This window comes from Salvelinus alpinus, chromosome 1 (genome assembly GCF_045679555.1).
Source record: "Salvelinus alpinus chromosome 1, SLU_Salpinus.1, whole genome shotgun sequence".
Lineage (NCBI taxonomy): Eukaryota > Metazoa > Chordata > Actinopteri > Salmoniformes > Salmonidae > Salvelinus > Salvelinus alpinus.
Genome location: NC_092086.1, coordinates 74,004,489 through 74,130,260, shown reverse-complemented (window position 1 = coordinate 74,130,260; position 125,772 = coordinate 74,004,489). Strand labels below are relative to the sequence as shown.

General features: G+C 42.7%; 4 protein-coding genes and 1 long non-coding RNA gene across 5 annotated transcripts in view; 3 read left to right on the top strand and 2 right to left on the bottom strand.

Annotated features, from left to right (window-relative positions):
- Window positions 1–6,237: 6,237 nt before the first annotated feature.
- On the bottom strand, window positions 6,238–74,032 carry LOC139564401 (alpha-tectorin-like). The gene is given in 34 exon segments (XM_071383936.1): window positions 6,238–7,140; window positions 10,539–10,658; window positions 10,831–10,915; window positions 11,161–11,323; window positions 11,868–12,116; window positions 12,517–12,680; window positions 14,679–14,881; window positions 15,174–15,284; window positions 20,306–20,673; window positions 20,968–21,107; window positions 21,247–21,408; window positions 21,727–22,107; window positions 22,765–22,964; window positions 23,879–24,095; window positions 24,246–24,563; window positions 25,345–25,495; window positions 25,556–26,015; window positions 26,292–26,862; window positions 28,153–28,763; window positions 32,258–32,828; window positions 34,482–34,894; window positions 35,095–35,257; window positions 36,018–36,155; window positions 36,493–36,780; window positions 36,958–37,117; window positions 41,983–42,009; window positions 52,465–52,482; window positions 60,000–60,116; window positions 60,490–60,616; window positions 61,164–61,426; window positions 61,931–62,112; window positions 62,555–62,694; window positions 63,621–63,774; window positions 73,243–74,032. Coding segments are annotated over 33 exon segments (7,527 nt in total). The 5' UTR covers window positions 63,763–63,774; window positions 73,243–74,032; the 3' UTR covers window positions 6,238–7,036.
- A 7,444-nt stretch (window positions 74,033–81,476) lies between these two features.
- LOC139530281 (uncharacterized) lies at window positions 81,477–95,603 on the bottom strand. The gene is made up of 3 exons (XR_011665997.1): window positions 95,468–95,603; window positions 88,468–88,650; window positions 81,477–82,312 (listed from the first exon to the last, which is right to left on the bottom strand). It is a non-coding gene; the product is annotated as an uncharacterized lncRNA (long non-coding RNA).
- LOC139530268 (H-2 class II histocompatibility antigen, A-Q alpha chain-like) lies at window positions 82,860–88,920 on the top strand. Its single transcript, XM_071326514.1, has 5 exons — window positions 82,860–82,942; window positions 83,257–83,383; window positions 86,411–86,686; window positions 87,438–87,713; window positions 88,548–88,920. Exons 2-5 carry the CDS (start codon window positions 83,314–83,316, stop codon window positions 88,721–88,723), a joined length of 798 nt encoding a protein of 265 aa, XP_071182615.1. The 5' UTR covers window positions 82,860–82,942; window positions 83,257–83,313; the 3' UTR covers window positions 88,724–88,920.
- Window positions 95,592–99,477, top strand: LOC139530273 (H-2 class II histocompatibility antigen, E-S beta chain-like). The gene is made up of 5 exons (XM_071326524.1): window positions 95,592–95,730; window positions 96,464–96,748; window positions 97,287–97,559; window positions 97,872–97,982; window positions 98,155–99,477. The coding sequence occupies exons 1-5, from the start codon at window positions 95,667–95,669 to the stop codon at window positions 98,202–98,204; spliced, it is 783 nt and encodes a 260-aa protein (XP_071182625.1). The 5' UTR covers window positions 95,592–95,666; the 3' UTR covers window positions 98,205–99,477.
- Window positions 99,478–122,677: 23,200 nt separating this feature from the next.
- LOC139530253 (H-2 class II histocompatibility antigen, A-Q alpha chain-like) overlaps window positions 122,678–125,772 on the top strand; it is a 5,470-nt gene continuing 2,375 nt past the window's right edge. Inside the window, exons 1-2 of the mRNA XM_071326482.1 lie at window positions 122,678–122,825; window positions 125,638–125,772. The exon at window positions 125,638–125,772 is cut by the window's right edge and continues 141 nt beyond it. Coding sequence (XP_071182583.1) covers window positions 122,756–122,825; window positions 125,638–125,772 — 205 coding nt within the window. The 5' untranslated portion in view covers window positions 122,678–122,755. The remainder of the gene's footprint in view (window positions 122,826–125,637) is intronic.

Below are 125,772 nucleotides of genomic sequence, written 5' to 3'. Positions count from 1 at the left end.
ATGCTGAAACATGAATGGCACGGTATCTCTGTGCATTCAAATTGCCATCTATAAATGCAATTGTGTTCGTTGTCCGTAGCTTATGCTTGCCCATATCATAACCCAAACGCCACCGTGGGGCGCTCTGTTCACAACGTTGAAGTCAGCACAACGCCATACACATGGTCTGTGGTTGTGAGGCCGGTTGAACGTACTGCCAAATTCTCTAAAACGATGTTGGAGGCGGCTTATGGTAGAGAAATTAACATTTAATTATCTGGCAACAGCTCTGGTGGACATCCCTGCATTCAGCATGCCAATTGCACGCTCCCTCAAAACTTAAGACATCTGTGGCATTGTGTTGTGTGACAAAACTGCACATTTTAGAGTGGCCTTTTATTGTGCACAAGGTGCACCTGTGTAATGATCATGCTGTTTAATCAGCTTCTTGATATGCCACACCTGTAAAGTGGATGGATTATCTTGGCAAAGGAGAATTGCTAAAAGGGATGTAAACCCATTTTTGCAAACAAATTGAGAGAAATAAGCTTTTGGTGCCTATGGAAGATTTCTGAGATCTTTTATTTCAGCTCATAAAACATGGGACCAAGATTTTACATGTTGCGTTCATATTTTTGTTCAGTGTAAAAATTGACAATTGCAAAGCATGCTGAATATTACTCTGATGAGCTCTGCCCTGAAACAAGGCCAATAACCCTGTGTGCTTTGCTGTTTATTTTGGTATGTTCATTTTCACATGTACACATTTGTATTTTGGTCATTTAGCAGACTTAACCTTTACTGAGAATGTTGTTGATGTCCGGGCTGGCTACATGCTAATGTATTTTTGTATTTTAAAATACAAAAGGCATGTATTTTAAGTCAATACATTGATCTTTATGGTATTTTGTGCTTGTATTTTGTAATTGTATTTTGTAATTTTTGCCAATCCCTAGAGGCAGGCATTAGATTAGGCCTACTAGCGTTTTCAAGTACAACATTAATAAAGGTGGTTTTGGGAAACAGCTCGGAGATTTAACGATGCTCCTACAAAGGTTCTAACGATGAACTTAGCCTTAAGATGCTTTTGGGAAACCGGGACCTGGAGTGTGAATTCATTACGCTTTGTGGCACAAAAGGGAAGGGGAAAAGGACGGTGAAAAGGGAAGAAAAATTGCCTACCAACTAACGCTACAGCCATTAAAACATCACCACTATTCCACTACTTGGTCCTATCTGATCCTACACAAGGCCGGCAGCCTGGGAGGACAGGACACTCTTGTTCAACACACCTTGAAGCCCTCTGCAGTACTTCTCTGCAACTGCCACCACAACATCTATTTTCTGTGATTTACGTTCCATTTCACAAGGGGTCTGAGGATCTCATCTCGGTACCTAATGGCAGTCAGGCTACCTCTGGCGAGCACATGGGGGGCTGTGCGGACCCCCAAAGAAATGCCACCCCACACCATGACTGACCCACCGCCAAACCGGTCATGCTGGAGGATGTTGCAGGCAGCAGAACGTTCTCCACGGCGTCTCCAGACTCTGTCACGTCTGTCACATGTGCTCATGTGCTCAGTGTGAACCTGCTTTCATCTGTGAAGAGCACAGGGCGCCAGTGGCGAATTTGCCAATCTTGGTGTTCTCTGGCAAATGCCAAAACGTCCTGCACGGTGTTGGGCTGTAAGCACAACCCCCACCTGTGGACATCGGGCCCTCATACCACCCTCATGGAGTCTGTTTCTGACCGTTTGAGCAGACACATGCACATTTGTGGCCTGCTGGAGGTCATTTTGCAGGGCTCTGGCAGTGCTCCACCTGCTCCTCCTTGCACAAAGGCGGTCCTGCTGCTGGGTTGTTGCCCTCCTACGGCCTCCTCCACGTCTCCTGATGTACTGGCCTGTCTCCTGGTAGCGCCTCCATGCTCTGGACACTACGCTGACAGACACAGCAAACCTTCTTGCCACAGCTCGCATTGATGTGCCATCCTGGATGAGCTGCACTACCTGAGCCACTTGTGTGGGTTGTAGACTCCGTCTCATGCTACCACTAGAGTGAAAGCACCGCCAGCATTCAAAAGTGACCAAAACATCAGCCAGGAAGCATAGGAACTGAGAAGTGGTCTGTGGTCACCACCTGCAGAACCACTCCTTTATTGGGGGTGTCTTGCTAATTGCCTATAATTTCCACCTTTTGTCTATTCCATTTGCACAACAGCATGTGAAATTTATTGTCAATCAGTGTTGCTTCCTAAGTGGACAGTTTGATTTCACAGAAGTGTGATTGACTTGGAGTTACATTGTGTTGTTTAAGTGTTCCCTTTATTTTTTTGAGCAGTGTATATAATAGTAATCATTTGGGGTCTTCACTGTCTCAGCATAATACACCCTCTGTACTACTCTGATCCTGGCAACATCAACCTACCTTTCTCTCTCACCGGACACTTCTGATCTCCAGTAAAAACAAATGTTAAATGTCTTTTAGACCCGCCCATCACACGGTAGTTTTGGCGACGAGATACCCATGTCCTGCACACGCTCACATGTAGAATTTCGTGCCTATTTATCATTCACCTGTACAAAGTCAAATTACTGGTAAGCATATTAACATTTGTAGCTCTTTCACAAATGTTAACCATATAATTAATTGAGTTTCTGTATATTTGTTGAAATATTTTTTTCCAACTGTCACGTTCTGACCATAGTTCTTTTGTGTTTTCTTTGTTTTAGTGTTGGTCAGGACGTGAGCTGAGTGGGCATTCTATGTTGTGTGTCTAGTTTTCACGTTTCTATGTTTGGCCTGATATGGTTCTCAATCAGAGGCAGGTGTTAGTCATTGTCTCTGATTGGGAACCATATTTAGGTAGCCTGTTTTGTGTTGGGGTTTGTGGGTGGTTGTCTTCTGTCTTTGTGTCTATGCACCAGATAGGACTGTTTCGGTTTTTCACATTTATTGTTTTCGTATTTTGTAGTGTTCACGTTTATTGTCTTAATTAAAGTCATGATGAACACTAACCACGCTGCGCTTTGGTCCGATCCCTGCTACACCTCCTCTTCGTAGTCTGCCGTTACACCAACTGTGTTTTACCCCCTTTTCTCCCCAATTTCGATCTTGTCTCATCGCTGCAACTCCCCAACAGGCTCCGTAGGCGAAGGTCAAGTCATGTGTTCTCCGAAACATGACCCGCCAAACCACCATTCAACTGAAGACCAAGGTCAACCTGCAGGTGCCCGGCCCGCCAAGGAGTTGCTAGAGCGCGATGAGCCAAGTAAAGCCCCCCAGCCAAACCCTCCCCTAACCTGGACGACGCTTGGCCAATTGTGTGCCACCCTATGGGACTCCTGATCATGGCCGGTTGTGATACAACCCGGGATCGAACTCAGGTCTGTAGTGACGCCTCTAGCACCGCGTTACAGTGACTACAGTGAACCACTCGGGAGGCCCCGAGGCCCTGAGTTTATGGTTTTATAAAATCATTGAAGCATTAATGCACGTAGGAGCAAATTAAGAAACATTGACATAAGAGACACAATGGTAATTATGAGAACCATTCATTTTATTATGGAAATGGTACTGCTTCTCTAAAATGGGATGGTTGCCTCTCTTGTCTTGCTGCCTTTTTGGGTTGCTTAATTATCCAAACTCAACATTTAAAGGCCATTTGAAATTCATACAATATACTTTAAAAAGCCTGTATTAACAATATGTACATTTGTACATAATGAAAATGTTATGAAATACTCTGATATTTTCTAAAAGGAAATTGTTATTGCTAGCTATATGGAGTGGGGTGAGGTTCCTTCTGTGTCATTCATTGTACAAAAACATCACCTGTTCACGTGCTGAGAACAGCATAGGTAGGCACATTTGAAGATACGATAATTTGAAGATAAGAATTTGTTCTTAACTGACTTGCCTAGTTAAATAAAGGTAAAATAAATAAAAACAATTTTTTAATTTGACCCAGGTCACTTTGATATTTAGCTCATACTGATATCGGTCTGGACAGTTCTACATCGGTCTTTAGAAAATTAATGTTGTGATTTTTTTTAACCAAAATACATTTTTGAGAATGAATTTCACCTTCACAATATTATTATTCTTTCAATCAAATGTGTCTGAAAGCATCATTTGAAACATGAGTTATTTTAGAACTGTTTCCGATTGAGACTGGCACATGTGCCATGAAGTAGGCACGTAAAATGTCAGTGGGACATGACCAAACACTTTGGTATTCAAGACACATCCACCACAGCAGTTATTCCCAAACTAGGGTGAGCGTACAGGGGTACGTGCAGTGACGTCGGGGGTACGCCAAATAAAAATGTGATTCACATTAAAAATAAAAAAAATCTTCACATTTTCAAACAGTACATTTATATTTTCCAACGGGGGTATACATTTGAGTGAGTTTTTTTTCTCATCTGAGTAGCCTCGATTTACTGCCAAAAATAATATTAAACCATCTCGTGTTCAGCGAAATAACAACACAATGTAAAATACAGGTAGCCTAATCAAATAATTAACATCCAATCACATTAACCGTTACTCTCTCGCGGGAAACCTTCACTCTTGCGCAGACATTTAGAAACTAAACATGACAATTTGAAAAATAAGCCACAGGAGTTTTTTGAGCGAGAACAAAGACGACTTTCGAGTAGTAAGACATGTATAAAGCAACAGATACCATTAATAAGAAGGGGCTAGAAGCGTCTTATATGGTGAGCTACCGAGTGGCTAGGACAGGCAAGCCCCATACTATTGTGGAGGACTTAATTCTTCCTGCTGCCATGGTCATGGCTGGGACAATGCTGGGGGAAAAGGCCAAAAAAACTATACAGACAATGCCTTCATCAAACAACACCGTTTCATGACGCATCAGTGACATGGCAGGAGATGTTTTGAAACAATTACTGCTTCGCATACAAGCCAGTGAATTCTATGCATTACAGCTGGATGAGTCAACAGACATGGCGGGCCTGGCACAGCACCTGGTATATGTCCGTTACGTTTATGGGGGGTCAATTAAGGAAGACATCCTCTTCCGCAAACCACTGGAAACCAGGACAACAGTAGAGGATATATGGACAGCTTTGTGACATCAAATGGACTTTGGTGGTCAAGATGTGTTCGTATCTGTACTGATGGCACAAACGCCATGACAGGGAAACATAGTGGAGTGGTAACTTGCGTGCAAGCAGTTGCTCCCGACGCCACTTGGGTACACTGCAGCATCCAACGAGAGGCTCTTGGTGCAAAGGGAATGCCTGACAGCTTGAAAGACGTTTTGGACACTACAGTGAAAATGGTTAACTTTGTTAAAGCAAGGCCCCTGAACTCTCGTGTATTTTCTGCACTATGCAATGATATGGGCAGCAACCATGTAACGCTTTTACAACATACAGAAATGTGCTGGTTATCAAGGGGCAATGTATTGACAAGTTTTTTTGAATTTTCACTTGTCTGACCGCTTGCATGATGACGAGTTTCTTACATGACTGGCCTATCTGGGTGATGTTTTTTTTCGCCTGAATGATCTGAATCTAGGATTACAGGGACTCTCCGCAACTATATTCAATGTGCGGGACAAAATTGAGGCTATGATTAAGAAGTTGGAGCTCTTCTCTGTCTGCATTAACAAGGACAACACACAGGTCTTTCCATCATTGTATGATTTTTTGTGTGCAAATGAACTCAAGCTTACGGACATTGTCAAATATGATATAGCGAAGCACCTGAGTGAGTTGGGCACGCAGTTATGCAGGTACTTTCCCAAAACGGATGACACAAACAACTGGATTCGTTATCCCTTTCATGCCCTGCTTCCAGTCCACCTGCCGATATCTGAACAAGAGAGCCTCATCGAAATTGCAACAAGCGGTTCTGTGAAAATTGAATTTAAATCAGAAGCCACTGCCAGATTTCTGGATTGGGCTGCGCTCAGAGTATCCTGCCTTGGCAAATCGCACTGTTAAGACACTGATGCCCTTTGCAACCACGTACCTATGTGAGAGGGAATTCTCGGCCCTCACTAGCATGAAAACTAAATACAGGCACAGACTGTGTGTGGAAAATTAGTGAAGGCTGAGACTCTCTCCAATACAACCCAACATTGCAGAGTTATGTGCATCCTTTCAAGCACACCCTTCTCATTAACCTGTGGTGAGTTATTCAACATTTTTGATGAACAAATAAAGTTTTATAATTTATGGCTAAATAAAGAGCAAAATTATTGATTTTTATTATATTATTATTTGTGCCATAGTCCTATCAGAGCTCTTTGTCACTTCCCACAAGCCGGGTTGTGACAAACTCACACTCATTCTTATGTTTAATAAATGTATCATATAATGTGTGTGTGGCAGGCTTACAATGATGGCAAAAAACAACATTTGAGAGTGTGCTGACCTTGGTGCTAGAGGGGGTACACAGCTGGAGGTTGAATGTTTGAAGGGGTACGGGACTATAAAAAGTTTGGGAACCACTGCACCAGAGCATTACTTTGTATGTTACTGAGACTCATACTGTAGTTTCAGAGTAGGGGATTAGGGGTTGAGAAGGGAACAGGTAATCGATTCACATACACAGCCTCTGACTTCACACATAAATAATGATACAATTATTTTAAAAACATTTTAGCAACCAAGCTTTGCTATCAAAGATAAATGTAGTGCAAACTATGCCCTCACCTCTCATAAAAAAAACACTGTATCTAGTACTAACTCACTATGCTGTTTGTTAAATGAAATATACCGACTTTTTGCTGTCTAGCTAAAGTATACGTGAATAGAGAGACTCTTTTGGAGGGCTTTTTCCATTGTGATCCAGTGCCCCAGTCTTGTGAGTTGTTGTTGTTTTTGTTTAGTGCAACGGGTGGGCAGTGCTTCTCTGCCCTGTGATTGGTTGCTGTGGCAGTCTCTGTGACAGTAAGTAGGACGTGTAGATGTCTGCTCTCCTCTGGTTTGCTGTTTTTTTCGTGTTATACTGCTCTCCTCTTCTCTTTATCTGTCTCTCTCTCCCTCCCTCCTCTCTCTCTCTGACTGTCCGCCCAGGGTTAGGAGAAGAGGGAATTGTGTGTGTGAGTGAGGAGCACGGAGACCACGGTGCTAAGAGCCAGAGGGAAAACAAGGGGTCGAAGGTCAACGCTGGAGCTGACAGCTGCATGGAGGGAATAAAAAAATAGAATCTTATGAAGGGTAGAATAGAAGGTCAGATGAGAAAGAAGAGAACCCCGGTGGTTTTGGTATCAAATAAAACATTTTGGTGGTACTTTACATTATGATTCCGAAATAACCAGGCATTACTTAAAAAGTAGACGGTAAAATGGTAACAATACAGTATTAATGATTTACGTGCTTGTTTCTTGAAGATTGATTTGTATTAATCTTGTATTTGATTAACAAGTAGTTACCAATTGTGTTGTATAAGTGGGTCGTTCCACCAATTTGGTGAATTTGGTGAAAAATTACTTTTAATTTCACCTAATTTTAACATTCTATAATAATGTTCAACTTTTTTTTTTAAAGAGAAAAAAAAGACTATAGTACAGTAAGTGCCAAATAAAGTAACAGGGTTGATCGTAACAGGGTTGACGATTTTATCTGAAATCAACCATAAATCCCCTTGTGACAGTGGAAATGGACGCTTGTGTGCAACAGAGCAGGGCAATTGAATGCAAGCTTCATAATTATTCTTTTTTAAGACTAGAACCAGCTCACCTGCTTTTATGGTATGATTTGACTATTAGATGTTCACTCTTTCTTTAGAATAGTTTTTTTCAAAGGAATAGTTTCACCATATTAAAACAAGAGTACATGAAACAGGGTTGACCTTAAAATAAGGGTCAGTGTTTTACCTTCAAATTAATTACTAATGACATTTTTAGAAATGACTTTGCTAAAGCAACAAAATAACTAGGGCTTTACAATCATTGTGACAATTTTGAGAAATGCAGGGCTTAAGTGGATTAAAATCTTCCAGGATGTCATAGAGGGTGAACTGAGAAAATGCTGGATTTTGGAACTTTAGGAAGTCTTTATCCATATTAAAAATGGATTTATTGAATTCTCCATGTGGTCTATATTAAAGGGCACTTCACTGAATATAACAGGCTTTTAAAAGTAAATAATGGTGCCCAATTTCTTCTTAAAATATCAAAGGGACGCAAAAGGCAATCATTTTGTGGAACGACCCAAGAACAAGAAAGTACCATTGATACCACATCATTTCCTAGTAAATAACAAGTTAATACCAGTGGAAAAAGTACTATAAATACTGGAAAACAATATTTTAAAAATACTGTAAAATGTAACTTTCTAACGCATCTCTGATCAGAAAGGGAATGCTCCTCCAAGTCGTGAACTGGTTGTCTTTGTAACAGGGCATCTCTATTCTATAATTAGGAGATAATACTGTACTATCCCCTACTTTTCTTGTAGCTATGGTTTAGTGAGTTGTAAACCATGAGATGGGCGGCATGGGCCACATGAAGTCAACACACTCCTGAGGCAATATATGTTAGAATCAACTTTGGCAGCGATTACATCTGTGAGTTTTTCTGGGTCAGTCTGTAAGAGCTTTGCACACCTGGATTGTACAATATTTGCAATTTTTTTTTTTTTTTTTAATTCTTCAAGTTGGTTTTTAATCATCTCTAGACAGCCATTTTCAAGTCTTGCCCTAGATTTTCAAGCTGATTTAAGTCTAAACTAACTAGGCCAATCAGGAACATTCAATGTCCTGTTGGTAAGCAACTCCAGTGTACAGTATATTTGGCCTTGTGTTTTAGGCTATTGTCCTGCTGAAAGGTGAATTCATCTTCCAGTGTCGGGGAGCTGTTCTTGTTTATTAATGTTCTGTATTATGTCATGTTTCATGTTCTGTGTGGACCCCAGGAAGAGTAGCTGCTGCTTTCGCAACAGCCGATGGAGATCCTAATAAAATACCAAATACCAAAGCAGACTGAACCAGGTTTTGCTCTATAAATTTGCTTGTGCTTAGCACCACTCCAGCTGACGCTTGGCATTACGTTTCTTTTTTATCCTGGAAAAAACTACCCAGTCCTTAATGATTACAAGCACACCCATAACATGATACAGCCACCACTATGCTTGAAAATATGGAGAGTAGTACTCAGTAATGTGTTGTAATGGATTTGCCCCGAACATAACACTTTGTAATCGGAACAAAAAGTAAATTGCTTTGCCACATTTTTTTGCAGTACTAGCTTAGTGCCTTGTTGCAAACAGGATGATTGTTTTGGAATATTTTATTCTGTACAGGTTTCCTTCTTTTCCCTTTGTCAATTAGGTTAGTAATGTGGAGTAACTACAATGTTGTTGGGTCAGTTTTCTCCTATCACAGACATTCAACTGTTTTAAAGTCCCCAAATGGCCTAATGGTGAACTCCGTGAGTGGTTGGTTTCCATCCTCTCTGACATCCGAGTTAGGAAGGACGCCTGTATCTTTGTAGTGACTGGGTGTATCGATACACCATCCAAAGTGTAATTAAAACTTCACCATGCTCAAAGGGATATTCAATGTCTGCTTTTTTTTACCCACGTACTAATAGGTGCACTTCTTTGCGAGGCAGTGGAAAACCTCCCTGGTCTTTGTGGTTGAATCTGTGTTTGAAATTCACTGCTCGACTGAGGGATCTTACAGATAATTGTATGTGTCACAGATGGTTGGTGGCACCTTAATTGAGGAGGACGGGCTTGTGGTATTGGCTGGAGTGGAATGAGTGGAATGGTATCAAATACATGGTTTCCCTTCCATTTGCTCTTTTCCAGCCATTGTTATGATACGTTCAAAAATCATGTTAAACACTATTATTGCACACAAAGTGAGTCCATGCAACCTATTATGTGACTTGTTAAGCACATTTTTACTCCGGAACTTATTTAACCTTGCCATAACAAGGAGTTTAATATTTATTGACTCAAGACATTTCAGCTTTTCATTTTGACATTATGGGGTGTTGTGTGACACAAACTCTCAATTTAAAACATTTTTAATTCAGGCTGTAACAATAAAATTTGGAAAAAGTCAAGGGGTGTGCATACTTTCTGAAGGCACTGTAAGTACCTTCAAAATTAAGACTGAGTATGTGCCCACTGTACAGTGCGTGGGATCAATACATTTTCAATTCAGTCTATTGAAATTTAATTGACCCCAACTCTCGTACATTGTACTTCCTTTTTTCTTTGCCAAATTCCCAGATTATGCTGAAATCCTGATTTGAGGATTACATTTTTCTTGCTTATTCCCTTCTGATTCCGATAATCTTCCAACCGGGATTTCTGTAAAACCTGGGAATTTTTGGACAGTTAACGGAATTTTGCAACCCTAGTCACTGTTATAGTAATTTTTCTTCATTGAACCTATTGAGATGGGAAACATGTTTGTTATGAAGTTGCTCTTTATGACAGAATGGTACAATTAGGTGAAATAAATGTATTTTTAACAAAATTACACTACCTTAAAGGCAGTATTCGTAGAATGACCCATATTATTTATTAGCACTGTATAGATGTGAGAGGATGATGTGTGTTTACCTCGACAGCTCTTGCCATCCATCTGCAGCATCCCAGTCACACAGCTACACATAGCTCCCATCCCTTTACTGGTGCAGATCTGCTCACAGCCTCCGTTACCCACCTCACACCAGTCCGACTCTAATATGCACACATAAACACAAAATTATTCAATCACACACATACTAGTATTTACACAAACATAATGCATGCAGATGTTGCAGTTGGACATCAGACACAGACAATACACACTCATACATTAAGGTAACGTGTCTGTATCACATACACACACTAGGGCAACACTGATGTGTACCTCGCCTTCTGATGGGTCCTACAGTGAGGATCTGCTCCTTGTGATCGCTGTAGTCTGAGTACATTCTCCTGTTGTGGGGACAGTTCTACACACACACACACACACACACACACACACACACACACACACACACACACACACACACACACACACACACACACACACACACACACGTGATAAGGTGGAATAACGTAGCCATTGTAAGCTTAGCCATTGTATTAACACTTTTGTACAGTTTCCTGGACAGATTAAAGTAGTTCCTGATGTAATATGAACCTGTGTTCAGTGGTCACCACCATGTTCAGTGTGCAGCGTTCAGGATCTCCTCACCACTTTGCAGGCATTGGTCTCGTGGTCACACAGTGACACGTCACAGTGGAGGTGGACCTCACTGTAGTCCCCGATGAACTTGAAGACGGTGACGTGGAAGCGACAGGTGAGGGACACCCCGTTCTCAGCCATGCCGATGGTGTTGTCCTTGACGTTGGGACAACTTTGGAACAGAGAAGGAGAAGTTAGTGTGGTCCTTTCCTTTGTTGTCTTACAGTATCCTACAGCCAGGATTTCTGGAAAACCTGGGAACTTTGGGTGTCACGACTTCCGCCGAAGTTGGTCCCTCTCCTTGTTCGGGCGGTGTTCGGCGGTCGACGTCACCGACCTTCTAGCCATCGCTGATCCATTTTCCATTGGTTTTGTCTCATCTTCCATCACACCTGGTTTCAATCCCATCAATTACATGTTGTGTATTTAACCCTCTGTTTCCCCTCATGTCTTTGTCGGTGATTGTTTGTTGTATGTTTTGTGCAAGTCATGTTCTGGTGTGCGACGGGTTTTGTACCCTTTTATATTGTTTTTTGTATATATTGGTTTTCTGAGTTTTTTTGTATTTATTAAACTGCTCCGTTTATACCAAGTTCACTCTCCTGCGCCTGACTTCCCTGCCACCAGCACGCACCCATTACATTGGGAAAGTTGCAATAATTTCCCGAGCCTAATAATGGATAGGGTGCTGTTTTGGCTGTAGGTGTTGAGCCTACCCTCTCTCTATGAGGACGTAGCGGAGGTGGTCGTTGCTGTAGCGGGACGGCGTGGCCCAGCACATATTGACGATGAGGATGAGCTGATCCTCGTCGGCCCCCTCCACAAACACCCCCACAAAGATGACGTCCCCTGTGCTCAGGACCACCTCGCCCTCGCGGTATGGCTGGCGGTACGAGGAGTTCTTGTACAGCGCCATCTTAGTGATGAAGTTTCCTTCCTGGGTGGGGAGGGTGAGGTTGATAACACTGGAGAGAGGGACAGAGAGAGAAAGCGAGAGGGAGGTTGGGAGAGAGAGAGAGATAAGGTGGGGGGGAGATGGAGAGAGGGACGTCAGGGAATGTGCAATCTCTTGTCTCCTTGTCCAATGTGACATGGCACATACTGTATATCTATCGTTCACATAAATGTATAGATATAAAACCAAACTAAATGCATATTTCAGACTACATTTCATCATGTAGGGTTGCAAAATTCTGTTAACTTTCCCAAAATTCCCAGGTTTCCCAGAAAACCTTATTCAAGTATTCTAGATTTCCTGCTAATTCCCTTCTGATTCTGGGAATCTTACAATTGGGATTTCTGGAAAACCTGGGAATTTTGGGAAAATTTGCAACCCTAGTGTTGAGAAAAAGAAGGTCCTCTAACCTGAGCATGGGCTTGAGCACAGTCTCCAAGGATATCTTGATGTCTAGCTCGTAGGCGCAGGTAAACTCCACGTTGATTGTCTTGTCCCTGGTGATGATGTTGCCTGTGTTGTTCACACTCTCAATCCACACCGTGTTCTTGTACATGATGTGTGTGCCGTTGGACTGGTAGAAAATAAAATGTTCACATTTTGAAGATAGAAATTCCAGACAATAACCATCATTACAGTAGGTATAGTATGACTATTGATCTGGGAAGAGATTTCACTAGTAACATGGAGCCCTACTGGCAATTTGGATACACTGCAAAAAGTGAAATCTAAGCAAGCCTAAATACACTGTATATACAAAAGTATGTGGACACCCCTTCAAATTAGTGGATTCGGTTATTTCAGCCACACCAGTTGCTGACAGGTGTATAAAATCGAGCACACAGCCATGCAATCTTCATAGACAAACATTGGTCGTAGAATGCCCTTACTGAAGAGCTCAGTGATTTTCAACGTGGCACCGTCATAGGATGCCATCTTTCCAACAAGTCAGTTTGTCAAATTTCTGCCCTGCTAGAGCTGCCCTGGTTAACTGTAAGTGCTGTTATTGTGAAGTGGAAACGTTTAGGGGCAACAACGGCTTACTCGCGAAGTGGTAGGCCACACAAGCTCACAGAATGGGATTGCCGAGTGCTGAAGCAAGTAGCGTGTAAAAATTGTCTGTCATCGGTTGCAACACTCACTACCGCGTTCCAAACTACCTCTGGAAGAAACGTCAGCACAAGAACTGTTCGTCGGGAGCTTCATGAAATGGGTTTCCATGGCCAAGCAGCCGTACACAAGCCTAAGATTACCATGAGCAATGACAAGCGTTGTCTGGAGTGGTGTAAATCTCACCTCTATAGGACTCTGGTGTGATGAATCACGCTTCACCATCTGCCAGTCCCGACGGACAAATCTGGGTTTGGCTGATTCCAGGAGAACGCTGCTTGCCCCAATGCATAGTGCCAAGTGTAAAGTTTGGCGGAGGATGAATAATGGTCTGGGGCTGTTTTTCATGGTTTGGGCTAGGCCCATTAGTTCCAGTGAAGGTAAATCTTAATGCTACAGCATACAATGACATTCTAGATTAATCTGTGCTTCCAACTTTGTGGCAACAGTTTGTGGAAGGCCCTTTCCTGTTTCAGCATGACAATGCCCCCGTGCACAAAGCGAGGCCCTAACAGAAATGGTTTGTCGAGATCGGTGTGGAAGAACTTGACTGGCCTGCACAGAACCCTGACCTCAACCCCATCGAACACCTTTGGGATGAATTGGAATGCCGGCTGCGAGCCATGCCTAATCGCCCAACATCAGTGACCGACCTCCCTAATGCTCATGGCTGAATGGAAGCAAGTCCACGCAGCAATGTTCCAACATCAAGTGGAACGCCTTCCCAGAAGAGTGGAGGCTGTTATAGCAGCAAAGGGGGGACCAACTCCATATTAATGAGTTTGGAATGAGATGTTCAGCAAGCAGGTGTCCACATAATGTTGGTCAAGTAGAGTATCTTCTATTGAGTGATAAAAAAAAAGATATATATTTTTTTTACCAAGTAAGTTATCTAATGTCATTAGCAGATAATTTACCTGTATTAAGCCTTTACCTGTATTAAGCCTTTTTTAGGTTAAAATAAGCAAACCTATCTGTCAATAACATTAGCTCATTTAGCTTTGCATGAAAAAACTAGGGGAAAAAAACAAATTTTAAGAGATTTATCACTCAATATAAGATATTTAGGCTTACTTAGATTTCACTTTTTTGCAGTGTAGGAGGACAGATCTACCCTATTGGCTATACGGATTATAGCAGTTTCTCACCAGGAGAATGGAGCTCTATTAGCCCTGAGTCACAAGACTAAGACGTGTTCGCCACCCGTAGGTGGAAGTAGCACTCTAACCACTAATCCAGAATCAGATATTTTTTCATCCCGCTAATGATTACAGTTCTGATTAAAGGTAGACTAATCTGACTATAGATCTGTGGCTACCTGTCTGATAGAGCCACACTGTTCCTTTGTGTTGTTTATGTGGAAGGAGACCACTGATACAGGGACAGATATATTATCACACCCCTATTGATAAAGGTTAGAATTGAAAAATGATCCACTGACCCTGAATCTGTGGTTAATTACCTGTACAATGGAGCCGCAATGGCCCTTGGTGTTGTTGATGTGGAAGGAGATGAAGTCCTCTCCCTCAATGCCGGGGCAGTACTGGTCGTTGATCCTCACGTCCTCACGCTCGAAGCCCAGCTGGAAGAGCTTACACTTGGAGATGGACACCTCCATCTGGGCGTGCTTACATGTCACCTCCGCCTGGATTATGTCATCCTCGCCTGGCAGGAAAACACAGGGCTTGAGAATCATAAGAATACTGTAGCTACCCAGTATTCTGTTTCTAGACTTGGCCTTAAGTCGTGTTCAAACGGTTTACTTCCATTTCATGCCTAGTGAACACAACCCAGGTATTTCTTGTAAGAGATTTGATCAAAATGAGACCGAGTAGGATAAATAAATGACTGAGATAAAAAAAAAGACATTTCTACATTTGTCTCTATTCTTGTCTAGCCCTAACAATCAATCCCCCCCACCCTGGCTCACCCCCTTCTCTCGACCCCCCCCACTCACCACCAGCGTTGTTGGGCAGCTCAGGGCAGCCACACAGGTCTCCCCCGTTCTCCTGCTCACACGTGTTGTTGGTGCAGATCTCTCCTGCGCAAGGGTCGTAGATCCATTCTGCTAAAGACAGATCCAGGAACAATGTTAGCTGTCACACCACTAACACTCACCCATGAGAACACAACTGAACTGACTGTCATTCTTGAATAGCCTGATGCTCAGTTTAGAGAAACATAAATCAACGGACACCAACGCATGCTCAAAGTTTTGGATCCACACCCAAGTAATTAATTGACCCCACAGCTACACCTCAGTTAACTGTGTATCATCTGCGTAACAATGAAAGCCATAACCATTGCATAACGTGTTTTGTGTTTTACATCGCCGTCTGGTAGCATGTGTAGGAAGAACAATAACAGACCTACCCCTGCGGAACTCTGTATGTTACCTTAAAGTAGGGGTATTCAAATCTTACCCTACAAGATCCAGAGTACTGATGGTTTTCTGTCCTACCTGATAATTTAATTGCGCACACCTCCCAGCTAACAAAAAAAAATTCCCACAACTTTGGAGAATGTTCCCTTTAGAGTCTCATTAGGTCATTACCTAATATTTTCATATGAATCTTCCAGTGATGTGCAAGGACTGTTTCCCAGAGACCATTCCCTTAATGTCAAACGGAACTTGCCCAGAACATGGTTACCATGTTCTCAGAATATTCAATATTAATGTTGTAGACACTTTTCATTGGAACGTTGTAAGAACATTCATGTGTCTTGTTTTCTGAGGGTTAGGATAATATTCCATCAACGTCAGAACCAAACATACATAGAACATGGTTGTGACGTTCTCGGAATATAAGATATGGATGTTCTAGACACGTTTCGTGGGAACGTTGAAAGAACATTCCTGTGTTCAAAACATAGTACGTTCTGTCAAGGTCCTCTGGAGTTTTTTGTCTAGTTCCCAGCTTGTTCAGAGGGACGTCCCTAAATATGTTTTTAGGACTTCGCCTGATGGTCCCAAAGAAACCAAAACTAAACATGTTTCTTTACACACCACCTCTTTTTACTTTTCCGAGCCAATCAAAGCCCAGATTGGTGAACCACTGATCCATTCATAACTCTTTGTCTGTTGGCAAGGTCAGGGACACCCACACATAAACAGTGTTTTTAACATACAATGTTTTGAACTTACATATTTGCAGGGCCAGATTAAGGCAGGGGCTTACCGGGGCTGAGGCCCCTCGGCCCAGGCTCAAGAGGAAACAAAAATATATAGAATAATAATAAAGGAAATATATACTGTATATATTATATATGTAGTGTATACTTAAGTGATAATCCCCGAGAAGCCGGTGTTTGGGGGATATTTTCGGCACAGTTGTTACCGTGCCAATATATCCTCCAAACACAGGAATCGAGGGCATTATCACTTATATACAACAGGTTACCAACATGTTTAAATAATGATTGACATATTTTTATTAAAAACGTTATTCCCAAAATATAGTCCCGAAACAAATCTAGGGTTGCTACCCAAGCCAGCTGGTTGTTCGTTCTATAGGTTCGCGACCCAGTCATTCAGTCTTTTTGTTCTGTATCTATGGACGCGACCCAGTCGTTCATTCTAAATGTTGCTTGCTAGCTAGCCAACTACGGCTAACTTACAGTCACGTCAAACAAAGCAGACAGAATAACAACAGTAGCTGCATTTGTTTAAGCTGTTTTCTAGTCACATTTATTTGGACAATGAGCTAATGAGGCACGATTTCGCCTGGCATAGAAAATGTGCTCTCTCTTTAGGACACTGTTGTTCAGAGGAGTTCGCCTCTGCACAACACAATAACTTCAAACTGAAGCTGGAAAGACTCCAAACTAGCTGCACTTCGTTTCGTTTTACCTTTTTTCAATTGACATTTCTTTGTATATATCCATAAAATGATGCCAGCTCATTCATGATTTCGACAGGCTGAAAAACACTGCCTGCCTCTCTCTCTCGTCCCGACTCTTACAGGTTCATCACTATGGGACAGTTGAAGATCACATTTGAATATTGAAACAATGTTGCAAATGTCAGAGAGACAGACAGCAAGGTTTATATAAATTTCCGCTGTTGAAAACTAAATGTTAGTCTAAAAGAAATGTGAGATAATGACTAGATGCTTTTTACAGTGGAGATCAAGTTTATAACTTCCCTGCCTGAGCTGATGAGACAGTGGATTGCACAGTCAGATGGAACAAAGTAAATAGGCATTTTAACGTCATAGATTTAGCCGGTGGTATCTTGTGGAATAGACACCGGCTGGAATTTTAAATGGGCTTTTAACCAATCAGCATTCAGGATTAGACCCACCCGTTCTATAAACATATATATATAGTACCAATCAAAAGTTTGGCCACGCCTACCCATTCAAGGGTTTGTCTTTATTTTTTACTTCTTTCTACATTGTAGAATAATAGTGAACATATCAAAACTATGAAATAACACATGGAATCCTGTAGTAACCAAAAAAGTGTTAAACAAATCAAAATATATTTTATATTCGAGATTCTTCAAAGTAGCCACCCTTTGCCTTGATGACAGCTTTACACACTCTTGGCATTCTTTCAACCAGCTTCATGAGGTAGTCACTTGGAATGCATTTCAATTAACATGTGTGCCTTCTTAAAAGTAAATGTGTGGAATTTCTTTCCTTCTTAATTCGTTTGAGCCAATAAGTTGTGTTTTGACAATGTAGGGGGTTATACAGAAGATACAGTAGCCTTATTTGGTAAAGACCATATTATGGCAAGAACAGCTCAAATAAGCAAAGAGAAACGACAGTCCATCATTACTTTAAGACATGAAGGTCAGTTAATGCGGAACATTTCAAGAACTTTGAAAGTTTCTTCAAGTGCAGTCGTAAAAACCATCAAGCGCTGTTGATGAAACTGGCTCTTATGAGGACCGCCACAGAAAAGGAAGACCCAGAGTTACCTCTGCTGCAATTAACTTGAAGTTCATTAGAGTTAACTGCATCTCAGATTGTAGAGCAAATAAATGCTTCACAGAGTTCAAGTAACAGACACGTCTCATCATCAACTGTTCAGAGGAGACTGCGTAAATCAGGCCTTCATGGTCGAATTGCTGCAAAGAAACCACAACTAAAGGACACCAATAAGAAGAAGAGACTTGCTTGGGCCAAGAAACATGAGCAACGAACATTAGATAGGTGGAAATCTGACCTTTGGTCTGATGAGTCCAAATTTGAGATTTTTGGTTCCAACATATGTGTCTTTGTAAGACATGGAGTAGGTGAACGGAGGATCTTTGCATGTGTGGTTCCCACTGTGAAGCATGGAGGAGGAGGTGGGATAGTGTGGGGGTGCTTTGCTGGTGACACTGTCTGTGATGTATTTAGAATTCAAGGCACACTTAACCAGCATGGCTACCACAGCATTCTGCAGCAATACGCCATCCCATCTGGTTTGAGCTTAGTGGGACTATGTGGGACTATGTTTTTCAACAGGACAATGACCCAAAACACCTCCAGGCTGTGTAAGGGCTATTTGACCAAGAAGGGGTGATGGAGTGCTGCATCAGATGACCTGGCCTCCATAATCACCCGACCTCAACCAAATTAAGATGGTTTGGGATGAGTTGGAACACAGAGTGAAGAAAAAGCAGCCAACAAGTGCTCAGCATATCATGAAGCTGTTTGAAAGAATGCCAAGAGTGTGCAAAGCTGTCATCAAGGCAAAGGGTGGTTACTTTGAAGAATCTAAAATATAACACTTTATTGGTTACTAAATGATTACATATGTGTTATTTCATAGTTTTGACATCTTCACTATTATTCTACAATGTAGAAAATGGTACATATAAAGAAAAACCCTTGAATGAGTAGGTGTGTCCACTGTGTAAACTTCATAATAAATAAATGTGACTGGTCAATTGTGTGAGTTATCCAACCACAGGAGCCCACTCTCAATGTTTAAAATACACCAGAGAGCATCATTTTGCTACAGAGGATCAATAGTTTATAAAAAATAACTGTGGATTAAGTTATCACAAGCACATACAGGTATCTGCCAAAATAAAGGGAACACCAACAAAGTGTCTTGAAAGGCTACAAGAACAGCTTCAATGAGCCTTGGCATAGATTCTACAAGTGGTCTTAAACCTTGCCAGGAAAATGCACCCAACACCATAACATATACTTTGTATCCCTTGTTTACTCACGTGTTTCCTTTATTTTGGTAGTTACCGGTATGTCTACAATTGGGAAGGCAGCAGTTTGGGCAGCATGTGCACTAAATATACAGCTTCTTGCATTGTGGCCATAGACATTTAATCCATAGAAGGGTTTTATAACCTCTTACCTTGGCAATTTGACTGTTAAACTCATGGGTACACTAGCAATGGATGCCAGTCCTCCTGATTTGAATGGGAACTGTCATCTATAGATGCCAGTCCTCCTGACTTGAATGGGAACTGTCATCTATAGATGCCAGTCCTCCTGACTTGAATGGGAACTGTCATCTATAGATGCCAGTCCTCCTGACTTGAATGGGAGCTTTGACTGACTATGGTTGGTTGCGGCTGTCGGTATGCCTCTTTTGCAGATTTCAAAATACAATCGCGGGAAAATCGTACTGTTTGGAAAGCAAATGCCTACTGCTGGAAATACTAATCTTTGTACAACCAATAGATTTTCTTTTTCTCAACACCCAATTTTTTGCTAACAGCAGAAATGTTTTTCAAAGTAGCTCATCTTGAGATGGGCTAATGCCACGACGAGCGCATCGGCCATCCCCGTGAGTAGCCTACGGCTTCACCTTCATCATTAGGGGAGTCAGTGTGGCACTGGAAATGTTAGTTAGAAGCCTACTGTAGCATATATATATATATATATATATATATATATATATATATATATACACACACATATATATATATACACACACACACTGTATATATAATTTCTTAGTCTGGCCCTGCATATTTGACACACTTTGCCACAGAATTGTTAGCAGGGCTACCAGTCCCTGATTAGGAAAGAAAAGCAGTGGAGTTGCCTTCAAGATCCAGATTTGAATTTGAGGGCCTTAGTGTTCTGAAAATTCTTTATCATGTTTTATCAATATTCACCCTTGTACCTCCCCTTGTAACCCCTTTCCAGAAACCCATTCTCTCCTGCCAGTGGCGCCATGCCCCCATGACCGTCCCCATGCCTGTGCCCTTACAACAATTCTCCTGGGCAATCCACTTGGTGGTGAGCGTGCCTAGGGAGCGGCAGGCCTCGGCGTAGGCAGCCAGCGAGCCGCACACCTGGGCCTTGTGGTGGTTGTAGCAACCGTCCAGGTAGCAGGACTGGTAGAAGGGCCTGGGGTCCAGCAGGCCGTGGCAGGGCTGGAAGAAGCCCTTCATCTGGGTGAGCTTCTGGCACCCCTCCTCGCCCTGGAGGCCCAGCACAGCTGTGTTCTCACACGACTGGGCCAGCGCCATGTACTGGGTCTCATCACAGCTGAAGTGAGAGAGGGTGAAGAGATGGGAGGTAGAGGTAGAGTTTGGCAGATCCATCCATGCTTTTGAATGCATCAATGATACAATATGTTTCAACTAGCACCACTACATTCTCCATAAATCCTAGGAGATTCTGGACGTTGCTAAATAACCAGCAAACACATTTTTTAATGGCTTGGAGGAAGCAACAACACCATAGGGTGTTTTTTTTAAATATATTTTTTTTTAATAGAACTGTCACTTTAACCACTAACTGTCTATCTCTCCCATGCCCCCCCCCCCCCTTCCCCATGGCTCCTCTCCCCCTCACCTGTTCTGCATGCCATTGGTCTTCCAGCTCTGGGCCAGCTCCAGGGCGCTGATGGCCGGCTTCCCATGGGAGGTGATGTAGTCGTCAGTGGGGTCTCCGTTGAAGTTGCCGCAAAGGCCGCACACCTTACAAATAATAATACATGCTATTTTATAGCTCTCTTAGTTATTTTCTAAAACCCAAAGATGCTTCACAATAACCAAGTAATGTTCTACATAATTCTTACCTAATGTTCTCCAACCATAAGGGAAAACAACAACAAACCTTGTTTTGCAGCCGCTGGCCCATAGTGATGCTGAGCGTGTTGAAGCGGTTGTAGCGCACCTGGATGTCCTGCGGCGTGTCGATGACCAGGAAGCCCTCCGATGTGGAGACGCGCGTCATCAGGCCCGTGACAAAAGGCAACGACACAGGAGTGCCGTTCACCTGGTTGGGGGGAGGACAGGCTGTGAGATTCATGCACTCGTGGTCAGACTTTTTAAGTACACACACACAAATAATTGTATGATATATGTAACTATACACATGACTCACCATCCAACCTCAAACTAATAAAAACACCCACATTTCACATGTATTCTCTCCAAAATAAACAGATGATCGCGATGCAAAAATAAAATGCACCTGTTGACATCACCCCCACCCCAAATCATCTTCCTGCGGCCATGCACTCATCCATCCATCCAACCATCTAACCACCCTTTAATTCATCCATTAAATCTACCCTCAATCCCTCCCCATCACCTTCACGGTGCTCCCGGAGATCAGGATATTCTCCTCGTTAATATAGAGGTATGCATGGGAGATGGTGGTGAGGTTGGGCGTGCTCCACTTGTCGAAGTTTACGATGAGCTGAAAGGAGAGGTCAGGTAGCTTGTGGCAGTTGGTGGACAGCACGAAGGAGCAGGAGGCAGGCAGGCGGAGGGACGCCCCGTCAAAGGTCCTGAAGACACCGCCACCGGACGCCACGCAGTGCTGCAAGCGCTGGGTGAAGCAGCCGCGCACGCCATGGCGCAGGGCGCACTCCTCCTCGGTTTTGCAGCGGCGCGGGTCACACTGGATGAGATTACGGCCGATGCACTGGCAGCGCTTGGTGCAATCACTGTTCCAGAACAGCTGTTTTGGCTTGAGGAGGGATAGCAAGCGGGAGGGGGAAGGATACAAACTTAATGAACTAATTTTTTAAAATGTTGTTTTTAAATGCCTTTCCTTGCTCACAAAATAGATTTAAATCCCAATGGGATTTTACCTGTATAAATCAGTGGAGAAAAAAACTTCGCCTGCGCTACAGACGGCTCTATTGCTCTTCTAAGACACACCTACTCATTCAAGGATTTTTCTTTATTTTTACTATTTTCTACATTGTAGAATGTAGAAAATAGTAAAAATAAAGAAAAACCCATGAATGAGTAGGTGTGTCCAAACTTTTGACTGGTACTGTATGTATGTATATATATATGAAAAATCTGAAGGAAAAAATAATAATATATAAATATATCTACCCTCAATCATGTTTGAACTTTTAGGAAACATGCTGAGGATGTTTCAAAGCCATTGGCACCGTCAGACCAACTCCTTGAATGGCCTACTCCATGAAGTTTACACTTGTGTCTAAAAAACATAATTTTCCTCAACAGAAAAAGTAAAAAAAAATAGCTGGAGTGCGTCTTAAGTACTTTCTGTGTACTTTCACAAGCCATAATTGAAATCTTAAGCTAACTAGCTTGTCACGTGTATATGAATGTCTGTGGAGAGAGACTACTGTCTGTGTGACTGACTCACCTCATAGTACTTGCCGTCGTTGTAGCAGCCACAGTTCTGGGGCCGGATGCAACCCTTGCCATTGAGGACGTATCCCTGGTCACACTGGCAGCCCTCCACACAGTCTTGGGTGCACTCCCTCTGGCCGCGGGCTGGGGCGCACTGCGGTTGGCACACTGACATGCAGCTAGAGTAGTGGCTGTTGGCTGGGCACGTCAGCACTGGGGAAGGAGAAAGATAACATGTCTTTATATGGGTAACGAAAATGTGGGTTGCGTCCAAAATGGCACCCTACTCCTTATGTAGTGCGCTAGCATTATAGAGGGAATATGATGCCTTTGATTGAGACACAGACATGATGATTACATGATTCATTTACCTGGCATTGGTTCTCTGGACAGATTACAGTTTGGGTGCAAAGTGGAGGATAGATGCAGAATACATAAGAACAAACATAAAAATATCAGTTGGTTATTCATTTGACAGCGTAAAGCTGCTGCTTTGTGATTCATCTCTCCTTCCATCATATGACTGAGAACTCCATGTAACCTTGGTGAAAGTATCAGTTGTTATTGTTGGGCACTAACTTCGAAACTCCTGAGGGTATGGACATCTACTGAGTGAGAAAGGGGAGTGCAGAAAGTTTACATTTTGTAAGAACATGCTATTGTTAAATCTCATGTATCCTATGGAGAGGAGGAGGGCAATGGTTCTGGTTTCAGTCAACAGATAAGGTAGGACAGGCGTGAGTTGGGTGAGGAGTGAGGAATTTTGGCCGGTCAGATGAGTTCAGGTCAGATGAGGTGAGAAAGAACAGGCACCACTAAAGTCCTGTCTAGCAAACAGAGATGTATTGGTTGGAGGAGACTCAGCATAGGAGGAAGGTATAAATATATGTGCTTGTGTAAACATGTTTTGTCTTTGTAGCTGTTTGACCCAGTGGGTGAATAAACTTGGTTTGAGCTTTGACCAGTTGTCCGTTAGTTTTTCACTCTGTTTGTCAGAACCTAATATTATCTAATAGGCTATTACTACTGAGGAGTAGTTCCATGTAAGATAAGCCTCCACCTGGGCTGGAGAGAATTAAACTCAACTCAATCTACTTGATTCATGCCTCAATTATTATTGTGCTCACCACAGGGTGTGTCACTCCTCCAGCCTAACACACGCACTCCCTGGGTCTGGCATGTGCTGGTGTAGATCTGCAGCCAGTTGCAAATGGTCCCTGAGGCACCCTGGTCCAGGCATGTGTCCTGCAGGCAGTTCTGGTAGAAAAACGCCGGCGCCACCTTGCTGTGGCAGCGCGCAAACACACCGCCGCGGTCCACGATCAACCTGCACAGACGCACTGCCTCGGGCTCCACAAACAAGTACAGCTCCTCGCCCAGGTGGAATCGGATTCCTGTGTAACCCCCGCCATCAACATTGATTCCTCCTCCCTCACCATCTTGGGCCACGCCTTCCATGTAGGCGTCCGTGACGAGTAAAGGGGCATCGATGGCACCAAAGCCTCTCTCGACCAACCCACAACGTGGGCACGAGTCGCCACAGCCCACCTGGCAGAATGTGTCTTGCTCAGCCCAGGCCATGCCCCAGTTGGTGGTGGTGAGTGCGGGTGGAGAGGAAAGTGGCATGCCCTGGCACAGGCCGCAGGTGGCTTTGTAGAGGCGTCGAGGCAGCGTGAGCAGGAGCAGGGTGTTCCAGTCGAAGGCAACCTTCAGGCCAAAGTCCGTCTCCACCACCAGCTGCATGCCGAAAGTGAAGATATGGACCTTCCCCGGCCCCAGCTTCAAAGGCAGGTACAGACGTTCCTTATTCACCTGGGAGAGAGCATGGGAGAGTGAGTCATGACTGTTTGTGTGTGCGTGTGCGTGTGCGTGTGTGTGTGTGTGTGTGTGTGTGTGTGTGTGTGTGTGTGTGTGTGTGTGTGTGTGTGTGTGTGTGTGTGTGTGTGTGTGTGTGTGTGTGATATAACTAGCAAGTGTGAGTGTATAGGATTGAGTGTGTGTATTGTGGTTCTCCTCAGATCTTTGTGTAGGTTTGTGAACCTTTTCCAAATGTCGCTCAGGTCAGCCGTTCCCCTGAGCCCAATCCAGCCTGATAAAAGATGGAAATAAGATCTGCCCTGAGCCAATCAAAGAGGAATTCACTCTTTGCTCCGCTATTCTATCGGCTTGATTAACAAATAACTCTCCCTCACACGTCTGTGCGAGATTCACAACACATCAGTCACACTGGAAGGATGAATATGCATTGAAATGAAAAGTGTCAAGACATAGTAAGAACACATTTCTCCTGTCTTTTTTTCAGTTGGATTGAAAAGCACTAAAAAGCATTGGTAAAATTCTTGGCCTGTTACTTACAACACGTGGTTCTTCCTAATAAAGTCTAACAAGACTGACTGTGCCCCAGGCTTTACACCCTACTGAGTGGAACCGAGACAAGTCAAACCAAATTTTACTGAGCTGGCCTAGTTACGCATCCACCATAGTTTCTGGAATCGTGATTAAAAGGACAATGGGAAATGAAAATATCTGATCCAGTACAGTACAGTTTAATTCAGGACAGAAAGGTAGTGTGAAAAGTGTATAATACACTCACTGTGATGGTGTGTTTGTAGCTCCGAGACACCTCAATCTCATAGCCGTAGACTTCCAAGATGAACCCCCTCACCCAGATGGCTTGCCCCGTGTCCCTCTCCTCGTTCCGGGCTGACAGCTTGAAGCGAGGGAGGTCGGCGCTGGTGCTCGTCCTGGGTCGGGTGGAGGTGCTCTGGTCCATATCCTCCTCTCCCGCCACTCCGCCGTTGCACCTCGTTGTAGCCAGGATCAAGGTACAGCTACTCTGCAGCTCGAAGGGCACACCTCCGAATGGCAGAAAGTGGCTGTAACCAGCGGCAACGCACAGCGCTTCGGTGCGCGCCTGGCAGAAGTAGAGGCCCTCAAGGCCCTCCTGGCAGTACTCACCCTCCCGGCACGGTGCCAGCGTGCAGTAGACGCTGTTGTCCGAGCCGTTGCAGTAGCAGCGCTCCTGGCACTCCCAGTCATTCCAGAAGATCTGGTTGGTGGCCAGCTGCCGGCCCCCAGAGCTGATGCAGCCGCAGTCGCTGCGCGCCACGCACTGGCCGTTGCGGAGTGCAAAGCCCTCCCTGCACTGGCAGCCCTCCTGACAGGGCAGTGGGCACAGCTCGGCGGGCTCGTCCAGGCCGGCGCAGGTCAGCGGGCAAGCGCTGGTGCACTCATCAAAATAGCTGTTCTCCGGACAGGGCAAGGCTGCGGGAAGGAGAGCGAGGGGTGGGCGGAGAGAGATGAGAGTGGGGTAAAAGACAAATAGAGAGAGAGAGAGATAGAGGGACCGTAACAGAAAGAAAAAGAGAGTGAGAGAAAAGGGGAGAGACATAGAGAGAGGTCGGGACAGAGATAGAAACAGAAACAAGAGAAAGGGCTATTCAGAATTAGCAGAGCCAAGGTTTGGTTAATAAAGGAAACAATACACAATCAGTCCATCACTCAACATCACTCCAAGGTGGTGGCGAGGGACTAACTCACGGCAATTGGTAGCACTCCTCCAGGCAGCAAGGCCCACCTGGGCATCCTGACAGGCCGAGGCATACGCCTGCAGCGAAGAGCAGAGCACCGAGCGGTTTCCCTCCCGCACGCACATGTTGTACAGGCAGTTCCGGAAGAACGGCGAGGGGTTGACGGCACCGTGGCACGCCAGGAAGGAGCTGTTCCCCGGGTCGTTGATGTTGCCACACATCCACGGGCTCTGGTAGAGCCGCAGGTCCGTGCACATGCGGTACAGGTTGTCGCAATCGCCATTGCACGTCAGGTCGTCAGCGATGGCCCGCCAGCCGTCAGTGAAGAGTTCGAGGGATTCGGCCAGCCGGCCGTTAGGCAGACGGAGATCGTCGCTGGCGTTTCCGTTGAAGAGACCGCACAGGCCGCAGGTGGCGTTGTAAAAGAGGGTAGAGAGAGAGATGTTGAGGAGGCCCTGACGCGTGTAGCGGACTAGGACCAATCCGCTGGATTCCACCACGGTAGCGTTGCCAGGGGCACGGTAGATCATAAGGGTCTCCAGTGGGTGGACATAAGGCAGTAGTACCAGCTCACCGTTGAGCTGGGATTTAGACACATCGTAACATTATGTCATAGAGAGGTAGTAGCAGCAACATTCAGTCACTGTAATGTACAGTAGTGCAGTGATATATCTGTCATGTAGTTACACATTTTCAATCAGTGAGGCTGGTCTGAATGGATCTTTTCATTCATCTAGTAAACTCATAATTCACATCGCTTCCTGTCTCACTCATCAGCATTGCAGGTATTTATATGGCAGGGGTTATAATGATACCTTGTCAGCATGGCAGGTATTTATAGTATTGTGTCTTAATGTTAGCTCGTCAGCATAGCGTCACGTCTCTTCCTCCTCTTCTATTAGCAAGCGTGTGGAAAGTCGTTCACCTATTAACTTCCGCCTATGAGCATGGCACACTAAGGCAATTCCACCGCTGTTGCTGATTAACCTACTCACTCGTGCAATAATCACTATCTTTCTTTCAACCAATGGGCATGAATCTAGGGGGGGTATTTATATGTCGACTCAAACCTTGTTGTTTTGCAGCAACAGTCGTCCAATGACCTATCTCCCCACCACCACCAGCATAATAACCTTAAGACCCGTCATTAGAACTCTTTTCCCCCAGCATGGGGCAACCTGTCATCAGCATCTTGCTCTGAGGAGCATTCCTCGGAGACAAAGCCTATACCAAACTATTCAATACAATTCCTTACTATATTATCTCTGTTGTCATTCAGTTAAGCCTGTACTCAATTGAACTACGTATTCCAGCTAAATGACTTTGAGAAAGGTATTCATCTCTTGATGACAGACTTTCAGGGCCAGTTTCCCAGACTCGTATTTAGCCTACTCCTGGTGTAAAATAATGCTAAATGAAGTTTCTCCACTGAAAGTGATTCGTAGTCTAGAAGTAAAGTTGCCCTGGGTCCAGGGGAGGCTGCTGAGGGGAGGACTGCTCATAATAATGGCTGTAACGGAGCGAATGGAATGGCATACAATAAAATGGAAACCATGTGTTTGATACTATTCCACTTATTCTACTACATCCATTACCATGAGCCTGTCCTCCCCAATAAGGTGCCGCCAACCTCCTGTGCCTGGTTCTGGAAAACCTACCCACAATGTAGCACAATATCAATGCTCAGAGAATCTTTACACATACATTTGTATGTTTACTTGTCTGGAGACTCATGCATTTTCTCTCAATCGGACTGAGGTAGCACCAAAATAGCCTGGTCCAATACTGTATATTTGGAATGACAATGAACAAACATAGAGAAAAGTTGGCTAAAGCACAAACAGACTGGAGCACCAGGCTATAATACTGACCTTCACTGTGTCAAAGTCCGATCCACCCATCTGGGCCTCCAGGTTGGCCACCCTGACCACCACGGGCCGCATCCAGTACGGACCCTTGTTTACCAGCCGCCTGCCCATCTTTACTTCCACAGCAGACACGTTGGCCGGCGTTGGCCCACACGACCTCAGCAGGTAGTAGGAGCTGTCGTCCGGGAAGGGCATGGAGGTCCCGTCGAAAGAGGCTGTCACGACATTCTGGCCCAGAGAACACACCCCCTCCCTGCGGGGGTAACAGCCCAACAGGCCGAACTCTGTCACACACACCTCGCCTTCTCTACATGAATCGTTGAAGCAGGAGACTTCGCCGTTGGGTCCACAGACGCAGCGCAGGGTGCACTCTCCACCCTCGCCGGCAGGGCCCGCCCAGAAAGTGTCGTTGAGAGGGTAGTAGAGGCCTTCACGCTCGCAGCCACAGTCCTGGTGCCGGACGCAACGGTTGCCACTCAGCACGTATCCCGGGTCGCACTGGCAGCCCTCTGTGCAAGGGTGGGTGCAGTACAGGTGAGAGGTGAGGTCCGAGCATGAGGCGGCGCAGGCACTGGTGCACACCTGGTAGTGGCTGGACTCAGGGCATTTCAGGGCTGGCAGCCAATCAAAGGAGAAATAGGATGTTATTGTATTTAACAAATCATAATAACCTATGTTTGTTATGCTGTTATGTGCTACATGATTACTACTGTAAGTTACATTATGATATTAACCACATCTAAGGGACAGATCGACATATACTGGGGGGAGGGGTGGTCAAACTGCCGCAACTGACAGTTGAATTTGAGGTGAGGGAGACCGTTTCAGGCCTACCAGAGTTACTAATATCTAACAATATAGTGCTTATCTTTATACAAAATATAAGGATAGAACATTTACAAATTACCCTCCTTCTGTACGTCTATATCTGTGTAGTAGACGCAGTAGCCATCTGACATAAAGAAATGCATGTCGGTGTCGTAGCATGGTACCTGCATATCTCTATCTCTCCGGGGTTAGGCCTAAGATTCTCTTCCGAAGCCTATAGGCCTTGCAATGCCCTGACACATTTAGTGCTCAAATCTCTGACAGCTGAACCGTGAGGTGGACAATTATTGCTTTAGGAAAGTAGCCTAAAACCCCTCCAAAAAAATAGACTATAAAGTGTTGCATATGCTACACATCGGAACACAAGGAATAGTGATTTTGTAATTTGTTATAGGCTGTTTTTAAGGACACGTAAATGTGTCTCATTTGTCCAACATCCCTCGTTTATTGATGGTGCTGGCTGCGCCAGGTTGAATTTGAATGCATATGGATGTCCATAAAATTTCTCAAATGTTCGGTAAATTAAAATCTTCCCTGTCATGTTGTCCGGTGCCAAATTTTCCTAAAGGAAACTCTGAAATGGCATATTGTTTTTATGAAGATTTTTGTATATTCACATGAAAATCTGTCGCCAATTGGATGGAAACCTAGCTATAGACATGCTGAAGACTCTGGCAAGTTTGCTAGTCCAGTGTCACTTTGATTATGTCTGCACATCATGGTTCACCAACAGCCCCAAACATCTAAAGAATAAGCTACCAGCCAAACAAAGTTGTAAGAATTGTACTTAAAATCACCCCTCATACTCATCTGAAGGTTGAGCATTTATTCATCTCTATATCTATGGAATTATATATTAATTATGTAAAAAAATAAGCCCTGCAATCAAAAGTTTGGACACACCTACCCATTCAAGGGTTTTTCTTTATTTGTACTATTTTCTACATTGTAGAATAATAGTGAAGACATTAAAACTATGAAATAACACATATGGAATCCTGTAGTAACCAAAAAAGTGTTAAACAAATCAAATTATATTTTATATTCGAGATTCTTCAAAGAAACCACCCTTTGCCTTGATGACAGCTTTGCACACTCTTGGCATTTTCTCAAACAACTTCATGAGGTAGTTACCTGGGATGCATTTCAATTAACAGGTGTGCCTTCTTAAAAGTGAATATGTGGAATTTCTTTCCTTCTTAATGCGTTTGAGCCAATCAATTGTGTTGTGACAATGTAGGGGTGGTATACAGAAGATAGCCCTATTTGGTAAAAGACCAAGTCCAAATTATGGCAAGAACAGCTCAAATAAGCAAAGAGAAACGACAGTCCATCATTACTTTAAGACATGAAGGTCAGTCAATACAGAACATTTCAAGAACTTTGAAAGTTTCTCCAAGTGCAGTCGCAAAAACCATCAAGCTCTATGATGAAACTGTCTCTCATGAGGACTGCCACAGAAAAGACCCAGAGTTACCTCTGCTGCAGAGGATACGATCATTACAGTTACCAGCCTCAGATATCGGCAATTAACTGCACCTCAGATAACAGCCCAAATAAATGCTTCACAGAGTTCAAGTAACAGACACATCTCAACATCAACTGTTCAGAGGAGACTGTGTGAATCAGGCATTCATGGTCGAATTGCTGCAAAGAAACCACTACTAAAGGACACGAATAATAAGAAGAGACTTGTTTGAGGCAAGAAACACGAGCAATGGACATTAGACCGGTGGAAAACTGTCCTTTGGTCGGATGAGTCCAAATCCTTTGGGTTCCAAACGGTGTGTCTTTGTGAGACGCAGAGTAGGTGAACAGAAGATCTCCTCATGTGTGGTTCCCACTGTGAAGCATAGAGGAGGAGGTACTTTGCTGGTTACACTGTCAGTGATTTATTTAGAATTCAAGGCATGCTTAACCAACTTGGCTACCACAGCATTTTGTGGCGATACGCATTCCCATCTGGTTTGCACTTAGTGGGATGATCATTTGTTTTTTCAACAGGACAATGACCCAACACACCTCCAGGCTGTGTAAGGGCTATTTGTCCAAGAAGGAGAGTGATGGAGTGCTGCATGAGATAACCTGGCCTCCACAATCACCCGACCTCAACCCAATGGAGATGGTTTGGGATGAGTTGGACCACAGAGTGAAGGAAAAGCAGTCAACGAGTGCTCAGCATATGTGGGAACTCCTTCAAGACTGTTAGAAAAGCATTCCAGGTGACTACCTCATAAAGCTCCTCGAGAGAATGCCAAGAGTGTGCAAAGCTGTCATCAAGGAAAAGGTTGGCTACTTTTTTGGTTACCACATGATTCCATATGTGTTATTTCACTACTTCACTCTTCACTATTATTCTACAATATAGAAAATAGTCAAAATAAAGAAAACTCTTGAATGAGTAGGTGTGGCCAAAAACATTTGACTGGTACTGTACGTATTTCTTTTACTGACAAATAAAATCAATCAATCCAAACTGTGCAGCGGCCAATTGATGAATGGAAAGAGACATCTGTTACAAAATACCTTAAAAGTTTAATGACATTCGGAGATTGTCAAGCCAAGCCTTCGATACTAGGTAAGCCTACAAGGTAGGGAGGGATATATTTTCTGTTTGTCAAGATTGACATTGTCTATTTATTGTGGTGTTAAAAACACAAACCATGATATTAAAGTGCCCAAAGTCGTTATGCTTTGTTTATTGGTTGTGTGGTGCATTGGCACAGAAACTTGTTGGTGGAAAATTAATTGGAAATATTTTATAAAATTAAATATGGCATCAAAATGTTGAAAATCTGATTTCCCCCTAGCTGATCAGTGTGTGCAGCCGACTCTGATCGTAGTGTAATGAAACAGGCAGAGAGAGCTCGTCTGTGGTGGTCGGCCAGCCCTCAACCTTCTGGCCCGTAGCCCTGCGTGGCATCGACTGCGCCACAAAAGCATGCTGAAGTGGCAAAGTTGATATCCACTTTTATAAACACAGTTATTGTTATTTGTGGTCATAAACATTATTTTCAGTTAATTATATGGGGGTGAGGGTGTTCAATTTATTTTACGGTAAAAGGGGAGAGTCATGTGAAAATATTTTAAACTTTGGGGAGGTGTGCATTTTTTTTTATGACACTGAGTTGGACCAGCCCCTCCCACCCAGTACATTTTAGATCCATCACTAACAGAAACAGTAGGTCATTTATTTTAAGGATAGGTAGCTATAAAAATGTCCAAACAAAACCATTTCTACCCGACATATAGATATACATCGGGACAGAAGAGCACCCACCACAGAAGGTGTGTGACCTCCAGGTTCGTATGGTGACCCCCAGGGCTTGGCAGGCTAAGGCGTAGGCCTGAATGGCCTGACAGAGGGTGGTAATGGTGTCCTTGTTGCTGCACATGTCGTAGACACAACTGTAGACAAAGGCCGTTGGGTCCACCACTGCCCTGCAGTCCCTGAAAGGCCCGTCCGTCTTGTTGATGATTCCACAGTAGTCCGGACGGAAGTAGAACGCCTCGGTCAATGGTTCACAGACACTGCAGTTCTGGGCACAGCCGTCTGTGCAGCGCCAGTCAGCGTCCTCCGCCCGCCAGCTGCCACCCAGCGCCACTACGCTCTCGGCCAGCGAGCCGTCGGGCAGCACAGGGTCGTCGGCAGGATCGTCGTTATAGTTACCGCACAGGCCGCATGTGTTGTTGAAGTAGGAGCTGGGCAGGGAAATGGAGGCGTAGTGCTGCCCATCGTAGGTCACCAGGAGGCCGAAGTCGGTCTCCAGGGCGACGGCCATGCCCGACTGGTACACCCTGACTGCACCTAGCTGGAGTTGGACTGGCAGTGTCTTCATCAGTCCATCCACCTTGAAAAGGAGAGGTAGGAGATTCAGGGCAGATTATGCAGTACAGTACCACATAAACACCATATTAGATTAGATAGCCCAACTAACAATTCTAGAGAAAGATAACTTTTTTGTAATGTTACCTGTAATGTTCCCCAGATGTTTGAGTGTTCAGTTTTCTGTTAGTTAGGGGAACATTCTATGTCTGTTAGCAAAAACCTCCTGAGAACCTATTTAGCATGTCTTGGCAAACATTCCCTAAATGTCAAACATAATTTACACAGAACATGGTTGCCATGTGCTCAGAACATAATATATGCATTTTCTAGACATGTTTCATGGGAATATTTCAAGAAAATGTATTTGTATTAGTAGCAGGACTTCACCTGATGATCCCAAAGAAACATCCCCCCCCCCCCAAAAAAAAATCACATTACACATTTCGCCTTGTAACTGTTGCTGAGCCCATCAAGGCCCTGATTGGTGAACCACTGATCCATTCACAGCTCTTTGTCTGTTGACAATGTTCGGGACACAGTGCTTTCAACTTACATATTTGACACTCTTTGAAAAATATGATAATATTGTGCATGTTCAATTAAACAGTAATTATAATTCAGCATGTCTTCACCTCGGAATTTGAACTCACAACCTCTTGGTTCACGGCATTCTGATATTTATGCTACGCCTCCATGGCTGTGTCAGTTTGCAGTTAATCTGAATATTCTCTCATCATTTATTTGATGTACTTATTTCAGCAACGTTAGGGCTTTCTATATAGTGATCTATTGTTGGTGGGGCATTTTACCTGGTTTTAATGTTACTCCTCAATCACTATGATCAATAAAATAGTTTTTCTTGAGTGCACTTTAAGAGATTTACTTCAAGGTGCATTTCAAGCATACTGTATACTGTATACTGCTAATAATGTGAGTGTGACTCCCCTAGCAGGTCACAAACCCAGGCCACAAGCACCAATGACAAATGCCCTAACCACTGTTCAAGAGTAACATTAAAACAAGGTTATATGCCCCACCAACATAAGAAAACTATATAAAAGCCCTAACATTTCTGAAATAAGTAAATCAAATTAATTAAGAGAGAATAGTCTGGCCTCCCGGGTGGCGCAGTGGTCTAGGGCACTGCATCGCAGATTTACTGACAAGCCAGTCGACCGTCTCTGGGTTCGCGCCCAGGCTCTGTCGCAGCCGGCCGTGACCGGGAGGTCTGTGGGGCGACGCACAATTGGCCACAGTAACAAAGGGTGCTGTGTAATAATGAAACAATTGGGTTTCTTTGGGACCATCAAGCGACGTCCTGACGGCTGATACACAGGAATGTTCATGAAAGGTGTCTAAAACATGAATATCTTATATTCTGAGAAGATGTCAACCATATTCTTTGTATGTTTGGTGGGACGTTGATGGAATATTCCTATGAAAACATTAGGTAATGACCTAATGAATCTCTTGGAGAGCGGTACACAGGATCTGCTGGTCTTACCTGTCAAACTACATGATCAGACCACTGTTATGTACCTAGCCTCCCAAAGGCACAACATCTGACCTATAACCATCTGACCTATGGCAAACTGACAAGACTGTGTTAGCCTGCTGAGCTAAAACCTAGACATCCCTACATATTTGTCCTCCTTGGAAGTGCTGCTCTGCTCACCTGTATTGTGCCCTGGCTGCCCTTAGGCAGGGTGACTCTGTGGTCGTACACCTCCACAGTGACATCTCTCAGCCAGGACACAGAGGCCACGCCGCGGTTCTCGTTCTTGGCCTCCACGCTGAAGAAGGGCAGGCCAGCCACCTCCCAGCAGGGCCGAGCTAACAGGTAGGAGCAGGTGCCCTGGAAGTGGTAGAGGAAGCCATCAAAGGTGTGGTAGTGAGGGTCACCGAAAACCACACAGGTGCTGGTGCGCGTAGACTGGCAGTAGAAGGCACCCTCCTTCTGCTCACAAGTTTCCAGCTGGCTGCACGGCGCCTCCCGGCAGAGCACCTCGTTGTCCATGTCCAGGCAGCGGCACCGCTGGGAGCACTGGTCAGACAGCCAGAAGATCTCACCGCGCCGATAGAACCGCCCTAGGAGAATATATGGACATTCATGACTATGGGTCTCCCCAGCCATGATGTTTTTTAATATGGGTACTCATGCTGTGTTATGAGGAGAGTGATTCAAGTTTACAGAAACTGTCTACATGCACTTGACTAGTACCTAGACATTTGAACCGAGACATTTGACCAGTGTGTCAAGTCTTTGTTATGTTATACTTTTTACCCACCATTGTAACTGCAGCCATTGGCAGGGTCTATCAGGGCAGTGTCTACACGGAAGACCCACCGGCCAGGCAGGTTTACATTGGTCGTCCTCTCGATTTCAACCACGGCATTGGAACGGGACCCAGGCAGGTTGAGGAAGTTACCGATTTCTCCATTAAAACCTGACTGGAGAGGGGAGAGATTGGGAAAAGGCAAGTGAGGAGGTTATCACTTTCATAGAGGTGGGAGGCATCAAGATTGGTCTGCTGTATTTTAGCTATATCTGGGAGGTTGTGATTGGTCTGACATGTTTTAAGGGTGGTATATGGGGCACCATGATTGGGCTGATGTGTTTTAGGGGTGGTATATGGGGCATCATGATTGGACTGATGTGTTTTAGAGGTGGTAAGTGGGGCGTTGAGATTGAGGGGATTCGATTAAGCTATGCCCGTCAGGTGACCGTGTGAGGTCGGTGAGGAAAGTGTGCCCTGCACAAATCGAATGGTAATCTGTGCCGCTCAGTCATATTGTCAACAATGCAGAATGGTGCATTGTACAACATCTATTTCCCATAAAATATAGACTCAAATTTTCAAACTAGTTATCATTGGGAACACATGCAAAATTTCACATGCAAAATTGATTGCTTTTGATAAAAAATGCTTTATCTGACATAAAGCATTTTTTATCAAAAGCAATCAATTTTGCATGTGAAAACACAGAACCTTACTCATTACTCCACGCGCTTAACCAACATCACTTTTGTTTTGTGCCGACGGCCAGAACGGGGCACCTGGCTCACACGCGGGAGGCAGTCCGGTTCCAAATCAAATGCAATCAACGCTAACCCGGTTCACCCGGGGCATGCCAGAGGCATTAATCGAATCCCCTCATTGGTTTGATGAGTGCCAGGGATGGTATATGTAGGTTATCATGATCGGACTACCTGTGCTGTGCTACCATCCAAACCAGTCAGAGGGTCTCCGCCACTGGCTGTGCCTGTGCTCCAGTTGATCTCTCCATAGTTGAACATGGAAAAGCATGACAGACCGTCCGATATCAACACAGCCTGAAATGTGTTCACCTATAGAGAGGTGAGAATGTGCAAGCATATGGTAAGTTCAATAGTGAGACAAAACAAAAATTCACCACCTGGCAGAATTGACCTTTTAACCTAAACAAACAACCCCTATTAGACTAAACAAATACTAACCCAGAAGTTCAAAGATATTTCAACTTGAGATGACTACATATGAAAAGTTACTCTCAGTTCTGCACAAGCATCACACAGAGACACATGATTAAAAACATTTTTTTGTAGGATAAATGGTACTATCAGTGGCCATCGTCCGTGTGCATGCAGGTGTTTTGTGTGTGGAGCAAATAGCAGTCCCTGGGATTCGGGATTGTGGTTATTTTACCGGGGTGGTCTGACTGCCTCCGTAGAAGGTGACCTGGTGCCAGGTTGCGACGAAGATCCAGGTGGCTGTGAAGGTGGGCATGTTCTTAAAGTACTTGCGGATGTCTTGTGTGGCCCGCTCCAGTAGCTCTGGGTCTGTGCTCTCACGGTAGTACACGTCTCCGTGGATGCCGTTGTGCACGTCTGCCCATAGTGGGGCAATGAAGGATCTGCTGTCACTCAGAGGGAAGGCCTCGGGGGTGAACTGGCTCACCTGTACGTCGAAGGAGATCACACCGTTGTTGTTGACCTGCAGAGATAGAGAGAGAAAGGGAGGCACGGTCCCAATTGATTTATTGATGAACAGATTGATGATCAAAATAACAATTATTGGTTAGATGGATGATATGGTGGATCAACATTTCTCTCTTATGAGTTGGGGATATTTACTGGTATGGAAGGAAAGAAGGGGTAAATGGGAGCTTACATAGATGGAGCGGTAGGTGTTATTGAAAAAAATGAATGGCATGAGTATAATTATTTCAGTGGAACTCCCATCATCCATCTTGGGTGTCTCCAGATCTCGGTAGGTAGGCCCATAGGGGTACATGATCTCCTGAGAAAGAGCTGAATGAAGGGGAAGACAACTGTCATAACAGATCTAGCAAAGAATGGGGAACAACTGTTCATAAACATATAGAGAGACTACTCATGTAATCTGATACATTTTGGTGATTTCAATCAAGATAAGAATAAAGTCATGCTTGTTTAACCAGAAAGAAAGGGAAAATAACATATGTCTTCTAAACATACAGAACGTTCACTCTTTCGTAACGGTCTATAACACAATGATCCTTGAGCAATTTGCTCTGATCTTATATCTCTAGATAAGATACAGAATCAGAATCGGAGCCACGTCACTCACCTTCTCTCTGAGAAAAGAAGCTGAAGAGGTGGAAGAGAATGACTGGAGTGCCTGGTCTGATCATTCTAGATGGAGGAAATAGACAGAGAAGGGATTGAAGTAAGGCCACTGAGGACAATGAGAGTGAGAATAATTAATTGAGGACAAGGCATTTAATGAGAGGGATTCAGGAAGGTGTTGTTGATTTAGTTTTCCGATTGTTCCAAAGCCATAGACCCACAAAACCTCATGAACCACATCACCAGCAACTTGAACCATATATCTTCTAGGAGGCTGATACCAAAGACTTGTAAGAGTGACTCACAGAGACAACTTCTCATAAAAAAAAACATTTAACAAGAGCACTGGGGAACGAGAGACAACCGGCCAGCCGGTCGAAGATGACACGTAACTTCTTTAAGATCAGTCTCCCAGGTCTCCCGTGGGGGTACCCCCCGCCCCTTCCCTTCGCCATGGTGGCCCATTAGAGGAGCCTTGAAAAGGCCCCATTATGGGTTCAGGAACAATGTGTCAGGATCACATTTACCTTGAGGTCCCGTGTGAGTGGACCAAGCCAGGAACCCTGCGGCCCAACCCAAGCCGCTCCAGCGTCTCTTTGTCTGAGGAAGGAAGCTAGGCCTGGGACCTCATTACCACGTCTGTTTAGGAGCCATGCCTTGTTTGCTAAAGAGAGGGCAGCCTAAACAGCGGAGCACCGATGGCTTTAATTGAGCTGTCTTGAATTGCCAGGGTCCTTACTTTGGCCCTCGCGGGGCGCGTTGGTGCCTGGCTTGGCAGGCTTTCTACTGCCAAATTATACTGAAATAAATATAAATTGCAAAATGCAACAATTTCAAAGATTTGACTGAGTTACATTCTCTGTCAAAACCTATTAATACAACAGTAGCTAAGATGGGGAGAAGTCTGTCCATAATAAAGCACTGCTCTGTCTTCTTAACAACACTATCAACAAGACAGGTCCTACAGTTCCTAGTTTTGTTGGACCTGGACTACTGTTCAGTAGTGTGGTCACGTGCCACAAAGAGGGACTTGGGAAAATTACAAGTTGCTCAGAACAGGGCACCACGGCTGGCCCTTAAATGTACACGTACAGCTAACATTAATAATATGCATATCAATCAGAAGTGTTGACAAACTGAATGTACTGAGCTGTCTGTTTTAACTACTAGCACACAGCTCGGACACCCATGCATACCCCACAAGACATGCCACCAGAGGACATTTTGTATCGTAGACATGTAGTGGTGTAATAATGATATATGATGTACTGTTTTATCTTTTATATGTAAGTGCCTTAATGTGTTTGGACCCCAGGAAGAGTAGCTGCTGCCTTGGGGATCCCTAATAAATCTAAATGGGTGATATGTCTGGTGAGTATACAGGCCATGGAAGAACTGGGGCATTTTCAGCTTCCAGAAACTGTGTACAGATCCTTGCAACTTTGCATTATTATGCTGAAACATGAGCTGATAGCGGTGGATGAATGGGCCTCAGGATCTCATCATGGTATCTCTGTGCATTCAAAATGCTATCGATAAAATGCAATTGTGTTCGTTGTCCGTAGCTTATGCCTGCCTGTACCATAACCCCACCACCATCATGGGGCACTCTGTTCACAACGTTGACATCAGGAAAACGTTCGCCCACACAACGTCATACACGTGGTCTGCAGTTGTGAGGCCTGTTGAACGTACTGCCAAATTCTCTAAAATGTGTAATGGAATTTTAATGTTTGTGCTTTTCTGATAACACATTTCTGTGTTCTATTCATGTGCTGTTCTAATAACCAATTTCTGTGTTCATGCGAGTGACTGATTTAACAAATCCTCACTTATCAGAATCTGCAATTTGGCAGTATGCCCAGACCTTGTTTTGAGAACAAACTAAAGATATCTCAGTTTCAAGGTCTCAGCTTAGAGAGAAGAAGTCTCGTGAGGTATTGGTCTGTCACATGTTAAAAACCAGTATTGGTCGGTCACATGAATGAAACAAAACGGTAATGATTAATTAATTATGCTAAATCATGCAAATATAACTTGTCTGTGTATAGCCATATGTAAGACAACTCCTGGGACTGCTCAGGAAGAGCTCTTGATTGACATGTGTACTATGGTGCATTGAGCTGGTTGGAACCTCTCCAGCGCGCTGACAAATAAAGGATGATTAATTTAAGATTGACTTCGAGTGTCCCAGTGTAAGAATTTCCACAACAAATTACATTAGAGGCAGCTTATGGTAGAGAAATGAACATTCAATTCTCTGGCATCATCTCTGATGGACATTCCTGCAGTCAGCATGCCAATTGAACACTTACTCAAAACTTGAGACATCTGTGGCATGTGTGACAAAACTACATATTTTAGATTGTCCTTTTATTGTCCCCAGCACAAGGTGCACCTGTGTAATGATCATGCTGTTTAATCAGCTTCTTGACATGGATGAATTATCTTGACAAAGGAGAAACGCTAACGAACATGGATGTAAACAAATGTGTGTACAAAATGTGAGAGAAATAAGCTTTTTGTGCATCTGGAATATTTAGGGGATCTTTTATTTCAGCACATGAAACATGGGACCAACACTTTACATGTTGCATTTGTAACGGATGGGAAATGGCTAGCTAGTTAGCGTGTACGCGCTAGTAGCGTTTCAATCAGTTACGTCACTTGCTCTGAAACCTATTAGTAGTGTTGCCCCTTGCTCTGCAAGGGCTGCGGCTTTTGTGGAGCGATGGGTAACGGCGCTTCGTGGGTGTCAGTTGTTGATGTGTGCAGAGGGTCCCTGGTTCGCGCCCGTGTCGGGGCGAGGGGACGGTTTAAAGTTATACTGTTACATTGATGCTGTTGACCCGGATCACTGGTTGCTGCGGAAAAGGAGGTTGAAAGGGGGGTGAGTGTAACGGATGTGAAATGGCTAGCTAGTTAGCGGGTACGCGCTAGTAGCGTTTCAATCAGTTACGTCACTTGCTCTGAAACCTATTAGTAGTGTTGCCCCTTGCACTGCAAGGGCCGCGGCTTTTGTGGAGCGATGGGTAACGACGCTTCGTGGGTGTCAGTTGTTGATGTGTGCAGAGGGTCCCTGGTTCGCGGATGGGACGGTTTAAAGTTATACTGTTACACATTTATACATTCTATACTGAACAAATGTACTGCCAAGTTGATCCAAGGGACAAGACCTGATCTAATTCAAAGCAGTATTTGATTGAATGGTAGTAGAATGTTAAATTAATGGTTGTCATAAATTGAATGTAAAAACAAAGTTTACACTTGCGTCCTGTCCAGAGCTCTAAAATAAATACATGTATAGCACTGGTGCACAACATAAAATCTACGCGCACCAGAATAATTTTTAATGTTTATTGACAGAAATGTAGCATTAATCAAATCTAATTTTTGGTTAGCAGATGTTATAGCGAGTGTAGCGAAATGCTTGTGCTTCTAGTTCTGACAGTGCTGCAATATCTAACATGTAATCTAACAATTCCACAACAACTACCCATTACACACAAATCTAAGTAAAGGAATGGAATAAGAATATGTACATATAAATATATGGATGAGCAATGACAGAGGCATAGACAAGATGCAATAGATGGTATAAAAATACAGTATATACATATGAGATGAGTAATGCAAGATAGGTAAACATTATTAAAGTGCCATTATTAAAGTGACTTGTGATCCATTTATTAAAGTGACCAATGATTTCAAGTCTGTATGTAGGCAGCAGCCTCTATGTGTTAGTGATGGCTGTTTAACAGTCTGATGGCCTTGAGATAGAAGCTGTTTTTCAGTCTCTTGGTCCCAGCTTTGATGCACCTGTACTGACCTCGCCTTCTGGATGGTAGCAGGGCGAACAGCCAGTTGCTCGGGTGGTTGATGTCCTTGATGATCTTTTTGGCCTTCCTGTGACATCGGGTGCTGTAGGTGTCCCGGAGGGCGGGTAGTTTGCCCCTGGTAATGCATTGGGCAGACCGCACCACCCTCTGGATAGCCTTGCGGTTGCGGGCGATGCAGTTGCCGTATCAGGTGGTGATACAGCCCGACAAGATGCTTTCAATTCGGCCTCTGTAAAATTTGTGAGGATTTTAGGTGACAAGCCAAATTTCTTCAGAATCCTGAGGTTGAAGAGGCGCTGTTTGCGCATTCTTTACCAGACTGTCTGTGTGGGTGGACCATTTCAGTTTGTCCGTGATGTGTATGCCAAGGAACTTCAAGCTTTCCACCTATTCCACTACTGCCCCGTCGATGTGGATAGGGGGGTGCTCCCACTGCTGTTTCCTGAAGTCCACGATCATCTCCTTTGTTTTGTTGACGTTGAGAGAGAGGTTGTTTTCCTGACACCACACTTAGAGTGCCCTCACATCCTCCCTGTAGGCTGTCTCGTCGTTTTTGGTAATCAAGCCTACTACAGTTGTGTCATCTGCAAACTTGATGATTGAGTTGGAGGCGTGCATGGCCACGCAGGAGAGGGCTGAACACGCACTCTTGTGGGGCCCCAGTGTTGAGGATCAGCGAAGGGGAGTTGTTGTTTCCTACCTTCACCACCTGGGGGTGGCCCGTCAGGAAGTCCAGGACACAATTGCACAGGGCGGTTGAAACCCAGGGCCTCAAGCTTAATGATGAGCTTGGAGAGTACTATGGTGTTGAATGCTGAGCTATAGTCAATGAACAGCATTCTTACATAGGTATTCTTCTTGTCCAGATGGGATAGGAGAGTGTGCAGTGTTATGGCGATTGCGTCGTCTGTGGACCTATTGGGGCGGTAAGCAAATTGAAGTGGGTCTAGGGTGACAGGTAAGATGGAGGTGATATGATCCTTGACTAGCCTCTAAAAAGCACTTCATGATGACAGAAGTGAGTGCTATGGGGCGATAGTCATTTATTTCAATTACCTTTGCCTTCTTGGGTACAGGAACAATGGTGGCCATCTTGAAGCATGTGGGGACAGCAGACTGGGATAAGGTGAGATTGAATATGTCCGTAAACACACCAGCCAGCTGGTCTGCGTATGCTCTGAGGACACGGCTAGGATTGTTGTCTGAGCCGGCAGCCTTGCGAGGGTTAACACGTTTAAATGTCTTACTTACGTCGGACATGGAGATGGAAAACCCACAGTCCTTGATAGCGGGCCACGTCGGTGGCACTCAATTATTCTCAAAGCGTGCGAAGAACGTGTTAAGTTTGTTTGTAAGCAAGACGTTGGTGTCGGTGTCCGTGACGTGGCTGGTTTTCTTTTTATAGTCAGTGATTGTCTGTAGACCCTGCCACATACGTCTTGTGTCTGAGCCGATGGATTTCGACTCTACTTTGTCTGTATACTCACATTTTGCTTGTTTGTTTGCCTCGGAGGGAATAACTACAGTTTGTATTTGGCCATAATCTCAAATCACCTTTCCATGGTTAAATGCGGTGGTCCGCACTTTCAGTTTCGCGCGAATGCTACCATCTATCCACGGTTTCTGGTTAAGGTAGGTTTTAATAGTCACTATGGGTACTACATCTCCTATATACTTCCTTATAAACTCAGTCACCGTATCCGTGTATGCGTCTAGATTATTTTCACAATCTACCTGGAACATATCCCAGTCCACGTGAACCAAATAATCCTGAAGTGTGGATTCCGATTGGTCAGACAGCATTGATTAGGTCTAAGCACGGGTACGTCCCGTGCAAGATGGAGTCGTGGTCATATTTGCCGAAAGGAGGCCAGGGGAGGGCCTTGTAAGCATTCCAGAATATTTTAATAGAAATGGTCAAGAGTCTTAGCAGCACAAGTGGTACAGCCGATATGTTGATAGAACTTTGGCAGCCTAGTCCTCAAATTTGCTTTGTTAAAATCCCCAGCTACAATAAATGCCTCAGGATACGTGGTTTCCAGTTTGCATAAAGTCCACACAATATCCCATAATGACAAAGTGAAAACATTTTTTAAATGTTTTTGCGTATTTATTGGCAATGAAATACAGATGTATATAATTTACATAAGTATTCACACCCCTGAGTCAATACTGTGTAGTAGCACCTTTGGCGGCGATTGCAGCTTTGAGTCGTCTTGGATATGTCTGTATCAGCTCTGCACATCTGGATTTTGGGATTTTCTCCCATTTTTTCTTGCAGATTTTCTCAAACTCGGTTAAGTTAGATGTGGAGCGGCGGTGAACAGCAATCTTCAAGTCTTTCCACAGATTTTCAATGGGATTCCAGTCTGGGCTTTGGCTGGGCCACTCAAGGACTTTCACGTTCTTGTTCTGAAGCCATTCCAGCATTGCTTTGGCTGTATGCTTCGGGTCATTGTGCTGTTGGAACGTAAATGTTCGCCCCAGTTTAAAGTGGTTTACACGCTGAAGCAGGTTCTCATCAACGATTTGCCTGTATTTGGCTCCATTCATTGTTCCCTGTATCCTTAGTCTCCCAGTCCCTGCTGCTGAAAAGCATCCCCATAGCATGATGCTGCCACCACCATGCTTCATGGTAGGGATGGTGTTAGATGTGTGATGAGCCGTGCTTGGTTTGTGTACCTCAAGAGACTGGTGTATGACTGGTGGTCTGCATGCGCAGTAGTAGAGTTTGCAAAACAAAAGATAATCCGATTGATACATATCATCATGGTATCACATGGCCATATCTCCATATTACAGAGCATGTTTACGGAAGACAGAGGGACAACCTTTACTAAATTAGCTATCTAGCATGTTCCGAATACCTGTGTGTAAAGGAAGAAGGCTGCCAGAACCGTGTTGTCACTGAAAAATACTGTTGGCTGCAACTGTGATAAAGCCGGTTAAAACAGTGTACAGTAAGTGTGTATTTTGTGTTTGTGAATATATTTTGATGTGATATGAAAGTAGAGGGCTTTATGTTTCTAGAACCGTAACGCAATTGAAAATCGATTCACGTTTAGATGGAGGGGGGTGGTGTGTGTGTGTGTCTGTGAGACTTGGGGGAAATGGCCATTGCAATTTGGGGTACAAAATACTTATTGTTACTTTGATCAGTTTTGTGGATTGTTTAATAGGGGTGGTGGGCCATGGTATAACCAGTTTGATGAGTGGGTTATGGTCTGTTCAGAAACCCTTAAACCTTTTTTAAGTTTAAAATGGTGTTTTAGTATAAGCCAGAGATGTGAATTTAAAATGATGCCAATCATTGTTATTGTATTTGGAAACAGAGAAATACACCGAACACGGTTATATTCAAAATGACAAGAAATGTGTTTCACAGGAGAGACTAGGGTCCTTCAGCAAGAGTGAATTTCAGGATGATAGTTTTCTTGTAAAAACTGAAATACTACAATTGATGGTTGTATTGTATAAAATAAATTCATAATAATATATTTATTTCTACTCTCTGTCTGTGTTTCTCTCTCTCTGTGTGTGATTATGTGTGTGTGTGTGTGTGTGTGTCTCTCTCTCTGTGTGATTATGTGTGTGTCTCTCTGTGTGTGATTATGTGTGTGTGTGTGTGTGTGTGTGTGTGTGTGTGTGTGTGTGTGTGTGTGTGTGTGTGTGTGTGTGTGTGTGTGTGTGTGTGTGTGTGTGTGTGTGTGTGTGTGTGTGTGTGTGTGTGTGTGTGTGTGTGTGTGTGTGGACATGTTTAACTATGCCTGTGACCTATTGGGGACATTTTGTTAGTCCCCACAAGGTCAAATGCTATTTCTAGGGGGTTTAGGGTTAAAGTATAATTAGTGTTAGAATTAGGTTTAGCGTTAGGAGCTAGTGTAACATTATCCTCAACGTGATCTCTGAGGAATGTGATGTGAATTAATTATCTCTTCCACATCTACACGGTCATCTCTTTAATGCGTGTACAGTATTCAGCCTGGTGGTAAATTGTGTTCAGGTGTGTCAAGGTTAGTGGACCCTGGTGAGAGGGGATAATTGTTCAGTCATCGCCCTGTCATCATGCTTTGTCAACACAGAGATTACCACAACCCCTATTTTCACTCCTTCAGTTCCCCCACACGTTATCTGACAGGCATTTACTCCATAATGTTTCAACAGAACAATTGAGACAAAAAAGGGCTCTTCTAGTGGTGTAAACACAACCCCTCTGGGGTCACAATCCAGTGCCCTAAACTTCTGACTCTATCAGGAGGAGTCTACTCTAGCTACAACAAATAGAACAGAAAACAACTGTAGAAAATCATCCAATTCATGCCAATTACATCTAGCAGAACATTCAAATAATGCAGCATTATTACCATGCATCTCCAAGACATAAATAGATTAAGGACTGTTGGCTAATGCTCCTGAGATACGAAATGACAGACTGATAAACTTCTAAATCACAACATTAGCACATACATGTTGTCAAGTCAAAAACTACAGTGCCAGATGCTCAGCAGTAGGCATTGTTATAACATGCAACATCAAATCCTAATACAGTATTAACTAATGACACAGAGATGACATTATTCTAAAGACCAAATGCCAAGGATGGCACTGTCATCTTCCCTATGCGACATCACCATACACATGTTCATAAAGCTGTATGAAGTCCTCTTTGCTCTCATGTCCTGATTTATTAAGAGCTGAACTGGGTGAGGCTATAAACTGTCATGAAACCTTAAATACAACATGGCTACCAGTAACAGGGATAATCCACCATGTTAGGAATTTCTGTATTATCTTTAAAAAACTATGAAATTCCAAGGATAAACGAGTTTGAACACACACCTATCCGGGAGTCAGATTCAGATGCAGCTCACCTGTCCATCAATCGGCGATGCAGGTGTTGGTGGGAAAGGGAGAGAGGAGAGAGAGAGAGAGAGCTAGAGGACGAGGTAGATAGATGGACCACTCACCTGCCTTCAGAACACGGACATTTAACCCCTCACCACTCTCACCAGGCTTCCTCCAGTACACAGATGTGTTCCATCCAACTGGGAACCATCCACAGAGTTTAAAAGAAGTGAAGAGAGGACTGGAAAAAGACGGAGGGGTGGCGGTTGTTATGGTGATAATGGGAGGAGGGGGGGGGGGGACATCCAAACAGAGTGGCGCTTCGCGTTCACTTCCAGCAGGATTACCGGTACTGTTAAAATGGGAGTCCCAGAAAACAGCCAAAATCCTTGCTTAGGGCATGCAATGGATATCAAAAGGAGCAGGGAGAAAGATATTCCTTGTATGAGAGGGGCGGCAAAAGTGTAAGCCCCTGCCAAGGCTCTGGAAGGAACTTTACTAAAAGAGGCAGGTGCAAATTTTACCAGGGATAGTGTTCAACTTAATCTGAGATCAGTGTTTGGGGAAAGTAGTAGGTGGGGAGGTGAGGGGGACTTTGAGTGGGCAGAGAGGGAGAGCGAAAGTGAGGGAGAGAGCAAATGAGATATCCTGGAAATGAGGGCAGAAAGACTACCTCAAGCAAAGGCAAATTATTGAAACCAAACCTTATTTCCCTCCAATCATGGAAGGCAAAACAGTTACAACAAAGAGGATTTCGGACATAGATGCCAGCCCCTTGGATTGGGCCCTGATTCCCCCCCTCAGCCCTGTCCGTGTCTCTGTATGGCTAAAGCTTTCCACCTGAGCAGCTCAGACCCAGCCAATTTAATTTATAAATAAAGCAAAGCAGTGCGACAAAAACAACAACAGAATTACACATGGGATAAACAAATGTACAGTCAATAACACAATAGAAAAGTCTATATACAGTGTGTGCAAATGCAGTAAGATTAGGGAGGCAAGGCAATAAATAGGCCATAGTGGCGAAATAATTACAATTTAGCATTAACACTGGAGTGATAGATGTGCAGATGATGATGTGCAAATAGAGATACTGGGGTGCAAAAAACAGCAAAAAAAGAACAATATGGGGATGAGGGAGTTTGGTGGGCAATTTACAGATGGGCTGTGTACAGGTGCAGTGATCGGTAAGCTGCTCTGACAGCTGATGCTTATAGTTAGTGAGGGAGATATAAGTCTTCTGCTTCAGTGACTTTTGCAATTTGTTCCAGTCATTGGCAGCAGAGAACTGGAAGGAAAGGTGGCTTTTTGGATGACCAGTGAAATGTACATGCTGGAGCGTGCTATGGGTGGGTGTTGCTATGGTGACCAATGAGCTGAGATAAGTTGGGGCTTTACCTAGCAAAGACTTATAGATGACCTGGAGGAAGTGGGTTTGGCGACGGATATTTAGCGAGGGCCAGCCAACGAGAGCATACAGGTCTCAGTGGTGGGTAGTATATGGGGCTTTGGTGATAAAAGGATGGCACTGTGACATACTACATCCAATTTGCTGAGTAGAGTGTTTGAGGCTATTTTGTAAATGACATCGCCAAAGTCAAGGATCGGTAGGATAGTCAGTTTTACGAGGGTATGTTTGGCAGCATGAGTGAAGGATGCTTTGTTGCGAAATAGGAAGCCGATTCTAGATTTAATTTTGGATTGGAGATGCTTAATGTGAGTCTGGAAGGAGAGTTTACAGTCTAACCAGACACCTAGGTATTTGTAGTTGTCCACATATTCTAAGTCAGAACCGTCAAGAGTAGTGATGCTAGGCGGGCGGGCAGGTGCGGGCAGCGATCGGTTGAAGAGCATGCATTTAGTTTTACTGGCATTTAAGAGCAGTTGGAGGCCACGGAAGGAGTGTTGTATGCCATTGAAGCTCGTTTGGAGGTTTGTTAACAAAGTGTCTAAAGGGCCAGATGTATACAGAATAGTGTCGTCTGCGTAGAGGTGGATCAGAGAATCACCAGCAGCAAGAGCGACATCATTGATATACACAGAGAAAAGACTCAGCCGAGAATTGAACTCTGTGGCACCCCCATAGAGACTACCAGAGGTCCGGACAACAGGCCCTCTGATTTGACACACTGAACTCTATCTGAGAAGTAGTTGGTGAACCAAGCGAGGCAGTCATTTGAGGAACCAAGGTTATTGAGTCCGCCGATAAGAATGCGGTGATTGACGACCGAGTCAAAAGCCTTGGCCAGGTCAATGAAGACGGCTGCACAGTACTGTCTCTTATCGATGGCGGTTATGATATCGTTTAGGACCTTGAGCGTGGCTGAAGTGCACCTATGACCAGCTCGGAAACCAGATTGCATAGCGGAAAAGGTACGGTGGGATTCGAAATGGTCGGTGATCTGTTTGTTAACTTGGCTTTCGAAGACCTTAGAAAAGGCAGGGCAGGATGGATATAGGTCTGTAACAGTTTGGGTCTAGTGTCTCCCAATTTGAAGATGGGGATGACCGCGGCAGCATCCCAATCTTTAGGGATCTCAGACAATACAAAAGAGAGGTTGAACAAGCTAGTAATAGGGGTTGCAACAATTTCGGCTGAAAATGTTAGAAAGAGAGGTACCAGATTGTCTAGCCCAGCTGATTTGTCGGGGTCCAGATTTTGCCGCTCTTTCAGAACATCAGCTAAGCGCGGGGGGTGCAGAGCTGTTGGCCGGGGTAGGGGTAGCCAGGTGGAAAGCATGGCCGGCCATAGAAAAATGCTTCTTGAAATTCTCTATTATCGTAGATTATCGGTGGTGACAGTGTTTCCTAGCCTCAGTGCAGTGGGCAGCTGAGAGGAGGTGCTCTTATTCTTCATTCTCCATTTACAGTGTCCCAGAACTTTTTGGAATCAGTGCTACAGGATGCAAATTTCTGTTTGAAAAAGCTAGTCTTTGCTTTCCAAACTGACTGTGTATATTGGTTCCTGACTGCCCTGAAAAGTTGCATATTGTGGAGGCTATTCGATGCTAATGCAGTACGCCACAGGATGTTTTTGTGCTGGTCAAGGGCAGTCAAGTCAAGAGTGAACCAGGAGCTGTGTCTGTTCTTAGTTCTACATTTTTTGAATGGGGCATGCTTATTTAAGATGTTGAGGAAAGCACTTTTAAAGAACAACCAGGCATCTTCTACTGACAGGATGAGGTCGTTTATTTATCTTTTAAGTATTTTAGGGAGTGTTTGACAGTGATGAGGAGTGGTCGTTTGACCGCGGACCCATTACGGACTCAGGCAATGAGGCAGTGATCGCTGAGATCCTGGTTGAAGACAGCAGAGGTGTATTTGGAGGGCAAGTTGGTCAGGATGATATCTATGAGGGTGCCCATGTCTACAGATTTAGGGTTGTACCTGGTAGGTTCCTTGATAATTTTGTGTGAGATTTAGGGCATCTAACTTAGATTGTAGGATGGCCGGGGTGTTAAGCATATCCCAGTTTAGGTCACCTAACAGTACGAACTCTGAAGATAGATGGGGGGGCAATCAATTCACATATGGTGTCCAGAGCACAGCTGGGGGCTGAGGGGGGTCTGTACCAAGCGGCAACAGTGAGAAACGTATTTCTTGAAAGGTGGATTTTTAAAAGTAGAGGCTCGAACTGTTTGGGTACAGACCTGGATAGTAAGATGGAACTCTGCAGGCGCTATCTCTGCAGTAGATTGCAAAAAGAGAGAGAAAAACAAAGAGAGAGAAAAACCACACACAGGCTAAAACCATGCTTTTTCAAGACCTTGGGTAGTTCTACTTACAGAATTAACATGAGTCACTTTGGACACACTGTGTTCTTCTCTTTAATTAGGAATGGCCTCATTTACATGGGCACACAGCGTACCTCATTTCCATAGATCCTGGAGAGATTAAGTATGAAAGAAATGGCAGGTAGATCTGTTCTGATAGGCTGTGGGAAGCAGAGGGGACTCAGTCGGGTCTTTGTTGCAAGGGGGACAGTGGAGGTAACTGGAGCGAGGGGGAGCAGGACGTGTCAAAGGCTGCAGGACTGAGGGCTGACCTGGGGTTCCCAGTGACCAGTGTAGGGGCTTTTTGTGGTGGATTATTTTACTCCTCCAGTGCGTTGTTGTGTAAATGCATATACTCTTTACCAACCTGTGAGAGAGCGACACACCAAAGGGGACAAAAAAACATGATCCCAGTGGGCCTGCCGGGACCGAGATCCTCCTGTGCTAACGGCCGGTGTTTTGGGAAGTGTCGAGGACGGTGGAGAAGTAGGAGGAATTGAGAAGGGGACAATAGGCCTGATTTTCTCACTTGAACTCCCACTGTCACATGGACTCACTCACTCACACACACACACATACAATTCGTTAGCCAACATGATAGTTGTATTTAAAAAAAAAAAAAGAACCTTTATTTAACTAAGCAAGTCAGTTAAGAACAAATTCTTATTTACAATGACGGCCTACCAAAAGGCAAAAGGCCTCCTGCGGGGACGGGGGCCTGGGATTAAAAAATAAATAAATAATACAATATAAATAAACGACAAAACACACATCACAACAAGAGAGACAACACAACACTTCCATAAAGAGAGACTTATGACAACAACATTGCAAGGCAGCAACACATGACAACAAAGCATGGATAGTGAGAGGATAAAGGTCTTTCACTCCCTCTCCCTCCATTTAGCTCACTGGGAATGGGGACAGTGTTGTATAAATCGGTTGTTACATAGTGAGCTCAGCTGAGGAGACATTGTCTATTTGCCCCATGTAAGGCATCTATGCCTCAATGAAGAACATGTATTTCTAGGAACAGTCTTGCTGACAAGGAGGTTTACTTCTAAATGGTCTGATTGTAGTTTCAATTGTTAAAGTTGAGAAAATAAAATAGTGATGATTGAAACAGACTGATCAGTTACATCAATAAGTCATAAAAGCATTACATCAACAGTTTCTGTGGGACCACCCAGTGACCGGTGAGGGTATTTTGTGGGAATAAAGTCTGGCGCATTGAAGATCAAAAGTTCTGGAGAGTCCATCAAGCTTGACCTTCCAAAAAAAGGTCCTAGACTGGATTCCGGGTGAGCTCAGTGCGAGAGTCATTCAATCCCCAGAGTGGGCCATTCCATATCAACCCTCTAACCTCCCCCCTATGCCCAGCAGTTAGCCTTGCCCTCCTCTCCTCTCCTCCACAATGTAGAACCTCCTTGTGGTAACCCAAACCTCACATTCCCAAACGACTCCTACTCCTGGGCACACAATGGGCTCCGTTCAGCCCTCACTGCCCTTGCTTCTGCTCCATAATGCAATGGGGGAGATCAGGATACAGCCTCCCCGGGCCAGGTCTTGGGTACGGGACAAGGGTGCGAAGAGGTAACGCAACATCTCGACCCCCACCACCTCCCAACTTCGGCGTGACCCTGCATTAGCGGGACAGCCCTGTTGTCACAGCCTGGTAACCCCAAGCCAGCACAGTCTTCCCTCTGTAGAGGAACTTGAGGCCCTGGTGCTCCAGTCAGAGAAGGCCCAGGCAGAGGGGACCTCAGCCCCATCTGTTGCGCAGTGACAGAGCCTCTGCTGGGACTGGAGGTTGGGATTGGGAGCTGGCGGGCTGGGTGCTTTAAGCAAACACCCAGAATTGGCTGAGTGTGACACTGATGGCATCAGCCAAATGTGTCTTATGTGGTTCACACCCTGCCTGGAATATGGGGAGTGAGGGGAGGAGGAGCTTTCGGCACCTCCAGGCTTGGTGACACCAATTAAGCCTGATTACCTTGTAGCCAAGTTGTTGCAGTGATCTGGGCAATTGTGAGACTGGACTGGCTCGGCTCCAGTTGGAAGACTTGTGCTCCATGGTGGTGACTTCAGTACATACATTACTGTTCAAAAGTTTGGGGTCACTTAAAAATGTCCTTGTTTTTGGAAGAAAAGCAATTTTTTTGTCTATTAAAATAACATCAAATTGATCAGAAATACAGTGTAGACATTGTTAATGTTGCAAATGACTATTGTAGCTGGAAAGGGCAGATTTATTTTAATGGAATATCTACATAGGCCCATTATCAGCAACCATCACTCCTGTGTTCCAATGGCACATTGTGTTAGCTAATCAAAGTTTATAATTTTAAAAGGATAATTGATCATTAGAAAAAACTTTTGCAATTATGTTAGCACAGCTGAAAACTGTTGTTCTGATTAAAGAAGCAATAAAACTGGCCTTCTTTAGAATAGTTGAGTATCTGGAGCATCAGCATTTGTGGGTTCGATTACAGGCTCAAAATGGCCAGAAACAGAAACAAAGACCGTTCTTCTGAAACTCGTCAGTCTATTCTTGTTCTGAGAAATGAAGGCTATCCCATGCGAGAAATTGCCAAGAAACGGATGATCTTGTACAACGCTGTGTACTACTCCCTTCACAGAACAGTGCAAACTGGCTCTAACCAGAATAGAAAGAGGAGTAGGAGGCCCCGGTGCACAACTGAGCAAGAGGACAAGTACATTTGAGTGATAGTTTGAGAAACAGACACCTCACAAGTCCTCAACTGGCAGCTTCATTAAATAATACCCGCAAAACACGTCTCAACGTGTCACGACTTCCACCGAGGTCGGTCCCTCTCCTTGTTCGGGCGGCGTTCGACGTCACCGGCCTTCTAGCCATCGCCGATCCATTTTTCATTTGTTTTGTCATTGTTTTACACACCCGGTTTCAATTCCTCAATTACATGTTCATTATTTAACCCTCTATTTTCCCCATGGTTTTTGTGCGTGTTTGTTTTATGTATTTCAATCCTATTGTGTGGGCTTGGTATTTCTACATGTATTTGATCATTTTGAGTAAATGTCCTTTTATTACTCATCTCTGCTGTCCTGCGCCTGACTCCTCTACACCAGCTACACCCAGACCTTTTACACAATGTCAACAGTGAAGAGGCGACTCCGGGATGCTGGCCTTCTAGGCAGAGTTGCAAAGAAAAAGCCATATCTCAGACTGGCCAATAAAAGAAAAGATTAAGATGGGCAAAAGAACACAGACGCGCATGTGGGAGCTCAGGATGAGACGAGTTTCATACTAGTAATTACCAGTTGGAGGGACGTTCAAGTGGATTTTTCCACCTTCCCACTTGGTTATGAACAAAGCACGTATATTAAAAAGTAAACAAAAAAAAGTAACCCTTTATTCCTCTTTAGTCCGATATTTACTTGGAAATAATATGAGGCAATCCTAATTATACTGTTTAACAATTTCATCCTACTTACCACCTGGTGGAAGTAACCAACTATGTAGAATTCTTTGAAGTACTGTGTGTGTACAGTGAGTAGCAGAAAATACCCATAGGTAAAAACCCGTAGGTAAATACCATCTGAAATGGGGCTGTAAAATAAAGCATTACCAGCATAAAGTAAAGAAACCCTTACATTATCACCACAATAAAGCAAAATGACATTACTAAATAGATTTATCTGATAAATGTATTTACATATAGCAAGATTACTTTACAGGGTCTTACACAGACGTGTATTACAGTGCTATGCATAAAGTCAGATTTAACAACAGTCAGCAGGTAAACATATGTCCACAAATGATCTCTGTGTGTGTACACTAAGTTTGATTTTAAGCAAAGATAAAAGGGAAAAAAAAATCTTGAAACTGGAGGCATTGAAGCTTTCAGAAAAAATAAATAAAATCGGAAACACTTTGATAATTATTAATCTGATCATCTTCTAAAAAATATAACAGAAAAACATAGTATATACACTATGTACTATAGCATACACTCTTATCGTAGTTCCCTCAAGTTTAAGTTACAAGTCCATGCAATCCTCCATAGTAAATGAGGGCTCACTATTTTTTTTAAACCAACCACGATCCCAGCCCACACACTATATTGCATACTTTACCATTACCAACCATGCGAACACAACATAAACGGATCAAGAAGCACCTGTGATGTGCTTAAAATAATTCCCAAAAGGTCGAGATCCATTTACTTTGCTAAACAAAGCCTAGCGCTGACAGACTGAGGGCCATGTTCATTTAGCTTTTGCACTGGTGCAAACTTTGCATAATACATAAAGTGAAAAGATCAAAGAGGAATTCAGATTAAAAAAAGAAATCTAAATCGGCAGAGTGATTGGTAAATAAACTGATTTACTGATTTCTCCCATGTATAAGAAGAGTAGCTAACCTCTGACGCCAAAGCAGAGTGAAATCGACTTTGGACTGGGCAGCAACAAAATATGATTACCCATAGGGCATTTCTCACATCTTTACACCAATTGGAGGTCTCTGAATCTGAAGACACCTATTAGACAACATGAACCAATGGGAGAGCACAAATTCCGGGGCCACATTGTTGACCCAGGGTGTACTAAAACAATGGACACTGGTTCCAGTAAGAGGTGTTGGGTGTGTGAGACGGAGGTGAGGTGTGGATGACGGGGAGAGAGGAAGATGGAAAGAGAGAGAGCGAGAGAGCAAGCGGTGAGGAAGGCCACAGCCCGTTGGGTGAACCCATTGTAATCCAAGCACAGAGGAAGTGACTGTGACACAGCAGCCGGTATGTGGTTACTCAGTGAGGCTGGCCTGGGGTTCACCACCTCTCCCTCCAACACCCACTCCCCTTCTCTTCCCCCTCGGCAGGGGAGAGAGCTGCTCCCTTCATGTGGAATCAGACAGCAGGAAGACCTACAGCAACCGGAGCGCACCTCCTTCTCCAGATCCCCCTCTCTCTCCACCTTTAATAGCAACTGCCCACCAACCCAACCCCTTCTATTTGGCCTTGTCTTGTCTCTTTCCGCCAGATCGCCTGAGTGAGTTGGGGTCAGTGATGTTCCGTGTGGTCTCTGTGTGTCACAAGCTCTATCATCCTCAAAGCGTCTCTCTCAGCGCACCACCCCGTGATTCTGACTCAGGGGTTATCTTGGATCATATATCTGAAGCACATGATTTAAGACTGGGGTGAGAGAGGGAGGGTATGCTAATTGTGCTAACATTACTTAAAAATTAATATTTCTGATAAAATACTATTCTGGGCTCTATTTTGACAAACCAAATACAATGGAAAAATCTCAGTGGTGTGACGTGCCACCAGCGTCTGACAATAGCAATGCTTCGCACCAAGCCAAAAATAGAGCCCTCAGTGTGATAGTGTGCATGTAGCATACATGTGTAAGTCATATGGGTGTGTGTGTATATATATTTATATACAGTAAGGTGCTTTACCAAGAAACATCTAAAACATTTAATAAAAGACAGCGTAGACAGTTGGTGTCCAGAAGCTGCTCAGTCTATAAATAAGTCCTGAGTCCTCCACACACACACACACACACTCTTCTTAGGACTCCAAGGAGGTGGACGAGATGGTGCGGCTCTTAGTCTTGGGCACCACCAGGATCTCATCCCCGTCTTGGATCATGTACGAGTGGAGTGCCCGACTGCCGTACTTCATCTCCTCAGGTCCCAGCGCGGAGCCTAGCTCGCGGGCGATGTAGTACAGCCGCATGCCGTTGGCTGGCAGGTCCACCAGGGCCCTGAGCTCCTTCTTGAGCTCCCCGACTGTCTGCTCCAACCGCAAGCTTAGAGTCTCCGTCCGCTCGCCCCAGCGCACCTCCAGCGTGGCCATGCAGCGCGGACGCAAGTCCACCTCGGCCAGCGGGGCAAGCCGTCCGTACTTGGACACCAGGACATGGTACCTGTGGAGACGAGACAGAATAGACGAGGGGTTAGGATTTGTCATTTGGTAGAGAGAATAGTGGCGATTGGTCAGTTTTGGCAGGCGCTCTTATGCATACATTATGGCAGGGATTCACAAACCTTTTTGGCCCGTGACCAAATTTTTATTTAAAAATACATTTGACCCCCACCATGTGAAAAAAGTGATGTAATAAATGGCCAATGCTTATATTTTTTAAATTGGGGCTATGACACCCTATTAGAGCCTTTTGTAGGCCACCGGATCAATCCCCCGCCCACATTCGGAAAGTATTCAGACCCCTTCACTTTTTCCACATTTTGTTACATTACATCCTTATTCTAAAATGGATTAATAAAAAAAAAATCCTCATCAATCTACACACAATACCCCACAATGACAAAGCGAAAAAAAAAAGGTAAAGTAGATTTTGCTAAGAAAGAAATCTATAAAATAAAAATACCTTATTTACTGAATTATTCAGACCCTTTGCTCGCAATTGAGCTCAGGTGCATCCTGTTTCCTTTGATCATCCTTGAGATGTTTCTACAACTTGATTGGAAACCACCTGTGGTAAATTCAATTGATTGGACACCATTTGTAAAGGCACACGATCACGTCTATATAAGGTCCCACAATTGACAGTGCATGTCAGAGCAAAAAACTAAGCCATGAGGTCAAAGGAATTGTCCATAGAGCTCCGAGACAGGATTGTGTCGAGGCACAGATCTGAGGAAGGGTACCAAAACATTTCTGCAGCATTGAAGGTCCCCAAGAACAAAATGGCCTCCTTCATTCTTAAATGGAAGAAGTTTGGAACAACCAAGACTCTTGCAAGAGCAATCAGGGGAGAAGAGCCTTGGTCAGGTAGGTGACCAAGAACCCGATGGAGCACCAGTTCCTCTGTGGAGATGGTAGAAACTTCCAGAAGAACGACCATCTCTGCAGCACTCCACCAATCAGGCCTTTATGGAAGAGCGGCCAGATGGAAGCCACTCCTCAGTAAAAAAAAAAAAAGGCACATGACAGCCCACTTGGAGTTTGCCAAAAGGCACCTAAAGGACTCTCAGACCATGAGAAACAAGATTCTCCAATCTGATGAAACCAAGATTGAACTCTTTGGCCTGAATGCCAAGCGTCACATCTGGAGGAAACCTGGCACCATCCCTACGGTAAAGCACGGTGGTAGCCATCATGCTGTGGGGATGTTTTTCAGCAGCAGGACTGGGAGTATTGCGTGTAGATTGATGTGGGGATTTTTAAAAATACATTTTATAATAAGGATGTAACATAGAATGTGGAAAAAGTTAATGGGTCTGAATACTTTCCAAATACGCTGTATGCATAACTTTATGAGCTGGATTGCCTGTCTTTGCAATTTGTTTATTTTCATTTGCGCTCATTAGCATATTTAGCTAGCAGCCTCTATGTAAATTCGCTATTACTTATTCAAATATTGTTAGCATTCTGGTAATAGACGCCCAATTATGTTTCTGGCTGGGTTTTTCGGCACCCCCTTGTGTACTAAGCTGGTAATACCGTAAATCCCAGGGTGAGAGAAGGACAGTATGACGACATGAAAATCTGGATACCACCCAATCCTACTGTGTACCCATATCTATATCCACACATGCAGTCAGAGCCGGCCCTAGATTTTTGGGGGCCGTAAGCAAAATTTATTTGAGTTTCAGAGTTAATTTCCTGCAAATCTACACATTTTGCCATTGGGCAGAGAAAAGACTAGGCAATTTTATAACTAATTTCATGCAATTTTACTCATTTTGCGATGGGACGGAGAGAAAAATGTGCAATTTTACAGCAAATTTCCTGAAATTTTGCGGTTAGGTGGAGAGAAATGTTTGCAAAATGTGATATCTTACGGAGAGTGACTAACAAAATCAATGGGGCCCAAAGTTGTTAATTAGACCATGATTACTACAAGTTTACATAGCTAGCCGCAAGACTAACTTACAAAAAAATTAAATAAAAGTCAGCTATGGGCTAATTGAGTGACTGTCAGTGACTGACATACCAAGAGAAAAACTGCTGATACACAACCTCACCCCGACAGTTCTCCCCCACCACACACTTTTTAAAAAAGTATTTGGAAATTGATCTGTGGGCCTATAAAAAGGGAGGCTGTGGGCCACATGGTAGTTTGGTATTTTATTAGGATCCCCATTAGCTGTTGCAAAAGCAGCACCTACTCTTCCTGGGGTCTACACAAAACATGAAACATAACAGTACAGCTCCCACAATCTTATTATCCTTGGACTAACCGCTATCCAAGAAAACAGCTTTCTCTGACACTGTGGGGGTAAGTTGGGACAAATGTGTGTGTGTGTGTGTATATTTGTTAAGAGTGGTGTGTGCTCGTTCGGGAAACACAGCGAGCTCTCTACCTCTCTCTCAGCTGTGAGAAAGCGCTCACCCACCTTGAGGGAATGCTGAGTTAGAGATAAGGAACGATTAAATAAAATCGCAGAGAAAAGCCTATTTTCAAAGCTACTGTAACAGTTGGGCCAGTTTCAGTGTGGGTGTGTGTGTGTAGCCAGGGTTTCAGCCTAAAGCAGCAAGCGCAACCGCCATGGGAATTCTTCTCTAACCACTCAGTCAATGCAGAAAGTGCCATTCTGTGAGAAACCCATTTTTCATTCACTCAAAGGTCTCATTTAATGTGGAAACTTGTATATTGTACCCCTGTAAATTATATTGACAGAGTGAGGTATGGTAATGCTAAATGCAATTTCTAATGGTCCTAGCTTAGTGTGGTGCCTGAAAAAAGCGGTGGCATTAATTTAATACCTGTGTTTCTATACACAGCTAAATGTATTGGGTCCAGGGGAGGCTGGTGGGAGAAGTTATAGGAGGACGGGCTCATTGTAATGGCTGGAATGGAATAAACAGAATGGAGTCAATATTATCATATGTTTGACTCCGTTCCATTAATACCATTCCAGCCATTACAATGAGCCCATCCTCCTATAACTCCTCCCACCAGCCTCCTCTGTTTGTGGCTAATACCTAACCTTGTTAATACCCTAGATCTCTGGTGTTTCATGCTTCACTCTCTGTTCTTTAATCCACCTCAGCTGCCTAGTCACTTCTCCGGTATGCCCTCAATTCCTCTTCTCTGTCTCATACTAATTACCCCACGCCGCATCTCACCCTTCTCTTCACACCATAAGCCCCTTCATCTCTCCCTTCTACCCTTCTCTGTAGCCCCTGCTTTCTTTCTCTCTCCTTATCCCAAACCCAATCCTCTCCCTCTCCCTTCTATCCTTACCCACCCCTCTCATAGCCCCTCCTCTCTCATAGCACCCCCGCCAAACGGGGATAGCACGGCCGCCTAAGTCCTTCCCAGTGCTCACTGTCCGCATCCGACACTCTCACACACGTCCACATGTGTACCCACACATGCACAAAGAAACAGGCTTAGACCCAAGAGCAAGTAAACGCTTTCTCTCTCTCTCTTTGCTTTTAAAATGCAAAGACAAAAAGAAAACCTAAAGAGAATGGTTTGTGGCTTTGAGACACTTCCATTGCAGTACCCTTATTAATCTGAGACACTGTGTCGGTTTGGAGTCAAGTTTTGGGCTACATCAGCTCCGGTTACACACGGAAATGAGTCAACCTCTCAATCCCCCCCTAAGAATTTTTTTTTTTTTTAAAGAGGGTGAACGAACGAAGGAGGTAAAAAAAAAGATCTACCTGCCACCTTGTGTATCGGTTTTCCAATCTGAGTATGCCAAGGCACAAAGAAGTCATTGAGTGGGCAGAGACTGGCGCCATTGTCTCGCAAATGTTACTTTCCCCCAGTCAGGGAACACGGTCTTCCCCCGCAAATCCCTCCCTTGCATTCTCCTAAGGTTAAGTGGAATGTGGCTGGCAAAAATCGTGGGCCAATCAGTTTTCCAGCATGGGCCCAAACCAAACCTACCCCCCCGAAATTCCCATCCTGAGATGACAATATGTTACAGGAGGTTAGGTGTGTAAGAACACTGGGGGGAGTTAACATAAGCAGAAAGAGGTAGGAGGTAGCTGAGAGGTAGTGAATCAAAGTGATTCCCGTCCATTGTTAAGGTACAGTAGGTGTCTGAGGGCTCTTGCTATTATGAACCAGAGATAAATTTTAAATTAGGTTGTTCTTATCAGAAGAAAAACGTATGTATGCGCCTGTTTTACAGTTCCTCTGACAAAGCTCCACCTCAACAAACTAGTGTGTGTCAACAGTACCTATGAGGCAGTGTCTCTTCAGGAAAGTCCAGGTAGTGTCTGATGAAGAACCTCTCAGCGTCTTCTCTCTCCCCTTCCGTCACCACACTCCCGTTCAACACAGACACAGATGGCAAACTGCAAAAAGGACAAAGAATATGTATGAGTGTGTGCGACGTGTGTCAAATCAAACAGGGGTGTATTCAATTGTGTGTGTGTGTGTGTGCCTCTTCAAAAGGTATCTTGAATAATCCCACAGCACTTGCCCTCCCCGACCCGATTAAAAAACAAATAAAATCACATCCTACCGTTGTATTTGCACCTTTCTTGCACTAACACAAACACTTGTCTTTTCTTACTAGCAGTGACTTTGCTGATAGCCGCTTTATTGAGGAAAGGTTTTACTTACCATGACTGTGCAATGTGGTTGTCCTAGCTACCTTAAGATTAATGCACTGTCACTTTGGACAAGAGCGTCTGCTAAATGACTAAAATGTGTGTGTGTACTCACTGTGCCACGGTGAGGCTGCGTCTCTCTTTGTTTGTGTAGGGCTGCAGTAAGGGAAGCCCCATCAGCCTCACCTCCTCCAGCTTAGGGAAGAAATTCAGCCTTTCTATGTCCTCCCATCGGTTCAGCCCTTTAACACACACACACAAACATTAGGATTTGGAAAATATCAGTACTCATTCTCTATGGAATCCCAGGATACAGTATTGAATATGGTGTACGGAAGTAGTACAATACATCTATTTTCACATCAGACGGCTCATAGAGGGCTCTTTTCTGAGGTGTGTGTACATAAAAAAAAGACTTGAAATGCCAAATGTACATTTAAAATACATTGGAATGTAAAAGAACTTGAGCCCTTCTAACTAGACCTACTGATTTTTAAAGGGTTCCCTGTCCGGGCAGAGGGGAAAGAGAGAGGTACAGAAGCAGAGGAGTAGTAAGAACCAGACAAATGGGAAGAAATAGTGAATGGAAAGAGTATAATTGGGTAGAGGAAAGAGGGATATTTGTCTGTATGCTCATGCTGTGTGTGTGTGTGTGTGTGTGCGAATCATCATGCTGTGTACGAGTATGTTTGCGTAGGTGTATCTTCATGCTACGCATGTGTGCATGTGATCATGCTGTATGAGCATACTTGTGTATGTGTGCACATGCGTGACCCTCCCTTCGCATACCTGAGTTGTTGAGGTTGATGCTGCGCAGGTTAGGAAACAGGCGCTGCAGTGTGTCCTGAGGTTTGTCCTCCTCCACAGAGCCCAGTTTGTTGTTGGACAACACCAGGTTTTGCAGGCCCGGGTACATGGGCCCAAACTTACGCACCTCGTCCCACTCCTGTAGCTGGTTGTCTGTGATCTGAAGCAGGCGCAGGGAGGGGCAGGGAACCGGGGATTCGGCCACTTGGTCGTACTCGTTCAGACAAAGGAAGAGCTCCTCTAACCTACAGGGGGCGATAGTATAAGCATCAAAAAGAGTTAGCCATGTGTAAATGGAATCGAAATACAAAGTATGAGATATGAGTAGGGTGAAGTTGCCCCTAGATGCTGATCTTTGGTCCATTTCACATTTTCCACAATAATGGTTAAGGTTAGGATTGGGGAAAGGGAAGCTGATCCCCAGAGTTACGAGATACATGGAACTACAGTATCCAGGACATACCTGAACATGCCCTGAACATGATACATGGAAATATAATACATGCCTTAAACCCAAAATGGACTACGCACCTCCCTGTATACGGCGTTGAAATACATGTTAAATATGGATACAAATAAATATAATACATGCCTGGACAAGCCTGAACTTGAGAAGGTCAAAGGTATAATGGCAAAAACACACAAAACACATAGACAAATACAAATAGCTAAATACTGAAATACAAAACACACACATTCATGTATTCACGTGCCATGTGATTCGCAGTCCAGTGTCTGTCATGACTTACTCAGGGGTCTGGCGTGTGAGTGTGTGTACCGTGTCCCAAGTGACACGGGTGTTGATGAGAACCAGGCGGCGGACTCGGAAGAACACCTCAGCCAGGCCTGGCTCCAGCTCAATCCCACTCAGAGGGTTCATACTCAGGTTAAGGAAGTCCAGGTTGGGGATGTTAGACACAATCGTGCAGATCTCGCAACCCAAAAAAACAGATTGGAGCCATCACACTTACTGACTGTACTGGCAACCCAATTGTAGATAGTATACACAATGCTGCATATCTGGCAACCCAAAGATAGATTGGCGCAATTGGAACTGACTGACAGATGAAGGTCTTGTTTGTTGAATTTGTTTGTTGAATGATGTCTCTGGGCGACGTGGTAGGTAGCCGCTAGTGGATACAGTCCGTTTCTTTTAGCATTGTTACATGATTATTTCATGCTAGCCAGGAGATGCTGGACATGACAAAATAACCAGCTATTGGACTTTAAAAAAACAACACCCTAGATGTGTAGAAAATAAGGCAAAACACTCTGTAGTGCCAGCCTTCCTGCTAATAGCTAGCTGCTGATAAATGAATAGTGCATAACATGAAAGCTAGGCTGAGGAGGATGAGGAGAACTACAGTACCCACCTCCCCCCAGTCTTGTAGCTGGTTGTGGGACAGGTCCAGCTCCACCACATGGGCACAAAAGGTGGCCACCTCAGCTTCGTCCCCAGCTTTACTGATGCCACAGCCGTCCAGGACCAGCACACTCGGCAGATTCAGACGATCTGGAGAGAGACAACAATCTTTCTAGTGAATAATTGTTCTTTATTGAATCACATTCCCAATACATGATGGACATAAGCCTGGTATCACTTATTGTTATTACTCATTTACATCACTACATAGGCAGTGTCCTTGGGGATAAGCGAAGGCATGAGTGAATGACTCATGTGTGTGAATACCATATATAAGGGATACGAGTAGGCCTACATGCAGTATTCCTGGGTAACTAGAAGGTGATAACTTGTGTGATTACCTTGTATAATGCATATGAGTAGGCCTACATATAGTTCTTACCTCTTAATTATGTTTTTCTGAGAAAAAAAGGTAAGTAGGTTGTAGTGTGGCCCTTGACTCTTCTGCTTTGAGGAATAACAACTTTTTCAGACATGTTCATCAGCCTATAAATCATCTTCAATGCACCAACACAGTTTAGCAGGGAGCGAAACAAATGCAAGAGAGAAAAGATGCATAGGCCACCTAACCACAAAGTTATTACTCAATCACTGCCTTCAAATGGTCGTTGGAACTGGGAAACCTCCCAGTTATGAAGTAGTAAATTCGACATGATTGTGTCGGAATAATTCCTCATCCAATGAGATTAAATCTATGTAGATGAGCTAGCTAACGTTGCTAATGATAAAGTTAATTAGCTTACTTAACGTTGACAATAGAGTCAAACTAGCTACATTATCCATATTGACAAGTTTGACAATGTCAAAAATGTATTTGCTTCATCACCTTTTAATTGAAAAGCTGAAAGGTCAGTGACAATACGTCAACAACTCAGGTAAAATTATCTCCAACATTCCCACTCGGAAATCCAACTTGGGAGGGCCGTCAAGTGGTTGTTGCCCAATCGGAACCTCGTAATTCCCACTTCTGATGAGCATTTGAAGGCAGCATAAGATACAGCGCCTTGACCTCTCACCTTTAATGGGCGACCCCTGTGGACTGGAAAGCACTACGACGCCCATGCCGTTCCCACGGCAGTATGGGAAATTCTCTGGGTTGTACTTCTCACTGACCACCTGGACGAAGGTGCGCAGCGCCTCTTCATCAGAGGACTCCATGGACCCAGCTGTCTGATGAGAGAGCGAGAGAGAAATGAATGGAAGACATACTTCAAATCAAATAGTATTTGTCACATGCTCCGAATACAACAGGTGTATAAAAACAGGAAAAATAAAAAAAAAAGTGGTCAGATGAAGCTCATGCTAAGGTACAGGACTGTTTTGCTAGCACAGACTGGAATATATTCTCCCAATGGCATTGAGGAGTACACCACATCAGTCACTGGCTTCATCAATAAGTGCATTGATGACATCACCCCCATAGTGACTGTACGTACATACCCCAACCAGAAGCCATAGATTACAGGCAACATCCGCACTGAGCTAAAGAGCTGCCGCATTCAAGGAGCGGTACTCTAACCCGGAAGGTTATAAGAAATCCTGCTATGCCCTTCGATGAACCATCAAACAGGCAAAGCGTCAATACTGGACTAAGATTGAATCCTATTATATCGGCTTTGACGCTCGTTGGATGTGGAATGCCTTGCAAACTATTACAGACTACAAAGGGAAGCACAGCCGCAAGCTGCCCAGTGACATGAGCATACCAGACAAGCAAAATTGCTTCGAGGCAAGCAACACTGAAACATGCATGAGAGCATCAGCAGTTCCGAACGACTAAGTGATCACGCTCTCCGTTGCCAATGTGAGTAAGACCTTTAAACAGGTCAACATTCACAAGACTGCTGGGCCAGACAGATTACCAGGACGTGTACTCCAAGCATGCGTGACCAACTGGCAAGTGTATTTACTGACATTTTCAACCGGTCCCTGACTGAGTCTGTAATACCAGACCACCATAGTCCCTGTGTCCAAGAACACTAAGGTAACCTGCCTAAATGACTACAGACCCGTATCACTCACGTCTGTAGCCATGAAGTGCTTTGAAAGGCTGGTCATGGCTCACATCAGCACCATTATCCCAGAAACCACTACAGATGGTAGTGCGTACAGCCCAGTACATCACTGGAGCCAAGCTTCCTGCCATCCAGGACCTTTATACCAGGCAGTGTCAGAGGAAGGCCTCCAGCCACCCTAGTCATAGACTGTTCTCTCTACTTCCACACGGCAAGCGGTACCGGAGCACCAAGTCGAGGTCCAAAAGGCTTCTTAACAGCATAACACTCCTGAACAGCTAATAAAATTGCTACCCAGACTATTTGCATTGCCCCCCCCACTCATTTTACAATGCTGCTACTCTCTGTTTATTATCTATGCATAGTCACTTTAACTCTACCTACATGTACATAATACCTCAATTACCTCGACTAACTGGTGCCCCTGCACATTGACTCTGTTCCGGTACCCCCTGTATATTGCCTCGTTAATGTTATTTTACTTCTGCTCTTTAATTATTTGTTACTTATCCATTTTATACTTAACACTTATTCTTCTTAAAACAGCATTGTTGGTTAAGAGCGTGTAAGTAAGCATTTCACTGTAAAGTGTTCACTAGTCCTGTTGTATTCGGTGCATTTGACAAATAAAATCTGATATAGTAACACAATAAAATAGGGTATATTGGCTATATATTTTTTTTCCCAAAGTACTGCCATGCATAACAGAGAGATATGTGATCGTATACAAACGTAAGCTAGGTTTGAAATAATATGTTTCTTGTCAAATATATTTGTTTGGGCTTCTTGCGGTCCATTTCCAATCTACAAATGATTTGTAAATATGTTAAAGCACATAGCTTTAGTTACATGTCTTTTCTGCCGACTTGTCTGCTACTAGCCTACATGCTAACAAGCCAAATTTTGTTCATGCTACAACACATTGATTTGAGGTTAGCGGAGACTTAAAAATATGGCCACTCTAGGGGTCAAAGTTGGTGTGGACCACAGACAGCCAGCCCTGTGCTGTAGTGTGGTGAGGTGCTGTCTCTCTCTCTCTCAGGCCAGCTGGACGAGAACGAAAAAGAGGGCCTGTGTTACATGAGCTAAAAGAGTGACCCAATTATCCTTCCACATTGTGACATGATCTCAATTAAGCAACCATTTAATAGAATTACCTATTTCAATGAAGTAACAACGATTCACTCTACTCTAATGTTCTTCAACATATCCTGTTCGACTCGTTTGATTTCACTTGACCTGCATAAAGTTTGCCCAACAGTCTATTTGGTGTGGCAAAAGAAAAGCCCATGCACTCTCTCCAACTCCAACTGTCATGGAGTGCTACTGGATGCGTAGGCTTTAGTGACAGCCCAGCACTGTTTCAATGTCAAATGAACAACGAATCATGATCTTCAGTCTGACTCTGAACCACAATTAGTTGAATCAGGGCCTGGTGTGTTTCTTCTGGGCTGGAAGAAAAGTGTGCATACTCAGTGGCTCTCCAGGTCTGGAGAAAGAGAGCTGTCACCTCTGCTGTAAGGACACAGAGGTCTGATTCTTACAGTGCTTCCTAAATTATCAGACTGATCGGTTTCACTATCTGGTTGGGTTAAGTTCTGTCTGTCTGCAAACTGATTCTCTGGCCTGGACCCATCTGAACTCACAATACCCTTTTCACACTCCATTGTATCATGCTGACCAGGGCCGGGCAATATATCAAGTTTTTTTCCTTATATTCAAGTTTATATTTTTGCGCGATATGGAAAATGCCTGTATCGCAAGAATCGAGGTTCTGTTATAATGTTGTAACGTTTTACAAATGCAGCATCTCACTGTATCTTCTCTGTCAGCCCAATGTCAAATCATGTCCCAATTGCATGATAACCTCTGTGCACGTGTTGTCCATGTAACGCTCGTCTGATGAAGAATGAGGAGTGGACCAAAGCGCAGCGTGGTACGTGTTCATGATTTTTTATTTAACTCAGAACACTACAAACAAAAAATAACCAAGAGACAAACAAACAGTTCTGTAAGGTAACCAAACTAAACAGAAAACTACCCACAAACCCAGGTGGGAAAAAGGCTACCTAAGTATGATTCTCAATCAGAGACAACGATAGACAGCTGCCTCTGATTGAGAACCACACCTGGCCAAACACAAAGAAATAGAAAACATAGAAATAAAGAAACTAGAATGCCCACCCTAGTCACACCCTGGCCTACCCAAAATAGAGAATAAAAGCCTCTCTATGGCCAGGGCGTGACAATCCACCAATCACAACCCTAGACAGCCTTTCACAAATTATAACCATGGCGGAGAAGTGTAGCGGCGGTAAGAGTTCCACCAAAAAGGAAAGTGAGGAAGCCAGCTCAGCCTCTCGTGAGGATGAAATCATCCCCAAAAAGGGCAGCAATCTTTTTTCAGTAATATGGAAGTGGTTCGCGTTTACGAGGTCTGATGTTCAGCAAACGAATGTCCTGTGCAAAATGTGTCGAAAGACAATTGCTACGAAAAGCAGCAGCACAACCAACCTCTTCCATCACCTGCAACTGAAACACGCGGTGGAATGGGAGGAACGCGTGAGACTACGCAATGCCGATTCCAGTCGCCCGATTCCCAAAACGTCTGCTAAAAGACAAGCTACCATAGCCGCATCCTTTTAAAACGTAATCCCTTATGACAAGAAAAGTTCGAGGTGGAAGGAGATAACAGATGCAGTGACCTATTACATAGTGAAAGATATGGTCCCAATCTTTACAGTACAAAAGCCAGGCTTTAAAAAGCTGCTAGGTACAGTTGACCACAAATATCAGTTGCCAAGCCACAAGTACTTTACGGAAGAAGCCCTGCCTGTAGTACTGTGCGCCTCCCATAGTCTGTTCTGGACTTGGGGACTGTGAAGAGACCTCTGGTGGCATGTCTTGTGTTGTATGCATGGGTGTCTGAGCTGTACACTAGTAGTTCAAACAGACAGCTGGGTGCATTCAGGTAGCTAATAAAATAGCAGCGGGTAGCCTAGTGGTTAGAGCGTTGGGCCAGTAACCGAAAGGTTGCTGGATCAAATCCCCGAGCTGACAAGGTAAAAATGTGTCATTCTACCCCTGAACAAGGCAGTAAAACCACTGTTCTTCAGTAAGGCATCATTGTAAATAAGAAATTGTTCTTAACTGGCTTGCCTAGTTAAATAAAGGTACTTCTTTTTTTTTTAAATAAAACATTTCAATACGTCAGCCCTTCTCACAAATACAAGTAGTGATGAAGTCAATCACTCCTCTACTTTGAGCCAGGAGAAATTGACATGCATATTCTCTGTGAACATTTAAGGGCCAGCCGTGCTGCCCTGTTCGGGGCTAATCTAAATGTTCCTAAGTCCCTCTTTGTGGTACCTGACCACACGACTGCACAGTTGTCCAGGTCCAGGTGCGACAAAACTAGGACCTGTAGGACCTGCCTTGTTGATAGTGTTTTTAAGAAGGCAGAGCATTTCTTTATTATAGACAGACCTCTCCACATCTTTAGTTACTGTTGCATCAATATGTTTTGACCATATTGCAACTTGCTCAATTTCCACATTATTCATTACAATACTTTAGTTGAGGTTTAGGGTTTGGTGAATGATTTGTCCCAAATACAATGCTTTTATGTTTTGAAATATTCAGGACTAACTTATTTTTTTGCCACCCATTCTGAAACGGACTGCAGCTCTTTGTTAAGTGTTACAGTGATTTCACTTGTTGTGGTAGCTGACGTGTATAGTGTTGAGTCATCAGCATACATAGTAGAGGTCGACCAATTAAATCGGCATGGCCGATTAATTAGGGCCGATTTCAAGTTTTCATAACAATCGGTAATATGCATTTTTGGACGGCGATTATGGCCGATTACATTGCACTCCACGAGGAGACTGAGTGGCAGGCTGACCACCTGTTACGCGAGTGCAGCAAGGAACCAAGGTAAGTTGCTAGCTAGCATTAAACTTATCTTATAAAAAGCAATCAATCTTCACATAATCACTAGTTAACTACACATGGTTGATGATGTTACTAGTTTAACTAGCTGTCCTGGTTGCAAATAATCAATGCGGTGCCTGTTAATTTATCGAATCACAGCCTACTTCACCAAACGGGTGATGATTTAACAAGCGCATTCGCGAAAAAAAGCACTGTCGTTGCACCAATGTACCTAACCATAAACATCAATGCCTTTCTTAAAATCAATACACAAGTATATTTAGTTATGGATGCCACCGCTCGATAAAATACGGAACGGTTCCGTATTTCACTTAAAGAATAAACGTTTTGTTTTCGAAATTATAGTTTCCGGATTTGACCATATTAATGACCTACGGCTGGTATTTCTGTGTTTATTATATTATAATTTAGTCTATGATTTTATATTTCATAGAGCAGTCTGACTGAGAGGTGGTAGGCAGCAGCAGGCTCGTAAGCATTCATTCAAACAGCACTTTCCTGCATTTGCCAGCAGCTCTTCACAATGCTTGAACCAAAGCGCTGTTTATGACTTCAAGCCTATCAACTCCCGAGATTAGGCTGGCAATACTATAGTGCCTATAAGAACATCCAATAGTCAAAAGGTATATGAAATACAAATCATATAGAGAGAAATAGTCCTATAATAACTACAACCTAAAACTTCTTAACTGGGAATTTTGAAGACTCATGTTAAAAGGAACCACCAGCTTTCATATGTTCTCATGTTCTGAGCAAGGAACTTAAACGTTAGCTTTTTTACATGGCACATATTGCTCTTTTACTTTCTTCTCCAATGCTGTGTTTTTGCATTATTTAAACCAAATTGAACATGTTTCATTTTTTATTTGAGACTAAATTGATTTTCATTTATGTATTATATTAAGTTAAAATAAGTGTTAATTCAGTATTGTTGTAATTGTCATTATTACAAATATATATATATATATATATATATATATATATATATATATGTATTAGAGGTCAACAGATTATGATTTTTCAACATCGATTATTTTTTATATATATATAAAAATAATCGATGTTGAAAAATCATAATCTGTTGACCTCTAATACATAGGCACACAGGCTTTACTCAGAGCCAGTGGCAGATCATTAGTAAAGATATTTAAAAAGTAAGGGCCCTAGAAAGCTGCCCTGGGGAATGCCTGTCCACCTGGATTGTGTTGGAGAGGCTTCCAATAAAGAACACCCACTGTGTTATGTTAGACAAGTAACTTTCGATCTACAATATAACAGGGGATGTAAAGCTGCACTGAAGTCTAACAAAACAGCTCCCACAATATTTGTATTATCAATTTCTGTCAGCCAATCATCAGTCATTTGTGTAAGTGCCGTACATTTTGAATGCCCTTCCCTATAAGCGTGGTGAAAATCTGTTGTTAAAAGGGTTAACTGTGAAATTGAATTGTATCTAAGGGTTGGTAACAGGCTGATTGGCTGGCTATGAGTCAGTAAAGGGTGCTTTGCTATTCCTGGGTAGCGGAATTACTTTTGCTTCCCTTCAGGCCTGAGGGCCTGTCATCCTCAGTAATTTTCCATCTTGTAGGCCTAGATTGAAGAATTGGCAAATAGGAGTGGCAATATCGTATGCTGTCATCCTCAGTAATTTTCCATCCAAGTTATCAGACCAAGGTGACTTGTCATTGTTGATAGACAAACAAACCATCTGTACTGACAAATCATGGGTTTCACCACACCGGCAACAAAACAACACGGTGCTCAGTATCCTTCGCTCCCGCAATAAGGAAAGTAGCTAGACAGTGTAGCTAATATCAGGCCAGGCTGACGGCTAAAGCACATTTATTGTAGTGATTTTTAGTAATAATGAGGAGCAACCAGATGCAGCACTTGACACATTTGTGAAATTGCTTATTCCAGTTACTAATAAGCATGCAGCCATTAAGAAAATGACTGTAAAAACTGTTAAATCCACATGGATTGATGAGGAATCAAAAGATTGTAGGCTTAGCTGCAATGCTACAGTTGTCAACAACTGTTGTCCCTGACACAACCATTAGATGGAGCTGAAAAAGTACAACTACGTTACATTTTCGTAAAAAAACAATTACTCATAAAACGGAATGTATCTGAACACTCACAATTCCCAACTTCGGCAGACAAATTTCTAATTCTCGATTAAGTTTCTATAACCCTAACCGAACCTTAACTATTTTACATTTTAACTTAAATGGTGTAGGGATGTGCAAAGGATCCCGGATAGCACGGACCGGGCGCACAGGGAGCAGCACGAGCAGCGACGACATCATTATGTCATTCAAAAACATGGCAGACATTGGATTAATATAAAATGTTAATATCTTTGGCTGTGAGTGATGAACATTTTTTGGGATCTCTGCTACAATCATTTGAATAATTCAATTCATGTTTTGCGCACAAAAGGTGTCGACTTAAGAGTCTTAGAGAAGTCAGATTTTAAAATGTCTATGTGTCCGTCAATGGAAATTGTCTTTCTGGTTCGGGCGTCATTTAAACTGCAGCACTGAAGCAGAACTGTATGAGCAGTCGAAAACGTGATTCTATACCGGAACCGTGGGCCACACAAGCATAGGCTATGTTCGAGAGGATCAAAACCGCAATGTATCATGGGTAAATTGTGACCGACTGACCTACAAATAATAATGAGTCGATATTTATGATGAAAGGTGATTTGTAGATAATAATAATAATTCATTTAATTTGTAAAGCACTTTCATACACCCAAGGTGCTGAAGAAAATAAAACATTTTATAAAAATAATTTAAAAAACTATCCAAAACACAAAACATCTTAAGCAGACAACAATCAAAGCTGTCGTCAGATCTGATGGACAGGAGAACAGAATTGACATAGGCCCTTGAAAGCTTTACTGAACAGCTCAGTCTTTAGCTGTGCCTTAATAAGGATTAAACAAGACCAGAGACTCTGCAGCCTGACCAGGGTTGCCATGTTCGCACTTTTCCTGAAAAATTAGGCTACTTTCAGAACGATGTCGCAGGTGAAAATGTATTGGTCGCAGGTGGCAGGTTTTTGGACTACTTCTAAATTGCACCGAAGCCACCATGGCATTTCTCTTAGATATATATTTCATTGTGACCTGCTGCTGACTATCAGGCAGCGAGTAGGCTGTTACTGAGTTAGTGAATGTTGGGGAGGGTTGAGGGGTGTGTTGCATTGAGAACACTGGTTGAGAGATTGCTGCAGCTGAGGCAACTGAGTCACGGAGACTTTTTACCAGTTGTAGGTAGGCTATTTAGATTGGTCATTATGGAGACACCCTCTTTCCATAAAACATATTCATGCGCTAGAACTGCTAGAACTAATATAACGGGGACAAAGCATTCGATGAGGACTTTAGGCGCACTAGAGCTCTTTAGATGAATTCGCTCAGAGGAGGTTTAAAGTAAACTTCATTCTAATGTTGACTATTCTTATGGATTACCATATCAATCAAAGGGGTTTTACTCATGCTCAGTTCCAGGGTCTGGAGCGCTGCGAGAGTGGACATTTGAAATGGAAGTTACGGAACTCGCTCGCATGCTTCTGTTATGGGGGAAAAGTCCACAATGAAAATGACATTAAATGATTGGCTACATTTGATGGAAAATGATCTGGCAAGTTTAATGAGGACAAATTATATTTTATCCTGTAGCATATTCTTAAAACTAGCAAGAATTATTATTTTAATGAAAAACAAATTTAGCTTCTTAGCCTACCTTGTTAAAAATGACGTCAATATACCCTAAATTCACACGATAACTTTATGGAAAAGGGGTTTCATGGGTAAATGTGGCAACTCTCTTGCTGCAACAAAAAAACTGGGCTAGTTTTCAGGCCTTGTGGGCAGGTTCAGGGGTCATTGGGCTTCACATTTTAGCTTGACATGGCAACCCTGGCCCTGACAGTGAGTGAAAGTGTGTTCCACAGCCGAGGAGCAGCACAACCTAAATCCCTGTCACCCATAGTTTTTAGACTGCTGTTGGCCTACTGAAGGTAGATGGAGTGGCAAAGGGTGCGTGTGGGGTGCCCATGGGGTAGGATGAGTTCAGACATTTACTTGGTTCCAGAGTTGTGGATAGCTTGGTAACTGTGAACCATGATTTTAAAGTCAATGTGTAAGTATAATTGATAATAATAGATCAGTCAGTTGGCAGTCGCTTTAATCCGAACACGGCCATAAACTAGATCACTGGAAAGGGCTCATCATCAAAACTGACTGAACCGAATCTGTTCGTCTCCACTCGACTCTCGCTGTGCAACAAACGTCATCTATTTGTAAATTTGGGCACCAGGTGTGTCCATATTATAGCCTCTTCAGGGTAGAAGGCAATCTACGATAGAACAAGTATTATATGGATGGGCAATGCGACATCATTGTTACATTGCTATAAACAATGGCATAATGTATCCGTTTTTGTATTCTGTACTGGTTGGTTGTTTTTTGATACTGTGCGACCACCATTTTTTAAAATTGAGAATCATGTTCCCAAAACAGTAGCTACTTGGACGGGTAAAGAAATGCTTATGTACTTAGGGCATATATTGCACCTCAATCAATGGTGCATAACAATAATAATCGTACAATTGGACCACATCTCTTTCGAAAAGGCATTGAGAAAACATTCCTTACCTTCCTCTGTCGTTTCCTTCGAATGGTTGTTATTGTTGTTCAAACCGCTGTGAAGCAGGCAAGAATAAATAAGTACTTCCGGGTCACGGATTTCTTTTCTATTCCTTCAGAATAAAAGTCACGTCCGGTATACTTTGTAAATAAATAATTAGGGCGAAAATTTGCTAAATTATCTATATATTTTATGCTAGTTCCCATACAAAGAATGATTTAAAGAATTTCTATACGATATACTGTTGTGTACTCATGTCATTTTTCCTCCTGAGACACAGCAATTAATTTTTGTCATCCCTAGTGAAAATCAGTTCTTGTTCCATATCTCTGAGTAGTGTTGGTTGAATGACAACAAACACTTAATTGAAGAATCCCTACTGTTGACCAATCACTGACAAAGAGGCGTAGACTTTGGCTTCCGACTTCGGCTTGGCTCGAGAAAAAATGTAGTGTGCACTAACAACCTAAAAATACCTTGCCGAATACCAAAATTAACAAAAACGTCACAAAATGTCGTCGGTATAATATATGCACAAACTGCCCCGAACTGTTTCGGCTGGGAAGCATTCGGACACCTTTACAAGGATGACATGTCCTGAACAGAATCAGCCTATGTGTGTTGTATTGTGAAGAAAATTAGCTGCGGAACAGGCACTTGAACGCTCCCATGACTCCATTCTATGCGCATTAAAGTTATAATCGGTTTGTCTATAGTGCCTTTTGAAAGCCTAACACTGTGAGATCGGAATTTATAACTTAGTTAGTCATGTTGGCAATAGAATAAGCATTCAAATGATGCCGACCTGACCCAGATTGCGATTTATAATGGAACGTTTTTGGATTGCGTAAACAACTACAGTAATTGTGTGACGTGGGACGTAGGGCTGTGTCCCAAACAAAACAATTACAAGTGTGCTTACTTCATTTCCTCAATGGCAAAGCTAGGAGAGCTAAAAAAAACACCTTTATAGTTGAAGGGTCTTTCCTTGAGTCATAAAAGTGCATTGGCATTACTTAGGAAATGTACACAGTTTGGAGAAGTGTGTGGCCACTTGGAGACACAAGTTAGATGTCACTCAAACCCTTGTAATCCTTCTTTCTTATCTTGCACCTACGCTAAAATGTAATTAATATTCTTACTTTGTTACTGAATGTATCCAGAGTATTTTTTACATTTAGTTTTTGACAAATGCTGTGAAAAGTAGAGGAAATGTCAAATGCACATAAAATCAACAGTGGAAATGTTTGGATTCAGTCTTTTCAGGGGAACTGTTGTGTACTCACCTTCTGGTCTGATAATTTCCCCCTAATCTCCAAAGTGTTCTCTTTCAAATGGTGCCATGGTCAGGCATATGCTTTTTTTTATAGTTCTTCTGTTAGAAACATTTAAATTTGGCCCTGTACATATAGGCCAATTTCCACGAGTGTAAGGGCTAAACAAAAGTCCCCCAGGAAGAAGATACTATCTCAATAGGTGCTAAAGGTAGTTAGCGTCTATGAATGGGCCATGTCCTAATTAGCCAGTTAGCTAATTTACCAAAGAAATGTTCATTACATTTCATATTCATATATTGTAAATGATGATAAACTACTACATGCATTTTGATTGTTGACATTTAGTGCTGTTTGCTGTAATACCTTTTGTTGACATGTTGAAATGAATCCCATACATCATTTCAGTTGATTTGAAATATAAAACGAAAGGTAAAAATATCATATGTTGAAATTCTTCTTGTAGTTGGTGTGAATGCCATGTATTATCATCAAGTCCCTCTGCAGTCGATATGAGAAGAACTGAGTAGTTTTCTTAGTTATAACTAGAATGACACATCAAAGGCTTTTCTTCAACGAAGTGTCTTATGTCCTAATAGAAATAACAATAACAACCTCCTATTTCTCAACACAGATCTAGAGAACCAGTGCAAAGCGTTCAGGGTGAACGCGGCGGACGCCACGCCTGGCAGTGACTGGACACCGTTTGAGAAGAACCGCTCCTACAGACATCGTGATTGTAGGAGGGGGCGTGGTGGGCTGGTCCATCGTCTACCGGCTGAAGCAGAAGATGATTCTGGACGGGGTGCTGGTGGTGGAGAGGGATCCCACTGTGAGTGGCCTAGGCTGTGTCGTGTGACCTCACTCATGTCCTCCAAATACATCTGAAACTCCTGTCTACCAGCGCTTTGGATAAGTTTGTGCCTATGCCAATGTCACAGCATTGTGGAACATACAAGCCATGTACACATTACTGAGCCAAGCAAAACCAAGGCAACTGACCTGAATATTGATTATGTTGATTTTGATGATGCTGTGTTTCAGGTTTTAGGTACGCCACAAACACAATGACTACTGCAGAAGGTGACAAGGTGGATTTCAGAAGAATCAAATATGCTGGTATGACTCCTGATTTGTACAAGGACACTTTTCACTAAACATTAACTCTCCAATTAAGTTTAAAGTTTTAATGTCACATGCACAAGTACAGTGAAATGCCTTTCTTGCAAACTCAAATCCCAACAATTAAAAAATGAAAAATCACATTTACATAAGTATTTAGACCCTTTACTTAGTACTTTGTTGAAGCACCTTTAGCAGCGATTACAGCCTTGAGTCTTCTTGGGTATGACGCTACAAGCTTAGCACACCTGTATTTGGGGAGTTTCGCCCATTATTTTCTGCAGATTCTCTCAAGCTCTGTCAGGTTGGATGGGGAGCGTCGCTGCACAACTATTTTCAGGTCTCTCCAGAGATGTTTGATCAGGGTCAAGTCCGGGCTCTTGCTGGGCCACTCAAGGATATTCAGACTTGTCCCAAAGCCACACCTGCGTTGTCTTAGCTGTGCACTTGGGGTTGTTATCCTGTTGGAAGGTGAAATCTTCACCCCAGTCTGAGGTCCTGAGTGCTCTGGAGCAGATTTTCATCAAGGATCTCTCTGTACTTTGCTCCGTTCATCTTTCCCTCAATCCTGACTAGTCTCCATGTCCCTCCCGCTGAAAAACATCCCCACAGCATGATGGTGCTACCACTATACTTCACCGTAGGGATGGTCCCAGGTTTCCTCCAAACTCCAAGCGGGCTGTCATGTGCCTATTACTGAGAAGTGGCTTCCGTTTGGCCACTCTACCACAAAGGCCTGATTGGTGGAGTGCTGCGGAGATGGTTGACCTTCTGGAAGGTTCTCCCATCTCCACAGAGGAACTCTGGAGCTCTGTCAGAGTGACCATCTGGTTCTTGGTCAAGGCCCTTCTCCCCCGATTGCTCAGTTTGGCCAGCTCTAGGAAGAGTCTTGGTGGTTCCAATCTTCTTCCATTTAAGAATGATGGAGGCCACTGTGTTCTTGGAGACCTTCAATGCTGCAGACATTTTTTTTTTTACCCTTCCCCAGATCTGTGCCTGGACACAATCCTGTCTCGGAGCTCTACGGACAATTCCTTCAACCTCATGGCTTGGTTTCTTCTCTGATATGCACTGTCAACTGTGGGACCTTATATAGACTGGTGTGTGCCTTTCCAAATCATGTCCACTCAATTGAATTTAATACAGGCGGACTTCAATCAAGTTGTAGGAACATCTCAAGGATGATCAATGGAAGCAGGATGCACCTTAGCTCAATATCAATTCTCATAGCAAAGGGTCTGAATACTGATGTAAATAAGGTATTTGTGTTTTTCATTTGTAATACATTTGCAAAAAATGTTAAACCTGTTTTCGCTTTGCCGTTATGGTGTATTGTGTGTAGATTGATGAGGAAACAAATGAATTGAATTTTAGAAAAATGCTGTAATGTAACACAATGTGGAAAAAGTCAACGGGTCTGAATAATTTCCGAATGCACTGTAGATGTGTGTAGGGGTAAGGTAACTAGGCAACAGCATATAAGATAAACAGAGTACCCACTGTGACTAATAAAACCTACCCTCCCAGAAACTGTGGATAGATGGTAGCATTCGCGCAAAACTGAAAGCGCGAACCACCTCATTTAACCATGGCAAGGTGACTGGTAATATGCCAGAATATAAATAGTGTAGTTATTCACTCCACAACGCAATCAAACAAGCTGAACATCAGTATAGAGATGAAGTTGAGTTGCAATTCAACGGCTCAGACACGAGACGTATGTGGCAGGGACGACAGACATTCATGGACTACAAAAGGAAAACCAGCCATAATTTTACATAATTGCGTATAAACTTACATACAGAGATCGAGATTAAAAAATGCTCAACCTCATGATGAGTATGAGGGGGGGAAGTTTAAGTTCAAATCTTACAAGCTTGTTTGGCTGGTAACGTATTCCTTAGGTCTTTGGGGCTGCTGGTGAACCATGAAGTGCATGACACTGGAATAGTGTTTGAATGTTAAATGACGAGACAGGCATTGATGCGAGTAACCAGTCTTGTTCAGTACATCACAACACATCCGGGTATCTCAAGCACCCCGGTAAAACACATGAGTTGCAGTAATGAACATTTACCAACAGATGGCATCACTGTGCCATCTTACACCCATAACATTTTCCCTTTAATAAAATAGGACAGGAGGTGTCAATTCACTAACAAAACAAACCTAGTAATAATAATTTCCAACAGGAACAGTTTAGTATTTTTTTTTTTTTTCTCTCTCAGGTAACAACAACACATTTTGATACTCTCTTCGCTTTTATCTCTGTCTGTCAACAATCCCTGATGGGAAACCTACAGATTAAGTATTTTTGGTGGCTGGGACAGACGCCCGCAGCGTGAAAAGACAGGGGGCTTGTCTACGAGGACTGCGGGTTCCCGCACAGGCGTGTCACCTGACTGTCTAAGGGGAGTATTGATGGGCGAGGGAGCGGCCGACCTGTGATCCCCTGGCTCTTCGCCAAGCGCCTCAGGCCCCATGTGACTTGCTGGGGTTCCGTCTTTTGTCATGCGACCCCTTTGACCATCAGGGTTCTGAGTAGGTGCTGGCTCAGCAATCCGAAGGTCAACCCTGTTGCGACGGTACAGTGATCCATTCACTTCGACCAAGTAGGAGCGTGGTGCCACTTTCTGTACACAGGATCCGAGTCTCCAGAGGCCCGTCCGGTCCCCTGGTAGTGGCTTCATTCGCACCGTTTCACCCACCCTGAGCTCAGGTAAGTCTTTTGCTGATTTGTCGTAGATGAACTTGGAGACCTGTCTTCTGTGACGTAGCTTCACCAGCACGTCTGCCACTACACATGGCTCCAGGAGAGTGCTGGCTACTGGCAGAGCTGCTTTTAAGCGCCGTGCCATGAGGCGCTGGGCCGGGCTGCTATCCATGCCTTCTGTCGGGGTATTGCGCCACTGCAGGATTGCTTTCCAGACATCTTTGCCCTCTCGCAGAGCCTTTTTGCAGAGGTTCTTTGCGATTTTTACTGCGGACTCCGCCTTCCCATTAGCTTTTGGGTATCGTGGTGATGAAGTGATGTGTTCGAATTCCCATCCTGCAGCAAATTTTCGGAACTCAACCCTGGAGAATTGGGGTCCATTGCCTGAAATTACCCTATCTGGCTGGCCATAGCGGGCAAACTGAGCCTTGCAGCGTTTGATCGTTGTCTCTGCTGAGAGGTCGGGGAGGAGGTCAATCTCCCAAAAGTCTGAGTAATGATCGACTACCAGCAGAAAGTCTTTGCCACTGTGCTGGAAGAGATCTAGACTTACTATCTGCCAGGGGCGCATCGGTAGCTCGTGGGACATCATCGTCTCTCTCTGTTGCTCACTGGCATATTCATTGCAGATTGTGCATTTACTGACATAGTCTTTGATTTCACTCTGCATTCCTGGCCAATAGTGTGTCACGTGCTTGTCTGTAACAGGCCTCACCTCCTATGTGACTTGAGTGCACACACGCCAACATCTCAAGGCGCAGAGACCGGGAAATAACGACTCTCTGACACTTGAATATTACTCCGTTTTGAACACTGAGCTCCTCTTTGACTGGCCAATATTCTCTGAAGGCTAAAGCAGTTTCTTCCTTGCAGTCGGGCCAGCCCCTCAGAATCACAGACCTCAATGCCTGGAGTTGTCCGTCCCTGTCTGTGTGCTGTCTGATTTGTATAAGGCGCTGGTCCGTAACATTGAGGTAGACAGCCTGGTTGATGTGTTCAACATCCACTTGCTCTGTTTGTAAGCTGCACACTGCGTGTTGTTCATGCATGGAGCGTGTGTAAGTGCCTGATGCAGTAGCCCTGCTGAGCGTGTCACTCACATACATCTCTGGCCCTGGCTTATACACCACCTTGATGTTGTAGTTTTGTAGGGCCAGTAGCATGCTCTGTAGTCGTTTTGGGGCATTCAGAAGAGGCTTGCTGAATATAGCAATAAGGGGCTTGTGATCTGTCTCTGCGGTAATATTTTCGCGCCCGTACAGGTAGAGATGGAAGCGTTGGCATGCAAACACAATGCTGAGGCACTCCTTCTCTATCTGGGCATAGTTCTGCTCTGTTGGGGTGAGTGCCCTAGAGGCGAATGCCACAGGCTGGCCCTCCTGCATGAGGCAACAGCCAAGTCCATACTGGCTTGAGTCACTCTGAATCATGACAGTTTTTGACAGTGGAAAATACAGCGCGTAGGGGTTGGTAATGTTCTCTATTTGCGCCATGATTGGCTCAGTGTTCTGTCATTCATGGGGACACTACATCACCACAGAATCTATGGGTAGTGCTTGAAAATTTAAGCCCCTTAAGTGCTGCCATAGTTACATTAGAAGTGCCCATCCAAGAAGGCTCAAGGTCATTGTCCACAGATAAACTTATGTCAAATCACATATGTACCGTAGCTTTGACTGTACAGATCGTGTCAACATCATACTTTCAAAATTTTAGCTAGTAAGCTAGCAGTCAAATGAATCAAGTTGACAATCTACTGGCAAATAATTTTCAATCCTTGTCATATGAAAAGAAATTATGAAGAGAAATCATAGATAAAATGTATCGGTGCTCATTGGCCAGTGGACATAACGTTACACAACAAGTTGGAAATCGCAAATTCAACAATGAGTGGTTTGGATGGAATCAGTGGCTAACTGCAAGCATTGCAAAGCAATCACTAGCTTGCTATTCAGTGGAGTGGGTGTGTGGTCCAAGTCTGGGTCTCTTTTCCAAGCTTTAAAAGGATAAACACTCAAAATTGGCATGACTTCTGCCGCGTTCGAAACAACTGGAAACTCGGAACTGGCGAATCTCAGAATTCAGTGAGTTCAAGACAGTGGTCCTAAAATTCTGAATCAAATGGCTAAATGATACATATTATGACCATCTTAAAACAATGTCTTATGTTAGCTTAGTAGTTATTGCGATATAAGTGCTTAGACCTACAAGGGTCAAAACTGTAAATAGGCCACACAGGAACATTTAATGTCATCTTGGTAAGCCACTCCAGTGTAGATTTGGCCTTGAATGATTGACCTGCTGAAAGGGGAATTCATATCCCAGTGTCTGTTGGAAAGCAGACTGAACCAGGTTTTCCTCTAGGATTTTGCCTGTGCTTAGTTGTATTGCATTTATTTTTATACTAAAAGAACTCCCTAGTCCTTGCCGATGACAAGCATACCCATAACATGATGCAGCCACCAACATGCTTGAAAATATGAAGAGTTCTACTCAGTGATGTTTTGTGTTGGATTTGCCCCAAACATAATTCTTTGTATTCAGGACAAAAAGTTAATTCCTTTGCTTAAAGCACATCAGAAGGCTATAAACAACTTCTCTGACAGAAAACAGCCTATGTGACATCGATATTAGTTTTTGTCATAAAGTCAGTGTCGTCCAAAACAGAGTTTTTTTTAAAAAGTCAGTTCGTCATGACTTACTTGAGGGTTGGGTTTTGATTTAGACTATGCTCACTTGCCAACTAACACGGGATACACAGCTGGGGTGTTTGCGCTCTATCCAATCCTACTACATAACACACAAACAGCAGACAGTTGCCCAACAGTGCAGCGGATCAGATTTTTATTTTATTTTTATTTTTTACATAAGACAACATTCTTTACTTGCGAAATACTGGACCAAACACGTTAGCTAGATGTGAAATTGATGTAAAACTTAAATCTCTGCAAAAATGAAAAAATGTATTACAGATTTCTTGAGTTATTTTATTTTGAGGAAGTGATACTGGCTTTGTTCCTATGGTGTCTCATGGAGGACAAACATTACAACAATAACTGCCACATCAAAATCCTGACACCCACTATTATTGATGTCACGTTCGTCATAAGGAGTAGACCAAGATGCAGCGTGGTATGTTTCCATCCTTTATTATGGAATAGAAAACTTCAACCAACAAAACGAACAAACGAAACGTGAAGCTAAATAATAATGCTCACAGGCAACTATACATAGACAAGATCCCACAAAGCACAATGGGAAAATGGCTACCTAAATATGATCCCCAATCAGAGAAAACGATAAACAGCTGCCTCTGATTGGGAACCATACTAGGCCAACATAGAAATATAATTCACCTAGATAACCCACCCTTAAATCACACCCCGACCTAACCAACATAGAGAATAAAAGCTCTCTATGGTCAGGGCGTGACAATTGAACACAGAATGAGTCCATGCAACTGATTTGTTAAGCACATTTTTACTCCTGAACTTATTTAGGCTTGCCATAACAAAGGTGTTAAATACTTGACTCAAGACATTTCAGCTTTTAATTTTCAAATTAATTTGTTAACATTTCTCAAAACAAAATTACATTTTTGCTTTATGGGGTATTGTGTGTAGATCAGTGACACAAATACTTAATTTAATTCATAACATTCAGGCTATCACTTTTTGGGGGAAAAGTTAAAGGATGTGAATACTTTCTGAAGGTGCTGTATATGGTTCTTATCATGACACAAGGTGAGACCCAGATGCATACACAGGAGGCAGATGGTTGGAGTCTTATAATGTTATATTCATCCAAAAAGGGGTAGGCAAGAGAATGGTCGTGGACAGGCAAAAGGTCAAAACCAGTTCAGAGTCCAATAGGTACCGAAGGGCAGGCAGATTCAAGGTCAGGGCAGGCAGGATGATCAGGCAGGTGGATAAGTAGTCCAGAGTCAGGCAGTGGTCAAAACCGGGAAGACTATCAAAAGAGAATAGAAAAGGGGTACGGGGGGAAAAACACACTGGTTGACTTGAACATACAAGACGAACTGGCATAGAGAGACAGGAAACACAGGGATAAATACACTGAGGAAAATAAGCAACACCTGGAGGGGGTGGAGAAAATCACAGGGACAGGTGAAACGGATCAGGGCGTCACAGTTCTAGCCCAGCAGCTTAATTTGATGTAGGCCCAACCAATGGTCGTTTGGAGCTGAGCTAGGCCTAGTCTTATTTTCAGGCCATCACATTCTTTGTCAACACGACTTGTTTTTATCACATTCAGAACATGTTTAGCTGAAGTGTTTCACTGAAGGCCTGTTTCAGGGCTTTAGTGAACCACGAAACGGACGTCCGTTTCAGAGCAATGGAAATGTATAATCATACATTAAAAAACAAACTCATTACATTGTGATGGACATTTTATGGTGTGTGTGATTGTATGTTTAGAACAATGCAGCTCTTGTAATAACATGTCTTGGTTGGCTTCAAGCATGTGACTGGTTGAGTGCACAGAGGAAACCACACTTTCACTCATAAGCAATTTGGTAGTACGCCCAGAACATTGCTCTGCAAACTAGAAGGAGTGATACACTATGTCAGTTTCAAGGTAAGAAGCCTTCATGTGGTATCAGTCTGTCACATACAGAAACCATCTATGCTTATAACTTGTTTGTGTAGCAGTATAAAATAACTGAATGGGAACATCCTCTTCAGAGTTTTCATCAAGCTTGTATTGAGTTTGTGAACCTCTCCTTGCGTTAATAAAGATTGCTTCATTTATTTTGAGTTTGGGTCCTTAGTGGTGAATTTCCACAACAGTATTTAACTTAGCCTGGGTGTATAAGTTTGGTGTGTGGTCACATAAGAATGAAAGGAATTAGAATAGCAGAAACAACACATTTGTAGTTTCCTCCTTTTCAGAGCTTCCCATCAGAGACGGAAAGAGTTAGATTCTGCAGCACTCTCTCAAACACACAGATGAGCTTCGAGATGAACTACTCTGTGATTATTCTGATTCTCACTGGAGCCGTTTGCACTTCTGCAGAAAGTAAGAGTTTGATTTATGTTTTATGCTGTACTAGTGTAAATGCCTTTGTTCATGTTTGATATACACTACCAGTCAAAAGTTTTAGAACACGCACTCGTTCAAGGGTTTTTCTTTATTTTTACTATTTTCTACATTGTAGAATAATAGTGAAGACATCAAAACTATGAAATAACACATATGGAATCATGTAGTAACCAAAAAAGTGTTACACAAATCAAAATATATTTTATATTTGAGATTCTTCAAATAGCCACCCTTTGCCTTGATGACAGCTTTGCACACTCTTGGCATTCTCTCAACCAGCTTCATAAGGTTGTCACCTGGAATGCATTTCAATTAACAGGTGTTTCTTCTTAAAAGTTCATTTGTGGAATTTCTTTCCTTCTTAATGCATTTGAGCCAATCAGTTGTGTATTGTGGCAAGAACAGCTCAAATAAGCAAAGAGAAACGACAGTCCATCATTACTTTAAGACATGAAGGTCAGTCAATACCGGACATTTCAAGAACTTGGAAAGTGAAGTCGCAAAAACCATCAAGTGCATTGATAAAACTTGCTCTCATGAGGACTGCCACAGGAATGGAAGCTCCAGAGTTACCTCTGCTGCAGAGGATAAGTTCATTAGAGTTACCAGCCTCAGAAGTTGTATTTTTTTATTTTACTAGGCAAGTTAAGAACAAATTATTATTTTCAATGATGGCCTAGGAACAGTGGGTTAACTGCCTTGTTCAGGGGCAGAACAACAGATCTTTACCTTGTCAGCTCAGGGATTTGATCTTGCAACCTTGCGGTTATTAGTCCAACGCTCTAACCACTAGGCTACCTGCCACCCAGGATACATCTCAATATCAACTGTTCAGAGGAGTTACCAGCCTCAGAAGTTTTATTTTTTTATTTTACTAGGCAAGTTAAGAACAAATTATTATTTTCAATGATGGCCTAGGAACAGTAGGTTAACTGCCTTGTTCAGGGGCAGAACGACAGAGTTTTACCTTGTCAGCTCAGGGATTTGATCTTGCAACTTTGCGGTTATTAGTTCAACGCTCTAACCACTAGGCTACCTGCCGCCCCGGATACATCTCAATATCAACTGTTCAGAGGAGACTGTGTGAATCAGGCCTTCATGGTCAAACTGCTGCAAAGAAACCACTACTAAAGGACACCAATAAGAAGAAGAGACTTGCTTATGCCAAGAAACATGAGCAATGGACATTAGACTGGTGGAAATTTGTCCTTTGTTCTGGAGTCCAAATTGGAGATTTTTGGTTCCAACCGCCATGTCTTTGTGAGACACACTGTGGGCGAACGGATGATCTCCGCATGTGTATTTCCCACCGTTGTAACGCTTCCATAACGACAGACGCTGGGAGACGAGAAGCAAGTACAGGGTGTGGATTTAATAATAAATAAACTTGAAACAAAACAATAACCGCCTGGAAAGAAAAACACAACAACATTAATGCTGACTCCGGAATGAAAGTGACAGATATAGGGGAGGTAAATCCAGGTGAGTCCGATAATTAAGCGCAGGTGCGCGTAACGATGGTGGCAGGTGTGTGTAATGATGAGTGAACTGATGACCTCGAGCACCGGAGAGGGGGCGCGGGAGCAGACATGACAGTACCTCCCCCCACTAGGGGCGCCACCTGGCGTCCTACCTGGGCGAGCCTGACGGGCTGGTCGAGGCGTGGGAGCCTGACAAGCCAGCTGAGGTATCCCCGATTGCGTCGGTAGCGGCACCCGGACCCGACGTCACCCCCCGAAAATGATAATAACATTTAAAAAACATCCCTGATGCCTCCAATTGTGGAGTCAGCATTCTGTAACAGTTCCGTATTGACAGATGCTGGGAGATGAGATGCAAGTACAGGGTGTGGATTTAATAATAAATAGACATGAAACAAAACAAGAACAGCGTCTGGACAGGAGAAACATAACAACATCAATGCTGACTCGGGAATGAAACTGAGGAGGTGACAGATATAGGGGAGGTAAATGACGTGATGGTGTCCAGGTGAGTCACAAAATTAAGTGCAGGCGCGCATAACGACGGTGGTAGGTGTGCGTAATGATGAGTGAACTGATGACCTCGAGCACCGGAGAGGGGGAGCGGGAGCAGACGTGACAACCATAAAGCATGGAGGAGGAGGTGTTATGGTGTGGGGGTGCTTTGCTGGTGACACTGTCTGTGATTTATTTAGAATTCAAGGCACACTTAACAAGCATGGCCACCACAGCATTCTGCAGCGATACGCCATCCCATCTGGTTTGGGCTTAGTGGGTCTATCATTTGTTTTTCAACGACCCAACACATCAAATCAAATGAAACTGTATTGGTCACATACACATGGTTAGCAGATGTTAATGCAAGTGTAGCAAAATGCTTGTGCTTCTAGTTCCGACAGTGCAGTAAGTAATCTAACAATTCCACAACAACTACCTAATACACACAAATCTAAGTAAAGGGATGGAATAAGAATATGACATATAAATATATGGATGAACGAACACACCTCAAGGCTGTGTAAGGGCTATTTTACCAAGAAGGAGAGTGATGCATCAGATGACCTGGCCTCCACTATCCCCTGACCTCAACCAAATTGAGATGGTTTGGGATGAGTCGGACTGCAGAGTGAATGAAAAGAAGCCAAAAAGTACTCAGCATATGTGGGACCTCCTTCAAGACTGTTGGAAAAGTATTCCAGGTGAAGCTGGTTGAGAGAATGCCAAGAGTGTGCAAAGCTTTCATTAGGGCAAAGGGCAGCTATTTGAAGAATGTCAAATATAAAATATATTTTGATTTGTTTAACACTTCTTTGGATACTACATCATTCCATATGTGTTATTTCATAGTTTTGATGTCTTCACTATTATTCTACAATGTAGAAAATAGTAAAAAATGTAGAAAAACCTTTGAATGAGTATGTGTTCTATAACTTTTGACCGGTAGTGTAGATATTACCATCCTGGATAAATTATATAAACCTCAGTTGATTAATTTGAAGTAATGTGTTTTCCCCCATTTCAGTTCATCATGAAATTCACTTTATCTACGGATGCTTTGAGTCAAGTGATCCTGCGGTGGGACTTGAGATTGATGGAGATGAAGTCTTCTATGGTGACTTCAATAAAAACAGTAATACATGTCTAATAGCAGATGTAGTGTTTACATTACCTAAATTCATATCTATTACACCAGAGGATAAAGAAAGGGCTTGTGAATATGCTACCATTAGCAGAGTTTGGTGCAAAAACAGCATCGCATGGGGCAAACTGTCTGAACCGAGAATACCAAAAAACAAAGGTAAGTGAAGATTGATGGGAATGTCTCACATAAACTGATAAATAATCAGTGATTCAATATGATTTGTGCGTCTCCAAAATCAATCTTTGTCAGAGTGGTCTGTCAAGCGGAGTTAATGTCATATACTATGCATGCCAGTCTCTCTTGGCTAAAGGTTGAGGAGAGACTGACTGCATCACTTCTTCTTTTTATAAGAAACATTAATGAGTTGAAAATCCCAAACTTACACACAGCCCTGACACACACTTACCCCACCACACATGCCACCAGGGGTCTTTTCACAGTCCCTAAATCCAGAACAAACTCAAGAAAGCGTACAGTTCCATCTCATATTGCTCAAATGAACAGCAAACCTGGTTTAAAAAAAACAGATAAAGCCTCACAGCACAACGCCTCTCCCCTATTTGACATAGATTGTTTGTGTGTACATTATGTGTTGATATGTAGGCTATGTGTGCCTTTTTTTAAATGGATGTAGTTCTGTCCTTGATCTGTTCTTGTCTATTAATGTTCTTTATTATGTAATGTTTCATGTTTTGTGTGGACCCAAGGAAGAGTAGCTGCTGCTTCGCAACAGCTAATGGGGATCCTAATAAAATAACAAATAACAAATATGCTATCTTTTGAGTAGGTCTATGTACAGTATCTGCCTTAATCCCAAATGAATGGGACAATAGGCACTGACATTTCGAAAGTCTGACAAACTTCAATTTTTGAGTGAATACAGTTTCAGGCTTTTGTTGCCCTCCAGATGCCCCTGAGAGCACCATCTACCCCAGGGATGAGGTGGAACTGGGAGTGGAGAACACCCTCATCTGCTTTGTGAATGATTTCTTTCCCCCGCCTGTCAAAGTCAACTGGACCAAGAATGGAATGGAGGTGACTGAGGGATTATCTCTCAGTCGTTACTATCCTAATAAAGATGGAACGTTCCACCAGTTCTCCAGGCTGAGTTTCACCCCACAAAAGGAAGACGTCTACATCTGCGCTGTGGCGCACACGGCCCTGAAGGACCCCAAAACCAGGGGTGAGAGAGGACATAATATTTTTGTACATGGTTCTATACTGAACAAAAATATAAACGCAACGTGCAACAATTTCAACGAGTTACAGTTCATATAAGAAAATTAGTCAATTGAAATAAATTCATTAGGCCCTAATCTATGGATTTCACATGACTGGGAAGGCAGCGCAGCCAGGGGAGGCCCACCCACTGGAGAGCCAGGCCCAGCCAATCAGATGTGTCCGGGTGGCTGGTCTTAGACGATCCCGCCAGGGAAGAAGCCGGATGTTGAGGTCCTGGGTTGGCGTGGTTACATGTGATCTGCAGTTGTGAGACCGGTTGGACATACACTAAATTCTCAAAAATTACGTTGGAGGTGGCTTATGGCAGAGAAATTAACATTAAATTATCTGGCAACAGCTCTGGTGGACATTCTTGCAGTCAGCATGCCAACTGCATGTTCCCTCAGAACTTGAGACATCTATGGCATTGTGTTGTGACAAAACTGCACATTTTAGAGTGGCCTTTTATTGTCCCAAGAACTAGGTGCACCTGTGTAATGATCATGCTGTTTAATCAGCTTCTTGATATGCCACACCAGTCAGGTGGATGGATTATCTTGGCAAAGCGAAATGCTCACTAATAGGGATGTAATGAAATTTGTGGACAAAAGTGGAAAATGTCTGGGGTCTTTTATGTTGCGTTTATATATTTTTTCAGTATATTTACTTTAATATTAAACCTTAAGAAGGAACTCAAACAACTCTGAAATTGAGACCTGAAACAAGCCATTCCAAGGCAGTGTGTGATGAGTGGTTGTGTATTGTGCTGATTCTGGTGACACATCTTGTCTTCCAGAATATAAGGTCAGTGGGTCCAGTGCTGGTCCTGGTCCTGCTGTATTCTGTAGAGTGGGCCTCACTCTTGGGCTGCTGGGGGTGGCTACTGGAATATTCTTCATCTACAAAGGAAAGAGAGCCACTGAGTCTCAGGAAAAAAGATGGGAAGTGAGGCACTGGACTAGAGAGATCTAGCCATTACGATTGAAGCAATTAAGTGTCATAATCATCACATTACATTCTGCACAATATTGATAAATCACAGTCAACACTGTACGCCATTACTCACTGTTGATTTCTGTCTATTTGAAAAAGTGTAGAAGGTTAGTTGTATTTTTTAGAATAAGTATTTTTTTTACAATAAAAAATAAATAAATTGGGAGATACTGTAAGGTTCTGCTTTTCTTTTCTTAGTCAACCTTGTGTTCTTTTTCTTTGTGTTCTTGAACGTAGCCCTATCTTTCATTTTTGTTCATTGATTTCTCCTGTGATCATTTCTCACCTGGTCTCATCAGCTCCCTATTTAGTTCAGGTCTTTCTGTTTGTATGGTTGTGAGGTATTGTTTGTTTTTGACTGCCTACCTGTGTTTGACCATTGCCTGCCTGTGACCACGATTCCTGCCTTCTGCGAAGGCTTAATAACCTCTTTGGGCTAGGTGGGACACTAGCGCCCCACCACGACAACATCCGGTGAAATTGCACAGCGCAAATTTCAAAATACAAAAATCGTAATATTAAACATTCATGAAAATACAAGTGTCTTACATCGTTTAAAAGCTTAACTTCTTGTTAATCCAACCGCGTTGTCATATTTCAAAAAGGCTTTACGGCGGAAGCATACAATGCGATTATCTCAGGACAGCGCCGCGCATACACCAGCATTAAAAACATTTCCAAACAAGCAGAGGCTTCACAAAAATCAGAAATAGCAATAAAATAAATCACTTACCTTTGAAGATCTTCCTCTGTTTGCAATCCCAAGGGTCCCAGCTACACAACAAATGGTAGTTTTGTTACATGAAGTCATTCTTTAAATCCTAAAAAAGTCAGTTTAGTTGGCGCGTTTGATTCAGTAATCCACCCGTTCCACTCGTTCAACATGCAGACAAAGGAATCCCAAAAGTTACCGGTAAACTAAGTCCAAACAAGTCAAACAACATTTCTAATCAATCGTCAGGTACCCTAATATGTAAATAAATGATTAAATTTAAGACGGAATGTAGTATGTTCAATACCGGAGATAAATAACGAAGTGCCTTTCTAAAGACTGTTGACATCTAGTGGAATCCATAGGAACTGCAATCTGGGAGGAATTCCTTTGAATATCCCATAGACAAGCATTGGAATCGCCTGTGACCTCAATTTTTTTTATTCTGGATGGATTCTCCTTGGGTTTTCACCTGCCATATCAGTTATGTTATACTCACAGACATTACTTTAACAGTTCTAGAAACTTCAGAGTGTTTTCTATCCAATGTTACCAATTATATGCATATCCTAGCTTCCGGGCCTGAGTAACAGGCAGTTTACTTTGGGCACGTCAGTTATCCGAACTACCGAATACTGCCCCCGGGCCTTAAGCATCTGTCGCACCCTGCGCGTGAATCTACACCTTTTTCTCCCTGAGTATTCATTACAGATACACTACCTGTCAAAATTTTGGACACACCTACTCATTCAAGGGTTTTTTCTTGTAGTAACTAAAAAAGTGTTAAACAAATAAATATATACAGTGGGGAGAACAAGTATTTGATACACTGCCGATTTTGAAGGTTTTCCTACTTACAAAGCATGTAGAGGTCTGTAATTTTTATCATAGGTACACTTCAACTGTGAGAGACGGAATCTAAAACAAAAATCCAGAAAATCACATTGTATGATTTTTAAGTAATTAATTTGCATTTTATTGCATGACATAAGTATTTGATACATCAGAAAAGCAGAACTTAATATTTGGTACAGAAACCTTTGTTTGCAATTACAAAGATCATACGTTTCCTGTAGTTATTGACCAGGTTTGCACACACTGCAGCAGGGATTTTGGCCCACTCCTCCATACAGACCTTCTCCAGATCCTTCAGGTTTCGGGGCTGTCGGTGGGCAATACGGACGTTCAGCTCCCTCCAAAGATTTTCTATTGGGTTCAGGTCTGGAGACTGGCTAGGCCACTCCAGGACCTTGAGATGCTTCTTACGGAGCCACTCCTTAGTTGCCCTGGCTGTGTGTTTCGGGTCGTTGTCATGCTGGAAGATCCAGCCACGACCCATCTTCAATGCTCTTACTGAGGGAAGGAGGTTTTTGGCCAAGATCTCGCAATACATGGCCCCATCCATCCTCCCCTCAATACGGTGCAGTCGTCCTGTCCCCTTTGCAGAAAAGCATCCCCAAAGAATTATGTTTCCACCTCCATGCTTCACGGTTGGGAGGGTGTTCTTGGGGTTGTACTCAACCTTCTTCTTCCTCCAAACATGGCGAGTGGAGTTTAGACCAAAAAGCTCTATTTTTGTCTCATCAGACCACATGACCTTCTCCCATTCCTCCTCTGGATCATCCAGATGGTCATTGGCAAACTTCAGACGGGCCTGGACATGCGCTGGCTTGAGCAGGGGGACCTTGCGTGCGCTGCAGGATTTCAATCCATGACAGCGTAGTGTGTTACTAATGGTTTTCTTTGAGACTGTGGTCCCAGCTCTCTTCAGGTCATTGACCAGGTCCTGCCGTGTAGTTCTGGGCTGATCCCTCACCTTCCTTATGATCATTGATGCCCCACGAGGTGAGATCTTGCATGGAGCCCCAGACCGAGGGTGATTGACCGTCATCTTGAACATCTTCCATTTTCTAATAATTGCGCCAACAGTTGTTGCCTTCTCACCAAGCTGCTTGCCTATTGTCCTGTAGCCCATCCCAGCCTTGTGCAGGTCTACAATTTTATCCCTGATGTCCTTACACAGCTCTCTGGTCTTGGCCATTGTGGAGAGATTCTAGTCTGTTTGATTGAGTGTGTGTACAGGTGTCTTTTATACAGGTAACAAGTTCAAACAGGTGCAGTTAATACAGGTAATGAGTGGAGAACAGGAGGGCTTCTAAAAGAAAAACTAACAGGTCTGTGAGAGCCGGAATTCTTACTGGTTGGTAGGTTTTCAAATACTTATGTCACGCAATAAAATGCAATTTAATTACTTAAAAATCATACAATGTGATTTTCTGGATTTTTGTTTTAGATTCCGTCTCTCACAGTTGAAGTGTACCTATGATAAAAATTACAGACCTCTACATGCTTTGTAAGTAGGAAAACCTTCAAAATCGGCAGTGTATCAAATACTTGTTCTCCCCACTGTATATATAAATATATATATATATAATATTTGAGATTCTCAAAGTAGCCACCCTTAGCCTTGATGACATCTTTGTACACTCTTGGCCTTCTCTCAACCAGCTTCACCCGGAATGCTTTTCCAACTGCCTTGAAGGAGTTCCCACATACGCTGAGCACTTGTTGGCTGCTTTTCCTTCACTCTGCGGTCCAACTCATCACATACCATCTCAATTGGGTTAAGGTCGGGTGATGGTGAAGGCCAGGTCATCTGATGCAGCACTCCCATCACTCTGCTTTTTGGTCAAATAACCCTTACACAGCCTGGAGGTGTGTTGAGTCATTGTCCCACTAAGCCCAAACCAGATGTGGTAACCATGCTGGTTAAGTGTGCCTTCTAAATAATCACTGACAGTGTCACACGCAAAACACCCCCACACCATCACACCTCCTCCTCCATGCTTCACGGTGGGAACCACACATGCGGAGATCATCCGTTCACCTATTCTGCGTCTCACAGAGGCACGTCGGTTAGAACCAAAAATCTCACATTTGGACTCATCAGACCAGATTTCCACTGGTCTAACGTCCATTGCTCATGTTTCTTGACCCAAGCAAGTCTCGTCTTCTTATTGGTGTCCTTTAGTAGTGGTTTCTTTTCAGCAATTCAATCATGAAGGCCTGATTCACACAGTCTCCTCTGAACAGTTGATGTTGAGATGTATCTGTTACTTGAACTCTGTGAAGCATTTATTTGGGCTGCAATTTCTGAGGCGGGGAACTAATGAACTTATCCTCTGCTGCAGAGGTAACTCTGGGTCTTCCTTTCCTGTGGTGGTTCTCATGAGAGCCAGTTTCATCATAGCGCTTGATGGTTTTTCCGACTGCACTTGAAGAAACTTTCAAAGTTCTTGAAATGTTCTGTATTGACCTTCAAGTCTTAAATTAATGATGGACTGTCATTTCTCTTTGCTTATTTGAGCTGTTCTTGCCATAATATGGACTTGGTCTTTTACCAAATAGAGCTATGTTCTGTATTCCACCCCTACCTTGTCACAACACAACTTATTGGCTCAAACGCATTAAGAAGGAAAGAAATTCCACAAATTAACAAGGCACATCTGCTAATTGAAATGCATTCCAGGTGACTACCTCATGAAACTGGTTGAGAGAATGCCAAGAGTGTGCAAAGCTGTTATCAAGGCGAAGGCTGGCTACTTTGAAGAATCTGTTTCATACTTTTTTGGTTACTACATGATTTCATATGTGTTATTTCATAGTTTTGATGTCTTCACTATTATTCTACAATGTAGATAATAGTAAATATAAAGAAAAACCCTTGAATGAGTAGGTGTGTCCAAACTTTTGACTAGTACTGTACATTCCGAAGCTTATTCAAATGTAAATGTTCTGACTTACAAAAAACATTTGACCACTGCTATGTTTTTTTCTGGAATTAATTTAATTATGTGTCGGGCTTTTTGTGTGAGCGAGGTTTGAAAGTACTGAACTTTCAACAGTGCATTACATTACACAGCAGTGTATCCTGGATGAGGGTGTTAATAACAAAACTGCAGTCCCACTGTGTGTGCTGAGTCATCCAGTATTTTGCTGTGGAGTGTTTGTTTGTTCTCTTTTCCCATTTCTTTGTTATGTTTCTGTCTTAATTCGAAGCAAGGTCATTGATGGAGAATGGTTGCAAGTGCTGTCCTCCATGTATTAATATAATAATATTCGCCCTCGATTACATTTGTTCGGATTAGATTTGGCCTCATGGATACTTTCTGGATTTCAATTGGTGGCTTCCTCTCTGGGAAATCTATTTTGTGAATTTAACAGTAACAAACAGGACCCTCTTTTTGAGGTGTGCAGTGAGTTAAAAGTATGTTCCTGAATTAAGTTTTGTACATTAGGGGATTTTTAGCGACATTTTTAGCTTCCCGAAATCTCATGAAACTATCTCCTCCACCTTCATATGACTGGTGCCTCCCCTTGCAGTTTTCCAAAGCTCAGAGGGGAACTAACTCTGAGAAGTAAACATGTTTATGTTTATTCTCTCCCCCATCCACAGATTTGCCATAGTAAATACTACAGTAAGTTTAACTGTTTTATTTTTATGTAACCTTTATTTAACTAGGCAAGTCAGTTAAGAACAAATTCTTATTTACAATGACGGCCTACTGGGGAAGCTAACTCCGTTTGAAACAGGACTGAGTAATACCTTACTTTATATCGTTCTTATTACCATTTAATCACAGGGACATTGCACTCCAATGTTTTCAGACATCCACAATTAGTCTAATGTCAAAATAAGATGAATTATCTCAAGCGACTTACAGTCATTTACTTTTGGTAAAAAGGTGCTAAAAAAGCTTGACATATGCCAGAAATTCAAAATGAATGGAACAGATAAGCACCGCCAGTCTAGAGATTACATTGCCTATTTTTTCCTTCCTTTTGGATTTTGGCAACGGACACGTTTTGATTTTGGAGTGTGATGTCCCTTTAAGCACATATTTACCCTGTTCTTACAACAGAAGCCTAACCCTAATTTTATCTGCTATCTCTGAATCAACGTACAGTATGTACTAACAGTGGCCATGGGGATTCACCTAAAGGGAAGGTTTTAGGAAGTGAAAGAGTATGGTTCTTGAAATGAATGCAGTAAAGAGGTCTATATAGGTATGCTAATACAGGACTAGTAAAGGCCCAGTGCCCTATTGGAATCGAACCCACAACCTTAGAATTGCATGCCGCTGCTCCACCAACTGAGCCACATCATCACAAACCACTTTATGTCTCAATGTACTCAATTACTGTATTGTGCATTGTTTTTCTTCATGGCGATGGAAAGTCTACAGGTACAAACCTAGATGACCAGCCTATGTACAACACAGTTATGTACATTTACATTAAGTGGTTTGTATGGATGGTCAATTAATACTGCACAAAAGTGGTTGTTTTCCATGTTATTAAATCAAGAAAAATACTTAATTTGATGTGGATGTTTTGTGTCTTTGCCCATAACATGGCACCTTTTGATGTACACTGCCGTTCAAAAGTTTGGGGTCACTTAGAAATGTCCTTGTTTTTGAAAGAAAATCACATTTTTGTCCATTAAAATAACATCAAATTGATCAGAAATACAGTGTAGACATTGTTAATGTTGTAAATGACTATTGTAGCTGGAAACGGCTGATTTTTTATGGAATATCTACATACAGTGGTTTCTCCTTTAAAAGTTGCATCATACAGCGCCACTTTAACATAACTCCTAAACCTTACCTTAATTAACCCTAACCTTAACCCTTAGCCGAGCCAATGTTAGTCACCTAGCTAACGTTGGCATTAGTCACCTAGCTTCCTTGCGAACGTTATCCAAAACAAATTGGAATTCGTAACATATAATACGTTTAGCAAATTGTTAACATAATTGTATTTTTTGAAACTGCATTGTTGTTTAGGGGCTCGTAAATAAGCATTTCACTGTAAGGTCTACACCTTTTGTATGAATTGCAATTCGTAACATATTGTATGAATTGCAATTCGTAACATATCAAAGGAATTGTAATCCATAACATATCATATACAAAATGGATGAAGAACAGCCAAAACGTAATACATACCGTAACATATCATACTAATTGGCGTGTCCGGATTTACATCTACTATGTTACGTCTACCCCTGAGTCCAGGTTGGCAACGGTCCTGCTGGCTGTCAAAACTGAAGTTTCCCAGCTGTTTAAAAGGGTGGTTTTTGAAACATAACTTTAGTTTCCTCAGTGTTGTTTCACAGTTGAAAAGTTCTAACTCTGAGACTTGATCATGTATGTGCTGAATTGCTTCTCCATCCACCTGCTGCTCCTCTTCTCCTCTCTGTCTGAAGTGGGTGAGTTCAAACAAACATAATCCAAATTAGATTTTATTGCTTTTCAACAGTGAAAGAAAGTGGACATTGCAATTGGCTGAACGGAGTCGCATTAACAGAAATCCCATGCAGCCTTCTTTACAAATTCGAACACTGGAATGTGAGATTTGGGCATAATTTACACGTCGATTAGGATTATAGAAATCCTCATTATTTCGTTTAATAATTTTTCACTTTGAGTGTAATTATTCCGTTAGCCTTCACTTTCCCGTTCTGAATTTCTAACGCGATTGGGGTGGGTGTGGCTTCTTGACAAAGATCGCAAGAGTAGCTGCTCAACGATTTAATAATGACTCCAAGGCAGTTCCACCTCCAACACCGCTGAAACATATGCTATGCATGTGTCTGTAATCGGCGGTTAATTAAGGCTTGATCTGATTGAATCTAGGCCAAAGTGTTTTACATTTGTCCCATATTCTTGCAATGAAACAACACATTTGTATGGCTAGTTATATGCTAGTAATTTACACACTCTAAAACAAGGATGGGCAATAATTCTGGCTCGAGAGCCACATAGGGATTTTGAAATTCAATGGAGGGCTGCACAAAGTATTTTTGGACCAATTTCTTCAGGGGGGCATTTAATGGGCTGGCGGCCAGATATATCCTAATAATTATATTTCTGAAGTGTGCATAACTCTTCAAATCTGTCTATTAAAAAATACTTTTACATGTCCTTTTTCTGTTATTATAGTTCATTCCTCAGATGAAGATTTTGCACACGATGATGCATGGTGTAGGTTTAGCTCCAGAGATGTACATGATATGGAGTATATTTTAGAGCATCATTATAACAACATCATGGTGGCTCAGTACAACAGCACCACAGAGAGGTGGACAGGATACACGGCTTTGGGAGTGATATCTGCAGAAAAGTGGAATGAGGACCCAGATGAGATCCCCAGGAGGAGAGCAGATATGGCTGTGTTATGCAAGCCATACGCTACTCGGATCGACAACACAGTAGAGATGTTTATGGGTGATTATAACAATTCACTAACAACTGGAAGTTCTCCCTCACTTGATTTGTTTTATGTCTATAGCATATGCTCTGCAGTACTTGATAACATGTCACATTTTTTTCAATGACATTATTGCATTTCAACAAAACATAGACCATGGAGTAATACTGTAGGTCAGTTGTAATAATCTAGTAAGGTTCAAAACCATAATCTTCAAAATAAAGGAGGAATTGTTGGAATGAACCATAAACAACTGGAAATCTTACTGACTGTGGATTTAACTGCTTGACCTGGGAAGGGACAGACTAAGGGGACTTTTCTGACTAGCATCCCATTGACAGCTCGACTAGCCAAAATCTTAAACTTACCCTTTACCAACCAAACCCTTAACCTAATTTTAACAAATTTGGAAATTCAACATTGGAGTGCTGGTCAGGCACATTTCCCACCATTTTAGGCTACAGATTGCTGTAGCAAGCACTCAACATTTCTGCTTGAAACCTTATTTTTCCAGTTATAACGTATCATCATTGATTAATTGACCTCCTTCTCTAGTTGAGCCCAACGTCACACTGAGGCTAGAGGGGCCATCCAGTGACTCCAGCCTTGTGTGTAGCGTCCACTTCTTCTACCCCAAACACATCGGAGTGACGTGGCTGAGGAACGGGGAGGAAGTGACCTCAGATGTGACCTCCACTGACATACTGGCCAATGGACTCTGGAGCTACCAGATACAGTCCTATTTGAAGTACACACCCACAACTGGAGAGAGAATCATCTGTATGGTGGAGCACATCAGCCAGACTGAGCCCAAACTTTATCACTGGGGTAAGGGTATGGGTGGAGTAAGGGTGTGTGGGTGGAGTAAGTGTATAAGTGAGAGCGACTTCACCCGACTCCCCAACAGGGCTGCAGAACAGTGGCTATTTCATCTTAGGGCTCACTAATATGAACATGGGGACAAGGAAAGTCAACTCTTAACTCATCAGCTGAAGAGTAGAACAGTCACAAGTCATCTCTGAAATGTTCACCAGTTTGTGTCGTATAGCCCAATGTCTCTGTTGAATAGGGAGATTAAAATACTATTTTCTTTTGCGTGTGTTTTGGAGACCATCATCTTTGTTAAATGTGTAATTGCAGACCCCTCCTTGCCTAAGTCTGAGAAGAATAAGATAGTGATCGGTGTCTGTGGGCTGCTGCTGGGGGTGGTCTTTGTAGTAGCTGGACTGATCTACTGGAAGAAATCTACTGGTGAGGAACCACAAGACTCATGAAAAATTACTGAAAAGGCACAGATAATGCTACTCACTGTATATCTATGGTTGTACTGCTATCTACCTGTACTAGTGTTGTAGACTCAGTGCTCGATGATGGTTTATTCTCATGGCTCTTAATTCAGTATCTCTGTTTTTACTTTCAACAGGACGGCTGTCGGGTCTTATTGGTGAATGTGATTATGGGACTTGTGATTGAGGCCGTGTGGACGAAGGCTAGCTGATCAAATCCCTGTCGTTAACTGATAGTAGCTGATATAGTTTGCTTTTTAGCCGCTGTTGCCTCTAGCAGCTGTCCTCCCCTATTCAAAATGCCAACATTGCACCAACCATGGCCTGCTTGCCAACAGTTAACCAACTACACTCTGGAAAAAAAGGGTGATTTGTGGAGGGGAAGGGGTTCTACCTAGAACCCTTCTCATCCAAAGAACCCCTTTTTGAAAGCCCACTGGGAACAGACGTCAGTTCAATGTCTAGTTAGTTGTCAACTAACGTGAATTCAACGTGAAATCAATAAAATGCCACCATGTCATTGCATTTAGGCAAAAAGTTCAGTGAAAAAAATATGAAATGCCCTTAAGTTGATGACTTTGCAAATTCAATCAGTTTTCCACATTGATTCACATATATTTTTTTAGTTGAAATGAAGTGGAAACAACGTTGACCAGTATTTGCCCAGTGGGAGGTTCTACATGGAACCTTTTTCATCAGAATTTAACATCAGAAATAATTTCTGTTTAGCCCAAGCCTTTGTTGATATTACAGTTTAATTTCAAGACATTAGCTTGCCTAGGAATTTGTGGAGGAGTAGCCTTCACTGTCATTTGTGCAAATGTATTCTATCGTGTTTCTATTCAAGGATCCTATTCATCATCGAATCTAAATCCAGTTAATGTGTCTTTATTCACCAGCCCAACCTTTACCTGTGTTTTAATGTAGACTGAGTTGTCCCTTTAATTCTCCCTTTAATGTCCCTTTAATTGTGAACTGATCCATTGTACTGACTGTTAATTAGTTGATTGCTCACACCTGTGGCCTCCTGCCTCAAGGGTTCAGTTTTTTCAAATGGAGGATTCTGTTGAGTGTGTGGAAGGTACTGCGGAGATGTCTGCAAGTTGTTCATAAAAATAAGCTATAAGCAAGATCACCATCTCTGTCTCTCCGATGTGAGAGGGCATCGGTCTACCATCTCACAAAATTGTTATTATGTACTGTACATCTTATATAAAATGCCAGGCTACACGTGCCTGAATTGCTTACCCATATGGAAAAATATTATAAGAATCTTATGAGGTCCTTTGTATGTTGAAGAAAATATGAATAATATTTATTCATACATGTCAGTCTACACTCTTATAAAAAATTGTTATTTGGGGTTCTATATAGAACCTTTTGGTTCTTTGTTTAAAATGTAATGGTAAATATGAAAATAAAAGCTTCCAAATTAAACGAAAATATGAATAATACTCCCACCTCTCTGTTATGGTTAAACCATTTATTTCTAGGTGGCTGCACAAGCTGTATCTCTGTCCATGGCACTGTCCACTCAGTAGTGCTGAATTTCGGCCTCAGCTGAGCTCTTTTAAATGCATACATTTTCCTTTGTACTTGCTCATTTTCGACATTTGTTTGCCATGCACCCTTGATAAAAATAGACTATGCCTTTGCTCCAATGCATTGATTTATCATGCTTCTACACCTGCATTGCTTGCTGTTTGGAGTTTTAGGCTGGGTTTGCAGTGCCTTAGATTGCTGGGCCACTCTGGGACCTGTGTAAGGAAAGAAAGGTAGTGTTTTATGTCACATGATCTGTGAAGACTCCAAGCATTCAACTCATGCATTTTGTACAACTCATGAACTAGGGTGTAAACATGGTTTGATTCAACTTGTGTATTGTATTGATTGGAGGCTACCTGTTCTGCGTGTGTTCATGTGCGTAACATTGCCTAGGCTGAGAGGGTACCGGCAGCGGTGTAGGCCTAGTGGAGGGTAAACCCAACTAAACGCAGTTTAGACACCTTTTTCCGAAAAATGCATTGAAAGTATTGGTTGCGTTACTTTTTTCACCACGACCGACAATCAGAGTTGACACATCTATTATTTTACCACTACATCACTGGCTACTGGTAGGCCTATTTTAAGTTCATGGTAATAGGCCTACACATTGTAGACTAGTCTAGTAAATTGAGGGTGACTATCCCTTTTTTCCCAGGACAGTTTCAGCCCCATTTCAGGTGTCCTGACGTTTCAGGTTACAAAAATATGTCAATCAATTAATGTAGGCCTAATAAATTGCAATCACTGAATGTCATTAGGCACACTTCTTGGTGTTTTGTAAGCGGATGTCTATTTCCATTCATCAATTGGAGCGAGTGTACAAGCACAAAAAAAAAAATGGGGTGCCTTCCCAGCTAGCACAGTGGATCTGGACCGATTCCGGCAGAGAGTCGGGGCACTCGGCTGAGAGTCAGACTCTGCCGACATCATGTGGCCCGAGTCTGGGCCGCCTTAGGCAGTATTAATTATGGCTAGGATGCGGGGATTGATCTCGGGCCGATTCCGGTGTGAGTTATCTGGCCCAAATGTATTACTTGGGGCTCAGGCCGATTCCGGTGTGAGTTATCTGGCCCAAATGTATTACTTGGGTCTCGGGACGATTGGGGCTACTTTCTGGCAGATGATTACACAGGCTGCTTTATATTTTATTCATTATTTATTTATTTTTCCATATTTTCTCATTGTTTCTGTGATCAAAAAAATACAATTAACATTTAAATTAAATTCTTTAAAAGTCCTAGTATTTTAGTATTTTGATACTTTGTGCAAGGCAATTTGTGGATGAAGCCTCCCGAGGGGCGCAGGGGTCTAAGACACTGCATTGCATCGCAGTGCTAGTTCGATACCCGTGCCGGCAGCGACTTGCACAAAATACTAGTTCGAAATGCTAGTTCGATACCCGTGCCGGCAGCAACTTGGAGACCCATGTGGCGACGCACAATTGGCCCAGCGAGTTAGGGGAGGGTTTGGCCGGCTGGGATGTCCTTGTCCCATCGTGCTGTAGCGACTCCTGTGGCAGGCCAGGTGCATGCACGCTAACACGGTCACAAGGTGTACGGTGTTCCCTCCGACATATTTTTTTAGGGGGGGCGGATGGGTATAATTTGTCTGCATAAAATGTACAATAGTAATATTTAAAATGACTAAATCTGGTAATTTTGTATACAATTATTTACATTTGCATCGGGCCAATTTTGGAGGGATTCTGGTGAGATGCCAGCAAAATCGGTTGAATTCCAGTAGACAGAAACGGCCCGAAGTACTTGGGCCGATTCTGGGCAGTCATTCATTTTGATTCCGGGCCGAGTCCGACATCCGATTCCGGGACAATTCAATCAGTTCCGGCCCACCGGAAGAGGGCCGCTTCTGGGCCGAATCCTCATTGCTTGCTGGGTAGTAGATTATGTATAAAAAAAAATACAAATAAATGGACTAATGAAAGTTTTTCTATATCTGTGCAGTGATGATTTACGTTAATTTAATAAAAAACATGAAGACTAAATCCTACTTCAGAAGGCAATTTAAAATCTAAGCATATTTTATAATTCACCCCAAAGAGAGAATAATCTATTCAATTGGAGTCATTAGGATCTAATATTCTGCACTTCCTGTCTGCTACAAATTGCGCTGTTCTATCAGATCTGCCTCCACACAGTTACTAATAAGTTAGCTGAAAATGTTTACAGAATTACTTCTTTAGCTAGCAGGCACAAGGTTAGCTAGCTAGCTAACATTAACGTGCTCCAACTAGCTCAATGCGATGGTGATGGCCAAAAATCAGCCGCATTTGCCAGTCAAATCTATGATGGAGTATTGTGCATTATTGTAACAACAGTTTTTTGATAACATGTTTTGTCTGCGCATTTGTTGGATAAAATGTGACCGATGGTTAGCTATCTCGTTTGGTAATGTGTTACTAGCTAACATAACCTATACTAGCTAGCTAACTTGTTAGGTTTAATTTATTCTTTTTTTATTGCTACCTTTAGCTAGTAAGTAGCTAGCTAGCTAACATAAGAGAGCTTGTGCTAGCTAGATAATATTAGCCAATTTAAGTTTGTCTGCCCATGTGTATTATAGCGAGCTAGCTAGTAGTGTAGCAATGTCCACAACTCCAAACTGGTGGGGTGTGGTCATGTGTCAGCCGTGTATTGCTAACTTACGTTAGCTAATAACTAGCTAATGACTGAAGTTTTCATTTATTTTCGCTCATTTGCATGTGGCGCTCGCTCTGGTAGAAGACCAATGTGATGGTCTGACTTTTTCAAACTCAGCTTTGCCTTCTTTTCTATGTCTAATTTTGAGTATTTGGTATAGATATAGCTAGCTAGCTACCTAATAAAAAAAATATATAGCGAAATGGTGAATGCTTGTTATGTGAGGTCCAGGTAGCTGAGTCTTTGGCATGGATGGATATGTAAATAATGAATCAATTTTGTGACACACACTTTGTAGCTACTTGTTGTAGTTGCAGGTTCTTGATAATGTGTTATTGGTTATGGTTAATCATCTATATTCTTCTTTTAACAGATGTGCATTGTGGCTGATTCATATTATCTCGAAACATAAAGGTATGTACATCTCAGCATATTGCATTCAATAATTGCACTTGTGTGGGCTAATTAGCAAACAATTTATGACATATACTGTACCATCTAACTGTAGGATCATGATTATGAAACGGATTTAGCAAAATCAGTCATCATTACCCTTAATATTAAAGATGCCGACCGCAATGTTGGTGACAAAATATTTTTTACATCTCTCGCTTTGGTAGGAATTGGTCAATAAGCATTCAATACATTCATAATTACTGTCTAAGCTCAATTAGCTACAACCTTTAGTTGAATCCATATAATTTTGTCGTCAGCCATTTTGGCCACTTTCTGAACCAGTGGCCAAACTTCACATATGGCATCTTTAAAAGTAGCTTTTGACTAATGTAAGTGGTGCTTAGTCAAAATTGGACTAGCTACCATCTAAGACTGCTAGTTTGTGAATATAGGGTATTTTGCCTAGGCTATTGATTTGAGTGGATACTGAAGGTTATTGTTTTTCTTAGGTACCAACCCATGAGATGGCAGTGTACAGTCTGCAATTCAGTGTCATCCTCTAAGGGTGCTCTTCTGAAGCATTATAGACTACAGCATGGAACATTTGCTTGTGGAAATTCTATACCTTGTCTACATTCAACTTGCCCTTGCTCTTTCAAAACACGGAACACAGAAGAGGAAACACTTGGGCCAGGAGTAGTTCTGTATTTTTTGTGCAACGTGTGTGGCACCCATTATCCTACTGAGAAGGACTATTTTCAACATGTTGGCACGCATCTAAAGAAACATGAAACAGTAGAATGTGTATTTGAAGGATGTGATTTTAGGACAAATATATATGGCACATTTGTGACGCACAAAAGCAGAAAGCACAATCCTCATTCAATCAGTGGTTTTAATGCAGATATTATTGGACAACACCAAAATGAATTAATTGCTCAACCATATGTCTGTGACCCGTCTGTGCCGGAGTACAATGACAGTGAGGACACAAGTTTAGATTGTGATCATCAGGAAGATGTGTCAAATACAATTGTTGAAGAAATTGGCACTCTGCTATTAAAACTGCAGGACCTACTGGCGAACAAAGACATTGCAGAGAAGGCATTAACAAAGTCCATCCTCTAGTTATGAGTCATTCTATGATGATAAACATTATAAGCAAAATCATTTTTATGCTGTAGAAGAGTTGAGTTGAATCTGTATAGTTCTTTATATTGATGACTTTGAGGTGTTGTAACCCTCTTGGAACTTCCCGGAAAAAGCACAAAATAATAGCTGTGTATTGGGTACTGGCAAATGTGCCATCAGAGTTGCAGTCCACACTGACATCCATATACTTGTCTCTCCTGTGCAAAGCAGATGATGTTAAACAAACTGTCCTCAGTCAGTCTGAAAAAACTGCTGCTCAAAGGAATATTGTAGGAAACGCACATGAGAATTGGGCCCTGATAAGGTTATTGCCACTCATAATAGGACCAAGGATACCTTTGGATGAGCCAGCATGGGAGATTCTCATGATGTGAAAAGACATTGTGGAACTTATTGTGGCCCCTGTCCACACCAAGGAAATGATCTGTTACGTTGACTCAAAAATATTGGAACACTCATAGATTGTTAGACGTTTTCCCTGAAGTGAAGTTGTTCCCAAAACACCATTCTTTGGAACATTACCCTGGATTGACTGAAGCCTTTGATCCTCTGGTTGGATTATGGACAATGCGCTTTGAGGCCAAACATAGTTTTTTTCAAGCGTATTGTCACACACACTAGCAACTTAAAAAATGTGTTACAGAGTCTGGCAACAAGGTATCAACTGATGATGGCTTACCACTTACAAGGAAATGCAATGAAACCTACCATTTGTGTACCATTTGTGTCACCAAAGTATCTTCAGTGCCTTTAGAAGGGCTGCATGTGGAAATATGGGAATCCATTAAAAAAAGGAACCTACTCAAACGTGTACAGTTGTCCAAGATACAGTATCAGTATGATCTTGCCTTATGGCCGTACTGGTGGACTACCTGACTCTGTGGAGATAATTCAGATCGTCATCTTGGAAAATGTAATTGTGAAGTTTCATTGTCAACTTCATTGTGAAGACACTAAGTGCCTGGTATGATGAGCATCTGAGGTCTTGGAGTACTCTGGGAAAGTAATTGTTGTTGTGCAGCAGGAACTTGGTGATGTGTACCACTTCAAATCAATCTAATTTTATTAGTCACATGCGCCGAATACAACACCTGTTGTATTTGGCGCATGTGACTAATAAAATTAGATTTGATTTGAAGTAGACCTTACAGTGAAATGCTTACGAGCCCCAAACCAACAATGCAGTTAAAAAATATATATGGATAAGAATAAGAAATAAAAGTAACAAGTAATTAATGAGCAGCAGTAAAATAACAATAGCGAGACAATATACAGGGGGGTACCGGTACAGAGTCAATGTGTGTGTGTGTGTGTGGGGGGGGGGGTACCGCTTGCCGTGTGGTAGCAGAGAGAACAGTCTATGACTAGGGTGGCTGGAGTCTTTGACAATTTTTAGGGCCTTCCTCTGACACCGCCTGGTATAGAGGTCCTGGATGGCAGGAAGCTTGGCCCCAGTGATGTACTAGGCCGTTCGCACTACCCTCTGTAGTGGAGGCCGAGCAGTTGCCATACCAGGCAGTGATGCAACCAGTCAGGATGCGCTCGATGGGTGCTTATAATGTGTCAGGGAATTGGATGATTACACTAAGCATCACATTTGTTTCCCATTGTAGATAAATACGATGGTCTAATGTACCGAGCATTTGGAATATATTCAGACCCGTTGACTTTTTCCACATTTTGTTACGTTACAGCCTTATTCTAAAATGGATCAAATCTTTTTTTTCTCTCATCAATCTACCTAATTTCAAAACCCAAGCAGTACCCCCATTGAGAAGACAAGATACGTGGTTTTACATTGCTTGATTCACTACCTGGCTGAAGATGGAAGTGACCTCATTAAAGACTAACATCTGAGGGCAATAAAGCATTTTCTGATCGGAATATTCTATCCCCTGTGTTTGTGTGTGTCGTTGTGTGTGTGAGAGAGAATGTGGACTGCAGTCTAGTAAAAATAAGGGCATCTCGTAATGCAGCCTAATTTAAATTTGCATGTCAAATTTGATCCCAACATTGAAAGAATGTGTCTGTATTATTTTTTTACAGGAAGCTGAAGGGGGTGATGTCCTGCAAGACCTTGCACAACATGTAATGAAATTCTATGTGATCAAGAAGGAGGGTGCCATGTCGAGTGATGGTCCAAGTGATCACAGGCCTGGGCAGGGTTGTGCCATTCTTCTTGACATGACATATGCTCTGAATCTCAGCTACCCCAAAAAGCTGAAGTACACATTCGAGGCATTCCAGAAACGGTTTGTGGAGCTGGACTGCTCAAAGCTCACAGTCAAGATGACAGCCCTCAAGAACAAAGTACCCTCTTAAGCAGAATGGCAGCCCAGAGGACAATTGTCATAGACTGAATGTCAGGGTTACTTTGTAACACCTTCGTAGTTAAATGCTGAGGAGCCTCTGGAACTCTTCTGTACCTTCATTTGTTCTGGTAACAGGTCAGGAACGGTGTCCTCTACCATAGGCCTGCCTCTTGTTGTTTTTGAAGCCACTTGGGGCACAGAATCTGTGCTGGGACCAGCCTCTGCCTACCGGGGGTTGGTCACCGAGAGGCGGGACTCGAGCACATTGCGGTCTGGGATCCCATTCCTGATCATCCCGCTGCAATGATCTAGGATAAATAAATTAGAGGTTAAGGAAGACACGTTTATTCTTCAAGGTGTGATTTAAAGGTTCACTGCCACTGTATTTAAGTTGTGTTTTGTATACAAAGATACAAAAATGTGTTTTTAATCAAGGATATCATTGTAAAATGTCATGTCAATTTTGTTCCCATACGGTTGATGTTTGAAATACGGACATTTGAATCAGTTTTAACATTTTGAGGTTTCATCAATGTACCAACATTTTACCACAGGTATTACGACAATTCTACCATGGTCTGTCTACACAGTATGGTTGTTATGACATCACAATGCTACCTGCATCACTGATAGTCTACCTGCAAAGCCTTGTAGTTTATTTTGAACGGATTTCTATTGGGAACTTTTATGGGATCTTTTGAAAAAAGCCTCTAAACTAGACAATTTATGGTTGAAAAAAAAAAATAACATCACAAAAGTAATATAGGGGGCATCCATCAGCAATGTTTGTGAACAGAGAAATGTTATAGGAAGAAACTAGTAAAAGTGTTCAGATTACATGATTATTGGGGTTTTTCTTTATTTTTTTTGCCTTGTAGACAACATTTTTGTGAAAGAATATCCCACATTGCAAATACAAGCAATTTGAGCCTCCATGAGCCCCCATCTTTGTAGTTATCCATGGCTCCTATGATAATATTTTGGTCCTTAACAGTGGAGATTTTATAGCATGTAAATCTAGGTGGGACAACAACAAAAAATGGTGGGATGCATGCCAGCAAAGTCACTACATAACACAACACTAAACAATACGTTAATTGCACTATAACGGTGACAAACGGTGCCCACAAACTGTTAGGGCCTACATAAAGCTGTCCCAACAGCAGAGTCCCAAAGGCAGTCCCAACACCTTACCACTGCTACACCTGTCTGTCAGCGGAGCCTTGTCTGGCAGCGAAACAGTTCATTCAGCCTCATTTACTGCCTTTTCAAAAAACATAGCTGATATGGCTGACTTGCTTAAACAAATGTGGTTTCTACTGACAATTGAGATGTACACACTATGGCATAAGGGGACGACAAGCGGATAAGAGACAATCCGTAATTTCGGTTAAGACATTAATGAGCGAGCTAGGACGGACGTTGTCAATATAACTATTTGTTCAGCACTTTTGAAATGTACAGTACAGCAACATAATTCAGAACATGCGCCGTTCTTACAGTGTTCTCCCTGTACACCAAGTCATGCTTCATTGACAGCATGACCAATGTTGAATGTTTATAATTTTAAACTAGGAAAAGAGACCCTTAATCTTAGACTTGGGACCACACAGCCACTCCACTGAATAGCAGGCTGTCACGATCGTCTTCTGGTGAAAGAGTGGACCAAGGCGCAGCGTGATACGAATACATCTTCCCTTTTATTGACGAAGATGAACACGAAACGAAACACTTTTACAAACTAACAAAAACAACAAACGACCGTGAAGCTACAAAACGAAAGTGCAGACACAAGCTACTAACGTTTAGACATAGACAATTACCCACAACCTGCCTAATGCCTATGGCTGCCTTAAATATGGCTCCCAATCAGAGACAACGATAGACAGCTGTCTCTGATTGAGAACCACTCAGGCAACCATAGACATACCTAAACACCTACACTGAACACAACCCCATCAACTCTACCAAAACCCCCTAGACAATACAAACACCCTTGACTAGACAAAAACACACAAACATCCCCCATGTCACACCCTGACCTAACTAAAATAATAAAGAAAACAAAGATAACTAAGGCCAGGGCGTGACACAGGCTTATGATTGCTTTGCAATGCTTGTAGTTAGCCACACTGATTCCTTCCAAACCACTCATTGTTGAATTTGCGATTTCAATCAAATTTCAATCAAATAATGCTGATGTCACAAAGTGCTGTACAGCCTAAAACCCAAAACAGCAAGCAATGCAGGTGTAGAAGCACGGTGGCTTGGAAAAACTCCCTAGAAAGGCTAGAACCTAGGAAGAAACCTAGAGAGGAACCAGGCTATGAGGGGTGGCCAGTCCTCTTCTGGCTGTGCCGGGTGGAGATTATAACAAAACATGGCCAAGATGTTCAAATGTTCATAGATGACCAGCAGAGTCAAATAATAATAATCACAGTGGTTGTCGAGGGTGCAACAAGTCAGTACCTCAGGAGTAAATGTCAGTTGGCTTTTCATAGCCGATCATTTAGAGTATCTCTACCGCTCCTGCTGTCTCTAGAGACTTGAAAACAGCAGGTCTGGGACAGGTAGCACGTCCAGTGAACAGGTCAGGGTTCCATAGCTGCAGGCAGAACAGTTGAAACTGGAGCAGCAGCATGACCAGGTGGACTGGGGACAGCAAAGAGTCATCAGGCCAGGTAGTCCTGAGGCATGGTCCTCCGAGAGAGAGAAAGAAAGAAAGAAAGAAAGAAAGAAAGAAAGAAAGAAAGAAAGAAAGAAAGAGAGAAAAAGAGAGAGAGAATTATAGAGAGCATACTTAAATTCACATAGGACACTGGATAAGACAGGAGAAATACTCCAGATATAACAGACTGACCCTAGCCCCCCGACACATAAACTATTGCAGCATAAATACTGGAGGCTGAGACAGGAGGGGTTGGGAGACACTGTGGATTTCCAACTTATTGTGTAATGTTTATGTCCAATGGCCGATGAGCACCGATACGTTTTATCTATAATTTCTCTTCATATGACAAGAATTAAAAAGGATTTGCTAGTAGATTGTCAAATTGATTCATGATGATGACTGCTAGCTAATATTTTGAAAGTATGTCCAAACAAAGCTACTGTAGATATAATATGATTTGAAGTCCTTTTATCTGTGGCCAATGACCTTGAGCCTTCTTGGATGGGCACTTCTAATGTAATTCTATGGCAGCACCCAAGGGGCTTGAATTTTCTAGCTCTACCCTTGGACTTGGCGGTGACGTAGTGTCCCCATGAGTGACAGAACACTGAGCGAATCACGGCGCAAAGCTCCGTATTTTCTGCTGGCTTGCCCAACCACCACAGAAAGCACTGAGCTAGGCTGAAACACCTGCATTTTGGAGCTGCCTTAAGAAAACAAAAAAGAGACCATGTTTGTATGCGGCTTTATTAATTAACTCAATCTATTTTTTTACATGGTTTGCAAACTGATATGTGACACGTATGTGATACGTATGTGACACGTATTAATGCTAAATTAACATGTACTGTTTCATAAGAACTGTTTTGCAAAACGTTGATGTTTAAATAAATGTTTTTCAAGAATTGCTGGTGTCCTGATACCTTTTCTCTTATGTGATCTGATCGAGTAAATCCAAAGTAAACACGTGAACCTTTCTGAGTTGGTCTAAATTAATATATAATGTAAAAATGAATATATAATAGGATTAATCATTCAGTTAAAATAACACAATTTCAGGGATCTATTTGAGTTCAATCAACTTAATATAATATTTTTATTTCTATCATCTTTACTTAATTTATTTGACCACATCCAAAGAACATACTCAAGCTTATCTACTCATAAAACCAACCGAAAATATCAGCTTAACAATATTATGTGTTGTTAAGCTATAATATTTTGAGTAGATTCAAAAAATATTTTTTTATAGTGTGCATTTCACTGTTACACAATGCCCAAACCGGACGCGTGCAGATTTTGTCCCCACACACAAAACGCGATCACGACACGCAGGTTGAAATAGCAAAACAAACTCTGAACCAATTATATTAATTTGGGGACAGGTTGAAATGCATTAAACATTTATGGCAATTTAGCTAGCTAGCTTGCAGTTGCTAGCTAATTTGTCCTATTTAGCTAGCTAGCTTGCAGTTGCTAGCTAATTTGTCCTGGGATATAAACATTGAGTTGTTATTTTACCTGAAATGCACAAGGTCCTCTACTCCGACAATTAATCCACATATAAAACGGCCAACCGAATCGTTTCTAGTCATCTCTCCTCCTTCCAGGCTTTTTCATCGTTTAAATTATATGGTGATCGCATCTAAACTTTCATTCTATTACCACGACTACCGGCAAAACGGTTTTCGTCTTTCTATCACCCACACCTATCACCCAAATTAGCTAGCAACAGCAAGCTAGCTAAACAGGACAAATTAACGTTATCTAGCAAGTGCAAGCTAACTAGCTAAAATACCCTACATGTTTAATGCTTTTCGACCTGTCCCCAAATTAATGTCATTGGTTCAGAGTTTGTTTTGATATTTTCCTAAATATTTTTGATACTTTCCTAAAACAATAATTGTCCACCTCACGGTTCAGCTGTCAGAGATTTGAGCACTAAATGTGTCAAGGCATTGCAAGGCCTATAGGCTTAGGTGTCCACTGTATGATATCAATATTTGTATAATTGTATACATAGCCTATATAAAGGAAGAGAAGCTTAGGCCTAGCCCCAGAGAGATAGAGAGAGAGATAGAGATATGTCGGTGGCATGGTACAACACAGACATGCATTTCTTTATGTCAGATGGCTACTGCTTCTGCTATACAGATATAGACGTACAGAAGGAGGGTAATTTGTACATTTTTGATCCAAATATTTTGTATAAAGCTAAGCATTATATTGTTAGATTATAGGAGTAACTTTGGCAGGCCTGAAACATTCTTCCTCACCGCAGGTTCAACTGTTGTAGTCAGTTGGACCGCCGGGGCGCACTGCCTTCATATCATAGACCTGCAGTAGCAACCTCTTGACGCTAGGGGTCAGATTTTTAAAATATTTTAAAATAACATTCCCAAGGTAAACAGACTATTTCTCAGGTCCAGATCGTAGAATATGCATATAATTTACAGATTAGGATAGAAAACACTCCAAAGTTTCCAAAACTGTCAAAATATTGTCTGTGAGTATAACAAAACTGATTCTGCAGGCGAAAACCTGAGGAAATCTAACCCGGAAGAGATTTAAAAAAAAAAATCTGTGTTTCCTTGCCCGTCTTTCTTCCATTTAAAGAGGTATCAACCAGATTCATTTTCCAATGGCTTCCTCAGGCTGTGACCAGGCTTTAGACATAGTTTCAGGCTTTTATTTTGAAAAATGAGCGAGATTTTTCAAAAGTAGTCAGGTGTCCTTTGATTAGTTCCTGCGCGCGAGAGGGGTAGCTCTCCATTTTCTTTCTCTCTTTTATTGAATAGGTTACGGTCCGGTTGAAATATTATCGATTATGTTAGTTAAAAACAACCTGAGGATTGATTATAAAAAACATTTGACATGTTTCTACGACCATTCCGGATACTTTTTGGAATTTTCAACATTTGACATGTGTCACGTCCTGGCCATAGTTTGCGTTGTATGTTTCTATGTTTTGTTTGGTCAGGGTGTGATAGGAGTGGGCATTCTATGTTGTATGTCTAGTTTGTCTGTTTCTATGTGTTTGGCCTGATATGGTTCTCAATCAGAGGCTGGTGTTTTTCCTTGTCTCTGATTGGGAGCCATATTTAGGTAGCCTATTTTGTCATTGTGGGTTGTGGGTGATTGTTTCCTGTTACTGTGTTCCTGTGTTCCTGTGTGTGTGTTCACGTTACGGGACTGTTTCGTTTTCGTTCGTTTCACTTTGTTGTTTTTGTTCAGTGTTCTATTTTCGTTATTAAAATATGGACACTTACCACGCTGCGCATTGGTCCTCCGATCCTTCCTACTACTCCTCCTCAGAAGAGGAGGAAGACGAGCGTTACAACATGTTTCTATGAACATTACGGATACTTTTTGGAATTTTCGTCAAACGGAACGAGGCTTTGGTTTTCTGAACATATTGCGCAACCCAAATGGCGTTTTTTTGTTATAAAAGTAATATTTATCGACCAAAAAGAACATTTATTGTGTAACTGGGAGTCTCGTGAGTGCAAACATCCGAAGATTATCAAAGGTAAGCGATTAATTTGATTGCTTTTCTGACTTTCGTGACCAAGCTAACCAAGCTAATATAAGGCTAACTGTTCTAGCATTGATTGATACACTCACAAAAGCTTGGATTGCTTTCGCTGCAAAGCATATTTTCAAAATCTGATACGATAGGTGGATTAACAACAAGCTAAGCTGTGTTTTGGTATATTTCACTTGTGATTGCATGATTATAAATATTTTTTGTAATATTTTTGAATCTGATACGTTTGGGAATTTTCTTCTGCCTTTCAGGACCGGAACGAGGCTGTAGTTTTCTGAACATAACGCGCAACCCAAATGGCGTTTTTTTGTTATAAAAGTAATATTTATCGAACAAAATAACATTTATTGTGTAACTGGGAGTCTCGTGAGTGCAAACATCTGAAGATTATCAAAGGTAAGCGATTTAATTTTATTGCTTTTCTGACTTTCGTGACCATGCTAATTTAGGGCTAACTGTTCCAGCATTGATTGATACAATCACAAAAGCTTGGATTTCTTTCTCTGTAAAGCATATTTTCAAAATCTGACACTATAGGTGGATTAACAACAAGCTAAGCTGTGTTTTGGTATATTTCACTTGTGATTGCATGATTAGAAATATTTTTAGTAATATTTTGCGCCCTGCAATTCAGCGGTTGTTTAGGAAAATGATCCCGCTAAAGGGATCCGTAGCACAGAGAAGTTAAGCTCAATAATAGTCACACCATACCAAACCTTCACAAACGTTTCTAAACTTTATTAGGATAATATCAAAAGTAAGTCAAGCCGTTGTTTATAGGGAAAATACGAGCAGAATAAAAAATGTAAACCAGGGAAATAACACACTACCCTCCCCTGTGCCCCCCCAAAAAACACACAACCCCCCAAAGCAAAAACAAAAGTTTGACAACCCTTATTTTGGACCACCCCTCACCCCAGTAAATGTTTATGCATTTGTGTTTACATCATTAAGCCTCTATGTCTGTGTTATGAATGACCAAAGGCGTCTGACTTTATAGTAAGTACAGCGACATATGATATAAGGCATTTATGTACAGTGTGTTATAAATAACCAAAAGGGTCTGACTTTAAATTAAGTACAGCGTCATGCGATATAGAGTCTTTATGGATACATTATGAATGACCGAAGGTGTCTCACTTCAAACTAAGTATTATCAAAATCAAATCAAATTTTATTGGTCACATACACATGGTTCTCAGATGTTATTGCGAGTGTAGCGAAATGCTTGTGATTCTAGTTCCAACAGTGCAGAAATATCTAACATGTAATCTAACAATTTCACAACAACTACCTAATACACACAAATCTAAGTAAAGGAATGGAATACATAAAAAAATGATTTAACCTTTATTTAACTAGACAATAAAAATATATACATATAACTATATGGATGAGCAATGACAGAGGGGCATAGGCAAGATGCAATAGATGGTATAAAATATAGTATATACCGTGGCAGATGGTAGGGTGAGGGGAGTGGTTATTGAAGGGAGATATCTTGCAGCCCGCTGGCTCCACACCCGAGCCTAATATAGACTTCCTGCCCCAACGAGGCGAGGCTGTGGTTCGTTAAGCCAAGGAGTGCTTGGTGATAAAGGAGGAAGCAGCCTGCACAAAGGGGAGGAGTAAGGAGAGAACAAAGTGCGTTATGAAGAGTGGGAGAAGAGAGAACAATATCCGTGCGATTACCCCTTGTGACGTGGACTGTTGGATTACGCCCCTTGTGTACGAACCGGATTGGCTGAGAACCCGAGTGTGAGGATTACCCCTGGAGAACGGAACGGACCACGAGAACGGCTTGCGGACTGTGAAGTAATTGGTGAATTCCCCCTTCTTCCCCCAGTGTACCTAAATCCCTAATAAACTTCCCATTTGCATTCTAGTTGTGCTACTGGTTCATGTTTTGTTATTGAACTTGGTGACGTGGAAACCCCACACCCTTGAGCCTTCTACAATACATATGAGATGAGTGATGCAAGATACAGTGGGGAGAACAAGTATTTGATACACTGACGATTCTGCAGGTTTTCCTACTTACAAAGCATGTAGAGGTCTGTAATTTTTTATCATAGGTACACTTCAACTGTGAGAGACGGAATCTAAAACAAAAATCCAGAAAATCCCATTGTATGATTTTTTAAAGTAAATAATTTGCATTTTATTGCATGACATAAGTATTTGATACATCAGAAAAGCAGAACTTAATATTTGGTACAGAAACCTTTGTTTGCAATTACAGAGATCATACATTTCCTGTAGGTAGTTCTTGACCAGGTTTGCTCACACTGCAGCAGGGATTTTGGCCCACACCTCCATACAGACCTTCTCCAGATCCTTCAGGTTTCGGGGCTGTCGCTGGGCAATACGTGGCCCCATCCATCCTCCCCTCAATACGGTGCAGTCGTAGAGGTCTGTAATTTTTATCATAGGTACACTTCAACTGTGAGAGACGGAATCTAAAACAAAAATCCAGAAAATCACATTGTATGATTTTTAAGTAATTAATTAGCATTTTGCCAATGACCATCTGGATGATCCAGAGGAGGAATGGGAGAAGGTCATGTGGTCTGATGAGACAAAAATAGAGCTTTTTGGTCTAAACCTCACTCGCTGTGTTTGGAGGCAGAAGAAGGATGAGTACAACCCCAAGAACACCATCCCAACCGTGAAGCATGGAGGTGGAAACGTCATTCTTTGGGGATGCTTTTCTGCAAAGGGGACAGGACGACTGCACCGTATTGAGGGGAGGATGGATGGGGCCATGTATTGCAATATCTTGGCCAACAACCTCCTTCCCTCAGTAAGAGCATTGAAGATGGGTCGTGGCTGGGTCTTCCAGCATGACAACGACCCAAAATACACAGCCAGGGCAACTAAGGAGTGGCTCCGTAAGAAGCATCTCAAGGTCCTGGAGTGGCCTAGCAAGTCTCCATACCTGAACCCAAATAGAAAATCTTTGGAGGGAGCTGAAAGTCCGTATTGCCCAGCGAAAGCCCCGAAACCTGAAGGATCTGGAGAAGGTCTGTATGGAGGTGTGGGCCAAAATCCCTGCTGCAGTGTGAGCAAACCTGGTCAAGAACTACCTACAGGAAACGTATGATCTCTGTAATTGCAAACAAAGGTTTCTGTACCAAATATTAAGTTCTGCTTTTCTGATGTATCAAATACTTATGTCATGCAATAAAATGCAAATTATTTACTTTAAAAAATCATACAATGGGATTTTCTGGATTTTTGTTTTAGATTCCGTCTCTCACAGTTGAAGTGTACCTATGATAAAACATTACAGACCTCTACATGCTTTGTAAGTAGGAAAACCTGCAGAATCGTCAGTGTATCAAATACTTGTTCTCCCCACTGTATGTAAACATTATTGAAGTGGCATTATTAAAGTGACTAGTGATCCATTTATTAAAGTGGCCAATGATTTTAAGTCTGTATGTAGGCACCAGGCTCTGTGTTAGTGATGGCTGTTTAACAGTCTGATGACCTTGAGATAGAAGCTGTTTTTCAGTCTCTCGGTCCCAGCTTTGATACACCTGTACTGACCTCTCCTTCTAGATGGTAGTGGGTGAACAGGCAGTGGCTCGGGTGGCTGTCCTTGATGATCTTTAAGGCCTTCCTGTGACATCGGGTGCTGTTGGTGTCCTGGAGGGCAGGTAGTTTGCCCCTGGTGATGCGTTGTGCAGACCGCACCACCCTCTTGCGGTTGTGTGTGTTGCAGTTGCCGTACCAGGCGGTGATACAGCCTAACAGGATGCTCTCAATTGTGCATCTGTAAAAGTTTGAGGGTTTTAGGTGACAAGCCAAATTTCTTCAGCCTCCTGAGGTTGAAGAGGTGCTGTTGCACCTTCTTCACAGCATTGTCTGTGTGAGTTGACCATTTCAGTTTGTCCGTGATGTGTACGCCAAGGAACTTAACACTTTCCACCTTCTCCACTGGTGTCCCTTCGATGTGGATAGGGGGGTGCTTCCTCTACTGTTTCCTGAAGTCCACGATCACCTGTTTTGTTGACGTTGAGTGAGAGGTTGTTTTCCTGACGCCACACTCCGAGTGCCCTCACATCCTCTCGTCGTTGTTGGTAATCAAGCTCACTACTGTTGTGTTGTCTGCAAACTTGATGATTGAGTTGGAGGCGTGAATGGCCACGCAAGCATGGGTGGACAGGGAGTACAGGAAGGGGCTGAGCACGCACCCTTGTGGGGCCCCATTGTTGAGGATCAGCGAAGTGGAGGTGTTGTTTCCTACCTTCATCACCTGGGGGCGGCCCGTCAGGAAGTCCACGACCCAATTGCAGGGCGGGGTGGAGACCCAGGGCCTCAAGCTTAATGATGAGCTTGGAGGGTACTTACTCTTGTCCAGATGGGATAGGGCAGTGTGATGGTGATTGCATCATCTGTGGACCTATTGGGGTGGTAAGAAAATTGAAGTGGGTCTAGGGTGATAGGTAAGGTGGAGGTGATATGATCCTTGCCTAGTTTCTCAAAGCACTTCATGATGACAGAAGTGTGTGCTACGGGGCGATAGTCATTAAGTTCAGTTACTTTTGCCTTCTTGGGTGTAGGAACAATGGTGGCCATCTTGAAGCATGTGGGGACAGCAGACTGGGATAGGGTGAGATTGAATATGTCCGTAAATACACCAGCTAGCTGGTCTGTGCATGGTCTGAGGACGCGGCTAGGGATGCCGTCTGGGCCGGCAGCCTTGAGGGTTAATACATTTAAATGTCTTACTCATGTTGGCCACGGAGAAGGAGAGCCCACAGTCCTTGGTAGCGGGCTGTGTCGGTGGCACTGTATTATCCTCAAAGCGGGCAAAGAAGGTGTGTAGTTTGTCTGGAAGCAAGACGTCGGTGTCCGTGACGTGGCTGGTTTTCTTTTTGTAGTCCGTGATTGTCTGTACCCTGCCACATACGTCTTGTGTCTGAGCCGATGGATTGCGACTCCACTTTGTCTCTATACTGACATTTTGCTTGTTTGTTTTCCGCGGAGGGAATAACTACACTCTTTGTAATCTCAAATCACCTTTCCATGGTTAAATGCGGTGGTTCGCACTTTCAGTTTACTGACATTTCGCTTGTTTGATTGCCTGTTTACACTGTTTATATTCGGCCATATTCCCTGTCACCTTGCCATGGTTCGTACTTTCAGTTTTGCTCGAATGCCGCCATCTATCCACGGTGTCTTTTAAACTCACTCACCGAATCAGCGTATATGTTGATATTATTCTCTGAGGCTACCAGGAACATGTCCCAGTCTACGTGATCAAAACAATCTTGAAGCGTGGATTCCGATTGGTCAGACTAGCGTTGAATAGCCCTTAGCACGGGTACATCCTGTTTGAGTTTCTGCTTTTAGGAAGGGTAGAGCAAAATGGAGTCGTAGTCAGATTTAACGAAAATGAGGGCGGGGGAGGCCCTTGTATAAATCGGAAGTTTGAGTACCAGTGATCCAGTGTTTTACCAGCACGAGTGCTACAGGCAATATACTGATCGAATTTAGGTAGCCTTGTTCTCAAATTTGCTTTGTTAAAATCGCCAGTTACAATAAATGCAGCCTCAGGATATGTAGTTTCCAGTTTGCATAAAGTCCAGTGAAGTTCCTTGAGGGCTGTTGTGGTATCGGCTTGAGGGGGATATACACGGCTGTGACAATAACCGAGGAGAAATCCCTTGGGAGGTAATACGGTTGACATTTGATTGTGGGGAATTCTAGGTCAGGTGAACAAAAAGACTTGAGTTCCTGTATGTTACAATTATTCCATGAGATGTTAATCATGAAACATACACCCTCGCCCTTCTTCCCGGAGAGATGTTTATTCCTGTTGACGCGACGCACAAAGAATCCAGGTGGCTGTACCGACTCCGACAGAATATCCCGAGAGAGCCATGTTTCCGTGAAACAGAGTATGTTACAATCCCTGATGTCTCTCTGGAAAGCAACCCTTGCCCTAATTTCGTCTACCTTGTTATCTAGAGACTGGACATTAGCGAGTAATATATTCGAAAGCGGTGGGTGGTGTGCGCGCATTCGAAGTCTGACCAGAAGACCGCTCCGTCTGCCTCTTCTCTAGCACCGTTGATTTGGGTCAGCCAAAACACAGTTCAAATGCCCTGGGTGGTTTGGACAAAAGATCCGCTTCGGGAAAGTCGTATTCCTGGTCGTAGTGCTGGTAAGTTGACGTCGCTCTGATATCCAATAGTTCTTCCCGGCTGTATGTAATAGCCCAGAAAATCTTAAGTGTTAACAATGTAAGAAATAATACAAAAAAACTAAATACTGCAAGGACTAGAAGCGAGGCAGCCCTCTCTGTCTGTCAGACACTAAAAAAAGTGTCAATAAATAAGTTATTAACATTCTGCTGATTTATGAAGGTTCTCTCATGAACCAAAGGTTGCTGTTGGGTGTGAGAGTTATTTAAATAGGTTGATGAACCTGAAAAGCTTGTGTGTGTCAGAACCAAGATGGTTTGGAGTAGTCCAACCTGAGACCACCGCATCAGGTCTTCCTCTTCTGTTCCCATGCCGGAGACCACGGCTTGATTAAAACCTGTTACAATGGTGCCAACATTTTGTGGCTGATCTTTCAGCGGGGGAGTGGTTGAATGTGTCAAAAACCTAATGGGACAACACTACATGTTATGGCTTGTTTTTGTTGTGTGTGTGTGTATTTGTTTAGCAAAAAAAAAATATATAGATATATATTTTTGTTGTTGTTGCCTGTTTTATGTTATTTTGGCATTAATCAGTGTCTCATATCAGTTTGTAAACAATGTAAAAAAGCAAAAAACAAACATTGAGTTAATAAAGCTGAAAAACAAACATGGTCTCTTTTTGGCTTTCTTGAGTAAGGCATCTCCAAAACGCAGGTGTTTCAGCCTAGCTCAGTGCTTTCTGTGGTGGGGCAGCCAGCGGAAAATACAGCGCGTAGGCATTGGTAATGTTCTCTATTTGCGCCGGGATTGGCTCAGTGTTCTGTCATTCATGGGGACACTACATCACCACAAAATCTACGGGTAGTGCTTGAAAATTTAAGCCCCTTAAGTGCTGCCATAGTTACATTAGAAGTGCCCATCCAAGAAGGCTCAAGGTCATTGTCCACAGATAAAATTGTCAAATCACATATGTACCGTAGCTTTGACTGGACAGATCGTGTCAACATCATACTTTCAAAATCTTAGCTAGTAAGCTAGCAGTCAAAATCATGAATCAAGTTGACAATCTACTGGCAAATAATTTTCAATCCTTGTCATATGAAGAGAAATTATGAATAGAAATCATAGATAAAATGTATCGGTGCTCATTGACCAGTGGACATAACGTTACACAACAAGTTGGAAATCGCAAATTCAACAATGAGTGGTTTGGAAGGAATCAGTGGCTAACTGCAAGCATTGCAAAGCAATCACTAGCTTGCTATTCAGTGGAGTGGGTATGTGGTCCAAGTCTGGGTTTAAGGGTCTCTTTTCCAAGCTTTAAAGGATAAACACTCAAAATTGGCCATTTTGTCAATCCAGCATGACTTCTGCCGCGTTCGAAACAACTGGAAACTCGGAACTGGCGAATCTCAGAAAGAGTTCAAGACAGTGGTCCTAAAATTCTGAATCAAATGGCTAAATGATACATATTATGACCATCTTAAAACAATGTCTTATGTTAGCTTAGTAGTTATTGCTATATAAGTGCTTAGACCTACAAGGGTCAAAACTGTAAATAGGCCACACAGGAACATTTAATGTCATCTTGGTAAGCCACTCCAGTGTAGATTTGGCCTTGAATGATTGACCTGCTGAAAGGGGAATTCATATCCCAGTGTCTGTTGGAAAGCAGACTGAACCAGGTTTTCCTCTAGGATTTTGCCTGTGCTTAGTTGTATTGCATTTATTTTTATCCTAAAAGAACTCCCTAGTCCTTGACGATGACAAGCATACCCATAACATGATGCAGCCACCAACATGCTTGAAAATATGAAGAGTTGTACTCAGTGATGTTTTGTGTTGGATTTGCCCCAAACATAATTCTTTGTATTCAGGACAAAAAGTTAATTCCTTTGCTTAAAGCACATCAGAAGGCTATAAACAACTTCTCTGACAGAAAACAGCCTATGTGACATCGATATTAGTTTTTGTCATAAAGTCAGTGTCGTCCAAAACTGAGTTTTTTTTTTAAAGTCAGTTCGTCATGACTTACTTGAGGGTTGGGTTTTGATTTAGACTATGCTCACTTGCCAACTAACACGGGATACACAGCTGGGGTGTTTGCGCTCTATCCAATCCTACTACATAACACACAAACAGCAGACAGTTGCCCAACAGTGCAGCGGATCAGATTTTTATTTTATTTTAATTTTTTACATAAGACAACATTCTTTACTTGCGAAATACTGGACCAAACACGTTAGCTAGATGTGAAATTGATGTAAAACTTAAACCTCTGCAAAAATGAAAAAATGTATTACAGATTTCTTGAGTTATTTTATTTTGAGGAAGTGATACTGGCTTTGTTCCTATGGTGTCTCATGGAGGACAAACATTACAACAATAACTGCCACATCAAAATCCTGACACCCACTATTATTGATGTCACGTTCGTCATAAGGAGTAGACCAAGATGCAGCGTGGTATGTTTCCATCCTTTATTATGGAATAGAAAACTTCAACCAACAAAACGAACAAACGAAACGTGAAGCTAAATAATAATGCTCACAGGCAACTATACATAGACAAGATCCCACAAAGCACAATGGGAAAATGGCTACCTAAATATGATCCCCAATCAGAGAAAACGATAAACAGCTGCCTCTGATTGGGAACCATACTAGGCCAACATAGAAATATAATTCACCTAGATAACCCACCCTTAAATCACACCCCGACCTAACCAACATAGAGAATAAAAGCTCTCTATGGTCAGGGCGTGACAATTGAACACAGAATGAGTCCATGCAACTGATTTGTTAAGCAAATTTTTACTCCTGAACTTATTTAGGCTTGCCATAACAAAGGTGTTAAATACTTGACTCAAGACATTTCAGCTTTTAATTTTCAAATTAATTTGTTAACATTTCTCAAAACAAAATTACATTTTTGCTTTATGGGGTATTGTGTGTAGATCAGTGACACAAATACTTAATTTAATTCATAACATTCAGGCTGTATCATTTTTTGGGGGAAAAGTTAAAGGATGTGAATACTTTCTGAAGGTGCTGTATATGGTTCTTATCATGACACAAGGCGAGACCCAGATGCATACACAGGAGGCAGATGGTTGGAGTCTTATAATGTTATATTCATCCAAAAAGGGGTAGGCAAGAGAATGGTCGTGTACAGGCAAAAGGTCAAAACCAGTTCAGAGTCCAATAGGTACCGAAGGGCAGGCAGATTCAAGGTCAGGGCAGGCAGGATGATTAGGCAGGTGGATAAGTAGTCCAGAGTCAGGCAGTGGTCAAAACCGGGAAGACTAGCAAAAGAGAATAGAAAAGGGGTACGGGGGGAAAAACACACTGGTTGACTTGAACATACAAGACGAACTGGCATAGAGAGACAGGAAACACAGGGATAAATACACTGAGGAAAATAAGCAACACCTGGAGGGGGTGGAGAAAATCACAGGGACAGGTGAAACGGATCAGGGCGTCACAGTTCTAGCCCAGCAGCTTAATTTGATGTAGGCCCAACCAATGGTCGTTTGGAGCTGAGCTAGGCCTAGTCTTATTTTCAGGCCATCACATTCTTTGTCAACACGACTTGTTTTTATCACATTCAGAACATGTTTAGCTGAAGTGTTTCACTGAAGGCCTGTTTCAGGGCTTTAGTGAACCACGAAACGGACGTCCGTTTCAGAGCAATGGAAATGTATAATCATACATTAAAAAACAAACTCATTACATTGTGATGGACATTTTATGGTGTGTGTGATTGTATGTTTAGAACAATGCAGCTCTTGTAATAACATGTCTTGGTTGGCTTCAAGCATGTGACTGGTTGAGTGCACAGAGGAAACCACACTTTCACTCATAAGCAATTTGGTAGTACGCCCAGAACATTGCTCTGCAAACTAGAAGGAGTGATACACTATGTCAGTTTCAAGGTAAGAAGCCTTCATGTGGTATCAGTCTGTCACATACAGAAACCATCTATGCTTATAACTTGTTTGTGTAGCAGTATAAAATAACTGAATGGGAACATCCTCTTCAGAGTTTTCATCAAGCTTGTATTGAGTTTGTGAACCTCTCCTTGCGTTAATAAAGATTGCTTCATTTATTTTGAGTTTGAGTCCTTAGTGGTGAATTTCCACAACAGTATTTAACTTAGCCTGGGTGTATAAGTTTGGTGTGTGGTCACGTAAGAATGAAAGGAATTAGAATAGCAGAAACAACACATTTGTAGTTTCCTCCTTTTCAGAGCTTCCCATCAGAGACGGAAAGAGATTCTGCAGCACTCTCTCAAACACACAGATGAGCTTCGAGATGAACTACTCTGTGATTATTCTGATTCTCACTGGAGCCGTTTGCACTTCTGCAGAAAGTAAGAGTTTGATTTATGTTTTATGCTGTACTAGTGTAAATGCCTTTGTTCATGTTTGATATACCATACCGGTCAAAAGTTTTAGAACACGCACTCGTTCAAGGGTTTTTCTTTCTTTTTACTATTTTCTACATTGTAGAATAATAGTGAAGACATCAAAACTATGAAATAACACATATGGAATCATGTAGTAACCAAAAAAGTGTTACACAAATCAAAATATATTTTATATTTGAGATTCTTCAAATAGCCACCCTTTGCCTTGATGACAGCTTTGCACACTCTTGGCATTCTCTCAACCAGCTTCATAAGGTTGTCACCTGGAATGCATTTCAATTAACAGGTGTTTCTTCTTAAGTTCATTTGTGGAATTTCTTTCCTTCTTAATGCATTTGAGCCAATCAGTTGTGTATTATGGCAAGAACAGCTCAAATAAGCAAAGAGAAACGACAGTCCATCATTACTTTAAGACATGAAGGTCAGTCAATAGCGGACATTTCAAGAACTTGGAAAGTGAAGTCGCAAAAAACATCAAGTGCTATGATAAAACTTGCTCTCATGAGGACTGCCACAGGAATGGAAGCTCCAGAGTTACCTCTGCTGCAGAGGATAAGTTCATTAGAGTTACCAGCCTCAGAAGTTTTATCTTTTTATTTTACTAGGCAAGTTAAGAACAAATTATTATTTTCAATGATGGCCTAGGAACAGTGGGATAACTGCCTTGTTCAGGGGCAGAATGACAGATTTTTAACTGGTCAGCTCAGGGATTTGATCTTGCAACCTTACGGTTATTAGTCCAACGCTCTAACCACTAAGCTACCTGCCACCCGGATACATCTCAATATCAACTGTTCAGAGGAGACTGTGTGAATCAGGCCTTCATGGTCAAACTGCTGCAAAGAAACCACTACTAAAGGACACCAATAAGAAGAAGAGACTTGCTTATGCCAAGAAACATGAGCAATGGACATTAGACTGGTGGAAATTTGTCCTTTGTTCTGGAGTCCAAATTGGAGATTTTTGGTTCCAACCGCCGTGTCTTTGTGAGACGCAGTGTGGGTGAACGGATGATCTCCGCATGTGTATTTCCCACCGTTGTAACGCTTCCGTAACGACAGCCGCTGGGAGACGAGAAGCAAGTACAGGGTGTGGATTTAATAATAAATAGACTTGAAACAAAACAATAACAGCGTCTGGACAGAAAAACACAACAACATTAATACTGACTCCGGAATGAAAGTGACAGATATAGGGGAGGTAAATCCAGGTGAGTCCGATAATTAAGCGCAGGTGCGCGTAACGATGGTGGCAGGTGTGTGTAATGATGAGTGATCTGATGACCTCGAGCACCGGAGAGGGGGCGCGGGAGCAGACACGACACTACCTCCCCCCACTAGGGGCGCCACCTGGCGTCCTACCTGGGCGAGCCTGATGGGCTGGCCGAGGCGTGGGAGCCTGACAAGCCAGCTGAGGTATCCCCGATTGCGTCGGTAGCGGCACCCGGACCCGACGTCACCCCCCCCCCCCCAAAAAAAATTATAATAAAAAATAAAAAACATCCCTGATGCCTCCAATTGTGGAGTCAGCATTCTGTAACAGTTCAGTATTGACAGACGCTGGGAGATGAGATGCAAGTACAGGGTGTGGATTTAATAATAAATAGACATGAAACAAAACAAGAACAGCGTCTGGACAGGAGAAACATAACAACATCAATGCTGACTCGGGAATGAAACTGAGGAGGTGACAGATATAGGGGAGGTAAATGACGTGATGGTGTCCAGGTGAGTCACAAAATTAAGTGCAGGCGCGCATAACGACGGTGGTAGGTGTGCGTAATGATGAGTGAACTGATGACCTCGAGCACCGGAGAGGGGGAGTGGGAGCAGACGTGACAACCGTAAAGCATGGAGGAGGAGGTGTTATGGTGTGGGGGTGCTTTGCTGGTGACACTGTCTGTGATTTATTTAGAATTCAAGGCACACTTAACAAGCATGGCCACCACAGCATTCTGCAGCGATACGCCATCCCATCTGGTTTGGGCTTAGTGGGTCTATCATTTGTTTTTCAACGACCCAACACATCAAATCAAATGAAACTGTATTGGTCACATACACATGGTTAGCAGATGTTAATGCAAGTGTAGCAAAATGCTTGTGCTTCTAGTTCCGACAGTGCAGTAATATCTAACAAGTAATCTAACAATTCCACAACAACTACCTAATACACACAAATCTAAGTAAAGGGATGGAATAAGAATATGACATATACATATATGGATGAGCGAACACACCTCAAGGCTGTGTAAGGGCTATTTTACCAAGAAGGAGTGTGATGCATCAGATGACCTGGCCTCCACTATCCCCTGACCTCAACCAAATTGAGATGGTTTGGGATGATTCGGACTGTAGAGTGAATGAAAAGCAGCCAACAAGTACTCAGCATATGTGGGACCTCCTTCAAGACTGTTGGAAAAGTATTCCAGGTGAAGCTGGTTGAGAGAATGCCAAAAGTGTGCAAAGCTTTCATTAAGGCAAAGGGTAGCTATTTGAAGAATCTCAAATATAAAATATATTTTGATTTGTTTAACACTTTTTTGGATACTACATCATTCCATATGTGTTATTTCATAGTTTTGATGTCTTCACTATTATTCTACAATGTAGAAAATAGTTTTAAAAAAAATAGAAAAACCTTTGAATGAGTATGTGTTCTAAAACTTTTGACCGGTAGTGTAGATATTACCATCCTGGAAAAATTATATAAACCTCAGTTGATTAATTTGAAGTAACGTGTTTTCCCCCCATTTCAGTTCATCATGAAATTCACTTTATCTACGGATGCTTTGAGTCAAGTGATCCTGCGGTGGGACTTGAGATTGATGGAGATGAAGTCGTCTATGGTGACTTCAATAAAAACAGTAATACATGTCTAATAGCAGATGTAG

Excerpts from the sequence above, each read along its gene's own strand:
- LOC139530268 (XM_071326514.1), top strand. The coding sequence starts at position 83,314 with ATGAGCTTCGAGATGAACTACTCTGTGATTATTCTGATTCTCACTGGA. Across the intron at positions 83,384-86,410 it reads CGTTTGCACTTCTGCAGAAA|TTCATCATGAAATTCACTTT; the intron begins GTAAGAGTTTGA and ends CCCCCATTTCAG. Across the intron at positions 86,687-87,437 it reads GAGAATACCAAAAAACAAAG|ATGCCCCTGAGAGCACCATC; the intron begins GTAAGTGAAGAT and ends GTTGCCCTCCAG.
- LOC139530273 (XM_071326524.1), top strand. The coding sequence starts at position 95,667 with ATGTATGTGCTGAATTGCTTCTCCATCCACCTGCTGCTCCTCTTCTCC. Across the intron at positions 95,731-96,463 it reads CTCCTCTCTGTCTGAAGTGG|TTCATTCCTCAGATGAAGAT; the intron begins GTGAGTTCAAAC and ends CTGTTATTATAG. Across the intron at positions 96,749-97,286 it reads CACAGTAGAGATGTTTATGG|TTGAGCCCAACGTCACACTG; the intron begins GTGATTATAACA and ends CTCCTTCTCTAG.